The sequence below is a fragment of the Malus sylvestris genome, chromosome 11 (assembly GCF_916048215.2).
Source record: "Malus sylvestris chromosome 11, drMalSylv7.2, whole genome shotgun sequence".
NCBI classification, from domain to species: Eukaryota; Viridiplantae; Streptophyta; class Magnoliopsida; order Rosales; family Rosaceae; genus Malus; species Malus sylvestris.
The window spans coordinates 22,359,880-22,504,058 of NC_062270.1; the positions used below are offsets into that span (position 1 = coordinate 22,359,880).

The 144,179-nt window shown below is 38.3% G+C and overlaps 1 protein-coding gene and 2 long non-coding RNA genes across 7 annotated transcripts; 1 reads left to right on the top strand and 2 right to left on the bottom strand.

Annotated features, from left to right (window-relative positions):
- Positions 1 to 22,786: 22,786 nt before the first annotated feature.
- On the bottom strand, positions 22,787 to 32,575 carry LOC126589626 (uncharacterized). 2 transcript variants are annotated; one of them, XR_007611887.1, is made up of 5 exons: positions 32,216 to 32,575; positions 31,911 to 32,039; positions 30,989 to 31,099; positions 30,694 to 30,777; positions 22,787 to 23,209 (listed from the first exon to the last, which is right to left on the bottom strand). It is a non-coding gene; the product is annotated as an uncharacterized LOC126589626 (long non-coding RNA). The 2 variants fall into 2 exon arrangements; XR_007611886.1 differs by having other exon boundaries at positions 22,787 to 23,456.
- Positions 32,576 to 51,923: 19,348 nt separating this feature from the next.
- On the top strand, positions 51,924 to 103,702 carry LOC126589627 (uncharacterized). Of its 2 annotated transcripts, none has more exons than XR_007611889.1 (3): positions 51,924 to 51,994; positions 52,580 to 52,638; positions 103,594 to 103,607. It is a non-coding gene; the product is annotated as an uncharacterized LOC126589627 (long non-coding RNA). The 2 variants fall into 2 exon arrangements; XR_007611888.1 differs by lacking the exons at positions 51,924 to 51,994; positions 52,580 to 52,638 and adding exons at positions 98,185 to 98,284; positions 102,699 to 102,765 and having other exon boundaries at positions 103,594 to 103,702.
- LOC126589625 (uncharacterized) lies at positions 62,101 to 70,049 on the bottom strand. Of its 3 annotated transcripts, none has more exons than XM_050254984.1 (8): positions 69,769 to 70,049; positions 66,622 to 66,729; positions 65,896 to 66,531; positions 64,579 to 64,655; positions 63,728 to 64,084; positions 63,537 to 63,620; positions 63,312 to 63,407; positions 62,101 to 62,559 (listed from the first exon to the last, which is right to left on the bottom strand). In XM_050254984.1, exons 1-8 carry the CDS (start codon positions 69,773 to 69,775, stop codon positions 62,536 to 62,538), a joined length of 1,389 nt encoding a protein of 462 aa, XP_050110941.1. In that variant the 5' UTR covers positions 69,776 to 70,049; the 3' UTR covers positions 62,101 to 62,535. The 3 variants fall into 3 exon arrangements, with proteins under 3 accessions (XP_050110941.1, XP_050110940.1, XP_050110942.1); XM_050254983.1 differs by having other exon boundaries at positions 63,316 to 63,407; positions 69,769 to 70,048; XM_050254985.1 differs by lacking the exon at positions 63,312 to 63,407 and having other exon boundaries at positions 69,769 to 70,048.
- Positions 103,703 to 144,179: the final 40,477 nt, after the last annotated feature.

The window sequence follows — 144,179 nt, forward strand, 5'->3', positions numbered from 1 at the left end:
ATGCCATGTACTGAAGTTGTTGTTGGCTTGCAATAAGACTTTGTTGGTGACTGACTCTTGCTGGGCATAAGTGCTCCCATAGTTAAGTTGTTAAGCTTGAGGGTTTTTGATTATTTGTGAATGCTAGGAGTTCACATATACAAGTTGTACCACTCGTCTTCTGGTAGGTGGAATGAATGGTGAGTTGCTTTCATCACTTGGTTGGTGGTACGAAGATGAGTTCCTTCTTCACATTTTATCACCTGGTTGGTGGCACGAAGATGAGTTCCTTCTTCACCTGGTTGGTGGTATGAGTGGCAAGTTGCTAAATGATATTAGAGTACGGGTTGTACATTTCATCACCTGGTTGGTGGCATGAATGAGAGTATGGGTTGTACATTTTATCATCAAGTTGGTGGCACGAAGATGAGTTCTGTCTTCACCTGGTTGGTGGCATGAATGGCAAGTTGCCAAATGATATTAGAGTATGGGTTGTACATTTCATCACCTAGTTGGTGGCATGAAGATGAGTTCCTTCTTCACCTGGTTGGTGGCATGAGTGGCAAGTTGCCAAATGATATTAGAGTACAGGTTGTAAATTTCATCACCTGGTTGGTGGCACGAAGATGAGTTCCTTCTTCACCTGGTTGGTGGCATGAGTGGCAAGTTGCCAAATGATATTAGAGTATGGGTTGTACATTTCATCACCTAGTTGGTGGCATGAAAATGATTTCCTTCTTCACCTGGTTGGTGGCATGAAGATGAGTTCCTTCTTCATTTGGTTGGTGGCATGAGTGGCAAGTTGCCAAATGATATTAGAGTACGGGTTGTACATTTCATCACTTGGTTGGTGGCATGAATGAGAGTACGGGTTGTACATTTCATCACCTGGTTGGTGGCATGAAGATGAGTTCATTCTTCACATTTCATCACCTGGTTGGTGAGAATAAGGGCAAAGTGTCGAGGCACATTGTAGCAAGTGTCGCAGAGACAAAGTATGTTGAACCCTTTCGAAGCACAATTGGCTTATGTATGGATGTGTTGGAATGTATGATGTTTATGTATGAATGTGTTGAAATGTATAATGTTTATGTATGAATGTGTTGGAATGTATGATGTTTATGTTGATTGATACGAGTGATGCTTATGAATGTTTTGCTATGCATGAAGGGATCCATGCTTTTGATATGTGAACCATGTTGGTTGTAACACTTAGTATCACATACATTGTGTCAAAGTATGCAAGTTGAAGCTCTGAGTTGGAGTATAAGAGTAGGTCAGCGTAGACCAAGTGTTCCAGTGCTAGAAATGCATAAGACTCAGAAGAAGTTGTCTGAATTCCTTCTTCTTTAAATATTTGCCGAATAGCTTGTGTGACAAAAGATCTCAAGTGGTTGAGAGTCAAAACATTTGTAATGTGTATGCCTTTTTATAATAGCATTTCTTTTAGTACCTAGTCCTCCACTTTGAAAGAGTGAGGCTTGGCCCCATAGTCATAATAGTTGACGGTAGGTTCACCCCTGGTTGTCTTGATACGAACTTTTATCCCACTTGTTGTAATGGGCTTGCTGAGAGTAAAAATCCTTCCTCTTACCAAGAGACAGATATGTTTGGTGACTTAGCGAGTAGCTAAATGAGGCAGAAGATGATGCAATGGGTGTCTGAATGGCCAAGATCTCCTCACTTAGTAGAACTTGACTTCCACTTCCCACTTGTTGATAAGGGTTAACCATATGGGGGTTCCCTTGGTATGTCCTTGCTTCGGCGGAGGCATGGTTGTAAGCCTATGCCATCACCTCAGAGTAAGTCTTCCAAGTGTTGGCATTGATCATGTACTTGAAGAAACAATCACGTAGGCCTACCGTGAAAGCCTTGAAGGCAGTCTTATCATCTGCCTCAGCGCAGCGAGAATACTCATGGCTAAAGTGATTGGCATACTCTCATAGTGACTCGTCCGGCTTCTGGCGAATAGTGTACAAGTCATCTATAAAATGCAAGCGATCGGTCTAGAAGATGTGTTGAGAAACAAACAGTTTCCTCAGTTCCTCAAATGAGTCTACCATTTCAGGTGGAAGACGGCAATACCAGTTTAGAGCTCCGCCAAAGAGGGTGGAGGGGAAGAGAAGACACCGCTCTTCGTCGGTGTGCATCCGATATGCCATGGTGGACTCAAAGAGGTTAAGGTGTTCAATTGGGTCCTCCCTTCCAGTATATAGTTGTAAACCAAGCTTTTGTTTTGTCTTCGCTTGAAGAGGGGTGTCGAGGATCCTCCTTGTGAGAGGGCCAGGCTTGGGTTGGTTCCAATCAGGTATCTCGGCCTGACGTTCGGCCTTCAACTTGTTTACTTCTTCAAGGAGCTGTAGGACAAGGGGGTCCTGAGTGGAGCCATGTACCATTGGAATTTTCTTTCGTAAGTCTCCATCGTCTCTTGGAAGTAGGAAAGTTTGAGCAAGGGCGTGTGGTTTTTTCTTGGACTCACCGTACTGACTTCTAGGGCGAGTTTGTCAGAATATCTCAGAGTCCTCTGTACCTTCATGTTCCTTCCCTAGATTGGAAGCGGGCCTGGGTCGTAGGAGGGGACCGAGTCTTTCATAAACCCTTGGGTCATTGATCTTCGAGCATATGTGGAGGGGATTCTCTTGACATTGCTTTAGGAAGTCTCGGCAGTCACGATAAATGGCTTTCGATCCTTCCAACCCTTCTGCAAGGAGGTGTCTTCCTCCACTTCTCCTGTTTCGGGTCGAAGCATCTGGGTTGAGAGAAGTCTCATGTTGATCAATGTTTTAATGATTAGCTCGCTCCTCATCAGGGATACCCATGTCAAAGGGAGGTGACCCTCCGTGTTGGGGGGTACCCAGATGATGGTTGATGTCCACAGGGGCAACGAGCTCGCGTGTTTAAGTACGCCTAGTTTCGTGGAGCGTCTCAAAGAGCTTTTCATACTACTCCTGGAGGACCTCATTCTTCATTGTTATCTTGTTGTTCTGAGCTTCTAGCTCATCGACTTTAGCTTGAAGAGCAACCATTTTTCCTTCATTCTTTCGTTGCTTCGCACTAGGTGCAAGAGGGGTGTCCTTCTGTGTGCAATGGCTTCCTTCGCTCTCCATGTTGGAGAGGGATGCTTAGTCAAAAGAGAGTGTACGAATGGTGGAAACCAACTTGGCAAAGCTGAAGAGAGTGGGAATAAGTGTCGTTCCCACAGACGGCGCCAAATGTTGATGCACAAAATCAGTGAGGACTTTGGTACAACAGAAAATGTTAAGTTTGTGACCTTCGCTAAATTGCTCCTGTCACTAATGTGGATAAGTATGTAAATGGATAGAGACAAAGAAGCAAACACAAGATGTACGTGGTTCACCCAGATTGGCTACGTCCACGGAGTAGAAAAGTTCTCATTAATTGTGAAGGGTTTACACAAGTACATAGGTTCAAGCTCTCATTTAGTGAGTACTAGTGAATGATTTAGTACAAATGACATTAGGAAATATTGTGAGAAAATGATCTCTATTTATAGAAGAGAGTTTCTAGTTTCATTGTAACATTGACACGTGTCGTGTTGTGATTGGCTTCTGATGTTGACACGTGTCGCGCTATGATTGGCTTTTGATGTCGACACGTGTCGCGCTGTGATTGGCCTTCTGGTTGGAAGGAAACCCTTCTGGGTCCTTGACGGTATAACGTTGACCGGTGCTCAGTAGTTTCGGGATTGGTCAAGTATGGTACAAACACATATCTCACTAAACTGTTTGATCTTATGAACCAAATGAAAAGCTATTGTGGGAAGCTATCTAGGGAGAGAGTTATGCATAAATTAGTAATTAGTTTGCCAACTTCATATGATTCAATATGTTCTGTGATTGAGCATTCAAAGGATATAGATAGCATTGAAATGCATGAGGTTGTACCTTCATTGAAAGGCTATGAACAAAGGCATGAGAGGCATATTGAGAATAGGACTGAAAGGGCTTTTGCTAGTCTCAGTGTGAGACCTAAACAAGCTAAGTTCACTGGGAATCAAAACACTAAGTAAGAATTGGAAAACAAAAGGCCAGAAGTGGGATAATAAGCCTACTCTTTTTTTTTTTATCGATATAAGCCTACTTACCAAGCAAGAAAGCAAGCTATTGGTACTAATGGTGCTAAGAATCTCTACAAGTTCTGTGACAAATTACATTTTGGGAAATGCTGGTTCAAGGGAAAACCCAAATGCCATAATTGTGACAAGATTGTTCACATTGCCAAGGACTTCATCAACAAGAAGACAGTGTAGCATCTCAACTATGCCAATCAGGTAGTTGACACACCTAATATGTTCTATGTATGCAATTCAGCAACTGTGGAAACTATTCAAAATGTGTGGTTCATAGATAGTAGGTGTTGTACATGGGAATGGAAAGACAACTTACAGTTTCATACTCACCACCACAAAATGGTGTGGCTGAGAATAAAAATAGAACAATAGTTGAAATGGTTAAGTGTTTGATGCTGGAAAAGAAGATACCATTTGAGTTTTGGGCTGAAGTAATTAATACTGCATGTGTATATCTTAAATAGGTGTCCAACAAAGGCTTTAAATAAGAAGACACCCCTTGAAGCCTATAGTTGGAGGAAGCTAGGTATCAGACATCTGAGGGTGTTTGTTTCACTGTGTTACTCTCATGTATCAAACCAACAGAGACAAAACTTGATGTAGCAAGCTCAAGATGCATATTTTTGGGATATGAAAGCTGTGAGAAAGGCTACAAGTTGTTCAATATAGAATCTGGGAAAGTTATTATTTCCAGAGATGTGTTTAATGAAACGTTTGTTGGGATTGGGATGCTCAAAAAGAAAGAAGTACCAATGTTTCAATCACTGAAATGACTAATTTGGAACAAGGGTATATGAAGGGAATGTGCTAAATTTTGTTTGACCAAATAGGTTTATTATACTGCAATATAAGAACAAAGATTACATCAAAATGAAAACATACAAATAACTATGATAAATAAAAATTGTACACAGTTACTGATTAACATTTTAATACAGGTGTGGTTTACATATTGTGACAAAACCTCTATTAGAGAGTGTGTTAGCAAATATTTAAATTTTGTGTATCCAAATAGTTTTATTGAAACTGAAAAATATATAGTAAAACACATAATCTAGTCCCTATTCCTTCTTTTCATATTGGCCATGCACATTTCCATCTTCACATAGAGCGAATCTTGTACATTGTCTAGGAACCCAAAATACACATGCCTCCATGTCTCCTTAAGAATTAAAAAACAACAAATTCCCAAAATCAGATAATAAAAAGAGTACAAAAATCTGCAATATTAAAAGAAAGATAAACAAACAGTTTTTGTTTTAGAAATCTAATTGAGAAAGCACTAGGGTTTCGCGGTCACCTTAACAATCCTACACAGTTCTCCCAATTACTTATGACCTATATATGCATATTTTGAAGGTTAGATTTTCCTAATATATGCGTACTTGGACCCTCAACATAAAGCGTATATCAAACATGCAATCCGTCTCTGGTATCCAGATCAAATCTAAACATGCATGACTCACTAAGTTTTGTGAAAACCTCTGAAAAACCATGCAACCCTTAAGGCATGGTATTCATCCTAAGTGAACTTGCACAAATTAACCACAAGAAGCCTTCATCAATTTCAGGGACCGTCCTCCGATCAAAACTGTTTCAAATTACTTTTCTAAACATCCTAATGGTCACGAATCATTAAGACACTTAGATAGTTTAAACTGGTGATTAATAATTCAAAACTTGCATGCATACTGTCATAAGCAAATTGAAAAGAAACTACATATTCTTGCTTAAGGCTCATGACCTCACCCTAGTAAAAAAGAATTAGTTAGGCATGTTCATTGTAACATCCTACATCGCCCAGGGGAGTGGATCTTGTAAGCCTTATATGAATATTCCTATCTCTACCTAGCACGAGTCCTTTTGAGAGCTCACTGGATTTGGGTTCCATCGGAACTCCGAAGTAAAGCGAGTTCGCTCAAGAGCGATCCCATGATAGGTGACCCACTAAGAAGTTCTCGTATGAGTTTCTAGAAACAAAACCATAAGAGCATGGTCGGGATCCAAAATGGACAATATCGTGCTACTGGGAAGTTGAGCCAGGGATGTGGTGGGGGCCCGGGCCAGGATGTGACAATTTAGTGAGCTCCGGGTTCCATCTGAACTCCGAAGTTAAGTGAGTTCACGCGAGAGCGATCTCATGATAGGTGACCCACTGGGAAGTTCTCGTGTGAGATCCCATAAAGTCTCGTGCTAGGTAGAGATTGGAATATACATATAAGGCTTACAGGATCCACTCCCCTGAGCGATGTGGGATTTTACAATCATACTTAAAATCAAAAGGAATTTGATAGGAGCATATTTATGCGACTTTGTTATCTTATTTATTTGCATTTACTTAGTTAATTTCCATTTATTATAGTAATTTAAGTTATTTTCGTTTTATTGTAGGTCCAGTTGGTAAAGTAAACAATTAGAGATCAAATGCAGTAATTTGGAGTAGTTTTAGACCTGGATGGATAACATATGGGTTGGACGTTTTTTGTGTTTAAAAGGTGTTAAACATGTGCTAAAATCTGGAGAAACTAAAGTTGAGGCTTGGAAGACAAGGAATTAAACAAGGAAGAAGAATCCTAGTTGGAGTAAAACATTATCTTATCCTATCTTATCTTATCTCCAGCTTTAAGGAAGAACCCTAATCACATTCCAACACTGAGTCCTAAAATAATTCAAAATGCATAATCCCTCTCCTCCTTGGATTCAGCCATGCCCTATATATATGCAGTATTCTGCAATGTTTTTGAAGTGTGCCATGCCTACCATTCATCCACTAAAGTTGCTGGAATTTTCAGAGTTCTTTCTATCTTTGTTTTAAGTTTCAATGTTTATTTTCAATTTCATTTTAGTTATGATGAACATGTGTAACTAAGTTTCTTTTTAGTTAGAGGTGAATTCAAAGCCATGATCGTATGTTTTATATAAATTGATTACATCCAGTTATTGTTTCATAAAACATGAATGCGATTTGCCTATCTTGTTTATAGAGAACTTATTCTTGTATGTCTATTAAGAGGGCCCGCTTAGTTTGCATGTAGGGATTTGATGGTAGAATATACGGGAATTTCACCTAATCATTATGAACTTATATTTGTAAGTAGTAAAAGTCACTAGTCATGATTGAGTTAAGAAAATTCTTGGCAGGAGTATCATGATTTTCATAGTTACGAATGCTTTGTCAATGCTTATGATTTTCACAGAAGTTAATGATCTTCGACATGTATCTCTATCATGCTTTTCATAATTAGAGAACTTGAGAAGAATAATTTGGTTACGTCGCTGATTCCAATTCGATGAACTTAAGAAAATCTGAGAGTTAATTAGTGTGTTCACGATTAATTGGGGCATTGTCATTCATGGTTTATAGGAAGAATAACTAGAAATCAATTTGTATGCATGTGTGGAGAAGAATCCTTTGGCTATCATTTCATCCATATTTCATTCACAATTTAATTTTCTTGCTGACATTTACTTTTGTTTTGGTTAAATTCGTCCAAAATCCCTCCAGTCACTGTTTTGTTGTTAGTTTAACTTAGTTTTCAGTTTTATAAGTTTAACTTGTGTTGATTAGTATCCCTTCTAATCCCTGGAATAGAACGATCCCTACTTACTCGTACTATGATTGCATAATTAAAGGGTTTAATTAGTGTTTTAGTTTTTACCACATCAAATTTTGGCGTCGTTGCCGGGGATTAGCAAAATTGCTAATCTTTCCCTTTGTTGCTGTTTGTGTCTTTTCTTTTGTTTCTGATCTTGTTTTGTTTTCTTCCGTTTTAGGTACTAGTTTATGACTCAGAGTTCTCAACCTGTTGATGAGAATTTATTAGAATTTGACGATGATTTTGAATGAACTTTGATAAAAAAGAGGAACCAGCCAGAATTCGATCCACCTAGTTCTAGTTCCGAATCCAAATTTGAAATTGAAACTGAAACGGAACCAAAAAAGGATCATGACATAGCTATTGACAATCGAACAATTAAGGAACTTTCAGCCTCGGGATTGGACAATGTCGTTCCCCTTTGCATTCAATATCCTACGCTCCAGGTAAAACCGATGAGTTTGAATTGAAGTCTAGTTTGCTGCATCACATTCCCAAGTACCATGGGCTGTCCATGGAAGATCCGAACAAGCATCTCAAGGAATTTGAAGTAGTATGCTTGAGCGTGATACCTATTTATGTGGATGGGAATATTTTAAAGATGAAGGCATTTCCATTCTCTCTTTTAGAAAAGGCTAAAGATTGGCTCTTTGAATTAGCACCTGGAATCGTCACTTCTTGGCAAAGCATGAAGAAAACATTCTTAGAGAAATTATTCCCTACTTGAAGATTCATTGTTTTGAGGAAGAGAATTAATGGAATTCAATAAGGCCCAGGAGAATCTTTTCCAGCGTATTATGAGCGTTTCAAGACTTTAGTTGCATCTTGTCCACAACATCAAATGAAGGAGGAGCTTTTAATTCAATATTTCTATGAATGACTACTTCCACTTGAGAGACAAATGCTTGATGCTTCAGCTGGAGGTGCTTTGGTTGACAAAACCCCAGTTGTTGTGAAGATTTTAATAGTGATCGTGCCTTGAATGCATAATAATATGAAGGAGTTGGAGAAAGAGAATATGCACGCCCAATTCAAGTCAATAAGGTAAGTGATATTTCAGAACTTCAATCTCAAATGGCTAATCTCACTACTCTTATACCATAGGTTGTCGAAGGGTCTAAAATGCAAAGTGTAGCTGCATGTGGCGTGTGCTCTATGCAAGGACATCCTATTGATCAATGTCCTCAATTAATAGAGAATGGGGAGTGGGAAAGTGCCAATGTCGTGGGTTACCAAGGCCAAAATCAACCAATGAGTGACCCGTTTTCCAACACCTAAAATTCGGGTTGGAGAGATCTTCCAAATATGAAGTGGAGGGAACATCAACAAACTCAACAACAAGGCAGATATAGACAACGACCTCTAAGGCTTTATCAATGGCCATTTGCACCACCACAGCCTCCCCCATAACCATCCTAACCAAATTTAGGTTCGTCAATGGATTTTGATAAAATTCTTCAAACACTAACTTCTTTGACTTACAAAACCAAGCTAAAGAGATGGGTGACATGAAGAATCAAATTGGCCAGATAGCAGAATTCATGGGACAATTTAAAGAACAAGGCAAACTTCCTAGTTTAACCATTGTCAATCAAAAGGGAGGTTTTGAAACCGCTAAAGCTATCACTTTGAGAAGTGGTAAGGAGGTTGGAACTGAACGAAAAATATCCAAACAAGGCCAAAAAGAGGGTGAAAAGCTGCTGCCCAAGAAAGAGGAGGAAGACAAGGCCACGACAAGGAGGAACAAACCTTGCCGCAACCTCCTAAAGCCCCTATGCCACCCAATTCAGGTAAGGTTGTTCCAAATTCAATTCTTTCTAACCATATTCCACCAAATATACCCTTTCCTTGCAGGTTTATACAATCCAAGAAAGAAGAGAGTGAAAGACACATCTTAGAAACCTTCAAGAAGGTACAAGTTAATATCCTACTCCTCGATGCAATAAGCAAGTTCCGAAGCACGCTAAGTTTTTTAAGAAGCTTTGTACAACAAGAAAATGGATTCCAAAGAAGGAGGTGGTACATGTAAGTGAAATGTCTCTGCAATTTTACAAAGAAACCTAAATGCAAAGATCCAAGTAGTTTCACTATCCCTTGTGTTATTGGTAATACAAGGTCTGAACATGCTATGCTAGATTTAGGTGCTTCCATTAATGTCATGCCATATTCCATTTATGCATCTATGAATCTAGGAGAGCTTAAAAATGATGGTGTGATTATTCAATTGGCTGATCGATCTAATGCATATCCGAAAGGAGTTTTGGAAGATGTTTTGGTGCAAGTGGACCACTTGATTTTTCCAAAAGATTTTTATGTGCTTGAGATGGAGGATTCAGCCCACTTTACACCATTGCCAATCTTACTTGGAATACCTTTCATGAAAACAACCAAAACCAAGATTGATGTGTCCTAGGGAGCTTTAACTATATCCTAATGATGTTCGTTCTTGTTTTGCCATTAATGTGATTGAAAATATAGGGTAGGCCAAGAAGGATGTATTAAAACCACCATTGAAAAGGGAATTAGAGTGGATCATACGGGACAAGCCATTGCCCTCAAAGCACCCAGGGCCAAGAGCACCACCTCTGAAATTGTTGACAGTGCTACTACTTTTGAGTCTTCATCGCAGTATATCGATGAGCCACTTATTCCAATTCCAATTTCCATTTCAACTAATAGATTGTTACCTTATTTGATTCAGGTGCCCAATCGAATCCAAGCTGGTGGGAGAGTTTACATTAACTTTAGGAAGCTCAACGCCACAATCGGGAAGGATCATTATCCCCTTATGTTCATATATCCAATGCATGGAAGTTTTAAGGAGCATTTCATGAAGGATGTACCCTTCCATGCCGCAGGCCATAGTGAAGCTTAAATAGAGGTATAGTCCGGCTGGAAGACGTTAAAGCAAGCGCTTCTTGGAAGGCAACACATGTATTCAAATAAAGAGACATTGGAATTTTTGGCTCCTACAACCAGATTTGCTCTCTTTTACCCTTCTCTTTATTGTTTTTACTTTTCCATGATAGTCTTGCTTGTTAGTTGTCTTTTATTGCATTCTTGTTTAAGTTTATTTTTGAAACATTGAGGACAATATTTGATTTAAGTGTGTTGGGGCAGAGGGGAGGGTAAACAGAATGCTTTTCATACTAATGTTGTTATTCACTGTTTTAAAGTATTTTATTGTGTATCATAAAAACAAAATTTGAAAAAAAATTGAAAAAGTTTCAGAAAAAAACGAAAAAGAGTGGTTTTTGTTTGTTTGCGTCTTAGGGTACCTTTCAACACAATGATGAGGATTTTGTTTTTAATTGCATGATTGTTAAAGAAAGTTACAAACATGGGTAGAAGTTTGATATGCTCTTTGGTAAATACTTAGTTGTAGTTATCATTTACGAATTCACATGTAATCACAAAGGGAAAAAAAAAATCAGTTTTTGTAACATGCTTGAAGGAAGAAACTCAAACTAACACTACAACCCTATGAGACTTAAGCCTATGCTTTATTTGGAGAGTTATTAATATGTGATATTATTGTCTTCTAAAGTCGTTGCATGATCTCATTATTTCTTTGCTTGGTTGCTACTTAGAATGTATTTTCATCATTTTAGTTCCAAATATTAGAACTCATGCCCATTTCGTTCAACGCATAAAATTGATTGCATAACAAATAACAAGATAAAGGTATCAAGTTACCACCAGAGCCAAAAAGCCTTATCCCTTGCTTATGCATTGTAGGTTTAACACCTTTGAGCCTTATATTTAGCCTATTTTCTTTGTTAGCCTGCAATATCCCTACCTGGCTTACTATAGGAATATCCATACCTTTGTTGTTAAAGAATAGTGAAGCATGACTTATTGGGAATTCCTTTTAATCTACGATTTGCAAAAAAAAAAAAAAAAAAAAAAGAAACCAAGTGTGGGGGAAGAATTTATTGTTTTGAATCCAGTGAAATAGTGTTTATGTTTTATGTTTCAAAGAAAGAAGAAGAAAAATGTTGAAAAAAAGGTTGAGAAAAGAAAAAAAAAAGAAGAAAAAAAGGTTGAAAATAAGTGAGAATGAGTTCAAAAGTGTTGGTTGTTGAACAAGGGTCCAAAAATGTGAATTTGACACTAAAGTTGTACGAATCTCCCCTTTGTATTTATAGTTGGGTGTTGCAATCAAAAGTTGAATTATAAGTGTTGATTTTATCACTTTAATCTTGATTGTTATGTGTTTCAATACGTGGAGTTTGAAATTGGCATGAGCATATGGAATCCCTGGTTCTCGCTTCTAAGTAGTGGCATTCCGTTCATGAGATCATATACATGTTTGTATTAATAATTCCAAAAAGTACCTTTTCTGTTATAACATATGTGAGTGCTAGTCTACATGTTTACATCAATCTTCACACATATACTTAGTATAGGGAGTGTAGTAAAAAAATCTATGTGAAAATAGAGAGTATATTCGGTGAGGAATTGAGTGAATTCTCTATGACATGTTACTACTTTCAAATGTTGTTTTAATTGATTAAATGTGAGCTAGTAAGTGGTTACTGCTGTTAAGTATAAGCTCAAGAGTAAGGATGGCTAAAATCTATGTAAGTAGTAATTTTTAATAAGTCATGTTTCATTGGAAATCCCTGAGGCAATTGTTGGAAGGTTTATGTCTTTATTTTGTTTTCTTTTTTTTTTTTTTGCTCGGGGATTACAAAAGTTATATAGGAGGGATTAGAAATGCATCTACATGAGCATACAAAGACTTGGAAGGTGTCATTTACAAATCCTTGTTAGATACTCATGTGATGTGTTTCTAATTCATCATATTTAATTTTTTGTGATCTATTTTTTCCTCATGCCTAAATTCATCACGCACACATACCCTTAAAGAAACTTTTACAAGAAGATTAGTAAATCAAATACACGTGAAACTTTTGTCATGACCAATTGGAACAAGTTTATTTGTTACTATACAGTTAAACCTTTATAAATTAATAGCCTTGTGAGTAAAGAAATCAATTAGTTTAGAAAAGTTTGCCCGTGGTTTAATATCCTAGTGGATAAGGTCCCGGGTTCGAAACTAATTATTGTAATAGTTTCGAACCCTTTCCCCCTCCCATTATTATTAATAATAAATAAAATTATTAATTTATCAAAGTATTCCTTATTTTCTTACATATTGCACATTATATTTAGTTTCTCGTTTTACAAATTAAATCTCTCTCTTCTCCCTCTCACTACCGACGACCTCCCTCTCTCTATTCCCTTAGAATACCTTAGTTAAATAGGCCTACAGCACGTTATCAGCACGTTCTTGCCAGAAGTTGAGGAACATACGGATTGTAGGTGAAGGCTATCTTCTACAAAATTCAAAGGCTCTTATTTGTTTTCTATCAATCAGATACGCTTAAAATAAAGGAAGATATTTGAAACGTCCACAAAGCACGAAAACATTCCCCTTGATGCATTAACCCCTCTATGTTTATATTTTCCTTCCGATATATATATTGTATATGTTTCATATATTTGTCAATATATAAATATATATATATATATATATGTGTGTGTGTGTTTCATGCATTACGCAATTATATTGCTATCTGGAATTTGTGAGTCAAAGCATATAAATAAATTAGAAGCATGCTAGGGTTTTTCAAACCCTAGAGAAGTAAAAAAAAAAAACTGGGAAAATGTGCGGCATGGCTGCCGCACCACTGCCGTGGCACAACCATTGTCCTCTGTGGTGGCCTGCAGCCTAACCGCGTTGAGCACTCTACCAGGAAGACGTCATTCCGACATCTGGACCTTGGCAGCAGCCCTCTGGGCTTTGCTGTGAGCACACGGACATACCAGGCCTTCAACATGGTTGGCTTAACTCGGGCCTTAAGCCCAGCCCAGCTCCAAACAGAAGCATGCATCCTTCCTTGGACCTGTCCAAATGTACTTGGCCCAAACTGCCAGTAGCATTAAGCTACTGAGCTTTGTCCTGTGCCCAGGTCCGCTTCCCCACAACCTTAGTTGCTAAGCTTAGCTCACCCCGACCCGAACCCCATGTTAACCCCTCGGCCATATTTTGCTGGGCCTCTCCCCATGTCCACCCCTCGGCCCAAACGCCAGCAGCTACTGCTGCTGGGCTTACCTAGTCCCTCGGCCCGTGGCCGACAGCCATATGTGGGCTACTATGCAGGCAAACCCAAGACCCATATACCTCTAAGGCTTTGCCCTACTCAGGGCACCTAAGCCCAAACCCTTTTGGGCTATAGTTTTTCGAATCCAATGCTAATGTTTGGCATTTTAAATAATTTTAACCCAAATGTTATTATTATTTTTGCTTCCACAATCAACCTGTTTGGTCCCAATATATTGAATTAATTAAAAGTGACATGCAGTCCATTAATCTGATAATGAATCCAAAATTATTGACCTAAATATCACTTTTGGACATTAACGATTCAATAATTTATTTTTATACTTTGAACAATTGACATACTTTCGTAGTCCCGAAGCTCTCATACTTAAGTTCCTTAAGCAACTCAAATCCACTATACTTAAATCAGCATATTGCATTCTGTGTTTCTTGCAGGAACTTCTCCTTTATGAACTATTCGTTCATAAGACTAAATTGAACCTGTAGTTTCATATTTAGTTCCTTTGAAACCTGAAGTTTTCATTCAAAAGTTACCACATGAAACCTGTAGCTTTCATGCATAAATTAAACCAATGCATGTTTATAGAACCCGATTGTTCTACGATGTATGTCTATGGATCACCATATGGCTAACCACGTTTTTGTTGTACCCTCCAATTTAGGGACATGTTGAACTTAAACAAGCTTGATTTCACCACTCTAGAAGTATCTAGAAGAAACTGGTTAAAGTGGGGGTCCAAGACGTGAAGCCCCATCTTACTGCAAATGCTATTAGAGCCGCTATCGAGGCACCTATCGATGACGCTCAGAAAGCTACTAGAATGATCTTCATTCGAATACACATCCATGATGCACTGCAGATCGAGTACCTCGCTAAAAAGGACCCACGCACCTTCTGGCTTACTTTGGCCGACCGTTTTGATCACCAGAAAGACATCTACTTGCATAAAGCAAGACACGACTGGCAGCATCTTTGCTTCCAAGACTTTAAGTCCGTGAATGAATACAACTTTGAAGTTTATAGAATTTGACCATTACTGAAGTTTTGTAAATTGGAACTAACAGAATCAGATATCCTGGAAAAGACCAATTTGACCTTCCATGCCACAAATATTGTCCTGTGGCAATAATATAGGGCACAGAAGTTCACCAAATTTTTAGATTTGATCCTCTGATTTACTTCTCCCTAAAAAACGAAACCAACTTTTAATGAAGAATCATCAAGCTCGACTGATTGGCTTTCCCACACCTGAAGCACATGCGACCAATTCTAGCAACCACAAACGACGTAAGAATAGTTGTGGTTGTGGCAACGGGTGGCAAGCTCAACCACGGGCCCAAGGTCCATAGAGTCAATGCCCACCCAAGAGAGGAAATGTGACCCAGCAACGCGAACCCCTTACCCCTAAGGCCCTAAACTTCAAGAATAAGGGAAAAAACTACCATTCAGTCGGCTTCCACTGAAATGGACATGTGTTATCACTATGGATCAAGGGATCATTGGTCACATGTATGCCGAGCTACCCCTGAGGCTATTGCCAAGTATCATTCCCGTCATGAGTCTAACTTTGCACATGTAGATCATCCCGAAGATGCTACTACATCTATGGAGATATCAGAATTTCATGAGGCATCAACTTTTATGGACGAATAAATTTTAGACATGTTGTAGGGTGTTTTGGCCTTAGTGGCCGACCCCACTAGGAGTGGCCGGACCCTTCCCCTATTTTTCTAGGTTTATGGTTTAATTTTGAACAATTTTTCTAAGTATTTGGAATAATTTGTTTGGTTTTGGTTTGTTTTGAAGTATGGATTGTTATGTTAAGGATATAATTTCTCGAATTGATTAATTGAATGAATGGAATGATATTTATGCATGTGACCAATTCAATCAATTTATTTCAAGGTATATATCTAGTGGGGAGGTTAGTTGTCTGGCTGATAGTGCTACCATGCACACCATATTGCGTGAGCGACACTATTTTACTAACTTTGTACCTAAGAAAGCACCTCTGACAACTCTCTCTCAGGCTCATCCAACCTGATTGAAGGATACAAAAAGGCTCGTATCATGTTGTCCAATGGTACTGGCTTAACCATTAAAGAGGCCCTCTATTCTCCACGTTCCAGAAGAACGTTGCTAAGTTTTAAAGATATTCGAGATAATCAATATCATATTGAAACCACTAAAGATAATGGTTCTGAATTTCTTTAATTACTTCGTACGAATATGGTCAGAAGCGTATTCATGAGAAGTTGGAACGTTTCCCGAGTGGGTTGTACATCACAACTATTCGCAGCATAAAAGCCCACCATGTGGCCAGCTTAGTGCCTGATTTCCAGAACACTCTGCTGCTTTGGCATGACCATATGGGACATTCCGGACGTGACATGATGCGTCGTATCCTCAAATCATCACATAAGCATCATTTACCTCTCTACGTTGGATTCCCACCATGCAAAACATGTTCTTTAGGGAAGTTGAATACTTAACCCTCAATTACAAGATAATTCACAACCCTTCTAAGTTTCTTCAAAGGATTCAAGGGGATATTTGTGGACCTATCCAACCAACATACGAACCATTTAGATACTTTATAGTGTTGGTTAATGCATCGACACGATGGTCAATGTTTGCCTGTTGTCCACATGCAACGTTGCACTTGCGAAACTCCTAGCACAAATTATTAAGGTAAGGGCTCACCACCCTGATTATTCGATCAAGTTAATTCAACTGGATAACGCTAGAGAGTTTACATCACAGACTTTTGACGATTATTGCATGTCAGTAGGGATTGATGAGGAATATCATGTACCCTATGTTCACACCCAAAACAGCATGGCAGAAGCTTTCATAAAGCGCCTTTAATTGATAGTTCGGACTTTGGTTATGCAAACCAAACTGCTAGTATTTGCCTAGGGCTATGCAATATTGCACGCAGCTATGCTGGTCTACCTAAGGCCCACCGCTACCCAACCTCATTCATCATTACAATTGGTTACTGGATACGAGCTTGATGACTTGCACTTACGTGTGTTTAGGTGCACAGTTTATGTGCCAATAGCGCTGCCACTATGTACCAAAATGGGTTCTTAGAGGAAAATGGGAATCTATGTCGATTATGATTCGCCATCAATTGTTCGCTATTTAGAACCCTTGATAGGAGATCTCTTTACTGCACGTTTTGCGGATTGTCACTTTGATGAGACAGTCTTCCTGTCGTTAGGGGGAGATAAGCATGCTATTGTTTTTGGAGAACATCGAGAATTGTCGTGGTATGCTCCCACTATGTCTCATTTAGATCCTTGCATTGCTCAGTCTGAAACTGAGATGCCCCGAATTATAGATCTTCAGAGCATTGGTCAGAGCATGCCGTATGCTTTTACTGATCTAGCTAATATGACAAGATCACATATACCCGCTGCAAACACACCTGCAAGGATAGACGTACCTCACGTGAGTCATAATCCCGTCTGGGACGGCTGGATTGTCCCCGAAGGTGGGGAGCACCTTCCACGTGGCCTGGTACATTGGCAGTTAACCAATCATCTACTATAACCCTGAAGCGTGGCAGACCCCTTGGTTCAAATGATTCACAACCCCGGAAGAGGAAATCGGCACCAACTAGTGACCCTAGTTTGAATCCGATTATCGATCACTCATCTGTTCCAGCACATAAGGTTATTCTAAATTACGATGATGTCCTAGACGAGACAACCCGGCCTCTCGAGAATCACGGGATTTTGGTCCACTACGCAGTGTTGGATGAGGTTTGGAATCGGAATGAGATTATCGTCGACGATACATTTGCGTACATAGTAACTACTGACATCAAGCTTAGCGATGACATTGAACCATGTTCTGTTGATGAATGTTGACGTAGAACGGATTAGTCAAACTGGAAACAAGCAATCCAGGTCGAAATCGATTCGCTTGCGAAAGATAAGGTGTTTGGACCTATTGTTCCTACACCACCACGCATGAAGCCCATTGGCTACAAGTGGGTTTTTGTGAGGAAGCATAATGAGAAGAATGAAATAGTCCGATAAAAAGCATGCCTCGTAGCACAAGGCTTCTCTCAGCGCCCTAAGATTGATTTCAAGGAGACATAGTCCCCCGTAATGGACGTCATAACGTTTCGCTTCCTAATCAATTTGGTAGTTTCTGAAAAAAACTAAATATGCAGCTTATGGATGTGGTAACCACGTATCTATTTGGGGATCTAGATACAAAAATATACATGAAAGTTCCAAAATGACTTTCATTGATTGGTTCAAATAGTTTTAGACCACAAAACACTCTCTATTAGATTGAGGAGATCACTCTACGGATTGAAACAATCCTGGCGGATGTGGTATAACCGTCTGAATGAATATTTGACAAGTTAATGCACTAGACCCAACATCTCCTTCACTGTTAATCTTTTGGCTAGATACAGCAATGTGCCCACACACAAGCACTGAAATGGTGTTAAAGACATTTTCTGCTACCTTAAAGGTACGACAGATTTGGACTTGTTCTATACCCGTGAATCTTCGAGAGTTGCTGCCCCCTTCGATCCTCGGATTGATTCCCGCCTTGTTAGTTACGCATATGCTGGATATCTGTCTAACCCACATAAGGCACGTTCTCAAACGGGCTTCGTCTTTACCGTTTGAGACACCATTATATCTTGGAGGTCTACCAAGCAAACGCTAGTTGCGACTTCTTCGAACCATGATGAGATTCTTACCCTACATAAAGCATCACGTGAGTGTTTTTTGTTAAGAGCAGTTATGGAACATATTCGAAGCACTAGTGGTCTTACTTCCGTTGTTGACCTTTCTACGACGATTTTTTAAGACAATGCAGCATGTATTGAGCAGTTAAAGAAGGTATGCATCAAGGGAAGCACATAGCGCTGAAGTTCTTTTATTATTACTAGCAACAACAACATCACAACATTGAAGTCAGGCAAATCTGTTCCCAGAACAACCTGGGCCGATCTCTTCACCAAGTCATTGCCCAAGTCTACTTTTCAGAAGCTCGTCCAAGGAATCGATATGCGTAAATTATCTGAGTTGAATCGCTTGTAGTTATCTTATTTAAAAGTTATGTCTAACTCAGGGGGAGTATCCTGAAGCATACTCACTTGATCTTAATGTATTCTTTCTTCCTACGATTAGGAGCATTTTTCCCCTTGGATTTTTGCTACCTAACGAGGTTTTGATGAGGCACCCATCATGGGATGATCATACTCCGTTGAGTTCACTACTTTCGTCTTGTTTGACATTTGTTTTAGACATTATGCATACTTCTCACTTTTCTCCTTAATCTATGGGTTTTTCTACCACCTTGGGTTTTACCATAGTGAGGTTTTGTGAGTTTTACTACCAATGCATACTTTCTTTAAATTTGAGACTCGCATTTGCCCATTGTGCTGCCGACTTCATCAACTGTTCTACCTTATTTACTGAAGATCGGATGCGATGTTTGTTTGAGTATTTACACACTCAAGGGAGAGTGTTGCAGTCATATTTGGAATAGGAATGTGATTGTGTAAATCCTAGTGTATCTAGTGATATTTTGTGTATTCATTTTAGTAGTTAAATTCCTATTAGAGTTGTAACCCTTTTATTTAACTTATCCTACTACTATAAATAAAGGCACAATTGGGTGATACAACTAGGCCTGGCAAATGGGTCGTGTCTGTCATGTTCGTGTCGTTTTTGTGTAACACTTGTTATCTTAATGGGTCATGTCGTGTCACACCCGTTATGACCCATTATAACCTGTTAATAATTTTTTTTTTCTTAAATTTGCACATACCACACATTGCCACATAAATATTACTTCAAAACATTAAAACACATTTGTCGTTTAAGTACTACATCTACACTAAAAAATAAGAGTCTAATAAACAAACATCCATACACTACTAGTCTATTACAAAATATTAAATGTGCAAGGATATGCAAAATGAATGAGTTTTTGTTTTCAAGGTTGTGAAGCCTTTCTCAAAAGTTTAAACCTTCCCAATGGAACTCAAAGCCTGCATGTTATTCCTTTTACCAAATCCTCAATTTTCATTTATCATCATGACATAATATTTTGTGGTATCCACTAGTGTAAATATTTTAAATTGAAGATCAAATTCATTCATTGTATTGATATAGGGTCAAGGAGTATAGCTGTAAAAAATCATCAAAATAGAAGTTAAAATAACCGTTAAATCATGATTTTTCGTTGATAACCGTCGAAAAATTTTATCTTGTTATTTGATCTCTGAATGTTTGTTTTTTGCGATTTTTGGTGTATGCGATCTTGAAGCATATACAAACAAGTTTAACAGTTGGATCCCTAAAATTAGTTTCGTAAAATGCGTATCACATCAAAATGATAGATTCACTACCACTTAGAGTTTATTTATACATTCATTAAGTATAACATAAGATTTTGTGGTATCCACTAGTGTAAATATTTTAAATTGGAGATTGAGTTCATTCATTGAATTCATATAGGATCAAGGAGTGTAGCTATAAAAAATCATCAAAATCGGAGTTACAATAACCAATAAATCGTGATTTTTCGTTGATAACTGTCGAAAAGTTTTATCCCATTACTTGATCTCTGAATGTTTTTTTTTTTTTTTTTTGCGATTTTTAGTGTATGCGATCTCGAAGCATATACAAACAAGTTTGACGGTTGGATCGTTGAAGTTAGTTTTGTAGAATGCGTATCCCATCAAAACGATAGATTCATTAACACTTAAAGAGTTTATTCATACTTTCATTAAGAATACCATAAGATTTTGTGGTTTCCACTAGTGTAAATATTTTAAATTGAAGATCAAGTTCATTCATTGTATTCATATAAGGTCAAGGAGTGTAGCTGTAAAAAATCATCAAAATTGAAGTTAAAATAACCATTAAATTGTGATTTTTCGTTTATAACCGTCGAAACGTTTTGTCCCGTTACTTGATCTCTGAATGGTTTCTTTTTGCAATTTTTGGTGTATGTGATCTTGAAGTATATACAAATATGTTTGATGGTTGGATCGTTGAAACTAGTTTCATAGAATGCATATCCCATTAAAACAATGGATTCACTAACACTTAAAAGTTTATTCATACTTTCATTAAGTATAACATAAGATTTTGTGGTACCCACTAGTGTAAATATTTTAAATTAAAGATCGAGTTCATTCATTGTATTCATATAGGGTCAAGGAGTGTAGCTGTAAAAAATCATAAAAAATAGAGTTAAAAATAACCGTTAAATCGTGATTTTTCGTTTATAACCGTCGAAAAATTTTGTCTTGTTACTTGATCTGTGAATGTTTGTTTTTTGCAATTTTTGGCATATGCGATCTTGAAGTATATACAAACATGTTTGACCATTAAATCGCTGAAACTAGTTTCGTAGAATGCGTATCTCATCAAAACAATGGATTCACTAACACTTAAAAGTTCATTCATACTTTCATCAAGTATAACATAAGATTTTGTGGTATCCACTAGTGTAAATATTTTGAATTTATCAAGTTAATTCATTGTATTCATATAGGGTCAAGGAGTGTAGCTGTAAAAAATCATCAAAATCGAAGTTAAAATAACTGTTAAATCGTGATTTTTCGTTGATAACCGTCAAAAAGTTTTGTCCCGTTACTTGATCTCTGAATGTTTGGTGTTTACAATTTTTGGCGTATGCGATCTTGAAGTATATACAAACATGTTTGACGGTTGGATCGTTGAAACTAGTTTCGTAGAATGAGTATCCCATCAAAACAATATATTCACTAACACGAGTTTATTCATATTTTCATTAAGTATAACTTAAGATTTTGTGGTATCCACTGGTATAAATATTTTAAATTGAAGATCGAGTTCATTCATTGTATTCATATAAGGTCAAGGAGTGTAGCTAAAAAATCATCAAGATCAGAGTTAAAATAACCGTTAAATTGTGATTTTTCGTTAATAACCGTTGAAAAGTTTTGTATCGTTATTTAATCTTTGAATGTTTGTTTTTTGTGATTTTTTTTGCTGATGCGATCTTGAAGCATATACAAACAAGTTTGACATTTGGATTGTTGAAATTAGTTTCGTAGAATTCGTATCCCATCAAGTTCAATGGTGTGTGTGTGTGTATATATATATATTTATTAAGTAGATTAAATTTATTTATTTTGTATGTATAACACTTAAGAAATTGAATGGTATGTATATTTAAGCCGATCCAATGGTCACCAATTTTTAATATTTAATTTAATATATATATATAATTATTATAGTTTTTGTTAAATTAATATATATCATTATTATAGTATTTTTCTAATAAGCTTTTCTGTTTTATTTATTTGTTTTTCAAAGGTATGTTTGTATGTAATCAGTTTGGTTGTACCGTGTAATCAAGTTGTGACTATAGTTTTGAATTTTTGAATTGTTGCTTGTAAATGGGGATTTCATAATCCTGATGTAATCTGAAGTTGGTTATAAATACGTAGCACCATGTGTTGTTGAGGCTATGCAATACAGTGTAAACTATTTGAATTCTTAAGTTATTTTAGTCTCACAGTTTTCGTGGGTTGGTTCGCCAAATAATATTTTCCAGATATTTGCTTTAATAATTTTCTGTAACTTTTCAAGCCACCGTACTGCAATCACAACCCGATAAATGCATAATGTTTATTGAGTCGCATTTCATAATCATTCGAAAATAATATATAATTGCTCATGCACATTGCATACTCAAAGGATGCACATGTCATGCACATTGCATGCTCAACACATGCACATGTCATGCACACTGCATGCTCAACACATGCACATGCTCAAAGATGCACATATTATATGCACATTGCATGCTTAAGTGATGCACATGTGTATGTCATGCACTTTGCGTGCTCAACACATGCACAATGCATACTAAAACACATGCACATTGTAAGACAAACACCGATCCGCTAAGTATAAACACTTTAAGTTTACGAGTGTTATTTACCCTTGACAACTGACAATACCAACATTTCATTAAACTATCAAGTTTAAGAGTGTTATTTACATACAGCATCCCAAAAGATTCACAGCTATCACATTCCATTTATTAACCAAATGGAATACACAACACAATACAGCCGAATTTTTTCAAGTTTGAGCACACACGTGTCATAAAAACCATTGTCTCCTTCTTGGCTGGTTCCCAAGGTTAGTACGTGGTCCAGTCTCTCTGCCCTGGATTGAGGCTGTGCCCTTTGGAATGGTAAATAAATTCATCACCTTGCCCGGTGAAATTTTCTCTGTTTTCAATGCCGTACCTCTTTCGTTTTAGCATCAAAACACTAAGCATATTGCTTGTCAAGCTTCTCATAATATTTATTGCCAACAATATCAACACCTACAAGCTTTGCCCATATATTGTAGATCTTAGTTTGCCTAAAGCAATCAAATAAGTTAGATACACTAGAGAAACAAGAATGACAAATGCACCACTCGAATTCGCAAAAATACTTGCCCTACAAATGCACCCAATGTTTTCTTGTCAAATGAAATAGCGTAACCATACTTAATAGTCAACATTGTACACTACATAATCAAGTTACAAAATATCATTTCTCCAAGGCCAAGGATAGATGCACCCTAACGAGAAATATGAGTGTAATTGAAGTTCCAAATCCAAGACCTAACATGAATATGGAAGTTGAAAGGTCAGTTATACATTGTAAAACCAAAACAAAATAGAATCAAAATTTATGTTTTGACAGGAAACTAAGCATATAGTGTATATATATCATGTGCATGTAGTACATGTTGTAAAAACCCGCACACTAGACCTTATTCTTTAATGTAACCAACGGCAATAGACTAAACTAGCAAATATTAGAGAACTTAGAAACACACAAGAATTACATTGGTAAGGCAAAACTTTTGCCTACGTCCAGTTGTGATTTCTCTAGGTAGAGAGATCACCGCTCCTTTGATTAATAATAGAGATTACAAAACTCTTGCAAACCATAGAACTAATCTCAAAAAACTCTTGGTTGTCTGGTTGTTTTCTTTCTCTCTTTAAAAGCAGCATTGCCATAGACATAGGGTTGGCTTACATGTCCTAAGGCTGATTGAATTCCTATTTCTAAGTGGTCTAGGAAATTACATTATCCAAATCCAAATAGACTTTTAGAAATCCAAACCTAAATTGAATAAGAAAACTGAAATTGTTTCCTAATCCCTCTAGAACAAGAATCGGTATACCTCTAGGTTTCCTAAAACAATCCTAAACCAACTAGGACATATTTGACTAGCCAAAATCCTAACAATCTCCACCTTGGTGAGTCAAACCAAGTCTTGATTGTTACACCCCAGAGTATCTTTGAACCTTCTTGAAGCAGCTCTGGAAATCTTCAAGAGTCTTCACCTCGGCAATCTTCTTCTTGCCTCATTGCACCTCAAGTGAGGAGGTGCTCCACTTTAATCAATCAACGAGATTGATCAAGTTCAAGCAATGCTTCAACTTCTTGGCCGACACTATCTTTGTAAGGAAATCTGCGGCATTGTCATCCGTATGAATCTTTTCAATACAAATTTCCTTAGACTCCATCCAATCTCTGATACTGTGATACCTCGCTTCAATGTGCTTTGATCTTCCAGAAAAAACTTGATTCTTTGCCTTGGCACTTTGACTATCACACTTCAGCTTCACACAATCTTGAGTGATTCCCATTTGACTTACCAAGCCACTAAGCCAAATCGCTTCCTTTCCAGCTTCGGCCAATGCAATATACTCTGCCTCTGTGGTCGACAAAGCTGTAATTGGTTGCAGTAGTGCCCTCCAACTGATTGGTCCTTCTGCACATGCAAACACATAACCAGAAGTTGACCTTCTCTTGTCCAAGTCCCCTGCATAATCTCTATCCACATATCCTAACACTCCTGCATTTTCTTTTCACTTTTCAAACATAATCCTTTGTCGCCAAGAACCCTTCAAATAATGCAAAATCCACTTGACTGCATCCCAATGTTGCTTTCCTGGATTTGCCATACATCTGGGAACGACACTGATTGCTTGAGCTATGTCGGGACGTGTGCATACCATTGCATACAGGAGGCAGCCCACTGCATTAGCATAAGCCACATTCTTCATTACTTGTTGCTATTCCTCGGATGTAGGACACTGTTGCCCACTTAACCTGAAGTGAGCTGCCAAAGGAGTCGAAACCACATTTGCTTCTTGCATGTTGAACTTCCCAAGAACCTTTTGAATATACTTGGCTTGTGATATCCAAATCCTTCCAGCGGTCCCATCTCTCTAAATTTCCATGCCAAGGATCTTCTGTGCAGCACCTAGATCCTTCATATCAAACTCCTCGCTTAACATCTTTTTCAAGTCTTGAATTCTAGACTTATCTTGACAAGCAATTAGCATGTCATCCACATATAGCAATATGATCATCCCATCTTAGAACACATGATAGTATACGCAACAGTCATATAAACATCTTCTAAAATTGATTTTCAGCATGAATGAATCAAACCTCCTGTACCATTGTCTTGGAGACTGTTTCAGGCCATACAGGGACTTCCTTAGCTGACATACTAGGTTATCTTTCCCATATTCAACAAACCCTTCTGGTTGAGCCATGAAAATTGTCTCCTCTAGATCTCCATGAAGAAACACTGGCTTCACATCCATCTGCTCAATCTCCATGTCATGCTGAGCTGCCATAGCTAAGAGTAATCTGATAGAAGTATGCTTGACTACAGGTGAAAAGATCTCATCATAATCCACCCCTTCCTTTTGTGAGTACCCCCCCCCTTAGCCACGAGCCTTGCTTTGAATCTCACGGCATCTTGTTCATGTAGTCCTTCCTTTTTCCTAAATACCCACTTGCATCCCACTAGCTTTCTGTCTTTGGGCTTAGAAACCAACTTCCAAACAGAGTTCTTGTAAAGAGACTCCATTTCTTCTGTCATAGCACTTATCCAACTATCTCGCTCATCACTAGCTATAGCTTCTCGATAAGTAGTCGGATCTCCTTGACTAATGTTAAGAGCATAATTAACTTCGTCTTGGTCAAACCCAAATCTGTCAGGTTTCTTCTTGTTCCGCTTAGGTTTGTCCAGTGCTATGCATCTCTGGAATGCAGGTGGATTGTTGGTTGGAGTTTGACCCCTTTGGGATGTCTGGCAGATTGAAGTGCCTTCAATCTGTCATGTTTCTTACTCCACCTGATTCCTAACTGGTGAATGATGCCGATGCTTTTCTTCTTTCTCAAAACCATCAGATTCGGCCTCTTGCTCGATTTGCTCCACCGCATCTGAACTGATTAATGGAATCTTTGTTGCTTCAATTTCAGCATTGTCCTTCTTCTCCCTCCTGCTCTCTACTTTATTAAGAGGCATGGTTGTCTCATCAAAGACAATATCTCGATTGACAACCTTTTTCCTATTGTTGAAATCCCAAAGCTTGAAACCCTTAACTCCTTTCTCAGAACCTAAGAATATGCAATGTGTAGACTTTGGTTTGAGCTTGGACCTTTCATCACTAGGAATATGTGCAAAAGCACTACAGCCGAACACCCTAAGCTTGGAATAGTCCACCGGCTTCTCAGACCATACTTCTTCTGCAGTCTTAAAACCGAGAACTGTAGATGGTGACTTGTTAATCAAATAACTTGCATGATTAACAACCTCTGCCCAAAAACTATCAGGCAATCCTGTATGAAATCGCATGCCCCTCTCTCTCCATGAGAGTTCGGTTCATCCTCTCAGTAGCTCCATTTTGTTAGGGATTCTTGTTTACTGTGAAGTGCCTTATGATGCCTTCCTGCTTGCAGTAATCGATGAACTCATTACTTATATATTCACCTCCATTGTCACTTCTCAGGTACTTGATCTTTGCTCTAGTTTGATTCTCGGTTTCTATTTTCCATTCCTTGAACTTTGCAAAAACCTCGAATTTCTGCTTCATGAAATAAACCCAAAACTTCCTAGAAAAATCATCCATGAAAGTAACAAAATACCTGGCTCCACCATTTGTTTTAGTTGGTGCAGGGCCCCAAACATCTGAGTGAATATAGCTGAATTGCTCCTTGCTTCGGTTATCTGCACTGCTACTTGCGAATGATTCCTTTCTTTGCTTTCCGAGAACACAATATTCACAAAAGTCGAGCTTGCAAGATGACACGCCTTCCAACAGGCCTTGCTTGTGTAATTCTTGCAGCCCTTTCTGGCTTATGTGACCGAGTCTATGATGCCAGATTTTAGTCTTGTCTTCTTCACTCTGATTTACAGAAACAGCTGCTCCCCCGACTATAGTGGTCCCTATTAACTTATACAACTTATTGGGTTGTAGGTCATCCCGCATTACCACTAGCGATCCTTTGGTTACCGTGAGTCTTCCTTTTTTAGACTTGTACCCATAACCGGCCTCATCTAAAGTACCCAAGGAAATCAAATTCTTTCTTAGTCTAGGGACATACCTAACGTTCCCCAAAGCTCGTATCATCCCATCAAACATTCTGATTCGAACAGTGCCGATTCCTCTTACAGGATATGAAGAATTGTCCCCCATTAAGACTTCCTTACTGCTGACTTCTTTGTAAGTATCGAACCATTCTCTTACTGCACACATATTAAAAGTGCATCCGGTATCCAAAATCCAATTGGTGAAAGCCTTGGAACCCGATGTTACTGAAAGAAGCTCCTCGTCACTCTCATGCTACGTGACTGCACTAGCTGAACTTGAGCTTCCTTCCATCTTGGCTTTCTTCTCTTTCCAAATCTTGCAATTCCTCTTCCAATGATCAGCTGAACCACATTTGAAACAACCTTCCTTCTTTTCCTTCTTGGATTTTGACCTACCTCTGTTGCCGGTTTTCTCTTCCTTTGTCTTTTCCCGCGCCCTCTCCTTGCCTTTGGCATAAAGGCCTTGAGAGCTTTCAGTTATATCATCCAGTTTAGCATATGACTAAAGAGCTTGAATTACGTCTTCAAGCTTCATGGACTCTTTTCCAAAAATTAGAGTTGTTCGAAAGTGCTTGAAAGACGAAGGTAAAGACCTCAGTAAGATGATAGCCATGTCATCATCTTTGTAAGTTTCTTCGAACTTCTGAAGATTAGCTATGCAATTATGGAACCTGCATACGTGATCTTCAATATCACCTCGTTCTAGTCGAAGCCCGAATAGTTCATCCTTTAGAAAAAGTTTATCGGACAGGGTTTTGCCCATATAAACATTCTCCAACTTTTCCCATGCTTCCTGGGCAGTCATCTTTTCGGTGATGTGTGACCGAATTGATCTTGTGAGATGGATCTCGATGGAACTTTTGGCCTTCTTGAGAACCTTAGTCCATTCTTGCCTCTGTCATGTTTTCCGGCTTCTCACCATCGAGTGCATCATCCAAATCCTGCTGTATTAGTACGTTCTTCATCATCCTTTGTCAGTCCGTGAAGTCATCCTTGTCGTCAAAAGGCTTTAACGTAGGTCCTTGATCCGCATTCATCTTCCCTTTTGACATCCTAGAACACCTTCATCCTAGCTCTTGATACCAATTGTTGTAAAAACCCGCACACTAGACCTTATTCTTTAATGTAACCAACGACAATAGACTAAACTAGCAAATATTAGAGAACTTAGAAACACACAAGAATTATACTGGTTTGGCAGAACTTTTGCCTATGTTCAGTTGTGCTTTCTCTAGGTAAAGAGATCACCGATCCTTTGATTAATAATAGAGATTACAGAACTTTTGCAAACCGTAGAACTAATCTCAAAAAACTCTTGGTTGTCTGGCTGTTTTCTTTCTCTTTAAAATTAGCCTTGCCGCACCCTATTTATACACATAGGGTTGGCTTACATGTCCTCAGGCTGATTGAATTCCTATTTCTAAGTGGTCTACGAAATTACACTATCCAAATCCAAATAGACTTCTAGAAATCCAAACCTAAATTGAATAAGGAAACTGAAATTCTTTCCTAATCCCTCTAGGACAAGAATCAGTATACCTCTAGGTTTCCTAAAACAATCCTAAACCAACTAGGACATATTTGACAAGCCAAAATCCTAACAGTACACATGGTGTGTGTTGGGTGACTTTTAGGTCGAGGTGGACTTGGGCTTTGAGAACGTCCTCTTGTCTCCCCTGGTGCGGGTTCGCAACAAGTCCTGGAATATCTCGAAAGAGATAACTTGTCTTAGGAAATACCCTGGTAACATCAACGACTCGAAAATAGTATAAAACATCAAGATAATGATTTACTCAAGTGAAGCGTGGTGTGGAAGCTAGAAAATTCAGTTTACATGAAAGAGAAGGTTGGCATGGTTGCATGGCAATCTTAGCTACATGTTTTGGCCTTTCCTAGGGTGATAGCAAGGCTTCTAATGGTTGATATGTTTGATAGAAGGCAGTGGAAATTGCTAAGGTTGCATGAATGGTGATGCTTGAGGCTTGGAGTAAACTTTTGGACTAAAATGGAACTTTCTGGGCTTCTTCCTGGGTGGTTCTACCTTACTACGTTTTCTCTATTTCTCCTTTTGTGTTCCTCCCTGTAATGGCTTCTACCCCTCCTTATGTAGGTGAAGGGTTCTTTTCTAGATTTCAAGGGAATATCCCTTTGTGGCTTGGTCTTCCCTCCTTTTCTATCCTATTATTCCCCTTTTGGTGTAAACTAGATGCATTGTTGAGACCTGCAGATTGTTTTCTCCTGAGACACAGCTTTCCCGAGGCGGCTTCTGCATGCGCTAAAACTGGTAACATGCTTCACAGCTTTTGCGTGCTAGCTATCTTTGCAGGCTGGGAAGGGAAAGTTAGCATTAAATGCCTTACTTGTTGGGCTTAACATGCATTTAATGCAAGAATCTAGTTTAATCCTAACTAGGGGGTTAGCTTGCTAGGGAAAGGGGTAAACTAGGCTAGTTCTCTCTCAATGACGCCTGCATGGAATACAAAGGGTATGGGCTAGGATCTTTGGGCTCCCAAGCAACCCAAAGTCTTCCATGACCCCGATTTCACATAGGCCCGATAACCTTCCTTAACCATCCACATCACAATCCACTTGGCAAGCTTTGAGTATGTGACTTGGGCTTAGTATGATTTGTGGCTAAGGAAGCATGGCGTGATGAATAGGCATGAGCATAGCGTGAACATCCGGCTTAATCACTGCGGCATAGCATGCTTGTAAACATATTCTTCGTTGATCTCGTGCCTTGGCATGTGCTTGGGCATGAATGTAGGCTTTGCATGACAATTGGGTCTTGAGACTTGATTGGATTGGTGTGTGACATTTTTGGGCCCTAACGGTGTGCATATCATATGCATGTCGTGTGCATATCATGTGCATGTCGTATACATACAGTGTATATAGTGCGTATTTACATATTTGGAACTCTTCGCATTAAGGTAATTTAGGACATGGTAGGCGCTCAAGATAACAAGGATACATAGTCCTCATGTTTATTATCATATAATAGTTAGCAAATATATTGCACAACTATATTACATTGCTTAACATTCTAGTAGTTCTTGATAATTTATGGTTGTCACAGACCGATGCATTCAGCTAAAGTTACTGAGCAGTTAATTCATTCAATGGGAAAACAGAGATAAACAATCAAAGCATCTAGTACATTAACATTCAATTCAACCATCTTTTGCAGAGTAAAGTAATATGGTTTTGTCCCCAGAGAAGTGGATGAATAAACTAAAGCATATTTAGTAATTACAAAATAATCATTCACATAGGCTTTCTTTCTAAAAATAAAATTCCCAATTTATAATAACTTAGAGCTATATTTATTAATAATAGCACAAGTTTAACAGATTTGATCTTTTCCAATATAGAGCTATAAAGTTTTATGTTACATTCAAAACAAAGGAAACAAATAACCAGAGGGGAAAGCGTTAAAGAAGAGAAAATAGAACCTTTTTGAACTGGCAATCTCCATAGGCCCTAGAAACTTCAAGGCTCCCCTGGAGTCGTCCATTTGAATTCACATTACCGTCATCCTACGTGACAACACAACATGTTTCAATTAAACTAAACTTAGAAGTAATAAAACATGAATTACATGCACAAGAAATGTTATATGGAAATAAAACATTATTATCTGGACTTGAGGAAGAATGAAATCATCAGTCCCCAAGAAAGTAGCAGACATAAAAAGCAATATAAACTCAACTAAGTCTTAATCCCACTTCACATATATGCAACCCTTACCTTTTGAATACGAGCAGGCTCTTGTACGCTCCTGTGCATTGGTGGGTTCGGGTTCCTTGGTTAAAACAATCTCTTTCAAATGACATGCTTCATTAGACCATGTAGCAGTCCCTAAATGGGAGATGATCGAGTTATTGATATTAAATTCAACTAGTTAAAACATGCTAGATAGATAGATAATTTTTACATTACGGGAGAATAATGGTTACAAAACTGACTAAATACTCAGATATACATAGATTAACTAGAAGACAACTCAGCTAAACAAAGTTAGCAAACTTTAACATATTCTTTGACTAACATTGGCTCTAACATATATGAAACTAACCAAGTCTTGGTCGTTGATCTTTGACGACCGTCAGAAGGTCTTTACTCCTAAAACTTGATAAGGTTGGTCCATCACAAATGACATAGAGGTAAGGAACAAGTAGAAAACTATAAGCTTTAGTCGTTTGCAGCACCCCAAACTCAGAAGTCATATCCTTATTACTATTGAGATTATTAAAGTAAATATTGCATTCTTATAACACCATATGCTCCTTCTATTGAACTGAAATCAATAACATGCAACATTATGAAAACCATATCAGCTCATAAAGAACCAATACAAGTCTAGAAAGTTCATTAAACTACAGATTAGGCACATCTAAACATAAAACTGGTTCAAGGACCATTTATAATAAAAACCAATAATTCTCTACCCACAAGAACTAAAAGTTCAGAATAAACATGCAGCACAACAATAATCACGCCAATCACCATGCGGTACACCGGAACGAATAATCTGTACTTAATTAAAGTATTATTGAATTTGTTCTGTTATGTCCTCAACTCGTTCAAGCACAAGTGCAATTAACAAGTCTGATTACAATACTTAAAATTAAAACTAATCAATATTTAAAATAAACACAAGTATACATACCGAATGAGAGTTTGAGTAACAAAAATCACATGCTTTTCTTTTTGACCAAAAAAAAAATAATTTATCAAACATGTGCTTAATCTTCTCTTCTCAGCCTCTAACCACATGCAGCTTCTCAATGTTAAATTCCTAAGAAAACAACAAAAGTAACCACCAACAAACACCGCAATTAGATACTCAAATACTTACAGAAACATGATTGCTCAGACTTACAAAATTGGATCAGATTAGGATGAAATTTAGTGTTAGGAAAATGTAAGAATTGGGGAAAAAGAAGCGAATTATGAGAGAATCGGGAGACGTACTCATATGGAAACGAAAGTAAATGCTAAAGGTGATTTGGGCGGCAGCGGTGATAAGCGTCTTTGTAGGGCCTCCGATGACAACATGTAGGAGGAGTCGGTGGACTCCATTGTCTTTTTCCTTCGGAGAATAAGAGAGAGAGAGACAGACTCTAGAGCATTCACAGAAATTGGAAATGGGTTTGAACTTTGCAGATCGCTATCTGCTATCAAACTCAAGTACAACTCTCACACTTTAAAACCCAGATCACAGATTGAAAGGGGTTAGGGTTAGTAATTTATGAAGAAATTGAATGCGGGTTGGGAAGAAGAGAGTGTAGACTACGTAGAGAGAGGGGGAGGAGAGGAATCAGAAAAGGTATAAAAAAATTCCTATTTCTATTCATCTATTGTGCATGCGCATGGTGTGCACATGACACACCCCAACCCAGGTCGAGACATGCTGGTCATCACGTGAGGGTGACGTAATCAAGTGCGCAACAAAAGTGTAAACGATAATAAGAAAATGCGAATAAATAAAAACCAACCTAAGCTAATCTAACTTGTGATAATAAATAAGTGCGTGAAAGTGATCAAGTACCAAATATAAGTATTCAGACCATAGGCAATCCAACAGCGCAGTCAAACCAACTAAGTGCTAATTATACAAAACAGGGAGCAAATCCCTGCTTATTTATGGATATGTCAGAACTGCCGTGAAGTCCTCGTGAGCCACCAAAGACGATCAACTACCTAGAATGTACGATAGGCTGGCACCAGACTTGGATCCAAGGTGAGCGTGCGGTGTGGGAGGTGAATGATCACGTGAAGGCTGTGCCCTAATCCCTGGGTAGGAGCATTAAAAATGGGTGCAACCATGATGAGCTCTAAATAAATATATGCATACCAATGCAACACAACCCATTCAATCACATCATACTCACCTGAAGCTTACCTGAGTCTCCACAACATTACATAACATAATTCACAAGTATAACAGTGCAATACTCAAAGTGCAACTCATTACGACATGGCATTCAAAGCATAAATCATTTTAAGAAAACATTTTGGAAATCATATCATATATATATATATATATATAAAGAAAATGCCCACTCACTGATAAGTAGGAGGATCGTAGCCCCCTAGCCTAGCTTGTCCACGCTCGTCCTCAGGGTACGTCTCACCTATATGCGAAATAACTAATTTTACATTAATTTAAAGCACATACACAAACCTTAGGAATAACTTTTCATACGTTGCTCAAATAGGGTGTTTGAATATACCAACATGATCTACTCGATAACACGAACACCCCCATATTTTCACAATAATTTTTAGACGTCACACGCGCCCTCACGCGCCGGCCACACGCAGGCACGTGCTTGGCACACTGACAAAATCCCTAACGGCGTTAGGGAATATTTCATTAAATAGTAGAATATTCAGTTTAAAAACTAACGAAGTTACCTGATGCAGTCAGTATATTCCGTCAAAGTTGACGGAATATTCTCCTCCTTCTCCGGTGGCTTCGCCGGAATCCGCCGTCTGTGTCGCCGGTTTCTAGAAAAAATTCTAAAGCTTATAACTACTTCATTTCTCAACCAAATTTCACAAATTTTATATGAATTTGAAACTCTCAATTAGAAGAACACAATCATACTTATTTTAGGTCCTAAAACCGACCGAAAGTTGTAGAAAAAAACCTTCGAAACCTCAGGCTAAACCTGGAACTTCACGACCCTGAGTGATCCAACATTCAAACCATTCTAAAATTGTTCCAAAATGCTAGGGAAGTTAGATGAGTACCTTGTTGAATCTCAAAACCAACTAAATCCCTCGCGATCAGGTCGGAGGAAATTAGATCCCTCGCCAGAGCTTGGGTCTCTCGAGTTCTACACGTCATTTCTTCGAGAAAAAAACACCTCCATGTTTGTGAAGTCAAGAGGAGCACAAGGATTGCTTGATCCGTAAGGTTTTGATGGGTTTCTGCGCGAGTGGTCTACGGGTTGTACGGACGGGGAAGAATCAAGAAAGAAGGAGAGGGTGAGGGTATGGTACGTGTGTGTGTGGGGAGGGGGGGCATAGTCACGTATTGGCCCCAAGAAAAAGAAACAAGGCCCTAATTGGGCTACAGTGAGAAAGGGAAAGAGAGAGTTATGTTAAGTGGCCCAAATTAAATAAAACCAATCCAATTTTGATTAGATTCAAGATTGTAAGAGCTAAGGTGATTGGTGAGTAAGGTATAGCAAACCTAAAAACATATTTCTACCCAATCTCGATATTTAATTGTTGTAACTTTTCCGTTAGAAAACCGATTCAACCCTAACTCACGTCAACGAGCTTGTGACGTTGAGTACGATTTAATTACGATGGTAGAAATAATAATTTGAATCTGCACATGTACATCCATGTCACTAAACCACAAGGGCATTATCATCACTTTACACACTCGAGGAGAAAAATATACAATAATTAGGGACGGGTCGTCACAGTTTACCCCCTTAATTAAATTTCGTCCCCGAAATTTCTACACATCAACAACACATCAATAACTATAAAACAGACGTGGATATGAATCTCGCATACGCTCCTCAGTTTCCCAGGTAGCTTCCTTGACCGAATGGTTCCTTTATAGAACTTTCACCATACGAATAGTCTTGATACGAAGAACCTTATATTTCGAATCCAAGATTGTCACTGGTTCCTCATCATAAGTCAAATCCGGATTAATTTCTAATGGTTGAGGAAGGATCACGTGTGATGGATCAGAGACATAGTGACAAAGCATAGATACGTGAAAAAAGCCGTGCACCTTTGATAGCTCTGGATACTCAAGCAGGCAACTTCACCAACTCGCTCAATAATCTGATACGGTTCAACATTCCAAGGACTCAATTTACCTTTCTTACTGAGCCGTACCATACCTCTCCACGATGATAGCTTCAGGAATACCCAATCTCCAACTCTATATACTATGTCAGTGGCATGCTTATCAGCTTTTCTGTCAATCTTGGGCCGCTTTCAGGTTAGCTTTAATCACCTGAATATTTTGCGTAGTCTCATCCGCAATCTCAGGGCCCACTAGCACTCTATCGCTAACTTCAGACCAACATAAAGGAGTACGACATGATTTACCATAAAGTGCCTCAAAATGTGACATGCCGATGCTAGAATGATAACTGTTATTATAAGCAAACTCGATCAAAACTAAACACTTATGCCAAGCGTCTCCAAATTGCAAAATCGAGGATCTTAGCATATCTTCTAGCGTCTAAATGGTTCTCTCGGATTGTCCATCCATCTAAGGGTGATAAGTCGTACTGTAAAGCAATCTCAAACCGAGTGCTTCCTAGAAAGCTACCCAAAATTTAGAAGTAAACATGGGGTCCCGATCTGAAATAATACTCACTAGGACACCATGATATTTAACAATTTCTTAAATAAACCGTTCTACCAGCTGATTCAAAGAATAATTTTCTTGAACGAGTGCTGACTTGGTGAGTCGATCCACTATAACCCAAATACCATTATAACCATTCCGCGTACGAGGTAACTTGTACACGAAATCAATGGTAATATCTTCTCATTTCCACTATGGTACGGGAAGTGGCTACAATAACCCAAAAGGTTTCTTCCTTTCTGCCTTGACTTGTTGACAAACTACACAACGACTCATATATTCAGCAATCTCTTTTTTCATACCAGGCCAATAATAGAAAGGTCGAATAATGTGATACATCTTGGTACTTATAGGATGCATCACATATGTTGAAACATGCGTCTCATCAAGTAAATCTTTCTTTAATTCTTCGACATTAGGCACGTACATTCAGTCGCCCTGCATCAGCACACCATCGAAAATCCTTATCCTGAGGTCTTTTTTTTTCCCCTCTGAAACTGCCTAAATTAATTCCTGAGATTCTTCATCATTCATTTAAGCCTTGAGCACACGATCTATCAAGATTGGTCTGACTCGAAAACTTGCGAGTAATGCTTATTCCCGATCCTCCACTCCCAAATCAACTCCAGTAGATCTTAATTATGTGCGAAGAGAAATATGACATGCATGAAAAACATTAATTTGGCCGTGTGATTTTTTGCTAAGTGCATCTGCCACTGTGTTCCCACCACCAGGATGATACTCAATCGTGCAGTCGTAATCACTAAACGATTCTATCCATCTCCGTTGCTGGAGATTAAGATCTTTCTAAGTGAAAAGGTACTTTAAGCTTTTATGATCAGTAAAAATCTTGTACTTTTTCCCATAAAGATAATGCCTCCAAATCTTCAAAGAAAAAACAATGGCCGCCAACTTAAGATCATGAGTAAGATAATTCATCTTATGGGGCTTTAACTGTCGCAATGCATAAGCAATTGCCCTACCATGCTGCATTAACACACAACCCAATCCATTCAAGGAAGCATCACTATAAATCTTAAAATCCCCACTATCATCCGGAAGCTCCAGAACAGGTGCATGAATGAGGCAATACTTTAGCTATTGAAAACTTTGCTCACAATCATCACTCCACTCTAAATTAACTCATTTTCTGGTTAACCTCGTTAATGGCAAGGCTATAGCTGAGAAATATTTCACAAAACATCGATAATAACCGGCTAGGCCTAGAAAACTTCGTACTTCCGTGACAATACGAGGTTGTTCCCAGTTCTCTACTGCAGCTACTTTTTGAGGGTCCACAAGAATACCCTGAGCTGAAATTACATGTCCTAAAACCGACATTTGATCCAGCCATAATTGACATTTATTAAACTTAGCATATAGCCGATGTTCTCTCAACTTCTTTAAAACTAAAGTGAGATGTCTAGTATGCTCTGCCTTAGATTTAGAATATACCAAAATATCATTAATGAAGATAATAACGAACCTGTCGAGGTACGGACGAAATACCTGATTCATCAGGTCCATAAAGGCTACTGGAGCATTCGTTAACTCGAATGGCATTACAAGAAACTCGTAATGACCATAATGAGTCTGAAACGCTGTCTTTGGAACATCCTCATGCTTAATCTTCAACTGATAATACCTAGATCTCAAGTCAATCTTTAAAAACACGCAAGCACCCCGAAGCTGGTAAAAAAGATCATTAATACGAGGTAATGAATAATGATTTTTAATCGTCACCCGGTCCAACTGTCGATAATCAATACACAGCCTCAAAGTTCCGTCTTTCTTTCGCACAAACAACACTGCAGCTCCCCATGGTGATGTACTAGGCTAGATAAAACCCTTATCAACAAGTTCTTGTAATTGGGTTTTCAATTTTCTTAATTCAGCATGAGCTATTTGATAAGGGGTTAAAGAAATAAGATCAGTACCTGGAATTAAATCAATGGCAAACTCCACTTCACGATCTGGAGGTAGCCTAGGTAATTCATCAGGAAAGACATTAGGAAAGTGTCTAACTACCCGAACATCCTCCACACGAGTGGAATTACCCTCGTTCAGTACCACATGAGCTAGGTAGCCCTGACATCCTTTCCTCAAAAATTTCTTCGCTCTCACGGCTGAGATAACGCCTTGTCTCAACCCACAACGCTCGCCCACAAAAGTGACCACAAGCAAGCCTGGCTGATGGAAAGTAACAACCTTCTCATAACAATCCAACTTGGCACGATTGTAATGTAACCAATCCATGCCCAGAATAACATCAAAATCGACAATATCTAGAGGAACAAGATTAGCTGGCATGATAACATCCTTAACAAAAATAGGACATCCTTGATACTCCCAGCTAACATAACATGTTTCACCTCTAGGCATTGAAAACTCTAACTCGTAACCGAAGGGTGTAGGGTGTGGTTGAGTCATTTGAGCAAACTTATGAGAAATAACAGAATGCGTGGCACCTGAATCAATTAATACTCTAGAAAAATGACCAAGAATATTCAACGTACCCATAATCAAATCAGGGTTGATTTGAGCATCTTGCAGAGTGATATGATGAACACGTCCCTATGCCTGCCGCCGGCCTCCACAACCTCTGTTCCCTTGATTACCTTATCCCTGACTGGGCTGATTAGGCTGCCTCGACGAACCAACATTGCTAGAAGCAACATCAAGGTTCTGAGATGATCCTTCAGCATACCACTGCGATCCATTGCCCTGATATGGCACATACGGCGCATAACCCCTTGATATGGTGGATAACCACCCTGGTAATATGGATTTGCTGGGTACATGTATGCTCCCTCATAATATAAAGCTACATCTCCCTGATAGTGGTAAGCACCACCATAACCTGTCAGAGTATATCCACTAGGCCCCTAAATTTACTGAAGGGGTACAGCCAGTGGTAAAGGAGAAGGTTGGGGTTTCTACTGATTTTGCAGGCACTGGATAGCTCAATGCCCCATCTAGCCACGAGTGAAACATCCACCACTACCACCTTGTCTACATTCCCCAAAATGACGATTATTACACCTACGACAAAGTGGAGTACCAGTACTATTAGGATTTCTCTGCCTCTGGAATCGTGAACCACCTATAAACCGGCTGCCCTTCCATGGTGTAGCAGAATTTGAACCACCACTGGATGAACCAGAACTAGCACCACCTCGCTTAAAATTTTATGTTTTACGAAGACCGTAGGATGACTGCCCTTTATCTTTATTATTATTTTTCTGAACATTACCTTTTTCTTCCTCCTCATCACTATCATCCGGAGCATTCTCGAAGTCCTCAACCCGAAGTAGAATCTCAAAAAATTCTTGATATGTAGAACAGGGAGTCATAGTCGCCATAGAACGTCACTTCTTTCGAGTACCCCACTTAAAACGTCGAAGCATCTCAGTAGGATTTGCAACAATCTCCAGACAATATCGGGACAAATCAGTGAACTTCCGATGATACTCAGTAGCAGACATTTTCCCTTGCTTCAAATGTGAGAATTCTTCCCTCTTATGATCCAAATACTTCGGAGGTATAAATCTCTTCTGAAATAGATGCTTAAAACCCTCCCAATTTGCGGCATCTTTCACTAACAACTGGAAAGATTCTTGTCTCTACCATGATGCAGCCTCCTCACGCAAGAACCAAGTGATTGTCTCAACCCATCTGTCATCTGGAAGATTTCCCTGTCGCTGCATCACCCGAAAAGTTTTCTCAACATGATCAAGCCAACGCTCAGCTCCCTCGGACCCCTCATTGCCTAAGAAATCATTCAACTTCAAGTTATAAATAGTCTCCAAATGGGTCATCTGGGGTGGACGGAGTAAGAACTGAATATCATTAACAATAACTTCACCAAGTTGTCTAATATCTGGAAAATTAGACTTAGAAGAAATATGTGGCTCTCTACGAGGCAGCATGGTTCTGACATAAAAGACCAAAATAATTAGAACTCAAGCAAAGAATACAAGAATGTCGAAACCTAGGCTCTGCTACCAAACTGACACACCCCGACTGAAGTCAAGACGTGTTGGTCGTCACGTGAGGGTCACATAACCAAGTGCACAACAAAAGTGTAAGCGATAATAAGAAAATGCAAATAAATAAAAACCAACCTAAGCTAATCTAACTAGTGATAATAAATAAGTGCGTGAAAGTGGTCAAGTACCAAACACAAGTATTCAGAGCATAGGTAATCCAACAGCGCAATCAAACCAACTAAGTGCTAATTATACAAAACAGGGAAAAGATCCCTACTTATTTATGGATATGTCAGAACCGCCGTGAAGTCCTCGTGAGCCACCAAAGACGATTAGCTACCTAGGCGTAAAACAAAAGGGTGAGTGGGCAAAAACAAAATGTTTGAAAACACATGTATCTTTTCTGAACATAATAACCCCACACTGTAAAACTTCTATAGTTTCCAAAAAATAGTACTACATATATATAAAACAATGCACAAGGGCAATCAAACCCAAAATATGCCATGTCATAACGTACAAATCATGTAAGCCAGGTGTAGAATAAATTTAAAATAACACGCCAGTCGGAGTCACCTAATGGGACCTGTACAACTAGACTATTGCTCATCAACCTAGGCTAGCACACGAGTCAGAGTTACCTGATGTGACTTGTACGACATGCTAGGTATAAATGTATATGCTTAAGTGCTATGATCACGTGAAGGTTGTGAGATAAATCGCAGGTCACCTACGAGTTGGAACCACTTATTGTGGTATGTACAATAGGCTGGCACCAGACTTGGATCCAAGGTGAAAGTGCGGTGCGGGAGGTGAATGATCACGTGAAGGCTGTGCCTTAATCCCCGGGAGGGAACACTAATACCGGGTGCAGCCATGATGAGCTCTAAATAAATATATGCATACCAATGCAACACAACCCATCCAATCACATCATACTCACCTAAAGCTTACCTGAGTCTCCACAGCATTACACAACATAATTCACAAGTATAACAGTGCAATACTCAAAGTGCAACTCATTACGACATGGCATTCAAAGCATAAATCATTTTAAGAAAACGTTCTGGAAACCATATCATATATATATATATATATATATATATATATATATAGAAAGAAAATGCCCACTCACTGATAAGTAGCAGGATTATAGCCCCCTAGCCTCGCTTGTCCACGCTCGTCCTCAGGGTACGTCACACCTATATGCGAAATAACTAATTTTACATTAATTTAAAGCACTTACACAAACCTTAGGAACAACTTCTCATACGTTGCTCAAATGAGGTGTTTGAATATACCAACATGATCTACTCAATAACACAAACACCCCCATATTTTCAGAATAATTTTTGGACGTCACACGCACCCTGACGCGCTGGCCATACGTAGGCACATGCTTGACACACTGACAGAATCCCTAACGGCATTAAGGAATATTCAGTTAAATAGTAGAATATTCCATTTAAAAACTAACGAAGTTACCTGACGCTGTCAGTATATTTTGTCAAAGTTGACGAAATATTCTCCTCCTTCTCCGATGGCTTCTTCGGAATCAGCCATCTGTGTTGCCGACTTCTGGAAAAATTTCTAAAGCTTATAACTACTTCATTTCTCAACCAAATTTCACGAATTTTATTTGGATTTGAAGCTCTCAACTAGAAGAACACAATCTTACCTATTTGAGGTCCTAAAACCGACGGAAAGTGGTCTGAAAAACCTTTGAAACCTCAGGCTAAACCTGTAACTTCACAACCCTGAGTGATCCAATGTCAAGCCACTCCAAAATTGTTCCAAAATGCTAGGGAAGTTAGATGAGTACCTTCTTGAATCTCAAAACCAACTAAATCCCTCACGATCACGTCGGAGGAAATTGAACCCCTCACCGGAGCTCAGGTCTCTCGAGTTCTACACGTCCTTTCTTCGAGAAAAAGGCACCTCCAGGTTTGTGAAGTCAAGAGGAGCATGAGGATGTTATCCTTGTGCTTGATCCATGAGGTTTTGATGGGTTTCTGCGCGGGTGGCCTACAGGTTGTACGGACAGGGAAGAATCAAGAAAGAAGAAGAGGGTGAGGGCATGGTACATGTGTGTGTGTGTGGGTAGTCACATATTGGCCCCAAGAAAAAGAAACAAGGCCCTAATTAGGCTACTGTGAGAAAGGGAAAGAGAGAGAGTTATGTTAAGTGGCCCAAAATAAATAAAACCAATCCAATTTTGATTGGATTCAAGATTGTAGAAGCTAAGGTGAATGGTGAGTAAGGTATAGCCAACCCAAAAACATATTTCTACCCAATCTCGATCTTTAATTGTCGTAACATTTTCATTAGAAAACCGATTCGACCCTAACTCACGTCAATGGGCTCGTGATGTTGAGTACGATTTAATTACGACGATAGAAATAATAATTTGAATTTGCACATGTACATCCACGTCACTAAACCACGAGGGCATTATCGTCACTTTACACACTCGGGGAGAAAAATATATAATAATTCAGGACGGGTCGTCACAGTACATATTTGAAATGTCCTATTTCTGTTCCAAGATTAAGAAATTGTCCCATTTTAGGGTATTTTCCTATGAAAATTTCCTTCAACTTCAATACATTGTAGTCCAATCATTTTGGTAAAATCAAGCTATATTTCAAACCAATAACTTCATCTTCCACTATAAAGGTTTCGAACTACCGATTTTTCAGAATAATGAATTGAACCATCAAAGTTTAAATTTCAATTATTTGATCATTTGATTTTTGCATGATATTCCTTTTTAACATTTTGTATATTTCCAAAATTCATATAAAAACTGCTTCATAATGTTAATTGTTGTCATTATATAATAAGTGTCATCTCAACATATGACATAAAAAATACCACCAATCAGCTTTGACATTCGGCTTGCAACAAGTCGAAATTTGAAGAAAATATTACTATAAATGATGTTATTTGGACACATAAGTTGACATTTTTGTTGACACTGTTTAGTAAGAAAGACCCACATACCATGGTACAGTACAACTTATATGTACTAGAAAAGTATCTTCGACAAGTATGTTAATTTTGTGTGTCTTGATAGTTTTATTGTACTATTATCTATACTATTATTAACAAAACCCTCCTTGTCAACTTTTTGCCACTTTTTTTCCCTATTTTGTGCTCTCTTTTGATACACAATACTTACACAAGGAGGGCAAAGTAGTAATTTTATATCTTTTGCCCCCATTTTTTTCTATTTTCCCCTCACTTTTGATACACAATACTTACATAAGGATGGCAAAATAGTAATTTTGTATATTTTGATAAAATGACAATTATATCCTTATTTTTCCTATTTTACCCTCATTTTTTATACACAATATTTACATAAGAAAGACAAAACATTAATTATGTAATATTAAGATAAAATATGCACTTATTAAGAGAAATTGTCTCACCATCATTTTTTCATACTCTTATTAAAATTTTAAAAACTAATCACTCCTTAATAAAAAAACAAAAAATAAAATGCAAATTGTTCACACACACATAGTGTGTGCTCATCGGCTAGTATCACTACTACAAAACCATTTATTAGTGTCACTATGATAACTGACAATAAATGTATATTACAGTCGGATTTTAAGCAAAATTCGACAGTAAATGGATGCAATGGTGGATATAATAAGCGACAGAATAGCCAGCATCAGGAAATGAATTTTCTGACAGAAAATACTCTAAAATCGACAAAAATTATGTCGTATATAACCGACAGAAAATATATTAATAATGAGTAAATAAGTGCACTCTTTGTCGGATAAAACCGACAGAAAATTTATAAATAATGAATAAATAAAAGCATTCTTGTCAGATAAAACCAACAAAAAATATATTAATAATAAAAAAAATATAAACCACTTTCAATCATTTCTTTCCCCTCCCCTCCATTCACTGCATTTTCCTTATTCAACCTATGTTTCCATACTCAACCTATGTTCACCTGAAAGGCTTTCGAAACCTTAACACGATATTGTCCACTTTGGGCCCCGACCACGCCCTCACGGTTTTGTTTTTAGGAACTCACACGAGAACTTCCCAGTAGGTCACCCATCATAGAATTGCTCTCGCGCGAACTCACTTAACTTCGAAGTTCCGATGGAATCCAAAGCCAATGAGCTCCCAAAAGGCCTTGTGCTAAGGCTTACATGATCTATTCCCTGGGCGTGGGATGTTACAACATCATCGTGAATGGCAACATGGTTTCGGCAATTGCAGTAGTTGTACAACCTCGTCCCAACCAATTCCGCCATTGAAAATCGAGATTACTACGAACGAGAACAGACCCCTTAAAGCCAAAATATACAAAATCAAGACTCTCTCCTTACAAAGCAACCCGCAATCAGCATAACTTCTTAGAATCTTCGTGTGTCATTGGTGTGTTCATCAGGAGCAAAGGAACACTGCATCTGTTCTTAGAATGGAAAGACTGAAAGAAATTGGAGCAGTGATGTTTTGGTATCTGAAGTGCAGATCACATAATATATTATGCAATTTCTGTTGACAGAACAAAACAGGACAATGATTACGTGAAGAATCAAACAACTTAAGTGTGACAGCCCGTCCCTAATTTTAAGAAATTTTAAAGTTTTAATAAAGGATTTTACAAAAGTGCCCATTGAGGTACGTGCATTATTCGAGGTTAATCATCATGTTGTGCCATCTAAGATTTTTTTTTCTTGACATATCCTCGAAGTACTCGTCGCTACAGACGCGTGGGCGTAGACGGTTCGTTATTTGGAGTTATAACGAAAAAGATTTTAAAGTTTGAAGTTTGGGCATTTTATAAATTTTATTATTAAAATTTGGATGGCCCAGATTTAATGAAGATTAAATGGATGGCTTGGATGTAAGGAAAAACAAAAATAAATAAATTTAAGTGAAATAAGGTTTTTGGTGTGTGTGTGCGCGTAAGAAGAAAAAGAAGAAGATTGAGAATTGGGCAGAAACTGCCCAACCAGAAGAAGAGACAGCTGGAGCTCCGGGAGAGAAAGAAGGGAGTCCAGCGAATCAGGAGAAGAGAGAGGGAGAAGCTAACCAACCAGAGGAAGGAAAGGAGGGAAAGGAGGGAGAGTGGTGAACGGGGGAAAAGGAGGAAACGGGTCATCCTTGACCTGTGCGACCCGTGCCTTCAAATCGGCGGGTTCTCGTCGTTCTCGTTCAATTTTCCGACGAATTAGATCAAGGTACCACTCCCAATTAGCACCTAGGCCTTCCCTCTTCACGTTTCACCCCAAAAATCAATGAATTTCGTGGTGATTTCGCGAAGACCACCCACACGGGTGCCGCGACTTTCTTGTCTAAATTCTTCAAATCTTGAAATGTTTTCTTTCAATTACTAACACCAGTAGCATTCATTTAGGACCTAGAACAAAGCCCAAGAAGTAATAGAGGCGTTGGAACAAGTTTGGAGGTCGAATTGAAGCTCACCCAATTCTAGGGTCCGCATGGAATTTGATGAATTTGAAGTGTTTCCAGGCCAAATTTTCCTTGGCCACAGGTATGAAAGTTGTTTTACGCATTGAGATCTTTAATTCTGTATTTTTTGAGAATTTTTGGAAATAGTTGGATTTTCCAGCGAACCGGGGCGGCCGACCGCCACCCGCGGCGGCCCGTGGCCAATGGCCCGCCAATGTCATTCTTAGCATGTGTTTAAGGTTCTAGGTTCAATTTTAATAATTGATGGACATAAATTGAGTAATTGAACCTAAGTTCGTTTCGATTCGTGGTTAGGTGAAAATGTGAATTGACGATCCGACCGTTGGATTATAGGAACTTATGGATCGGGAATCCGATTTACGGATCTTTCGGAATTGGAGTTGTAAGTTCATAAAATAAAATGTTAACCGTCACTTGGTTTCCGAAATTGACGGAGATCCGACCGTTGGATGGTAATGAAATTTTAGGATGATGTCCTAGAGGTATATTGTGGACCTCTGGAAGTTATGGATTTGAAATCTGAGTTGCAGATCGTCCGGACCGAACTACGTAGTGACGTGTCTTATATAAGTTATATATTCCATCGATATGAATTTTGAGGTTTGATTTGATTATTGTTCTAGGTGCTAGTCGTCTTGACGCCTTAATGTGTGGTGCTATGGAGTTGTTGGGCGAACTCCACGTGAGTGGGCAGTTTTTGTTTTTTTCGTATTACCTATATACTATTAATTGTCCCAGAAATTGAATTTATATGAAAGTATGTTTTCAATTGCCATGATGCATATAAAAAAATTATATGAATTGATATTGATGCATATATATATATATATATATATATATATATATGTGTGTGTGTGTGTGTGTGAATTGGTGCTGTGGACGCACAGGTGAGTATCAGGTGAGTTTATATGGTTTATATGAATGAATGATGATGTGAATTATGTTGAGAGCTCATAACCTGCACCTCTGGTGTTAGTGCTTATGTTAGTCACCCTGCATCACACGCTCACCTTGGATCCAAGTAGATGCTAGTCGTACAGACCACTAGAGGTGGTTCCGACATGCCAGTCGTACAGATAATTAGAGGGGTTCCGACTGGTAGGTGACCTTAGATTATGTGCACAGATGATTGATGAGAGAAGCACTAGAGCGTATTATTTCACCATATTAGTCGTACAGACTACTATAGGTAGTTCCGACTTATGTGCAGTGTAGTGCCGTACAGGTCACAGTGGTGACTCCGGCAGGGCCGTACAGGTCACAGTTGGTGACTCCGGCTGGATGGGATATTGAGCTATAGCATCAGCTGTACAGGACCACTGTAGGGTCTCCGGTTGATTTATTATTTCGCCTGATTTATATTGGTGCATTTATATTATATTTTGGCATATGACATGGCATGACATATTCTTTCTGGAAAACGTTGAAGGATTGTAATTTGAGCTTTTGATGATATATATATATGTTTATATATTATTATGTTATTTTCTGGGAAAGTATACAGATTTTACAGCGAGGGGTTAGAAATGTTTTAAATGAAATGTTTTCGAAAAACCTTGTTGTACTGACCCACTCAATTTTGTTTTGCGCCCCTCCATGTTCTAGTTGCAGAGCTTTGGTGGCTACGAGGAATCCAGCGGTGTTCTGACAGAAGTTACAAAAGTAGGACTCACCCTCGGGTGTTTCATCATAGTAATTGTATTTTTTTAAAAGCTTCCGAACTGTGTATATGGTTACGTCACACTCACGTGACGGCCAACACGCCCTCCTTCGGGACGGGGTGTGTCAGTTGGTATCAGAGCCTAGGTTGCAATTCTGGACATCTTGAGAATTTCCTAGTGTCTTCTGTCAGAACTATACCGCCTCGTAGCGAGCCACGTAGTTCAGATGGGCCTAATTTCCCTGATATAGTAGTTCGGGGGGAAACTATTGCCATTGTGATTCAGTCTATTATCTAAAGGAACCTTTGAGACTGGTTATAAGTTAAATTTGAATCACTTTAGGGAAATGAAGAACCTAGGGAGCAGATCAATGGCTTAATCATTTGGGAAAAGACGTTTCGAATTATGCAAAGTCAAGGGAATCTTCCTCCCGACTGGTGGGTCGAGATGACTACCTAGTTTCAGAATGTTGAATCTGCATTCTGATGGAGATAGGAATGTTATCCGATGTTATCGGAAGAACAGCTGTTTGGAAGTCGTTTAAAGAATTGTTTAAGGAAAAGTTCATTCATCCGGCATATCATTATAGAGAGTTTATAGACTTGCCTTGTTTCCATTCGGATGTTGTTGCTAATCTGGTTGAGGTGTTATGTCATTTTTGGCTGGATAATAAGAAGAAGTGGCGTTCTTTGGCGACCCCTATTCATTGTACTTTTTACCAGGAGTTTACGAGATGTTGTTGAGCATTGAGGACTCTGAGAACATGATCAGCAAGAGTAAAGAGAAATAAGAAAAGAATGAGAATCAGAAGAAAGACGATAAAGTTAAAGATCCGTCATATCAAAGACCTCGGAAGACTCAGAGCTTCAAAAGAAGTGAAATTAGAGCTAATTTTCCTAGCTGAGGTTTTAGTGCCACTGGTTCTAGGCGAAGTGACAGGTTTACTAGTGATCCCAGATTTCAGAGACAAGGTGACTCTGGTAGAGGAAATGTATCTTTGCACCGTAGGTACAATATTAGGCACTTTGGAGAGTGTGGGAAGTTGTGAATGTGTTCATGTGGTTAGATGAGACATAGAGGTATGAATTGTCCCTAGGATCAGTTGTTACCTAGCAGTCTTCCTCGGCATATTACTTGGAAAATTGATGGGTAAGTCGTACATGTCACTATAAGTGACTCCGACTTATGTGCTAACATGGATGATCGAGCTGTAGACTCAGCCGTACAGGTCATTCTAGCTGACTCCAGCTGATATAATTCTTATCATGGACAATGTTGCCAAAGGTAGTGAATGAGCACGATCGAGGCGTATATATGTATTTTCCCTGTGAGGAGTAAAATGATAATATTGCACCTTTAAGAATTGTTGCTTACTTATCGAGACGACAGTGAGTTATCGTTATTGCGGGCTGCAGACCAACCCATAACTTATTTGTTAGATTCGTTAAGCAAGTAAACAGGTAGGTCATTCTATGTTTGTTATGACTATTCAGGGTGTCCAGTGATGGTGGAAGAAGTAGTTATGCCAGCGAATCGTATCCCGCTAGACATTGTGGATTTTGATGTGATTTTAGGCACATATTGGTTACATTAATCGTGCCAATATGGATTGCTACGGGAAATCAGTTACTTTCCATTGTCTTGGATTATCAAAGGTCACTTTTGTGATTGAGCAAAGTGGAGTGAGGCATGCCGTTATTTCTGTTGTGAGAGCAAAGAGATTATTATCAAAAGGTTGCCAAGGATACCTAGCTCATATGGTGTTGCAGGATCGTACTCCTAGTATTGTGGATGACGTACGAGTGGTAGACATTTTCCTAATGTGTTTCCGGAATGATTTACATGGATTGCCACCAGACAGAGATGTGGTGTTCATTATTGAATTGTCTCCAAGTACAGACTTTATGCTATAGATTGGTTCCTACAGAGCTAAAGGAATTGAAAATTCAGTCACAGGTATTGGTTGACAAAGGTTTCAATCAACCTAGTATGTTACTTTGGAAAGCCCTAGCTTTGTTTATAAGGAAGAAAGACGGGACTTTAAGAATATGTATGGATATTAGGTAATTGAATCGGGTAACGAATAAGAACCGTTATCCATTGCCGCGCATTGATGATTGTTTGATCAGCTTAGAGGTGCCTATGTGTTTTCCAGGAAAGAGTTGAGGTCTGGTATACTCTTAATGAAAGTAAAGCATACTAGTCATTTTGAGTTGGTGTTAAAATGTTTGAGGGAACCTCGGTTGTATGCTAAGTTTAGCAAATGTCAATTTTGGACGAATCAAGTGGCATTTTTGGGACATGTGATATCTACACAAGGTATTCAGATAGCTCCTCAATGAGTGACAACTGGGGAAAATTGGGAACAACCTTGAGCCGTCACTGAGGTACTGAGTTTTCTTGGTCTAGCAGGCTACTATAGACGTTTGTAAAGGATTTTTCAATCATTGCTATGCCCTTGGTGAGATTGATGAGAAAAGAGGTTAAGTTTGAGTGGGATGAAAAATTGTGAGTAAAGCTTGCAAGTAAAATATTCCCTCACTCATGCATCTGTTTTTGCACTCCCAGACGATAGTGGTAATTATGTGGTCTATAGTGATACTTCTTTGAATGTTCTTGGATGCGTGTTGATGCAACATGGTAGGATGATTGCCTATGCTTCACGGCCATTGAGATCTCATGAGATGAATTACCCTACTTGTGATTGGAATTGGCGGCTATCATTCTTACTTTGAAGTTATGGAGACATTATATTATTGGTGAGAAATGCAAGATTTTTATGAATCATAAGAGTCTCCAATATCTGTTTATTCAGAGGTATCTTAATCTTATACAACAAAGGTGGATTGTGTTGCTTAGTGATTATGATTGCACGACTAGGGTGATCGAGCAAATGTTGTGGCCAATGCTTTTAGTAGGAAGACCCCAGTGAGAATTAATGCTTGGTACGATGGCCATGTTCATCTTCTTGTGGATTTGAGATCTACTGGAGTAAAGTGGGGAAATGGAAAATCGAAAAGAAAACATACTTGCTAATTTTCAAGTGAGGCCTATTTAGTAGGTCGTACTCGAGACTTAAACGTTTGACGAAGAAATTCAAGAATTTATTTAAAGCAAGGAATAACGGAAAAAAAAAAAGGACCTCAGAGTTAGAGAATCAGATGGCATGCCTATGCAAGAGAACAAAATGTATGTACCTAATGCTATGGAATTAAAGAAAACAATTTCAGACGAAGCGCACGGTTCAACTTATACAAGGCATTCTGAAGGTATTAAAATGTATCATATCATTCGAACATTTTACTATTGACTGAGTATGAAAAGAGAAATGGTGGAGTATGTAAGTAGGCGTATCATCTGTTAGCAGGTTAAAACGGAAGAAAGAAGTCTTTTGGATTGATGTAGTTACTTCCCGTTCCACAGCGGAAATGAGAAAATATTAATATAGATTATGTGTGCAAGTTTCCTCGTTCATGAGATGTTTTTGATGAAATTGAGGTGATAATTGATTGGCTTACTAAATCAGCGCAGTATTCTTCAATGGAAGAGCAGTAACCTTTCCAGAAGTGCAACAGTTATTTATCTATCTTATGGAAAAGAGATTTGGGCTTACGGATCTGTTGAACTTCTTGGGTATGTTGGTCTTTTCAGTTTGTTCCTTAGAGTAACGCCATAAGGCCGTGGAAAGCTGTGTCTTGTGTTTCAAAAATTGTTAGAATTGTGGACGAATGGTCAAGGCCCTGAGTTAGTGGAGGAGACTACTCAGAATAGTCAAGTAATTAAGTCTAACCTGGAAGTGAGCCAAGATCGGTTGAAGAGCATAGCAGACAAACATGCCACTGACCGGACGTGTAATGCAGGAGATTGGATGTTTTTGAAATTATCACCTTGGAAAGGTGCGGTTCAGGTCGAAATGGAAGACAAGTTAAATCCTAAGTACATCAGGCCGTCTTTGACTATTGAAGGAATCGGTGAAATACTTTCAAGTTTAAGTACCCTCGGGATTAGATAAGGTGTATAGTGTAGTTCATGTTTTGATGCTTCGTTACAAAGTAGCAGATTCGTCGCATATGATTTCGGTTCAGCCTTGGAGATTAATCCGGATTTGGCTTATAATGAGGAACCCATGATTATTTTGGAATAGAAAGAGGAAGTCCTGAGAAATAAGACAGTGTACTTGGTAAAAGTTTTATGGAGGAATCATTTAGCAGAAGAAACTACTTGGGACAAAAGATCAAATGAGAGGGATGTGTTCCAGTTGTTTTATGGATATCGATGGATTGTAAAGATTGTGTAAATTTCGAGGACGAAAATTTTTAAGGTGGGTAGATTGTGACAGCCCGTCCCTAATTTTAAGAATTTTTAAAGTTTTAATAAAGGATTTTACAAAAGTGCCCTTTGAGGTACATGCTTATTCGAGGTTAATCATCATGTTGTGCCATCTAAGATTTGTTTTCTTGACATATCCTCGAAGTACTCGTCGCTACAGACGCGTGGGCGTAGACGGTTCATTATTTGGAGTTATAACGAAAAAGATTTTAAAGTTTGAAGTTTGGGCATTTTATAAATTTTATTATTAAAATTTGGATGGCCCAGATTTAATGAAGATTAAATGGATGGCTTGGATGTAAGAAAAAACAAAAATAAATAAATTTAAGTGAAATAAGGTTTTTGGTGTGTGTGTGCACGTAAGAAGAAGAAGAAGAAGATTGAGGATTAGGCAGAAACTGCCCAACCAGAAGAAGAGAGAGCCGGAGCTCCGGGAGAGAAAGGAGGGAGTCCAGCGAATCAGGAGAAGAGAGAGGGAGAAGCTGACCAACCAGAGGAAGGAAAGGAGGGAAAGGAGGGAGAGTGGTGAACGGGGGAAAAGAAGGAAACGGGTCATCCTTGACCCGTGCGACCCGTGCCTTCAAATCGGCGGGTTCTCGTCGTTCTCGTTCAATTTTCTGATGAATTGGATCAAGGTACCACTCCCAATTAGCACCTAGGCCTTCCCTCTTCACGTTTCACCCAAAAAATCAATGAATTTCGTGGTGATTTCGCGAAGAACACCCACACGGGTGCCGCGACTTTCTTGTCTAAATTCTTCAAATCTTGAAATGTTTTCTTTCAATTACTAACACCAGTAGCATTCCTTTAGGACCTAGAACAAAGCCCAAGAAGTAGTAGAGGCGTTGGATCAAGTTTGGAGGTCGAATTGAAGCTCACCCAATTCTAGGGTCCGCACGGAATTTGATGAATTTGAAGTGTTTCCAGGCCAAATTGGCCTTGGCCACAAGTATGAAAGTTTCTCTATGCATTGAGATCTTTAATTTTGTATTTTTTGAGACTTTTTGGAAATAGTTGGATTTCCGGCGAACCGGGGCGGCCCGTGGCCAATGGCCCGCCAATGTCATTCTTAGCATGTGTTTAAGGTTCTAGGTTCAGTTTTAATAATTGATGGACGTAAATTGAGTAATTGAACCTAAGTTCGTTTCGATTTGTGGTTAGGTGAAAATGTGAATTGACAATCCGACCGTTGGATCGTCACCAAACTTTGATACATTGTCATACGTAATATTTGAGGATTATAGGAACTTACGGATCGGGAATCCGATTTACGGATCTTTCGGAATTGGAGTTGTAAGTTCGTAAAATAAAATGTTAACCTTCACTTGGTTTCCAAAATTGACGGAGATCCGACCGTTGGATGGTAATGAAATTTTAGGATGATGTCCTAGAGGTATATTGTGGATCTATAGAAGTTATGGATTTGAAATCTGAGTTGCAGATCGTCCGGACCAAACTACGTAGTGACGTGTCTTATATAAGTTATATATTCCATCGATATGAATTCTGAGGTTTGATTTGATTATTGTTCTAGGCGCTGATCGTCTTGACGCCTTGATGTGTGGTGCTACGGAGTTGTTGGGCGAACTCCAGGTGAGTGGGCAGTTTTTGTTTTTTTCGTATTACCTATATACTATTAATTGTCCCAGAAATTGAATTTATATGAAAGTATGTTTTCAATTGCCATGATGCATATAAAAAAATTATATGAATTGATATTGATACATACATATATATATATATATATATGTGTGTGTGTGTGTGTGTGTGTGTGAATTGGTGCTGTGGACGCACAGGTGAGTATAAGGTGAGTTTATATGGTTTATATGAATGAATGATGATGTGAATTATGTTGAGAGCTCATAACCTGCACCTCTGGTGTTAGTGCTTATGTTAGTCACCCTGCATCACACGCTCACCTTGGATCCAAGTAGATGCTAGTCGTACAGACCACTAGAGGTGGTTCCGACATACCAGTCGTACAGACAATTAGAGGGGTTCCGACTGGTAGGTGACCTTAGATTATGTGCACAGATGATTGATGAGAGAAGCACTAGAGCGTATTATTTCACCATATTAGTCGTACAGACTACTATAGGTAGTTCCGACTTATGTGCAGTGTAGTGCCGTACAGGTCACAGTGGTGACTCCGGCAGGGCCGTACAGGTCACAGTTGGTGACTCCGACTAGATGGGATATTGAGCTATAGCATCAGCCGTACAGGACCACTGTAGGGTCTCCGGTTGATTTATTATTTCGCCTGATTTATATTGGTGCATTTATATTATATTTAGGCATATGACATGACATATTCTTTCTGGAAAGCGTTGAAGGATTGTAATTTGAGCTTTTGATGATATATATATGTTTATATATTATTACGTTATTTTCTGGGAAAGTATACAGATTTTACAGCGAGGGGTTAGAAATGTTTTAAATGAAATGTTTTCGAAAAACCTTGTTGTACTGACCCACTCAATTTTGTTTTGCACTCCTCCAGGTTATAGTTGCAGAGCTTTGGTGGCTACGAGGAATCCAGCGGTGTTCTGACAGAAGTTACAAAAGTAGGACTCACCCTCGGGTGTTTCATCATAGTAATTGTATTTTTTTTAAAGCTTCCGAACTGTGTAAATGGTTACGTCACACTCACGTGACGACCAGCATGCCCTTCTTCGGGACGGGGTATGTCATTAAGCCAATGATTAAGAGCAGTAATGGTGATCAGTTAAGCCAATAATTGCACAAAAACCCAAATTCAAAAATCACCACAAGATCATTAACAAGGTAAAACTAAATCACAATAATTGGAAATGAATCGTGGCTTAAAAATAAAACCCAGAATTTAAAAAGTGAATGAATTATTTCACCTAGTCCTTTCCCAAAGGCTCTCAGTTGCAAGTGTTGGACTGGAAGTAAATGAGGAGAGAAAAGAATGAGAAGGAAATTAAGAGAGGAGAAAAGAGGGAAGGAAGGGGAAAGGGAGAAGGCACCGGCGCAAGTAAGAGATGGAGGGGTATTATGTTGGAAAATTTGATTGAGGGGCCAAGGAAATCAGGAGCGAGGAGTCGAGGGCCTGGGACCCGGAGGCGAAAGTGGGTTTTGGGGTTTAGAGGGAATGAGATTTGATTGCGGGGGTTTTGGGGGAAGAAATGGGAAAGTATGATGTGGGTTTGGGGCGGGAGGAGTGAGAGAGCTTGGAGGTTGGGGTGGGGAGGAGTGTAGGCGATGAGATTGAGAGAACGTCCATGGTTGCTTGCTCAGTTGGGAGCTGTGATAGCAGGGAAAGAGAATTGGGCGTTTGGATGCTTGTTAGCCAAAATGAGGCTAGGTCTTAGAAGACGAGCCCATTTGGATCGCTTGGATTTCATTACTGTCGGTTACAACTGACAGAACATTTTTTAAAGTATAAACCGACTAAACATTTTCATTCCTGTCGGTGATAACCGACAGAAAAAAAAATGGTGGCAAAAATCCCCCAAAATTCCCTCCCAAAATTTTAAATTCCCCCCCACCCCCCAAAAAAAAATTTTGTTACAATTTTAAAAAATAACATAATAATTGTTTGGTTTAATAAATAAATAAATAATATGTATTTATATAGAATTCATTTTTTAAAATTAAATAAATAATTGTTTGATTTAATAGATAATAACCCATGTAAAATATGCAACAAAGAAACAAAAAGATAATTGTACAATGAAAATGTCATCACACAAACTAAATATTGTCTAATCAATACTTGAAAAACATAAATAAAAATTTAGCACAAATTACTTTTCCCACTTCAAAATTTAGGCAAATTTAACGGAGATATGCATTCTACGAAACTAGTTTCAATGATCTAACTGTCAAACTTGTTTGTAGATATTACAAGATCACATACATAAAAAATCGCAAAAAAAAAACATTGAGAGATTAGATAACGAAACAAAAGTTTTCGACGGTTATAAACGAAAAATCACAATTTAACGGTTATTTTAGCTCCGGTTTTGATGATTTTTTTTACAGCTACACTCCTCGACCCAATAAGAATGCAATGGATGAATTCGATCTTCATTTTAAAATATTTACACTAGTGGATACCACAAAATCTTATTTTATACTTAATGGAAGTATAATATTAACTCTAAGTGTTTGTTTAATTTACCGTTTTGACGCGATATGCATTCTACGAAACTTTTTTCAACGATCCAATCGTCAAACTTATTTGTACACACTTCGAGATTGCATACATAAAAAATCGTAAAAAATAAACATTCAGATTACATAACGGAAGAAAAGTTTTCGATAGTTATAAACGAAAAATCACAATTTAATAGTTATTTTAGCTCTAATTTTAATGATTTTTTTACAACTACACTCATCGACCCTATAAAAATGCAATGAATAAATTCGATTTGAATTTAAAATATTCACACTAGTGGATACCACAAAATCTTATTTTATACTTAATGGAAGTATAACATTAACTCTTAAGTGTTTATTTAATCTACAGTTTTGACGCGATACACATTCTACGAAACTTTTTTCAATGATCTAACCATCAAACTTGTTTGTACACACTCCGAGATTGCATACGTAAAAGATCACAAAAAACAAACATTCAGAGATTAGGTAACAGAACAAAAGTTTTCGATAGTTATAAACAAAAAATCACAATTTAACGGTTACTTTAGCTCCGATTTTGATGATTTTTACAGCTACACTTCTCATCCCTATAAGAATGCATTGAATGAATTTGATCGTCAATTTAAAATATTTACACTATTGGATACCACAAAATCTTATTTTATACTTGATAAGGAAGTATAACATTAACTCTAAGTGTTTGTTTAATCTACCGTTTTGATACGATACGCATTCTACGAAATGTTTTTCAACGATCCAACCGTCAGACTTGTTTGTACACACTCCGAGATCGCATACATAAAAAATCGCAAAAAACAAACATTCAGAGATTAGGTAACAAAACAAAAGTTTTCGATGGTTATAAACGAAAAATCACAATTTAATGGTTATTTTAGCTCTAATTTTGATGATTTTTTACAGCTACACTCCTCGACCCTATAAGAGTGCAATGAATGAATTCGATCTTCAATTTAAAATATTTACACTAGTGGATAAATCTTATTTTATACTTAATGGAAGTATAACATTAACTCTGAAGTGTTTGTTAAATCTATCAATTTGATAGGATATGCATTCTACAAAACTAGTTTCAACGATCCAACCATCAAATATGTTTATATATACTCCGAGATAGCATGTGTAAAAAATTGCAAAAAAAAAAAAAAAAAAACATTCAGAGATTATTCTGGCGGCCATCCAAAATTTTGCTTTGTGCGTGTCGATTATATATGTCACAGCCCATCCGGGATTTTATTTATCGAGGATGTGAAATGATGGGATTACCCTTAGCGGGTACTAAGGTATGTGCGTGACATATTATTAAATAATGCCTAATTCCCTAAGGTTTGGAAAGTTTAATTATGGATTAAAAAATTGGTTTGTAAATTGTGTGGTTAGGGATCTAAGGGATTGGATGGTGATGGTTTTGGTGAGACCACACGGGACACGTGCACATTCACACAAATCCCTCACTTTCCCATACCCTCTCTCTCTCCCTTCCCTCACGGCTCTCTCTCTCTTCCTTCGAACCGTACGGACCAAAGCACAAAATCCCACAAAATTTCATGGATCGAAGTGGAGATTAGCACCATCATGTTCGTGAGTGCCCTATGAACTCAAAGGTCCCATTTTCAGGTAAGGTTCTCCTCGTTTTCACGTCGAAATATCTAGCACCGAGTTTGGCACTATTCATGAACTTTGTATTGGTTGATTTTTAGGACAATCCAAGCTCACAGTGAGCTTAGTGAGGTTCTAAGGAAGCTCCGGGATGTTCGTTTGGAAGTTTTGGACGTCGGGATCACTGCGTTCGAAGTTGACCGGTTTTCTTGGAATTTTTCCGGTGAGATTTCGTAGTTTTTAGAGCCTTAAAGTAGTGTAACGTGAATCTACATGCTTAGGGCTTCATTTTGATATAAAATGCGTGAAAAATGGTTGAGAAATGACGGAGAACAAGGAGATTGAAAAATCTCCAGTTTTTCGGCCACCGGAAAAACCAGTCCGGCGAGCCCAAGGTAGGAGACGCACGTGGGGGCGCGTGGGTCCGTGCCCTCCCCGGCGCGTGGGGGCACATGCGGCCTCGAAATTTTTTTCTAAAAATATGTCGACGTCCGTGACGTCGAGTAGGTCACTGTGGTATGTTCATATACCCAAATTGAGCATCGTATGAGAAGTTATTACGAATTGTCAGTTATGTGCTTTAAATAACGTTGTTTTAGTTGTTTCGCATATAGGTGATACCTATCCCGAGGACGAGCGCATCCAGGGACGTCACGAAGGTTACGACCCTTCGACTTATTAGTGAGTGGGCAGTATTTTTTGTATTTACCTATATACTATCGATTTTCCCAGAAATTGAATTTAAATGAAAGTATGTTTTTAAAATGCCATGCATGCATATATATGAATTAGTAATTGATGCATATATATGTGAATTGGTGATGTGGACGCACAGGTGAGTATTAGGTGAGTTTTATGTTATTCATATACAACGGTAGAATCCACCTCTATTAGATAGTGTGTCAGCAAGTGTGTTAATTTTGTGTATCCAAACATCTTTACTAAAATTGAAAATATATAATGAAAAGTACAATTTAGTCTCCAATCCTTCTTTTCATCTTGGCCATGCACATTGCCATCTTCACATAGAGCGCGAAGCTTGTATATTATCTAGGAACTGAAAATATGTGTACCTCCATGTCTTGTTAAGAACTAAAGAACCGCAACAACAACAACAACAACAACAACAAAGCCTTTTCCCACTAAGTGGGGTCGGCTATATGAATCCTAGAACGCCATTGCGCTCGGTTTTGTGTCATGTCCTCCGTTAGATCCAAGTACTCTAAGTCTTTTCTTAGGGTCTCTTCCAAAATTTTCATAGGTCTTCCTCTACCCCTTCGGCCCTGAACCTCTGTCCAGTAGTCACATCTTCGAACCGGAGCGTCAGTAGGCCTTCTTTGCACATGTCCAAACCACCGTAACCGATTTTCTCTCATCTTTCCTTCAATTTCGGCTACTCCTACTTTACCTCGGATATTCTCATTCCTAATCTTATCCTTTCTCGTGTGCCCAAATATCCAACGAAGCATCCTCATCTCTGCTACACCCATTTTGTGTACATGTTAATGCTTCACTGCCCAACATTCTGTGCCATACAGCATCGCCGGCCTTATTGTCGTCCTATAAAATTTTCCCTTGAGCTTCAGTGGCCTACGACGGTCACACAACACGCCAGATGCACTCTTCCACTTCATCCATCCAGCTTGTATTCTATGGTTGAGATCTCCATCTAATTCTCCATTCTTTTGCAAGATAGATCCTAGGTAGTGAAAACGGTCGCTCTTTGGTATTTCTTGATCTCCGATCCTCACCCCTAACTCATTTTGGCCTCCATTTGCACTGAACTTGCACTCCATATATTCTGTCTTTGATCGGCTTAGGCGAAGACCTTTAGATTCCAACACTTCTCTCCAAAGGTTAAGCTTCGCATTTATCCCTTCCTGAGTTTCATCTATCAACACTATATCGTTTGCGAAAAGCATACACCAAGGAATATCATCTTGAATATGTCCTGTTAACTCATCCATTACCAACGCAAAAAGGTAAGGACTTAAGGATTGTTGATGCACAAAATCAGTGAGGACTTTGGTACAACAGAAAGTATTAAGTTTGTGATCTTCGCTAGATTTCTCATGTCATTGGTGTGGATAAGTATGTAAATGGATAGAGACAGGAAAGCAAACACAAGATATACGTGGTTCACCCAGATTGGCTACGTCCACGGAGTAGAGGAGTTCTCATTAATTGTGAAGGGTTTACATAAGTACATAAGTTCAAGCTCTCCTTTAGTGAGTACAAGTGAATGATTTAGTGCAAATGACATTAGGAAATATTGTGGGAGAATGATCTCGTAATCACGAAACTTCTAAGTACCGAAGTGTGGTATCGTCTTCACTTGCCTTATCTGTCTCATAGGTAGATGTGGCATCTTATCTGGAAGTATTCTTCCTTCATCCACGGGTGGTATCTTTAACTGGTGGAGATGCACAAGGTAATGTATCAATTTCACTTGAAGCTTACTTGTAGTTTCAGGCTTGATCAAGCGCGATACAAACCATGTAGTAGGAGTCCCCCAAGTCGCCGAGCTGGGGGATCTGCTGAAAGAGGTGACAGACAAAGTAAGCAATCAGAGCTCCAAGCAATCAGTCCCAGATCAGAAGTTTGATTTCGAGTTTCGGCTGATTGTTCTCATTTTCCCTATCTTGCAGGCAGCATGAAGGATAAAGAGAAGAAAAAAGAGAAGAGATGATATGAGATACTTTTGCTTTTGAAGAAGTAACTTTCCACAAGCTTATTCTTGAACTGGGCTGGAGGGTTTTCTGGTTTCCTCCAGAGTATAAGGCCGACTGAAGAATTTGAGGGTCAAAACAAGTCCATCAAATCTAAAGTACGTTCGACCCTGCTGATATGGGATACTTTTGCTGTTGACAAAGTAGTGGATGTATCAGCACATGTTCTGTTACTCTTGTCTCCACATGCTTCCTTGTATCATTCTTACTTGCCCTATCTGTTCCTTAGGCAGATGTGGTATCTTCTCTGGAAGCATAAGATGTTGAAGATGAGTACTCGAGAGCAATGCCAGGTAAGTAATCAGGTAAGTGGATGATTGAACAATAAGATTCACGTGCTTTCTACTTCACCAGAAATCTTCGACAGAATGCCCGTAATTTCCGCAAAGCTGAGTGTGCATGTGACAGGTGCTGACAAGGCTGAAAAAGTAGGTGCCTCTTCGATTTCTGAGATCGGCCTTCGTGGTCTCTGAGCTGCCCAGCTTTTGAGAAAGCAAGCGCCTCTTCGATTTCTGAGATCGGCCTTCGTGGTCTTTGAGCAGCCCAACTTTTGAGAAAGCAAACGCCTCTTCGATTTCTGAGATCGGCCCTCATGGTCTTTGAGCAACCCAGCTTTTAAGAAAACAAACGCCTCTTCGATTTCTGAAGCTCCGTCGAGTGTAGATTTTAGTCGGTTATAACTAATAATCGCCAGAAAGTAAAATAATAAAATAGTCAATTTTAGTCGGTTATAACTGCCACCATTAACTTAAAAACCGTCAAAATATGTCAAAAATATTTATAAAAAAAAGATTCAAAAATACTGTCGGTTATAACCGACAAGATTTTTTTTTATATCTGCAGGTAAATATCCTCCAGGACTTTATGTCGGAAATAACCGACAAGATTTTTCTAATATCCGCCACTAATTAAATGATGTGTCAGATATAATTTATCTGACATGATTTTTCTAATATCCGCCACCTAAAGCTAATATTGTAGTAGTGTATATATTAAAACAAATCATTGAGTGGGGTCGGCTATATGAATCTTAGAACGCCATTGTGCTCGGTCCTGTGTCATGTCCTCCGTTAGATCCAAGTACTTTAAGTCTTTTCTTAGAGTCTCTTCCAAAGTTTTCCTAGGTCTTCCTCTACCCCTTCGGCCTTGAACCTCTGTCCTGTAGTCGCATCTTCTAACCGGAGCGTCAGTAGGCCTTATTTGCACGTGTCCAAACCACCGTAACCGATTTTCTCTCAGCTTTCCTACAATTTCGGCTACTCCTACTTTACCTCGGATATTCTCATTCCTAATCTTATCCTTTCTCGTGTGCCCACACATCCAACAAAGCATCCTCATCTCCGCTACACCTATTTTATGTACGTGTTGATGCTTCACCGCCCAACATTCTGTGCAATACAGCATCGCCGGCCTTATTGCCGCAAACTCCCCAAAATCCGACAATAAAACCTTAGGCTGCAAAAATATAAAACCAGGGAGTCTCATCGCATTCATTGTCTGTATGTTGATCAACATTGTTCTTATTATCTAGATTAATTTCCTAGCACTCATTTGGAAGTGAAGTGCCACAAAGTTTTGGGTTCCCCTCAAATGCAGAAGTTTTAAAGCTTTGGAGCTGCGTGTCGTCAGTATTTGTCCTTGAAGATTATTGTACGAGACGTCAAAATTGTTCAAGAAATTAAGGCTTGTAATGGACGAGGGGATTTTTTTTGTTTTTTTTGAACAAATGATTTGTGGAGAGTCAAAATCTCTAAATATTTTAGTTTAAATATTTGGTCTGGAATGTTGCTGGAGAAGAAGTTGCCATTAAAATACAACTTATGGAGAAGCTGCAATTGGCTGATCTTAGTAGGTGTACTACCACTAATGTTATTGCCCCTAACTCTATCATACCTGGAAAGCTGGACAATCCATGAAGCATAAAACTTGGATTTTCAATTATGCCATTGAAGAGGGGAAGTTCAATTTCATAATTGTCTACTAGAGAACTTCAGGTGAAGTTCGCCATTATTGGCAATCTACGAAGTTCTGTAGGAAATTCACCTAAAATGTGGTTGTTTTGGAAATTCACAAAAAAGAGTTTAGAAAGAGTCCCCACCCAACTTGGAATTGACCATGTGATTTGATTACCACCTAGATAGATCGTCTCTAGATTCTTTAGGTTTGATAACCACCCATGTATCTGACAAGTGAGCCCAGAGTTATTCAAACTCAAGAAACCACAAGATTTTGGAATCCATGAAGATCAACCATGTCATCATCAGTTGGCATCGCCTTGTGGTCAAACGCACTGGTAAGAGGAGTACATGAAGACTTTTGCAATGCATGAAGGACCTGCACGAGTAATGATTATCACCCAACTGAATTGCTTTTAAAGACCTGCACGAGTAAAGGCTTGTTGGCAAGATAATAGTCAAGTTATTACCGACTCCAAAGTATCATCCACGTCAACACTTAAAACGCTTTAGGCCTATTAAATGTCTTAACTTATAGGCAGTTAATTAGAATGTTATAGCATATTGAAACCAATGTCGAATCACCCTTAAAGTTTAGGTAGTTATCTACACTTAACCCAAAAAAGTTCTGAAGCTATAAGAATTACAATAAATGGTATTAACTCTCTCATATTGTCCACAATAATGGATGAACTGGAAACACTCAACAAGTGACAATCCCTTTGATCCTGTATAGTAAAGCGAGCCAAGTATAGTTGCTGAAGGCAAGGCCATCATTTAACCAACCAAAAAGAAGTAATGTGAGTTTGATCAGCTTTCTTCTAAGAAACAAACCGCTAACAACTAAAGCAGTACACAAAATTATTTTCTACACATATTAACAAATGATCCCTGGAAGGCCAAAACAGATTGCCGCTGATGACGGGTGCTAAAATGGAATACAAGCTCTCTTCAACTGTACATCCGTAGGGCCTCGTGAACCCTTCTGGCTTTCCATCCTTCAACTATGGGAACCTCAATCCACAGAAGAATTGGTTTCTGCAGTTTCATCCTCACTGAAGCTAGATGGCATCTCCATGGCAGTTCTGAAAGTGAACCAACGCCGTCAGAAAGCAGATAGACATGTATCTATGTCACAAACAAGTTTAATCCTTGATGATACTACATTGGCAACACAGATATAGTAATACTCAGTTAATCCTCGAAACGAAATGAAATGAAATTCAAATATAAAAAATAAAAAATTATTTTCGTCTAGGACAGAATTGGTACTGTTCCGATCTCATGCAGCTAAATTCGTGTAAAAACTTTGATTAAGTGGATTATCAAGATTCCAATTAGTGACGGCTTCATTCTAATGGCATTCCCACCATCCGTAATCTGAGCTTAGATTATACAAGAATCAACATGAAGAAGAATCCCCTCGTCAAAGTTCGACCCTTATTAGGGCAAATAGAATTTACTACAAATAATAGCACGTCATCCTGGTAAAGGGAAATGCCACCGTAACTGAAATAATAAAGTGAAGCAAATCAGTATGAACTCTAATGCTCGTCGGGAAACAATAACAGCCTAACCCAGAAAATATTTTGCCATCTACTGCATCTGCAATATTGACTCTGACATGTAAGATTGCTGCCAAACATTTAACATGCAGACATTAATTAAAGTGACTGGGGAAAATGTGGTGTTTGCAGGCTTAACTTAAGCAGTCAATAGAGAAAACAATCCCTAGTAAATATATATAAATTTTCATCTTGTATTTTAAAGACGGACAAAAATTGATGGTCACAATCAACGTAGAAAAAAGCACATCCACAATTGAAGGATGCCATACTAACTCTTTGATCTGATTTTTACGAGGTGGCATTTGAGCAAATGAATTTGTTCCATAGTCTCGTTGAGGGAAATTAACTCTGGCTTGTTTTGTAACCTTTGATCAGTAAGGAAAAAGGATGTCAACATAATACGAACCACCATACATAAATAAGTAATTGTATGTAGCTATGTATCAATGCCATGCATGCCCTATTAACATTGTCCCACCAAAGTTCATACTCACCGCCATTTCATCTGTAGAATTCATTCTTCTAAATGGATTGTGATAGCCTTTCATGGCCTTACATTCTCCGTCAAACTTCTCCTCCTGGAACACATAGCAATTAAAATAGTCACAAGGCAAGTAGTTTTGACATGAGAGTCGTTGAATAATAGAGCACATAAGTCAAAAGGTACAGTCTCAGAATGCTTAACCATAGAACTTGAAGGCCTTGACTTCAAGTACTCATTCCTTTGGACAATCTTGGGGCTCATAAATTTATTGTACTCATCTAAGCAAGGCTCTGTTTGTTCACTAGTAAATTTCCTACCATAGTTACCCTTAGATCTCATTCTATCTTTCTTATTGCTATTATAAGCAGAAATCCCTCCAGAAGGTTTATCATAAATATCCAAGGAGGAATTTTTTCCAGGGGAAGAATTGGTATCGTTGAGATAAGTCAACTTTTGTCTCAATTGCTTGCTCGATTTCTTCTCCTGAAGATCAAACCCATGCATGATGCTAGGATTTTCCTGCTGGGAATTCAACCTGGAGTTGTATACTTCATATCTCTGCAAGAGCATTAGAAGATGGAAAGAGTATCATAATAGGGAGGGAGGGAAAGGGGACAAGAGAGAGAGAGAGAGAGAGAGTTTAAAAAGCATTTCATCTATCTTGGGGGGGGGGGGGGGGAGGACATCATAGAAGAGTTTTATTTTGCTTCAATGAAACCAAGTATTAACAACCAAGTATTTGCTTCCAGTAAGGACACAAATTGAGGTGCAAGTTGCGCTAATCAAAAATTTCTATTCTAATTTCAACTTATGAAACTGCAATTTGCTTATATGCCAAGACAATGACGCAAGAGATCAAATGGTTCGTAAAAATGTGGCTGGTCGACTGGCAACACATAAGTTCAATTGACTTGTTAAGTTTTCCTTGCTGTGAATTTGTGATTGGTATATACTGAAAATAAACAAATAAATTAGCCCCATCACAAAGTTGTCACACCCTTTCCCACACCAGATCTGTCAAAGTGTAACAAAAATGCATTAGGTCTGCTTACAGTGCTTGGACTTAGTTGCCCTTTCACTCCAGAAATGTCAGGAGAACAGAGGATGGTATTCCCAATAGTGGATGGTTCTGTGTAGCAATGAACAAAACAGAAGTATAAGACTAGTCTGCAAGAACCTAATATATAAGTATACAAACAATACAGTTAATATTAAAAGACTGGAGAATCTGAATGGAAGCTAATCACACACTGCTAGAGTACAGCGTCAAGATAAAAGAGAGGAAAAGCAATGTTTAGCTTCTGTAATAAACATGCTCAAAAAATATGTTGTTGCTTCAGAATATTGCATACATCTAATAGTTCAAGAATTACAGTTAAAGGACTGTTGTGCTAATGCCAACACAGCAACTTGATTCTTTTAATTTTTTTACTTTATAAAAGTAAGAAGATGGGTGTTTTCATTAACAATATCTTGTTTTTTTTAACTTCCCACTGTGTTCCTTGTTAATATAATTGTCCATGATATCAATTTCCCCCAACAATATTCCGTCCTTATCAACGTTAAAAAAATAAAGAGTTAAAGTAGAAGCAAAAGAAATACACAATATGCAAATGTTTTCAGTTTGCATACAACAACAACAAATGTATGTTATTAGTCTAAAAAAAAATAGAAGTTCTTCAATCCACTAATCATCATAACTATCAAGATCAAGAAAAATCAAACATGAGAAACAAATGTAAACAAACAGTTCCATATGCCACATCAGAGAATGCACAGCAGAAATCAGACAAACAGGATGCAATAAGATAAAACACTGAGCCAAAGGAGTAGGGGAGTTCACAGGGAGACAGAGAGAGGGTAAAAACGTTGTGTGCCAAGGTAAATTAGTTGGATGGTCAAGCACTTGTGTTTCACTGTTTCAAAAGCCTAAATTTTATCTTATGAGCTTATATTAAAAACATTAGATTATACTAAAGGTTACATCAAGTTCAAGATTTCCATGTCTACGCTACTTCACTGAACAAGGCCCAGTGCCAGCAGATAAACATGAGCCTTCCATATAGAACAACTAACATAATAAAATGAAATGTCACACACCTTAAATATCTTGCTTCAATGATTTTACTCAAATTGACAATATTCATATTTATTTATATCACCTATGGACAAAACAGATTAAAATTGTAAAAAGAAATAAAAACTACACAGTAATCATTCGCACAAGGAAAATATGATGAAAAATGTGAGAGCATCAACACAAGCTAAGTAACAAGATCTGAAAAACAGTTAGCAAGCTTGCTGTTCTCAGATGACTATTTCATGGAATAGGAAATTTGATCCTATGAACAGAGTATATTATGATGTACCATGGCCAGAACCAATAATCGGGGATTCAAATGCACCACGAGGAAGCAAATCAAATTCTACACCTAATAGAGGACCATCCTCCCAATACTGCCTCCCGAGTTGCCTCTTAACAGCTGTAATAGCAGCATTTTCTGCTTCACCTTTCACTTTCATAAACCCGGAGGGCTTATATCCCATGTTTTCCATGCCCTTGGTATGTGTTAGATATCTAGAAGTTTCCACATCATACGGATCCTCCTTTCGAGTTAAGAGCCTATCTTGTAAAGACGAGCTACTTTCTGAAGATGTATTATCCATGTCACCAACTCTTTCTGTATAGTGGCTCCTATACTCGCGGGTGATATCTGCAGCTGTGAAATCATGCCCAGAAAGCCTTCGACTTTCAACTTCCCTTGGATCAACAAACCTATGCTCTCCATGTTTAGTGCTGCCACAAGAGTCCTGCCCAAGTCCACTAGCTCGATCCTGAATAACAACACTTGAACGATCTTGCCGTCCATTAGCTTGTGTTTCATCTCTTGACAATCTTTTGTCTTTTAACCTTCTGTGGCAAAACCATCCAGATATCTGCTTTTCTGACAATCTTAACTGCTCTGCAAGTTGTGATTTCATTTCCTCCGTAGGATATTTATGCTCTGGAAAAAGTAAAAAAGAACATTCCTTTGAGAAATTTGATGGCTCAAAACTGAGGAATACAAAACATACGCGAAGAGAAGCATCCTTACCATTATAAAATTTCTCCAAAGCCATAAGTTGGGCCGGTGTCTTGAGCTTTCTTTTCTTATTATTGTCTTGGGAATTTTTATTCTCCTCAGAATGCAGTTCATTTGATTCTAAATATCAACCAAAAAGAGGAAGAGGATATATTAGTCACAAAATGAAATCAATGATTGAGATAAATATACATCTATCAGGACATAATTGTTACTGGATCAGCTTCTATGTATGAATATAATGCTTCATTTGTTCAACTATAAATTGTGGTGGTAAAGAAAAATATGGCTAATGTCAGGGCATGTGAACAATCCGTGGATATGATGGGACTCGACAAAACCTCATCCCTATTTACTTGAGTTCAGTCAAAAAGATCCTTCACTATTTCACTAAGTTAGGACCACATCTTCTGTTAAGAATATATGCTGTGTTCTTTCAAATCCTGTAATTCTGGTGTTATAAAAATAATAAAAAAATAAAAAAAATAAAATATAAAAAAACCCATTCGTGGCATCTCTACTTAATAGGAAACTAAAGATGCTTTCCTCCTAGTCAACCTAACCCATTTTTTCTTTATTTAATAACATAAACTCTAATGAAAAAAAAAAACCAACATAGGGCACAGATAAGAGATCTGTCTCTTCCATAAACAGATCATCTCTCCATTCCCTGGAACCAAATTAGAAAAGAAAACACCAAAGCCTTGAGAAATGTCTCTTCAAGAATCTCCTGGCACGATATTCAATCACGTCACCAGTGAAGCCAACTCTTCATTTCTATTATCAAGGCTTCTGCTGTTCTGTCCCTACCACAACACCCAAATAGAGCCAAAACAGCCTATCGCCACAGGCTGACATTTTTCTTCTTGAAATCTTTCCCCATAATGAACACATACAGTCAACAGTATCAATTCCCACGAACCAACCATTCCAAACCAAAAGCCAGAATTAATCTAATATCGGTTTGTGCTGTGGGGGAACAAGGAAAGAAAGATATAGTCAGAAGATTCCCCCACCGTTTCGCTTGGTGCACACCAAGAGATAATGAAGAGTACTGCCTTCTCTTTTGGCATATTACATGTGTTGACTCACCAAGAACTACCAGCCAACCAAGTGACTTCAGATTTTGGTAAGCACCCAAGGCTTTCCAATTGAAATTACAAGGACCAAAGTGGTCGGTTGCTTCGAATTATCTAGCAATTAAAAACAAAAGGACATACAACAGAAAACTACTGACCCTGAATAGCCCAAATTCTCCTCTCAGCATGAGTAAGACACGTAACAAACTATTAATGAAAGACATCAAATGAGAGCGTGAGAGAGTGAGAAACAAGCAACAAGCTATGAATGGTTGCTTCTTGATTCAACAATATCAAAGACTACAAATCTGAAACTGAGAACTCTTACAAAGTTATTCTAGCAATGATAATCACAAGAATAAGTTTCTCCATTAACATTATTATGATTGTGGCTATTCCCATGGACCTTCTTTCTTGTTTGAGACAACAAATAATAAGACAACCGCCACATCTATGACAGACCTTCTGAGAGACATATAAAGTGGTGGGAAGATTATGCAATTCCTTACTAGGTTGCAGGAATCTGCTATATGGTAACAGGTTAAACAAAGCCTATCCAAAATAAATTTCCAAAATTAGTCACCCACTGATCAAATTGGAAAACTAGGAGGGATCCCCTGTAATGATTCCAAAAGAAAAATGAGGATCATAATTGCAAAGCTGCATCTTCCATGCAACTACCTATTTCAAAATCCAACAACAATATTGGATAATGAAGATCACACCTATATTTGAAAGCATTTCTGTTTTTGAACTAAACAATGTTTAAACTAAAACTGTACAAACAAACAAACAACTATACAAAATATTTCGGCATATTAAAATTCAAGCATACAAATATAGCAGCTCCAGACTTAACAAGTATATTAGATTCCCGTAACTTCAGTAAAATATGGTGGTCATGTGCAATTCTAAAAGAGTTTCTTAATCTCGTAATATCCACTACCGCTAGTGGGACTCTTAAGGAGGGCATTCTAATTTCTAAAACAGACAGTACTGAAGTTTGCTCATAAAAGATTATTGAAGCTTATGTATCGTCCGAGTCCGTTCCACAAGCTGGACCTATGAGTCAAATGTGCCAAATTGCATAAAAGTACAGGTCATGGTAGCATGCCAAACAGCATCCTCCCTCACAAGAATTTTTCCACACATTTTGTACATGGAAGAAGGCCATAGTTGCATTCCTAACATTATCCTGTTTCACAAGCATTTTTTAGATCGGATTAAGCTGTTTTGTGATACATCATGAGGCCCGCTTCAGATTTTAATTTCAATCATCAAAATTGTTTTTTTATTCATTATTCAATGATCAAGCTTGCAAAAAATAGACAAATTCAAAATCACTAAGACATCCAATTGTAGTGAAGAAAATACACAAGCACAATATTTCAAGAAAACACGAAAATGAAAACCATTTTATTAAGTGGTTATAAATGGTTTCAAATTTGACTAATTTTTTGAAAGCACGATATTTGACGGAAGACCTAAAAACTAGACAGTTTAGATCATTAAAATAAAACACGGACTGGGCCCTACAAGGGTGTCCCTCAAATAATCTTACTGGAGGAATCCCTCAATTGAAGCTCCCCCAAATAATCTCCCAAGTCAAGTATTACGAACATCATCTATACAAACATTCAAGCATTTCCTGAGATTTCCCCAACTAGATGCCTAATGCCGTCACCATAGCTTCTGTGCCGGTATACTAAATGTAATCCAGAAAACAACTTAGAAAAATTAATAACCCTAAGCCCAAAAAGCGTGACGAAAGCCAAATGTGGGAAACATAAAGCACTGTAAATATATGAAAATTTTATTAGGCCAAGTAATTTGTACTCATACAGTAGGAAACACAAACCACCATGATCAAAATGGCATTTTCCTTCACTTGTAAAAGTTTCTCAGTAATCAGAGCCCATATTACCCTCATTACCATTAAAACAAACTCTCCATGCATACAAAATAATCAAAATTCCGAAAACAAACAAACAATGCAATACCAGAAATTAACATAAATCAATCAGAAAATAGAAAACCCATATCTCAAAAGCGATCCGAGATAGAAAGGAAACGACGATACCTTCCATGGTGTGAGTTTCCGGGGAGGGGATTCTATCTCTTTGTTAGTTTTTGACTTGTACACGGCTAAAAAGCGTAGCCCAATAAACCTGATTGGGCAGATTGATGAAGCAAAAGAGTATGCAATTGAGTCTGCATGTTTTTGTTTGCACCCAATTCAATTTTGATTTTGGAGAGAGAAAGAAAAGGTTCATATGCAGGGCAATTTTCTTTCTTCTCTTCTCCCTCTGTTTTCCCTTCGGTTGGTTTGGCGTCTCTCTTCATCCGAACAAGCATTGGGTTAAATCCTTTCGGTTATTAATGGATAAAAAACCCGTTTAATTTGATTTCAACATAATTATAAGATAACATTGGTAATCGTAATAATATTATAAGGTGTAATTAAACTAAAAGGAGAAATTTTTAGTTGTGATGGGAATACGGATGTTTGTATGCTAAGTGGTGGAAATTTTTAATTTTTAAGTTATTAACCCTTTAACACACATAACCCACTATTTATATAGAGACACGTGGTGTACCATTTCGTGTGACGGTCACACTAAAAAATCTCTCAACTAAATGGGTCTTAATGGGTGCCTATTAACAATCTAATTGGTTAATTTGCCACGACACACTTGGGATGACAATTCTAACCGTTAAACTCGATAACCAAAAATAACCGTCCGGAGAAGTTTGGATATAAGAAAAAATCATGAATATTATTCAGTTATGGTTTTGGATGTGATTTTAGGATCCCCGATCCGTATCCTATCCGAATATGATTCGAATGACAAATAATATAAATTTGTTGTAGGCCTATTTGATTGAACGATCTAGGGTTTAGAGAGAGAGGGGGTCGGCCACTATTAGAGAGAAGAGATATTGATTTAATTATGAGGTGTGTTTGATTCACCCCATTGTGCCTTTATTTATAGTAGTAGGAAGGGTAAAACATTTCCCTTTAGGATTACAACATTTAATAGGTAATCTAATCTTAATAGGAATATAAGATACATTCCCATATTCCCTAGGAATTACACAATCACATTCATATTCTAAATATGACTGCAACACTTCCCCTTGAGTGTGTAAATACTCAACAAACCATCGCATTCGATCTTCAGCAGATAAGATAGAATAGTTGATGAAGTCATCGGCACAACGGGTGATTGCGAGTCTCAAATTAAAGTGAAGTAGGCATTTGCAAAAACTCACAAAAACCTTGCTATGGTAAAACCCAAGATAGGCAACAAACCCATAGACTAAGGAGAAAAGTAAGAAAATATGCATAATGTTTAAAACACTCGTCAAACTGGACAAAGGTAGTGAACTTATCGGAGTATGATCATCCCAAGATGGGCACCTCATTAAAACCTCGTTAGGTAGCAAAAACCCAGTGGGAAAAATGTTCCTAATCGTAGGAAAAAGTGTACATTAAGATCATGTGAGTATGCTTCTAGATACTCACCTTGAGTTAGACATAACTTCTAAATAAGATAACTACAAGCGATTCAACTCAAATAATTTACACATACCGATTCCTTGGACGAGCTTCTGAAATGTAGACTTGGGCAATGACTTGGTAAAGAGATTGGCCAGGTTATCCTGGGAACGAATTTGCTTAACTTCAATGTTCTGATGCTGCTGTTGCTGATGTGAGTAAAAGAACTTCAGCGCTATGTGCTTGGTGTTGTCTCCCTTGAGTATCCCTTCTTCAGCTGCTCGATACATGTTGCATTGTCTTTAAAGATCGTCGTAGGAAGGTCAACGACTGATGTAAGACCATTAGTGCTTCGAATATGTTCCATAACTTTTCTCAACCAAAAGCACTTACGCGATGCTTCATGTAGGGCAAGAATATCAGCATGGTTAGACGAAGTAGCAACTAGCGTTTGCTTGGTAGACCTCCAAGATATAGCGGTGTCTCTAACGGTAAAGACATAACCCGTTTGAGAATGTGCTCTATGTGGGTCAGACAGATATCCAGCATCTGCATAACCAACAAGGTGAGAATCAATCCGAGGGCCATAGGGGGCGACAACACTTGGAGATTTGAGGGTATAGAACAAACTCAAATTCGTAATACCTTTGAGGTAGCGGAAAATATCTTTAACACCATTCCAGTGCCTGCGTGTGGGCGCATTGCTGTATCTAGCCAATAGATTCACAGCGAAGGAGATGTTGGGTCTAGTGCACTAAGCCAAGTACAATAAAGCCCCAATTGCACTTAGGTAAGGAACTTCCGGTTCCAATATCTCTTCCTCATCCTCCTTTGGACGGAAGGGATCTCGTTTAGCATTTAGAGTCCGAATAACCATGGGTGTACTCGAAGGCTTCGCTTTATCCTCATTAAAACGTCGCAACACCTTTTGGGTGTAGTTCGATTGATGTACTAGGATTCTATCCGAACAATGCTCGATCTCCAGGGCGAGACAGTATTGAGTTTCCCAAGATCCTTCATCTCAAATTTCGATTTCAAGTGTGTAGCAATTTCCTCAAGCTCTGCGGGAGTCCTAATGAGATTCATGTCATCGACATAAACTGCAACGATTGCAAATTCGGAATGTGACTTCTTTATGAACACATATGGGCATAGTTCATTGTTCACATAACCCCTGACTTGTCAAATATTCACTCAGACAGTTATACCACATCCGCCCGTATTGTTTCAATCCGTAAAGTGACCTCCTCAACCTAATTGAGAGAGTGTTCTGTGGTCTAGAACTATTTGAGCCAGTCAATGGAAGTCCTTCTGGAACTTTCATATAAATTTTCGTATCTAGATCCCCATAGAGATACCCGGTTACCACGTCCATAAGCTGCACATTCAGTTTTTCGGAAACTACCAAATTGATTAGGTAGCGAACGTTATAACGTCCATTACGGGGGAATACATTTCCTCGTAATCAATCCCTGGGCGCTGAGAGAAGCCTTACGCTACGAGGCGTGCTTTGTATCACATTATTTCATTCTTCTCATTACGTTTCCTCACGAAAACCTACTTGTAGCAAACGGGCTTCATGCGTGGTAGTGTAGGAACAATAGGTCCAAATACCTTACGTTTCGCAAGCGAATCGAGTTCGACCTGGATTGCTTGTTTCCAGTTTGACCAATTGGTTCTATGTCGGCATTCATCGACGGAACGTGGTTCAATGTCATCGCTAAGCATGATGTCAGTAGCTACTGAGTACGAGAATGCATCATCGATGATCATCTCATTCCTATTCCAAACCTCATCCAATACTATGTAGTGGACCGAAATCTCACGATTTTCGGAAGGCCGACATGTTTCGTCTGAAGCATCACCATAATCTAGAATAACCTCATGCGTTGGAATGGATGAGTGAGCAATGGTCGGATTCAAACTAGGGTCACTAGTTGGTGCCATTTTCCTCTTCCGGTGTTGTGAATCCTTTGAACCAACGGGTCTGCCGCGCTTCAGGGTCGGAGCAGATGATTGGCTAGCCGCCAATGTACCTTGCCGCATGGAGGGTACGACCTCCCCATCTTTAGGGACGATCCGACCTTCCCAGGCGGGTTGTTGACGTACGCGGTACATCTATCCTTGCAGGTATGTTTGCAGCGGGTATATGTGATCTTGTCACCTTTGTTAGATCATTAAAAGCATCTGGCATGCTTTGAGCAATGCTCTAAAGATCTATAATTCGACACACCTTAGTTTCAGACTGGGTAGTGTGGGGATCTAAATGAGACATAGTGAGAGCATACCACGACAATTCGCGACGTTCTACATGAACATTAGCATGCTTATCTCCCCCTAACGATGGGAAGACTGTCTTATCAAAGTGACAATCCGTAAAATGTGCGGTAAAAAGATCTTCTATCAAGGGTTCTAAGTAGCGAACAATTGATGGTGAATCATAATCGACATAGATTCCCATTTTTCTCTGAGGACCCATTTTGGTACGTAGCGGCGACGCTATACGCACATAAATGGCGCACCCAAACACCTGTAAATGCGAGACGTTAGGCTCGTATCCAGTGACCAACTGTAACGGTGAATGTGGTTGGGCAGTGGTGGGCCTCAGGCGGACCAACATAGCTGTGTGCATTATTGCATAGCCCCAGGCAAATACTGGTAGTTTGGTTCTCATAACCAAAGTCCAAGCTATCAATTGAAGACGCTTTATGAAAGCTTCTGCCAGGCCGTTTTGGGTGTCAACATGGGGTACAGGATGTTCCACATTTATCCCTACTGACATGCAATAATCGTCAAAAGTCTGTGACTTAAACTCTCCAACGTTATCTAGTCGAATCGACTTGATCGAATAATCAGGGTGATGAACCCTTAGCTTAATGATTTGAGCTAGGAGTTTAGCAAACGCGGCGTTACGTGTAGACAACAAGCAAACATGTGACCATCGTGTCGATGCATTAACCAACACCATAAAATATTTAAATGGTCTACAGGTTGGTTGGATAGGTCCACAAATGTCCCTTTGAATCCTTTAAAGAAATTTAGGGGGATCGTGAATAATCTTTGTATATGAGAGTTGAGTATTCAACTTCCCTAAAGAACACGCTTTGCATGGTGAGAGTCCAACATAGGGATGTAACTTATGCCCGTGTGAAGATTTGAGGATACGGCGCATCATGTCACGTTCAGGATGTCCCAAACGATCATGCCAAAGCAACAAAGTGTCCGGGAACTCAGGCATAGGGTCGGCCACATTGTGGGCTTCTATGCCGCGAATGGTTGTGATGTACAACCCACTCGGCAAGCGTTCCAACTTCTCGTGAATATGCTTCTGGCCATATTCATACGAAGTGATACAAAGAAATTCAGAACCATGATCTTCAGTGGTTTCAAGATGATATTGATTATCTCGAATATCTCTAAAACTCAACAACGTTCTTCCGGAACATGGAGAATATAATGCCTCTTTAATGGTCAGAATTGTACCATTAGACAACATGATACGTGCTTTTCTGTATCCTTCTATTAGGTTGGATGAGCCTGAGAGAGTTGTTAAAGAAGCTTTCTTGGGTATGAAGTTAGTAAAATAGTGTTGTTCACACAAGATGGCATGCGTGGTTGCACTATCTGCCAGACAACTAACTTCCCCATTAGACATACCTAGAAATAAATTGATTGAATTTGTTACATGTATAAATATAAGTCCATTCATTCAATTAAGCAATTCGAGAAAATAATATCCATTCAAATAACAATCCATAATTCAAAACAAACCAAAACCAAACAAATTATTCCAAATACTTAGAAAAATTGTTCAAAATTAAACCATAAACCTAGCAAAATAGGGGGGGTAAGGCCGGCCACTCCTAATGGGTTTGGCCACTAGGGGTAAACACCCTAAATACATGTCTATTTTATTCATCCATAGGCGCTGACGCCTCCTGGAAATCCGATATCTCCATTGATGTAGTTGCATCTTCCGGATGATCCACATGTGCAAAGTTAGACTCACGACGGGAATGATACTTGGCAATAGCCTCAGGGGAAGTTCGGCATACGCGTGACCAATGATCCCTTGATCCACAGCGATAACACATGTCCAGTTCAGTAGAAGCGGCCTGAACCGGAGCTTTGCCCTTGTTCTTGAAGTTTGAGACCTTAGAGGCGAGTGGTGGACACTGCTGGGTCACATTTCTTCCCTTAAGTGCGGCACTTTGTTGACCCTGGGCCCGTGTTTGGGCTTTTCACCCATTGTCATGGCCACGACGGTTCTTTCATCGTTTATGGCTATTAGAATAAGTCGCATGCACTTCAGGTGCGGCGTTCGAGCCAATGGGTCGAGCTTGATGATTCTTCATCAAAAGCTGGTTCTGCTTTTTAGCGAGAAGTAAAACAGAGATCAAATCTGAAAACTTGGTGAATTTATGTGCCCTATATTGTTGCTACAAGACAATATTGGTGGCATGGAAGGTTAAATAGATATTCTCTAGGAGATTTGATTCGGTTAGTTCAACTTTGCAGAATTTCAATAGAGAACAGATTCTACAAACTTCAGAGTTGTATTCATTCACAGACTTAAAGTCCTGGAAGCGAAGATGCTGCCAGTCGTGTATTGCTTCAGGCAAGTATATGTCTTTCTGGTGATCGAAACGGTCAGCCAGAGCAAGCCAGAGGGTGCATGGGTCCTCTTCAGTGAGACACTCAGTCTGCAGTGCATCATGAATGTGTCTTCAGATGAAGATCATTGCATAGCCTTCTGAGCTTCATCAACAGGTTTGTCGGCGATAGGTGCCTCGATGGTGGCTCTAATACCCTTTGCAGTGAGATGGAGCTTCATGTCTTGAACCCACTTCAAATAGTTTCTTCCAGAGACTTCTAGAGCGGAGAAATCGAGCATGTTCAAGTTCGACATGTACCTAAAACAGAGGGAGAAAACATGATTAATCATATGGTAAGCCATACATATATCATAAAACATACAGGTTCTATAGACATGTAGTGGTTTAATTTATGCATGAAAACTACGGGTTTCATGTGGTATGTTTTGAATGAAAACTTCAAGTTTCAAAGGCACTAAATTTGAAACTATAGGTTCAATTTAGTTTTATGAACAATTAGTTCATAATGAGAGGTTCCTGCCAGAAACACTTAATGCAATATACTAACTAAGTGTAATGGATTTAAGGTTCTTCGGGAACTTAAGTGTGAGAGCTTCTTTACTACGAAAGTATGTGACGGTTCAAAGTAAAAAAATAAATTATTGAATCATTAATGTCCAAAAGTGATATTCAGGTCAATAATTTTGGATTCATTATCAGATTAATGGACTGCAGGTCACTTTTAATTAATTCAATAAATCGGGTCATACGAGGTCGATTGTAGAATAAATAATATTAAAATAGTATTATTGGATCGAAAATATAGCCCCAAAATAATTTTGGGCTTGGTGCCATGGGTTATAAGTCACAGGTTTGGGTGCCTTAAGCATACCGCAAGGCCCAAATATCTTTGGATGGTGGCTGCAGGCCACGAGATGGACATCAGAAGCCCCAATCGCAGTTGGGTTGTGTTTTGGGCCGTAAGGGTGTGCACAAACAGGTCCAGCGTATGTTGGCCTGTGGGTTTGCGTGGGAAAAACTAAGGCCAGCGCATGGGCTGGCTGCAGGCTGCGAGCCTGGTAGCCTAGTAACCTTAAAGATTGCAGCGTGCAGGGAATATGACCCCAACCAATCAGAGTTGGGTTGTGTGAAGGCTGCTGGCCTTGGTGCAAGGATGTAGGGCTGCAGGCCCATCCATTTGGATCCCAGGCCGATACCTGGTATCAGTTTGCACAGAGAAGGTGCGGTGTTGTGCCGCACCATGCCATAGTTTTCCCTTCTTTTTTTTCAAATCCCGTAGGGTTTAGGAAAAACCCTAAATATGCTTCTAATTTATTTTGTATAATGTGACTCACAAATTCCACATAACAATTTAATTGTGCGATGCATGAAACAAATATATATATTGACAAATATATATATATATTGAAAGGAAAATATAAACATAGAGGAGTTCATGCATCATGGGGAATGTTTTCATGCTTCATGGACGTTTCAAATATCTTCTTTTATTTTAAAAATACCTGATTAGAAGAAAACGAATAAACCTTTAAATTTGGTGGATGATAGCCTCCTCCAATGATGAGTCAATTCCTCAGCTTCTGGCAAGAGCGTGCTGATAACGTGTTGTAGGCCTATTTGATTGAACAATCTAGGGTTTAGAGAGAGAGGGGGCCGACCACTATTAGAGAGAAGAGAGATTGATTTAATTGTGAGGTGTGTTTGATTCACCCCATTGTGCCTTTATTTATAGTAGTACGAAAGGTAAAACCTTTCCCTTTAGGATTACAACATTTAATAGGTAATCTAATCTTAATAGGAATATAAGATACTGTTTATACCATATTTAGGGCCTCCGTATTTAGACCTCGTATAAATACTTGGGGGACTCAAATGTAATTATGCAATAAGGGAAGGGGCAAATATGTAATAAGTGAGGAGTCCTTATTCTATAAAAGGATTCCTCATCCTCACAATTAGGGGAGGCTCATTCTCACCCTCAGATGCCATTTCTGAAGCCTCTCTCAACGCTCTCACTCTTAGAGCTCTCTCTCTCCCTCACTTATCAGAGAAATATAATACAATCAGTGTGGACGTAGCCCAAACCTTGGGGTGAACCATGATAGCTCTTGTGTCATTTACATTTTATGCAGATTCACGGTCGGATTTAAGTTGTTCCAAGACCTCCGGTTTTGTGCATCAACATTTGGCGCCGTCTGTGGGAAACGACACAAAAAGTTATGTCGGTTCTCTCTCAATTTCTCACATCTGTCGTGAATCTGGAAAATCACAAAAAATCCAAAAAAAACCAAATATCTCTCTTTCCCTCTCTCTCAAGTTTGGTTTCTCAGAACAACAAACTTGTTCACTGGGTATAGATGATCAGAGACCAAGAACCAGACTTTATTCACGGGGCACCTTGTTGAGCCCGAGCTCGTCGACAGTTACTTTGAATGGGCTGGGCTAGTCTCTTGGTTCATGCAGCTTATGCGGGTCGTTAAAAAGGCCCGGACTAGTTTCTCTCCCCCAGATCCGTTGTCGTCCACCTTGCTTCCTACGCATATATCTATATACGTGCTTTTTGGCCAGAAATCAGGCAGTATTGCTGCAGAACCACTGACAACTCCACCGCCACTCTTTTCTCGAACCTCCGGGGTCCAATCAAGCCCATATCTGGAATTGGATCTCGCAACCTTGGGCTCGGCCCTGAAGGACTAGGGCGGCGCGAGTACCTCCGGGTGCCTAATATACAAGGTCCAATACAAAAAGGAAAGGAGTAAGAAGAAGCAAATTCATCGGTGCAAGCTCCTGATCTCATCAAGATTATTGAAACCTCAATCCTTACTTTTCAGCTTTTTCTAAAGATGGATAAGAAAAAACCAAGCTCTGTTCTTAACTTTTTTGGGAATCAAAACCAGGCTGTCATCCCAATTCAGCCAATTCAAACTTCTCTCCAGAAGGCTCGCTCCACATCGCCGTGGCTCTCGAACTCCGAGTACCTCCGAGGGTCAGTGGCTGCAGTGCCCTCCATCATCAAACACGTTTCTCTGCCGCCGTTCTTGCTCGTCTTCACCGGCAACGTGGAGGCCATAGACCACCGGTAACCAACACGGCCTCAGCGGCGACAATGTCAGAGGCAGCTACTGGTCTCTGCACCCTGGTCCGGCCAGTCTCCTCCATTGGGAGGAGAGCCAGTTTCCTGAATGATTCCAACACAAGGTCACGTATGTGGGCAAGCATTTGCGAAAGCTTTAAGCAGGTGGTCCCATGGAGACGCATGCAAGAAAAAATGAGAGAAATGGCCTCCTAAAGAAAGCCCTTCGGAACCGTTGGATCAACCAGATCCGACGATCCATTCCCTACTTGTTAAAAAAATTTGTGTGGATCCCAACCCTCGCCACTGCCTCGAAGCTTGATCAAATGATGAGGAAAGAGAAGCTCAAGGCCTCAAGAATTCAGAGGGAAGCACGTGGACATGCTAACGACGTTGCTGTCGCTCAAGGATGATACTGACGGTAAGGGTACCAAACTCACCGACACTGAGATTAAATATGTTGAAGAGGCCATATTCAAAGTGTTGTGTGCTGTTGCTATTTCTGGGTCCACCACCTCCACTGCATACACTTTCAGGTCATGCATCCATTTTTATCCTATCTGTTCATATTTTCTGAGTGATCAGACAAAGAGAGATGGGACATCACTCAAAACGCACAAAATCTGGAGAAAAGCAAAGACAGAGGTGCAAAGCAAAAATGAAAAGGAAAAGGAAAAGATAAAAGAAGAAAAGCAAAAAAAAATTCAATGATTACGATTCATTTTGTCTGTCAGGTGAAGAGACAGAGAGAGTGGTGAAAAAGAAACAAAAGCAAAACAGAAAAACGAAAGAAAATGCAAAGCAGAAAACAAAAGCAAAAGCAACGCACCAACGATCTGCAACTGTCGAAGCTTTTGTGCTGAAACCTTTGTTTTTTGTATGATGTAATTTTCTTATTTTTCGAAGACATTTGTATAAACCCCATCAGAGGGTAATAATACCAACAAGAAAAAAAAAAAAAAAAAGCCCAAAACAAATGGGCTGGCATGTTGTGGAGGGCAAAGGCCCATAAGCCCAAAATAGCACCAACCAGGTCATCAAAAGTACACTCAGTACTCCACAATTATTCGGCAACCTGCCACTATTACCACCAACCAGGTGACCAAAAGTACGCCTAGTACTCCACAATTATTCGGCAACCCGCCGCTATTACCACCAACCAGGTGACCAAAAGTACCCCCAGTACTCCAAAATTATTCGGCAACCCGCCACTATTACCATCAACCAAGTGATGAAATGTACAACCCGTACTCTAATATCATTTGGCAACTAGCCATTCATGCCACCAACCAGGTGATGAAATGTACAACCCGTACTCTCCTTCATGCCACCAACCAGGTGATCAAAAGTACGCCCAGTACTTCACATCATACATGAGCATTTCTCATGTCAATCATACATAAACATTCATAAGCATTACTCATGTCAATCATACATAAACATCCATGAACATCACTCATCCAAATCATACATAAACATTCATGAGCATCACTTATGTCAACATCCATGAGCATCACTCATGTCAATCAACATAAACATTTATGAGCATCACTCATGTCAATCAACTTCAAAAGCTTCATTTCCAAAAGTTCCAGCTTCGAAAGCTTCATTTACAGAGCTCTAGCTTTAAAGCTTCACTTGCAAAGCTTCACCTACAAAGCTTCAGTGCAGGGTATACAAATACCGCCTCCGAACAACCGCCACTTCGGCCCATACACGGATTCAATTTGAAGTCTCCAGCCAACAGATTCTATTGACTGAAGACTTGGGGGACTACATTATATACCATATATTGGGCCTCAACTGGGCCTCATGAAAAATACTTGGGGGACTTAGCCCATTATCTATGTACTGAGGAGCGATCCCTTATTCTATAAAAGGGACTCCCTCACTTTCATTAGAGAGCACTCATAAAAAATACTTGGGGAACTTAGCCTATCACTTATGTATTGAGGAGCGAGCCCTTATTTTATAAAAGGGACTCCCTCACCATCATTAGAGAGCAACGCCGCCAGCTGAGCAACCGCCTCGCCGCCAGCATCAACTCTAGCCCATCATTTATGTATTGAGGAACGAGCCCTTATTCTATAAAAGGGACTCTCTCACCATCATTAGAGAGCATCAACTCTAGCCCATCATTCATGTATTGAGGAGCGAGCCCTTATTCTATAAAAGGGACTCCCTCACCTTCAAACGTCGCAAGCCGAGCTAACCAAGGCAACATAAGCCACGAGCCGAGCAGCCTCGCAGTGTGTGCTACTTCTAGTTGAGCGTCATTTCAGATTGAGCACTGCCTTATATCGAGCATCAGTTCAAGACAGCATCTAGTTACTTCAGCCCACACATGGACTGAATTTCAAGTCTCCAGCCAAAAGACTCTCTTGACTGAAGACTTGGGGGACTACTGTTTATACCATATTTAGGGCCTCCATATTTAGACCTCGTATAAATACTTGGGGGACTCAAATGTAATTATGCAATAAGGGAAGGGGCAAATATGTAATAAGTGAGGAGTCCTTATTCTATAAAAGGATTCCTCATCCTCACAATTAGGGGAGGCTCATTCTCACCCTCAGATGCCATTTCTGAAGCCTCTCTCAACGCTCTCACTCTTAGAGCTCTCTCTCTCTCCCTCACTTCTCAGAGAAATATAATACAATCAGTGTGGACGTAGCCCAAACCTTGGGGTGAACCACGATAGCTCTTGTGTCATTTACATTACTTGCAGATTCACGGTCGGATTTACGTTGTTCCAAGACATCCAGTTTTGTGCATCAACAGATACATTCCCAGATTCCCTAGGATTTACACAATCACATTCCTATTCTAAATATGACTGCAACAAAATTATATATATATATATATATTTCTATATTCATTATTTTTTTTTGTCCAACGATAGATTTGTTAGATTAGAGAGCGGACGAGATTTGTACCTATATCATGGTGCAAGGACAACAACTCCTCTCTACCACTGTGGTAAAGGGCTATTTGCATTTGTGTACTCATTATTCACCGAACACATTACCTTGAGAATACAAAAGTTGCATTTTGTGGGAAAGTTCAAAAGTTTTGAATCAAAATCAATGAGAATTCAATGGTGTTTATGGGAGATATAAAAAATCAGCCAACATCGTCAATATTTTAAATTCAATGCTTTAATTTTTATACCCCACATGTGACAGCCCATCCCTAATTCTACAATTTTATAAATTTTAAAAGTGTGAATTGACGAAATTACCCTTAGAAGCGGGGGATGTTGACTTTCGTTGACCAGTGTGTAGTGAAACGTACAAAACATTCTTTTAGCGTATCCTCGTGGTGCTTGTCACTACGAACGCGTAGACGCAAGTGGAATCGAAATCGGAGTTACAGATAAAATTTTACGAAACATCGAATATCGAGGGCAAATTTGAAATTTCATGTGTCTCCCTAAATCTCTTCACCTCTCATGTGTCTCCCTAAATCTCGAACCCTCTTTCTTTCAAAATCCCTTAGGCCATCTCCAACCGAAGGTTGGCCAAAGGTCTCATTTTAGCCCTCTGGCCCTCCAAGATATTAATATTTTAATGAACAGTATAGGACCATATTTGCCTCCATCTCCAACTGAGGGCCAAAGGGCCATAAGGCTCATTTTAGCCCTGTTACAAAAAACCGTCTCCGACCGAGGGCCAAACATAATTTATTCTTTAAATTTAAAAACTACAACAACTTAAATTTAAAAACAACTTAAATTAAAAACTACAACTTATATTTAAAAACTACAACTTAATTTAAAAACTACAACTCAAATTGAAATAGAATGAAGTGAGATAGTATGGAATGATGAAAATTATGTGAGAAATAGTGTAGGAATGACTTTAGGTATTTATAGGGAAAAAAAGGGAATTTTTTAAATTCATAAAAAAAAAAATTGGCCCACAAAAAAAAAAATTGAATCCAACGGTAACTGATGTCAGCTAGCCATTGTATTTGAAGCCTACCATTCCTGTCGGATATAACCGACAACAATAATGAAAATTTTGGCCCGGCTGAGTTGGGCCAGCCGGTTGGCCATGTGGCCCTTTTTTGTCCAGTGGGGCCCACGAGCCCTTTGGCCTAGCCCTCTGTTGGAGACAGTTTTAAGGCTATTTTCAGGCCTTTGGAACCTTCGGTTGGAGATGACCTTAATCCCCTCAAACTTTTGGACCACACCCTATTCCTCTCTCTTATCCCCGTGTCTCCCTCATTTCTTCCATTATTTTATTTTAGTTTTTTTAAACACTTTGATCTCTCTCTCAGCCCTCATTCGAGCTCTCTATCTCTCAAACTATCTCTTTTCTCTGCACACACAGAGAGGTCGAAAGGCCAGACACCAAAACCAGTCATCACCTGCCACCTTCTTCGACGACCTACATTACCGAACCACCACCTTAACTCCGATGAGTCTTTGTCATTACCATATCTCTCTCACCTTTTCTCTCTCTCTGTAAAATCTGAGGCCGAGACCACCACTCTCACGAGGGATCACCATATCATCACCATTAGCCTTGTGGAAGACCACCACCCTCGTACCTACTTTGCTTAGGAAACTCAAGTGGAAAAATCGAACTGCACAGTGACTTCTATCACTGTTCATACCTTTCCCCAACCACGATAAGCCTTGAGAATATCAAATTCTTCTTATTTTGAAGATCATATGTTGTTTCCAACCTTAAAATGTGATTGGGGTACGATTTGAAGCAGGAAACGCACGAGGAAGGACTTCCCCTGATTTCTAGAAAATTTGGCCTGTGACCATTTGGCCACCTTCAGAACATTTTTCCAGTCAACGTCGACGATAACTCGGCCTCACCTTGGTATGGACTTATTCCCCACATTTCTAGCTTCAATATGACTTTTAAATCATCGAGTTTGGTTAAGTATTGAACTAGAAATTAGAGTTCAAAGTTAGGATGAAATATCTTAGATTATGGAAAACTTAGACCGTGGCCATTTAGCCACTCTCAGTCCATTTTTCCGGCCAACACCGACCTTAACTCAACCCTACTTTGGTATTGTTTTGTTCTCTACACTTCTAACTTCAAAATGGCTTTTGAACCATTGATTTTGGTGGAGAATCGAGCTCGATAGGAGCTCTGGAAGTTGGACCAAAAACCTGGAAAATTGTAGGAACTCCCAAGGAAGGCGAGTACATACGTACTCGCATGTGCGTGGGGGCAGGTGGCTGCCTGTGCAGCCGCCTTGTGGAGGTGCATGGCGACGCGTGGAGGAACTAGAGGTCCCTTATTAGGTTTCTCGATGTGCTAAACCCGAATCCGCCCTCTGTTTTCTGAATTTCGACCGTTTTAGAATAGTTAATTTATTAGCAGTACTTCGTATGAAAAATGCGTTTAGTCGTTAGTACGTTATATATTGACATTAATGGTTTCGTTTCTAGGCGAAACGCATCGCCAAGACTCTTGATGCTACGCTCGACGACATGATTTGTGAGTGAGTCTTTTTCTTTTTATAATACACACACACACACACACACACATATATATATATATGATTGATAGTTTCCATTTATGCATTTGAAAAAGAATTTATTACGTACGCCTGGATTAGACTAAAATTTATAAGAATTAGCGAAATGACAGAATTTATGAAATATACTACATCATACGGGATGCACAGGTGTGCTTATAATCTTTGATGCCATAATTATATCTACATCTATTAATGTTAGTATGTTGATTAGAACCATCGAATCAATGTGGCATGCTTATATTTATGTAGTCTGCTCATCATTGTTGCACCTTGGTGTTAGTGCTCGCCAAGGGCTAGGGCCAGTCTTTCACTTGTATGTTCACCTTCGCACTGCAGGCTCACCTTGGATCCAAGTAGGTGCCAGTCCTGTCGTACAGGTTGCATTAGGCATAGATTGATGAGGACCTGATTTTACTTATATTACTGTTGAGATTCTGTGATTTTGGATGTCTTACCCTTAGTTACGAGATATTATGCCGTAATGAATTCTTGAGATTTTGCAGGCTACGGTAAGTATTTTTATACGATACGTAGTAAGTATATTTTGAAAACTATATTTGTTTTACGGCAAAGGGTTATAATGTTTTCGAAAAGGTTTTTATAAAACTTTATTTTCAGGCCCACTCACCCTTGTTTTTCACCCCTCTAGGTTTTAATAGCTGAGCTTTCTTATCGATGAGGATTCATGGCAAATCTTGGTATTGGAGATTACCTTTGATGGTATGACTCTCAATCCACTCTATTGTACTTTACTCATGCTCTAACATTATGTGTGAAATGGGTTCATTTCCGCTCACAGTGCACTCTTATATTTAGGCACTTTTAGGTTTAAATTTATTCACATTTTCCACTACACTACACTACACTTTATGGCTTCGTCACCTTCCAGGTGTCGGCCAACACAACTCAATTCGGAGTCCAAGTGGGCATTCCGGGTCGAGATGTGTCACTACAAGATCCATTCATTGAATCATTTTATACATCAAATGTTTAATGACGAAATTAATATCTACTAAATTATAATGCGCCAACTGAACAAATATATTTTTTGTATTGATGAAGATAGATATAATTGTTAAGCAATGGGAAATCCATTACCCACCGGTATGGTTATGGATAATCTCCGATGTTTAATTTACAGTTATGGATATGATCAATTTTCGTGGTTATGAGGATGATATAACATTTTTTTCTGTAAACCGAACCGTTTCCGTTCCTTTGCTATGCGTGTGCAACTAAATTTACTTTTTAAGTTGCTATACTTCAAAAAAAAAAAAAAACAAATTGTATATAATTTTGTAATATGTGAACAACTGCACTTTTTATTAGAAAAAAAAATAGATAGATCCAACACGTGTGTAAATTGGAGAGAAATGTGGTTTTAATTTTTATTTATTTTTATAAATTAGGAACTCCATATGCTTTGATGATGTGAGTGATGAAAAAACAATGGAGAAAATTTATTTTTTTCTTGATAAAGAGCGCTCCATTAATAAATAATAGGCTAAATCACCAAAATGGTCATTGAGATTTGCATAACTCATCACTTTGGTCCTTGAGATTCCAAATCGATAAAAGTGGTCCTTGTGATTGTCCACCATCCATCATTTTGGTCATTCCGTTAAAAACTCCGTTAAGTGTACCGGAGCTCTTGGCCGGAAGTTTGGGCAATTTTCAAAGCTTCATAACTCAATCGTTTCTTAACCAAATTCGACCCATAATATATCAAAATGAAGATAGAAAAGTGTAAAATAATATTATACCTATTTCGAAGCCCAATGGTTGCCGGAGATGGCCGGAAAATAGCCTCAAAGTTGACTGGTCCGAGTGAAAACTTGAAAACTCGTCGAAAACTGGGTAAACTTTAAACGTTCATAACTTCTTCAATACTCAACGAAATCAAGTGATTCAAAAACAAAAATCATACTTCTCAATGAGATGAAGAGAATGGTAGTACCTTTTTTGACAGCTAACTCGCCATGGTTTGGCCGGAAAATGGCTCGAAAGTGGCTATCTTGGTCTCGAGTTGGCCACTTTCATGCCGTTTTCCGACCAAACCAAGGAGAGTTAGCCATCTAAAAGGTACCATTCTCTTTGTCTCGTCAAGAAGCATGAGTTTTGTTTTTGAATCACTTGATTTCGTTGAGTATTGAAGAAGTTATGAACGTTTAAAGTTTACCCAGTTTCCGGCAAGTTTTCCAATTTTCTCTCGGACCAATCAACTTTGAGGCTATTTTCCGTCCATCTCCGGCAATCATTGGGCTTCGAAGTAGGTATAATCTTATTCGACACTTTCCTGTCTTCAGTTTGATATATTATGGGTCGAATTTGGCTAAGAAACGATTGAGTTACGAAGCTTTGAAAATTGCCCAAACTTCCGGCCAAGAGCTCCGGGACACTTAACGAAGTTTTTAACGGAATGACCAAAATGATGGATGGTGGACAATCTCAGGGACCACTTTTATCGATTTGGAATCTCAGGGACCATTTTGGCAATTCACCCTAAATAATATTTCTACTGATAGAATGCTAGAAGTTCATTTCATGTTTCAAGGCACCAACATTTTTTGGACTAAAAAGCCCCTCAAACAAAAAAACACTGCAGCTTTGTAAAAAAGAGAAGAGAAATATAATTCCAATGTGTCTTTTCGTCCAAACAATCATATAACCTCTTAATAATACGGTTTAGTTGTATTTCTCTTCACTTGTAAATGAGAGGTCTTAGGTTCGATTCTCGCTAAATACGAATTTGAACCACATTATTGCTAGCTCATTGTGAATGTTAGCCCATTCCCTCACCCTCTTAGTTAGATAATATCGCTAAAAAAAATGAGAATTAAGTAGTAAAATAGGTTCCTGGATCACAAACCTCAACCCCAAATATCAAAAGCATCATTCACTGTCAAATGTGTAAAATTTGTAGTCCTCTGTTAACTAATTTCTATGGGTTATGTTGGGATCTATTTAGTTTACAGTGACTCTGTAAATGTGACTTTGTAAATAAGATTTGTTGTGAAATTATGCTGGGATCTATTGGTTTTTTACTCTTTTCATTTCTTTGTTTCTTTGCAGATTTGTGAAGAATGATTGGGACTAAAAAGTTGAATCTCTGCAAAATTTCTCGGTCGAATTTTAGACATACGGTCTGTATAATGTCTTGCCAACTTGAATAAAAAGATGCTACAAGGGCGTAGGTGGAACAGTTTCACTAGCGCTTCTTCCCATTTTGTTGGTTTTTCACTCTTTTCATTTGCTTTGTTTTGCTGCAGATTTGTAAAGAAGGATTAGGACTACATAGTTGAAGCTCAAAAAATAATTTCTTAGTCGAAAAGGATGAGAAATGATTGAAATCATATATGGGTGCGCCATTTTTACTCCAGTTTAGGGTAAGTAAAATGTAAATTTTTACTCCAACTGATCCCCTCATCTGCTTGAAAAATCTAATTGCTTCCTCTGCTTTTCCATTTTCTCCACACCCCACAATTATCCCAGTCCAACAGAGTGTCTTTCTTCAACAAAATTTGATAGAGGTAATGCATCCTCAATTTCACCACATTTTGAGTACATATCAAGTAGGCATATCACTACAAAGTAGACCTGACATTCGTGTCGTTTTTGTGTTATACCCGATATCTTAACGGATCGTGTCGTGTAATACCCATTAAAGTAAACGGGTAATATGACCCGACCCGAAATCGACCTGTTAATATTATCAGGTAATATGACACGACCCGAAATCGACTTGTTAATATTATCAGGTAATATAACCCGACCCGTTACCCATTAAAGAAAATATTTTTTAAATCAATAAATAATGAAAATGAAAAACATAATTTGACCAAAAAAAATAGAAAACATAATACTAAATTAGTATATGCATATCACATTGTCACATAAATATTACTCCAAAACATAAAAAAAAAAAAAAAAACATTTGCCTTTCAAGTATTATATACTCCAAAATAAGAGCCTAATTAAAAAACATTAGTACATTACTATAAAATACCAAATGTTCAAGGATATCTCTACTAATTAATAAAATACTCATTGTTAACCAAAATCGTATGAAATTACCAGTTTAACCCTCTAATTAAGACATAACATGAATAAGAAATATGGGGTAGAAGTGTAATTTCACACAACCAAATTTTGCTGTTGTTTTTTTCAAAGCCTCACTTACATGTGATTCTAACATATCTCTCATTATTAAAAATAAAAATAAAAAAATAGAAAAACTTCCCAACCCCACATTCTCTATCACTCCTATTTCAAAAACAAAAATAAATTTTTTTCTCACACACTTTGTGTATGCCCATATGCTAGTGTAAAATGAAGAGAGTTGCGTTTCAAAATTGAGGAATCACGTTTATATATGCTTTCACATTTTTTAAGACTTTTACATTAATGATTATGAATTTTATTTATTTTGAACTCCCTTAAAAATACTATTCATGAGGGTTTGTATGGTTTTAAAATTCAAACGACGTTGTACCCATACTCATAGAATAGAGAATGGGATCACAAGCCTCTGCATAGTTTTTCACATTTTTCGCACTTGTAAATTAATTATTATAATTTTTTATAATGTGTTTGGTCTTAAATTACTTGATACTTTTATTTTAACGTGTTTTATAATTTTTTTAATTTCACTCTTTTCTATAATATAATATAAAAATAAAAAAATAAAAAAATAACTTAAATTTTTTAAATTTATACATAATAATAATACAATAATACATATTTAATATACAATATATATATATATATATACACACACACACACAATATGGCTATTGTATTTATAGTAAGTTTTCTTAGTAGTTTGAAAAATGAAAATCATTAAAATAACATTTTTCTTAACATGTTGAAACAGGTTACCCGTGTATCACTTTCGTATAAACCTGTTAAGGACCAATTATTATTGGGTTCTTATAGTTTGACCCGATAACGATCCGATTAGTTATCGTGTTGACCCGAAACTCGTTATTTTCGTGTCGTTTACGTGTCATATTAACTGGTTGTGTAAGAAATTATTAGATCTACTACAAAGTATTTGTTTGTGCTCGTCTACTTATAAATCGATTTTTTAATAGTCGAAAGGGTTAAAGAGAGCATCCGCTACTACCAATACCATCCCTCAGATTCCTAATTCGATGCCCGTTTGTGGAGGTAGAAGGGAAGGGAATTAAAAGGGTTGGTTGTGCTGATGCCATGTCCTAACACATTTTATAACCCATCTATTTCGTTAACTTTTTTATTCTATTATTTTCGTTTTGGTTTCGTTTGTTACTATGGTTAGCAGGCAACTTATAGTTGTGGTTGGAGCTTTGCAAGGATGTTGATTTGGCATTTAGATTTAAGTGTTCCCGGGTGTTCAAACGAAATTATTTGGCAATCTTAAATTTTCGGGAAAATTAGGTTTACATCATTCTTTTTGTTACTCCATTGATTAAAATCCTATTCATTTTCAATTTTTGATCAAGGTCCCTGGTATTAATAACATCATTAATTATTTGAATAATAAAATATTTTTATTTTTAAATATATTCCTTTAATGTTAAAAATGTTACAATTAGTATATTTATATTTATGGCTAAATTTTTTATCATATATTTTTATTTTTAGTTTGTACCTATTTTTAATTTGCAAATATTTTTTAATTTGTACCAATTTTCTTTTCATTTTTAATTTGTATCCATATATTAGTTTCTTTTTGTGCCCATATTTTTTAAAGTTTTATTTGTGTTTGTACCCATGTGTATACCGTCACGTGACATTGTATATTTAATTAATGATAGAAAAATTACATATGATATATTTAGGTTTTATGCCTAAACTTTGTATCATATATTTATATTTTTAGTTTGTACCCACTTTTAATTTGCAACATTTTTTTTAAATTTTTAGTATTTTCTTTTTAGTTTAATTTTGTACCCATGTATTAATTTCTTTTAGCGTCTATATTTTTAAAAATTCATTTGTATTCATAATTTTTAATCTTTTATCTGTACCCTAATTTATTTCTAATGTACCACTTTGTTATATGTGAAATGTACCAATTTTTTTAACATTATGGATACATTCTTTTGCCATTTATTATTTCTTATTTTTACATAGTTTTTATCCATTTATTCAATCAAAATGTTTGAATTTTTTTTATTGTAACCGTTTCTAATAGTATTATAATGAGGGATTTTAAATTTATAGGATTATAAATATCATAAAATATCAAACAATTAATGTCAAAACTATAAAAATAAAAATATTAATAGTAATATAATGAGGTGTACAAAGTCAAGGGACCTTGATCAAACTTTGAATACTATTAAGGTTTTAATCAAAGAATGTTAAGGATTAGGGACCGCATCCAAACTATCCCTTAAATTTTCCCTCCCAAATTAAGGGAATTGTTTTCCCTTTTCCTCCAATTAGTAAATAATTTTGTTTCCAAAGAGTCTGTTTGATGATGATTTACTTTTGTTTTTTTTTTTAGTTTCATACTAGATTGTACAAAGTAAATGGAAAGATGGATATTTTCACTCCCTTACAGGCGGAAGCAGTGCTGTCTGATCTGGTTTGATTTGGGCAATGAACAGGGGTTTTACAAACTTACTTTGTGAGAGCGGTTCGCTTCAGATTGTGGAAGTTTTGCATAATTCTTCTACTAACCTATCCTACATTGGTCAAGTTGTAGAAGACATCAAGGTTGTAGCGCCCTCAGTCACTAAAGTGCCTTTTACCCACATTCGTCATCAAGCTAGCCAACACGGCTGCCCATAGGCTTGCTCGCTTTGGATTATTTGTGGAACACTCTTATGAATGGATGACATCCCCCCCTAGTGTTATACTGAGGACTGTGCCTCATCTTATTGAGCTTTCTCTCTTTGTTTCACTGTAATTTTGTTTATATTAATGAGAATTACTATCGTTTTCTGCCAAAAAAATCAAAAACAAAAACAAAACAAAAAAAAACTAAATAGAATACGTACCTAAATTTGTTTCAGTTTTTCATTTCATATTGTGTATAAATTTGTTTCAGTTTTTCATTTCATATTGTGTACCATTCCATGTGCAAATCTTCCACATCACACTCACCGTACATCTTTATTCATCACTCATGTCTTTCTTGTATTTGCTATGCAGGAATGCTTCCAAAAGGCGTGAGAAAAGCAATACATCGTGTGGAGCAAAAAATAATCACAAGGCGACACGTGGATTTTTGGGTAAAAAGACAAAAATACCCTTAAGGCGTACCAAGTTTCCACGCGCGAGCAGTAGACAATCATCCTCAACCAAGTAAAAAATGCTCCAAAAAAGGTAACCAATTCCAAATTATCTCACCCATCCTCATTTTAGGTAACTACTTCATAACCTATAAATTATTCCATATAAATAGAAATTAATTGGCTAATTAATGAATTAATTCCTAAATTCATTAATCAACCAATTAAAACACCAATCACACCCAAAAAATACCTCTTTTGGCCGGTTACCCACTCTCCCAAGGGAACCAGCCATCTCCTTTTATTTCCTACTTTTTCTACCATATCTTTCCTTTTTATGATAATAATTAGCTAAGATAAATAGGGAATTATTAGCTAATTATTTCATAAAATCCCAATTAACCACAAAATATCCCCAAATATGCACTAAATGGCCGGCCGTCTTGATAGGAGCATATTTATGCGCCTTAGTTAGCTAGTTCTTATGCATTTTCATTATGTTTTCTGAGTTTAAAGTAGTCTTTTAAGCTAGTTTCATGTGTTTTCAGGTTTTAAGGGCATATTACATAAAATGATGCAAATTGGAGCATTTTAGAGAAAAATTGAGCTGGAATGGAGTGTATGCATATGGAGCACAAGGAATGGACGAGTTTGAAGGTCAAAGGAGCCTAAGAGATGAAGAAATGAAAGTGAAGAACGAAGAATGCAGAAGTGGAAACCAAAGTTTCTAAAGTTGGAAGTTTCTATTCTTGGAGGTTTCCATTTTTGAGAGTTTTTATTCTTGGCTTTGGGCTTTTAGATGACCTATCCTCATCCTCTTAGACTTGGGCCGCACCTTTCCCCTTTCTAGAAACCCTTTGCCTTGCCTTGCAAGGCATTCTAGAAGGCCCATCCTTTACCCTATCCATCCAGCCGCACCCTAGCCCTTTTCCCATTAAAAATCTGATTGATTTAACCTAATTTCTGATGGATTTGGGCTTCTAGAAACCCTAATCTAATTTGCTAGGGTTTTTAAGTGCCTATATATACTCATTAAACCTTTTGGCCGAATGGACCACCTCCCATATTCATAAATCACGCCAGAAATTCACCCTTGTGCTTTGCCGCAGCCTTCCACCACCATTCTCCCAAATTTTTGCAGAAAACAACCCCTTGCCACACCACCCATCAACCCTAAACCCTTCCATACCATTCCCCATCCCTTCTACACCATAAATCCACCCAAAAACCTGTCCACAAGCTTCATGCCGCAACAAGGAGGAAGGGAGATCCATTGATGCACCTGTTGTCCAAGTTGGAGCATTTTAGGTGTTTTCTTTCCTTTGATTTTAATGTCTAATTTTATGCATCTTTGCTTTGCGAGTATGAGGAACTAAACCCCCCCTTGGCTAGGGGGGATTCAAAACCATGTTTATGCTTGCTATATGATTTGATTACTTCTAATTGCGTTTCATAAGTTGTGAATTCAATTTACTTATCTATATGAATTAAAACTGGTTTGTGTATGTTGGTTAAGAGGGCCCGCTTAGTTTGCATGCATGAATTTGATGCTAGGATATAAGGGAATTTCAATTAATTGTTATGAACTTATATTCACAAGTAGTAAAGGTTGTTGATCACAATCGCGTTAAGTAAATTCTTGGCATAAGTATCATGCGCTTTCATAGTTACGAGTGCCTCGTCAATGCTTATGATTTTCATAGAACTTAATGATCCTTGCTTGAATCTTTATTATGCGCTTTCATGTAGGGAACTTGTGGGGAATGCTTTGGGTTGTCGTATGCAATTCATCCAATTCAATAACTTAAGGAAAATCTGAGGGTTAATTTAAGCGGACCTAATTAACTTGGGGCGTTGAGAATTCATGGTTTATTGAGAAGCAATTGGAAATCGTTTTGTATGCAAGTGTGACATGTGTGGAGAAGAACCCCTTAGCTAGCTTTCCATCCATTCACTTTAACCAATTTCGTTTTAAAATTTGTTTAGTTTAGTTTACTTGTTTTGTTTTTAAATTCGTCCAAAATCAATCCCCCTTTACTTTGTTGAGTCATATTAGTTAGAAATCAATTTAGTTTGTGTTTTTAGGTGTCTTGAGTCAAGTTATAACCAATTTTCGTCCAAATTCTTCCTTGGTGTCAGAAACTGCCCAGAAAGTGTTTTTAAGGTAGTTTTGAGTGTTTGTTCGCTGTTTTGAGTCTTTTGGTTTGTTTTGGTGTTTTAAAGTTTAGTTTTGCATTCTTTGAGTCTAGTTTAGTGTTTTAAACTTGTTTTTACGTATTTGAGTCAGTTTTCAAGTGATTTAGCAATCCCTCCTAATCCCCGGCCTAGAACGATCCCTACTTACATACTTTGCTACAATTGATAAAAAGAGGGTTAATTTGAGTGCTAGTTAATATCATATCACATCTATTGCTAGAAAAGGAATTGGCCATACTTTGCTTATTCATCCCATTAATTAGCTAATTCATTTGGTAATAATCCTATTTTGCCAAATTAATCAGTCAAGTAATCACATAACTCCCAAAATCATATTAAATCATGAACAAACCCCACAAACAAGGCTATGTGGCCGGTTCTCTCTCACTCTAAGAGGCCGGCCACTCCTCTATAAAAAGCCCCACATTTCTCATCAAAAGCTAATTCCAACACTCTTTCTAAAATTCTCTACAATTCTCAAACACTTATTCTCTCTAAATTCTAACTTTGGCATCGGAGGTTCTTCGGCCAAATCCCCCCCATTCATCGTGGGCGCGTGAGGCTCTTGGCCTTGACCTAAGGTGTTAATTTTTTTGTAGGTGCAATTTTGTCCAAGATCAAGGAGGAAGAAATTTGCATCCACACATCGTATATGCATGCATATTATGTTAGTATGGCTTTGAGTCGGCGAACCCGAACAATATAGTTGGTGGTAGAAAGTTTAAGGAGGTTTGTAGTGTTTTGGCCAGGAAGAGACGAATAAGATGACGTGTCACAGCCCGTCCCGGGATTCTATATATCGGGGACGTGAAATGACGGAATTACCCTTGACGGGTATTAAGGTATGTGTGTGTGTGACATATTATTGGACTAAATTCATTCATTCCTAAGCTTTTGGAAAATAAATTAAGTTAGATTAAAATGTTGGGTTGTAATTTGTGTGGTTAGGGAATGATGTTGTGGTTTGTTTTTGGGTGGACCACACAACACTCACACACGGGACATCTTTCCCTTTCCCATTCCCGTGCTCTCTCTTTCTTTTCCATCTCAGTCACCCTCTCCCTCTCGAAATTGTACGGACGAGACCAAATACCTTTGAACTTTCACGGATCGACGCCCAAAAGGTATGGTTCTTCATCCTTTCGACCTCCTGAGTTGTTTGGTACTGGTTTTAGAACTTGAAACCTTCGAAATCACGTGAAACCCGAACCCCAGTTTTATGTCACTATTCATGCAATCGTGATGTGTTAATTTTCAGGGAATTCTAAGCTTGTAGTGAGCTTAGTGAGGTCCCAAGGAAGCTCGGAGTGCTTCATTTGAAGGTTTTGGACGTCGGGACCATTGGGTTCGAAATTGGCCGGTTTTCTTGGAATTTCTTCTGTGAGATTTTGTAGTTTTTAGAGCCTTAAAGTAGTGTAACGTGAAACTACACGCTTAGGGCTTCATTTTGATATAAAATTCGAAGAAAATGGTTGAGAAATGACGGAGAACAAGGAGATTGAAAAATCTCCAGTTTTCCGGCCACCGGAAAAACCAGTCCGGCGAGCCCGAGGTAGGAGACGCGCGTGGGGGGCGCGTGGACCCGTGCCTGTCCAGGCGCGTGGGGGCGCGTGCAGCTTCAGAAATTTTTTCTAAAAATTTCTCAACGTCCGTGACATCGAGTAGGTCGATGTGGTATATTCATATACCCAATTTGAGCACCGTATGAGTACGAATTGTCGGTTATGTGCTTAAATTAACATTTTTATAGTTGTTTCGCATATAGGTGACACCTATCCCGAGGACGAGCGCATCCAGGGACGTCATGAGGGTTACAACCCATCGACTTACCAGTGAGTGGGCAGTTTTGTTTTCTGTATATACCTATATACTATTGATTTTCTCATAAATTGAATTTATATGAAAATATGTTTTCAAATGCCATGCATGCATATTGTGAATTGTATGAATTGATATTGATGCATATATATATATATGTGAATTGGTGCTGTGGACGCATATGTGAGTATCAGGTGAGTTTTATGTTATTCATGTGAATCATTGATGATGTGAAATTGTTGAGAGTTCATAACCTGCACCCTGGTGTTAGTGCTTATATTATTCACCGCACCGCACGCTCACCTTGGATCCAAGTAGGTGCATGTCGTACAGACCATGAGAGGGTTCTGACATGCTAGTCTTACAGATCACTAAAGGTGGTTCCGACTAGGAGGTGACCTTAGATTATGCGCGCAGATGATTGATGAGAGAAACATTAGAGCGTATTCTTACACCTTTCTTATCGTTAAGTAGTTCCGATTTATGTGCAGAGTAGTGCCGTACAGGTCACTGTGGTGACTCCGGCTGAGTTGGATATTGAGCTATGGAATTAACCCTACAGGACCAACTGCAGGGTTTCCGGTTGATTCATTATGTCACCTGTTTATTTTGATGCATCCATGTTCTGTTATTGACATTTATGGCATGGCATATTTTCTGGATTTGATAAAGATTGATGATTTGAGATATATGAGGATTTATATACTATTATGTTATTTTTTGGGAAAGTATACAGGTTTTACAGCGAGGGGTTATAATTGTTTTGATGAAATGTTTTTGAAAAACTTTGGTTTTACTGACCCACTCAATTTTGTTTTGCGCCCCTCCAGGTTCTAGTTAGCAATTGGTGGCTCACGAGGTTTTCTTTGGCGTTCTGACAGACTTCCTGCATGTAGGACTCACCTGCGGGTGTTGTAATTAAATTATAGTCCTACTTGACTGCACCTAGTATTTATGCTCTGAAATTGTATACTGCACACTTTAACTCACTCTAGCATGCTAGTTGGATATTACTGCTAGTAGTTGGTTTTTATTCCTTCGTATTTCTCATATCATTTGCTTCCACATCGCACTTTTGGTTACGTCACGCTCACGTGACGGCCATCACGCCTTGATTCTATGATCGGGGTGTGTCAGTTTGGTATCAGAGCCTATGTTGCAGTCCTGTATAATTGTTAATGCTCTAATGATCTTTTGATGTTTTCTGTCAGAATTATGCTGCCTCGTAGGGAGTCACGCCGTGCTTCTTAACCTAATTTCCCTGATATAACTCAATTAGGGGAAGCGATGGCCCAGACCTTTCAGAATGCAATCCGTCCTCCTCCTCCTCAGAGGATACCCTTGGAAACTATGTATAATCTGAAATTGGATCGTTTCATGGGTAATGAAGGTCATGAAGGGGCAGAAAAGTGGCTAGACCATATTGAGATGACTTTTCAGGTGATGCAGAGTCAAGGGAATTTTCCTGCTAATAGATGGGTTGAGACCACTACTTGGTTTTTGGGACGAGAGCCTGCAGCTTGGTGGAGAAATCAAACTCAGTTTATGTTCCCTGAGATGGCAGCTGATTGGGAAGTATTCAAAGAGAATTTTATGAAAAGATTTGTCCCTCCGGAGTACATTGATCGCAAGAAGCAGGAGTTCACTCGATTAAAGCAAAAGAATATGTCGGCGCATGAGTATTACAGGAAGTTTACAGATTTGTCTCGTTATGATCTTGATACAGCTGGTAATCAGGTAGAGATGCTTCGCCGTTTTAAGCTGGGAACTAAGAGGAAATGGCGGACTTTTGCTAGTGCGTTTCCTTGCACCAATTATCATGAGTTTTTCGAGATTTTGGTTCGGATGGAGGATTCCGACAACCTTCCTAGTGACAGTGAGGATGATGAGGACAATAATGATAATCAGAAGAAAGATGATAAGGGCAAGGGTATCTCCATTCAGGGACCCCGTAAGACGCAGAATTTCAAGAAAAGTGGAGCGAGTTCGAGTTCTTCCAGTGGAGGATTTAGTGTCATAGGCCTGAGGAGAGGTGGAAGATTTGCTGGCGGGCCCAGATTTCAGAGACAGAGAGATTTTGGTGGTGCTGGTGGTTCTGGTGCTTCGTTGTGCCGCCGTTGTAACTTCAGACACCATGAAGAGTGTAGGAGAATTGGTAGTGGTGGTGCTTGCTACACTTGTGGACAGATGGGACATAGGGCTGCTCAATGTCCCTAGAGTCAGCAAAAAACTCAGCAGTCTGCTATGCTACCTCTAGCGCCGATTCAACAAAACTTTGGATCAAGCAGTTATGGTCAGACGGGTCGTGGTGGTGCTTACCACTATCAGGGTGATGCTGCTCCTTATGCTTCCGGACAGTATCAGTATTCTTAGGATCTTTATTCTCAGACTGGGTATTCCCAAGACCCTGGGGTTATACTTCTTATTCTTCCATGCCAGCTAGCGGGTCGCAGTGGCATCAGGGAGGTCAGCCTCGACAGGGAGAGGTTGCTGCTAGTGGTGCAAGATCATCTAGCAGTCTAATCAGTCAGGACAAGGACGTGCTGCACAGGGACGAGGTAACCAAGGCAACAGAGGTCGTGGTGGACGACAGCAAGCTCAGGGACGTGTTAATCACATATCACTGCAAGATGCTCAGAACCATCCAGATTTGATCATGGGTACGTTAAATATTCTTGGTCATTTTGCTAGAGTCTTGATTGATTATGGTGCTACACACTCTGTGATTTCTCATACGTTTGCTCAAATGACTTAACCTCACCCTTCACCTCTAGGATTTGATTTAGAGTTTGCCATGCCTAGAGGGGATAAATGTTATGTTGATAGTGTTTACCCTGGGTGTCCAGTGATGGTAGAGGGTGTAGTTATGCCAGCTAATCTTATCCCGTTAGATATTGTGGATTTTGATGTGATTCTAGGGGTAGATTGGTTGCATTTTAATCGTGCCCATATAGATTGTTACGGGAAATCTGTTACTTTTCATCGTCCTGGATTTCCAGAGGTTATTTTTGTGGGAGAAAGCAGTGGGGTGAGACATGGTGTTATTTCTGCCATGAGAGCAAAAAAGTTGTTATCGAAAGGTTGTCAAGGATACTTAGCACATGTGGTGTTAAATGATGTTGCCCCTAACAGTATAGAGGAAGTTGGAGTAGTCAGGCACTATCCTGATGTATTTCCAGATGATTTGCCGGGATTGCCGCCAGACAGAGATGTGGAATTTTCTATTGATTTGCTTCCAGGTACAGATCCTATATCTTTAACTCCGTACATAATGGCTCCAGCTGAACTGAGAGAGTTGAAAATTCAGTTACAAGAATTAATTGATAAAGGTTTCATTCAACCTAGTACTTCACCTTGGGGAGCTCCGATATTATTTGTAAGAAAGAAAGATGGAACTATGAGATTATGTATTAATTATAGGCAATTGAATCGAGTAACAATTAAAAACCGTTATCCATTGCCTCGCATCGATGATTTGTTTGATCAGCTAAAAGGTGCGTGTGTGTTCTCTAAGATTGATTTGAGATCTGGATATTATCAGTTGAAGATTAAAGATGAAGACATACCTAAGACAGCTTTCAGGACCTGTTATGGACATTATGAATTTCTGGTGATGCCATTTGGATTGACTAATGCACCTGCAGCTTTCATGAGGTTAATGAATGAGGTATTCCAGCAATATCTTGATAGATTTGTTATTGTTTTTATCGATGATATTCTGGTATACTCTAAATCTAAAGTAGATCATATTCGATATCTTAACTTGGTATTAAAGAAATTGAGGGAGCATCAGTTGTATGCCAAGTTCAGTAAATGTCAATTTTGGTTGAATGAAGTGGCATTTTTGGGGCATGTAGTATCGGCACAAGGAATTCAAGTAGATCCTCAAAAGATAGCAGCAGTGGAGAATTGGGAACAACCACGAACAGTCTCTGAGGTACGGAGTTTTCTTGGTCTAGCAGGTTATTATCGATGGTTTGTTCAAGATTTTTCTATGATTGCTTTGCCACTAACGAAGTTAACCAGGAAGGATGTTAAGTTCGAGTGGGACGAGAATTGTGAGCAAAGTTTCTAGCAATTGAAATATTGCCTCACTCATGCTCCAATATTGGTACTTCCTGATGATAGCGGTAACTTTGAGATTTACAGTGACGCTTCTTTGAATGGTTTGGGATGTGTTTTGATGCAGCATAATAGAGTGATCGCCTATGCTTCTTGACAATTGAAGATTCATGAAAGGAATTATCCTACTCACGATCTTGAATTGGCAACCATTGTCTTTGCTTTGAAGATTTGGAGGCATTATCTCTATGGTTAGAAGTGTAAGATCTTCACAGATCATAAGAGTCTTCAATATCTTTTTACTCAGCATGATCTTAACCTTCGTCAGCGAAGGTGGATGGAATTACTAAGTGATTATGACCGCACTATTGGATATCATCTGGGTCGTGCAAATGTGGTAGCTGATGCACTGAGTAGGAAACCTCAAGGTCGACTCAATGCTTTGTATGCATGCCGTGTTCCTCTTCTTGCAGAATTGAGAGCTACTGGAGTAAAGTTGGAGTTAGAAGATCGAAGAGAAGCTTTTCTTGCTAGTTTTCAAGTCAGGCCAGTTTTGGTTGATCGTGTACTTGAAGCTTAGATGGTTGATGAAGAAATTCAAGAAATGATTCAATTGAGAAATGAAGGGAAAAAGAAAGACCTCAGGATTCGTGAATCAGATGGCATGCTTATGCAGGAGAACATAATGTATGTGCCGAATAATGAGGAATTAAATAATGAGATTTTGGATGAAGCACATTGTTCAGCTTATGCGATGCACCCTGGAGGAACTAAGATGTACCATACCATTCGACCATTTTACTATTGGCCGGGTATAAAAAGGGAAATTGCAAAATATGTAAGTAGATGTATTGTTTGTCAGCAAGTCAAAGTGGAAAGAAAGAAGCCTTATGGGCGAATGCAACCACTTCCCGTTCCTCAGTGGAAATGGGAAAATATAACCATGGTTTTCGTGTATAAGCTCCCTCGTACACGAAATGGATTTGATGGTGTTTGGGTGATTGTAGATCGGCTTACCAAGTCAGCGCATTTCATTCCAGTGAGGGAAAAATGTCCCCTGAATAAATTGGCTAAGTTGTTCGTCACGAAGATTGTGAAGTATCATGGAGTTCCAGTGAATATTATTTCTGATCAAGATCCAAGATTTACTTCTAAGTTTTGGGTAGCTTTTCAGGAAGCTCTTGGTACGAAACTGCTTTACAACACTGCTTATCATCCTCAAATCGATGGACAATCAGAGAGGAATATTCAGACGTTGGAGGATATGTTGAGATCTTCAGTGTTACAATTTGGTGATTCTTGGCATGATCGCCTAGATTTGATGGAATTTGCCTACAATAATAATTTTCATTCGAGCATTGGTATGTCACCATTTGAGGCACTTTATGGTAGAGCTTGTCGTATGCCATTGTGTTGGTTAGAGGTTGGCGAAAGAGTGTTAGAAGGCCCAGAGATTGTGGATGAGACTACTCAAAATATTAAGGTGATTAAGTCTAACCTGAAAGCGGCCCAGGATCGACAAAAGAGTTTAGCAGATAAACATGCTACTGATCGAGTTTATGATGTGGGTGATTTGGTATTCTTGAAATTGTCACCTTGGAGAGGTGTAGTGCGATTTGGAAAGAAAGGCAAATTAAGTCCTAGGTACATAGGACCTTATGAGATCACTGAGAGGGTCGGTGAAGTTGCTTATAGGTTGGAGTTGCCTTCGGAGTTATCTAAGGTACATAATGTATTTCATGTCTTGATGCTTCGACATTAAGTTTTAGATCCTTCACATGTGATTCCTCCTCAACCCTTAGAGATTAATCCGGATTTGACGTATGATGAGGAACCAGTGACTATCTTGGATTGGAAAGACAAGGTTCTAAGGAATAAGACGGTGAGCTTGGTGAAAGTATTGTGGACGAACCGTTCAGTAGAAGAAGCTACTTGGGAGACAGAAGATCGAATGAGAGAGATGTATCCAAGGTTATTTTATGAGTATTAAGCAGATTGTTTGGTCGTATGAATTTCGGGGATGAAATTCTATAAGGAGGAGAGATTGTCACAACCCGTCCCGGGATTCTATATATCGGGGACGTGAAATGACGGAATTACCCTTGATGGGTATTAAGGTATGTGTGTCTGTGACATATTATTGGACTAAATTCATTCATTCCTAAGCTTTTGGAAAATAAATTAAGTTAGATTAAAATGTTGGGTTGTAATTTGTGTGGTTAGGGAATGATGTTGTGGTTTGTTTTTGGGTGGACCACACAACACTCACACACAGGACATCCTTCCCTTTCCCATTCTCGTGCTCCCTCTCTCTTCTCCGTATTAGTCACCCTCTCCCTCTCGAAATTGTACGGACGAGACCAAATACCCTTGAACTTTCACGGATCGACGCCCAAAAGGTATGGTTCTTCATCCTTTCGACCTCCTGAGTTGTTTGGTACTGGTTTTAGAACGTGAAACCTTCGAAATCACGTGAAACCCGAACCCCAGTTTTATGTCACTGTTCATGCAATTGTGATGTGTTAATTTTCAGGGATTTATAAGCTTGTAGTGGGCTTAGTGAGGTCCCAAGGAAGCTCGGAGTGCTTCGTTTGAAGGTTTTGGACGTCGGGACCATTGGGTTCGAAATTGGCCTGTTTTCTTGGAATTTCTCCAGTGAGATTTTGTAGTTTTTTTAGCCTTAAAGTAGTGTAACGTGAAACTACATGCTTAGGGCTTCATTTTGATATAAAATTCGAAGAAAATGGTTGAGAAATGACGGAGAACAAGGAGATTGAAAAATCTCCAGGTTTCCTGCCACAGGAAAAACCAGTCCGGATAGCCCGAATTAGGAGACGCGCATGGGGGCGCGTGCAGCTTCAGAAATTTTTTCTAAAAATTTGTCGACGTCCGTGATGTCGAGTAGGTCGATGTGGTATATTCATATACCCAATTTGAGCACCGTATGAGAAGTTATTACGAATTGTCGGTTATGTGCTTAAATTAACGTTTTTATAGTTGTTTCGCATATAGGTGACACCTATCCCGAGGACGAGCGCATCCAGGGACGTCACGGGGGTTACGACCCATCGACTTACCAGTGAATGGGCAGTTTTGGTTTCCGTATATACCTATATACTATTGATTTTCCCAGAAATTGAATTTATATGAAAATATGTTTTCAAATGCCATGCATGCATATTGTGAATTGTATGAATTGATATTGATGCATATATATATATATATATATATATATGTGAATTCGTGTTGTGGACGCACAGGTGAGTTTTATGTTATTCATGTGAATCATTGATGATGTGAAATTGTTGAGAGCTCATAACCTGCACCCTGGTGTTAGTGCTTATATTATTTACCGCACCACACGCTCACCTTGGATCCAAGTAGGTGCATGTCGTACAGACCATGAGAGGGTTCCGACATGCTAATCTTACAGATCACTAAAGGTGGTTCCGACTAGTAGGTGACCTTAGATTATGCGCGCAGATGATTGATAAGAGAAGCACTAGAGCGTATTCTGACACCTTTCTTATCGTACAGACTACTTTAAGTAGTTCCGATTTATGTGCAGAGTAATGCCGTACAGGTCACCGTGGTGACTCCGGCTGGGTTGGATATTGAGCTATGGAATTAACCCTACAGGACCAACTACAGGGTCTCCGGTTGATTCATTATGTCACCTGTTTATTTTGATGCATCCATGTTCTGTTATTGACATTTATGGCATGGCATATTTTCTGGATTTGATAAAGATTGATGATTTGAGATATATGAGGATTTATATACTATTATGTTATTTTCTGGGAAAGTATACAGGTTTTATAGCGAGGGGTTATAATTGTTTTGATGAAATGTTTTTGAAAAACTTTGGTTTTACTGACCCACTCAATTTTGTTTTGCGCCCCTCCAGGTTCTAGTTAGCAGTTGGTGGCTCATGAGGTTTTCTTCCGCGTTCTGACAGACTTCCTGCATGTAGGACTCACCTACGGGTGTTGTAATTTAATTATAGTCCTACTTGACTGCACCTAGTATTTATGCTCTGAAATTTGTACTGCACACTTTAACTCACTCTAGCATGCTAGTTGGATATTACTGCTAGTAGTTGGTTTTTATTCCTTCATATTTCTCATATCATTTGCTTCCGCATTGCACTTTTGGTTACGTCATGCTCACGTGACGGCCAACACGCCTTGATTCTAGGATCGGGGTGTGTCATGACGCCACAGGGGAGAGATGTGGATGGCAAGGGGGTATTTGTGTGTGTTTTTTGGTGGTTTGGAAGGCAAAAGGAGAGAAGAGGAGAAAAAAAAAATAAAAACCTAGGACCTCAGAAAAACCTACGGCTCTGATACCATGTAAATTATGACTTCTTGTATTGAGGTGTGGAAAATATTATAATATATATAGATTATATTAATCCCTATTGAGGTAGGAATCCTACACTAATTACAATTGGAAAATACAATCCTATAATACATGACAGAAGTTTTACACTCAATTAGGGTTTGTAATGTTTGCTTGAATAAACTCAAGAGACTTCATTTTGATTATATAGCTTTACAAGAGATGGGGTTGTTACAGTATAGCCTTATCTCAAATTGCAAAACAATTCAAATTACAACCAAGACTTATTCAGGGGATGATTTCCACTGTTGGGAAAGAGTCTCAGATAGACTAGAGATATGCTTATGTTCTATCTACTGAGGAGTTGGATTGCTATTGTGCAGTCGGTTTGGAGAGCAGGAATCCACCATTTCAAACTCTACTGATGAGGATTGGTGACTTGAATGATAATGTGACAAGGATTGATGACTTGGATGAGAGTTTGGTTATCACACCCCCACAAGCTGATCGATCGTTGACAGCTTGGAAATGAGATATGTAAAACGAAATGATGATAAACCATTGGCCAAAAGATCAGCAAACTGATTAGCAGTGGCAACATACACAACAACAATTTCCTTTCGAATGTTTTTTTCTCAAATGTAATGATAGTCAACTTCGACATGCCTCATTCGAGCTTGGTATACAAGATGGATGCCACAACAAGTGGACTAATATTGTCACACCACAGTCGTGGTGGTTCAATTGGGGGATGAAGATTGCGAAAAAATGGCGAAACCAAGACAACATCGCTGATGTATAATCTAATTGGCAGTACTCTGCCCCTTTGTACTTGACCGAGAAACGCCACACTGTTTTTTGGAACTCCATGAAATTAAATTGTCACAAAGAAAGTATGCAACAACCACCAGTTGAACAACAGTCATCTGGATTTCCTGCATAATTAGCATCGACAAACGCAGTAATGGTGAGAGAACTGTTTAACATCCGACTTTCACAATGACTTTGCATCAGTTGGTGGCCTTCAAGATTCAGCCACCAATGATTGGTGGCTGTTAAATATTTTTATTTCTTAAAATTTATTTCCTTCTACTTTTTAATTTCATATGTATTTTTTAATTTATTTTGTGTGGCAGGGCAGGTTAATTTTTTTTGTTTATAAAGCTGGGATATATCTTTGCTTATCAGGACCTACGGATGCACATCCAATACAAAAGGGAGACAGAGCCAAAACCCATAGAAGGATAGAGCCTTCGACCCTACTCGCATATATCGGCCATTATTGCATCAGTGATGAAGTCGGCCGGTTCCGCGAACCAGTCACAGTCGCGCAATGCGGACAGGGCGTAGCGGACAAGAAGCTTAGTGGCCTCGTTTAGTTGGCGACTCGAGGGGGCAACGGAAGTCGGCTCCCACGCGGCTGGGTATTTGCTTCGCATACCTTGCCCTGTCAATTTCTCAACAGATTAAGCTCATCGGTTCATTATTTATTATCAGTTGGGTTTCTTACAATCAATTTGGGGCTTGCAACCAATTGGATTGATTTTGGGGAGTCTAAACAGGTAATTTTGTGTTCCACAAATTCAATATTTAGCATTTTTTAGACCAAACATTTCAATTTGTTTATTACGTCTGCGATTCTGTTGGAGTTTTTTGTTAGTTTAGTTTGAAGTGCTTCTTCTATCTGTTCAAGTTGGAACAATCTGGAAACCATACCAGGTTTAAGCCTATTATTGTTATTGCAGATATAAGATAGGAGTTATTGGTTGGTGTATAAATATAAGATTCCATGTACTGTTTCCACAACATCACGAGTTAGGCAAATCGCATCTACATTTTTTTAAACAAACCACTATCCTTATAGCCTGTACCAACTGAAAGAAAATGGGTATACGTTGAACTATCTATGTAAAGTTCCACTCTTGGTTAAGCTTATGCTATAAGGATATCACATTTTGTTCTTATGTTCTGTGAACAGCGTAAACACAAAAATGGAATTTGTTAGAGCAAGTCTGGCTTACATTAACATGGGTATGAACGAACTTTCATATGCTATTTTGTGTGTTTTTAAGTTTTGGTACGGTTTTTAGCTGATACCTAATACCACTACATGAAAGCTAATAGTTAAGCTACGTTCCATGCTTCTTTATGTGGTCTACAACTTCAAAACAATGTCATTATTAGTGGACGAGGAAGTGACATGGCCTCTGTAGGACAACAAACTGCTGTTTACGTACAAACATTCTTTTTGTCTCGTTAATTAGGATCAGCCTCTGCGATTTCCCCTCATCAGCTCTTTGCACTGCTCTCCAACAGCTACAACTAATAATCAAAGATCGGTACAGTAGACCTTCAAATCCCTCTCTAACTTCAAGTTGGCGTTTATTGGCATGAACACATTCTCTTTATCATTGAGCACTTGGGGTCTCTGTTTTGCTGCGCTCAATTGAGACAATAGTCTCAGCATTACAATTTGAGCTGTGCTTTGGAACCCAGTTTTTGTCATGAAGTTTTTGCTTATATTTTTTGCTTTGTTTTATTCTCATTGAGCAGTTTTCAGTCCACTGTAGGGTACATAATCTCATTTCATTCTCATTGACCTCAAAATGTATCACATGATTTGATTTCATTTCAATGTTTCGTTCATTGTTTGGGGTTGTTATTGTCAATGTAGATGTTTTGTTCTCTATTTGAGGTTCTGAATTTTTTTTTGCATTAAGTTTCGAGCTTTATGACCTACGATTAAACAAATTTATTTAACTACTTTCATATGATATACTTTATGTTATTGCAGTTTGTTAGTAGCAGAGTTGGTTGTGAGGAACACCATTTGTGAGAGTTTGTGCATCACCAAACATGAAACAAACAAAGTTTTCGCACCAACTGGATGGGAATAAGTAAACCATTCAGAACCTAAAAGTCATTTGCTTGGTAATCTCCTTTACTTTTTGAGTGACTACTGTTATTATTATTATAATTTTTTCCCACAAAATGAGTTTCATACTAAGAAAATGAGAAGCTTCTGACACCAGAACAAGGTATAAAAGTGATAAGGGTGGTTTGGATGTTAAACATTGCATATACCTTTCTATTTTGATTCAAATGGATCTTCAACCATTTTAACAAAATGTGGTATACATGCATAGGTTATCATTTCTCTACACTTTTATAAAATCTTCTACATCTTTTCCTATATTGTTGCTTATGTGTAATATGAATATAGGTTACAACTCCTTATCTCACTGTTGGATGTGCCATTCATTTCCTTTTCTGACGGTTGTATTTTCTATATGGTTTGGGTGCACAATTACAGGGACAGAGAGAGAGGGTCGGGGCAGTCACTATCTCTTTCTATATCCTTCCTTCCCCAATTTGCTTCTCTGGTTTTTGGCATTCGTCTTCCTCCTCAAGGTAAGGACTTTGGAATCAATTTTTGAATATTTCATTTGGGTTTTATTGTTTTAGTTCGAACATTCACGGAACAACTAGGCAATAGTTTTAGATCCAATGGTTTTGTTTTCGAATTATCCTACCTGTGTAGTTCTCTATTTGTTTTTCTTCTGAATCTGAAAAATTGATGTAAACCTTTTTTTAAATCATTTATGTAGACATAACCCAGAATGTTTTTTTGCTTTTGGTGAATTTGAGTTTGGTTATTGTACATTTTGGTCTTTGCATCTACGCAATGTTGTGTTACCATGCCTCGGATTTAAGTTCTGAATCCAATTTAACGCTTCTTCAACTCCACTTAAAGGTTCCTGCATCTCTTTCTGTCCCCAACTTCTTCTGCACCTAATTTTATAAGCTTCAGGGAAATATTTGCAATGTAGTGCTTAAGCCTATCTATCTGTTTATTTATTTTAACTTTTGTTTCAGTTGTTTTTAGAATGAATACAATTCAAATGCTTGCCTGATTATTTGGTAAAAGTGCTTTTCTGTGAATAATCATTTCTTAAATGTACTTTTCTGTGAATAATCATTTGGTAAATATATCTTCCTTCAAGTGGTGCCTTTTTATCAAATGGTGCAAATCAAGATATGTGAGGTTTTGAACAATGGACTTTTAACCATTCTAGAATGGAACACTTAAACCTCTATACATAGATACGAATTTGGAATGAAACACGATTCACATTCCTACAAATACTATACAAATGTTGTATACAAAACATACTAAATACCTCTACATTTTAAACTAATGACTGCCCGACCGACATTACTCAGTATATGAACTTTTTCCTTAACTTCTTATGGTGACTTTTATGACCTTTTTACTATCCCCTGCACCCTAAAATCCTATGCAAGACTCATATATACAATGTCACTCATAAATGCGATTGGAGTTGTTTTCCCACTTACAAAAATTGATTTCTGAAATAATATACTCTCCCTTGCAGTTGCTTATGTAAATTCTGTCCATATAGTATTCACATACTATATTTACTTAATTTGTTTAAGTTACATAGTTTACTTGCCTTCTTCATCTTTAGGCACCTTGTTGTTCCAATTCTAGAAACTATTGATTATACTCAGTGATGATGGATAAAGTTGGGCCTCTTTCAATCCGTTTACAGAGGATTACAGAACAAGGCTAAAAATTTATCTCAAACTCATTGGAAGTTGCTTCTCATGAGGGGAACATCAAATGTCTGTGTGCTAAATGCTTGAATAGGTTCTGGCTGAGTAACAAAGAAGTCGAAGCGCATCTAATTGTTGAAGGTATGGACCGTTCATACTTGCAAGGCTCGTGGGTATGGCATGGAGAGACATTTGGTGACCCTCTTCCAAGTAGCGAAGCTGCACAACAACTTGCTGCTGTTAATACTCCTCATTCTAAACTAGGCCCCTTGCTTGAAAATATTTTCTCTGGTCCCAATGTGATGGGTGGCATGCCTATTAATAATCACAGCGAGCAAGAAGCTCCAATACCTGCATATGTACGTAAGTTTGAAGCCATGGTGCAAGACGCAAATACAAAATTATATCCGGGATATGGTATGAAGAAAATGGATTTCCTAATACGAGTATTTCAAAACAAGTGCTTATATGGGTGCAGCGAAAGTGCAGTACAAGCTAATCTTCAGCTTCTCAAACATATACTCTCAAATGGTCATTCTTTACCGAAGAAGGTGATGAGTACAAAGGGATTGCTGAAAAATTTCATTTTGCCTCACCAAAAGATCCATGCATGTGAAAATGACTACATGTTGTATTGGAAACATAACAGTGGTTTAGATGTTTGTCCTACATGTGGTGTGTCCAGATATACAACCGAGGTAGATGACACAGAGCCAAGCAGTAAAAAGAGAATACCTCGAAAGGTGTTAACATATTTTCCTATTACACCCCGCTTGCAACAACTTTACATGTCTCGACACACCAGTGAAGATATGTGTTGGCATGGTCTTTCTCGGCCCGAGGATGGCTACTTAAGACATCCAGCTGATTCCTTTGCATGGAAGCAATTAGATTTGAAATTTCCAACATTTGGTGGGGAAATGCGCAATATACGTCTTGGGTTGGCAAGTGATGGATTCAACCCCTTCGGAAAATGCAGCACCGACTATAGCACATGGCCAGTATTATTGACCATATACAATTTACCAAATGAAATCACCATTCATATTGATGGTTTTGTTAATACCGGGCAAAGAATCTCCGGGAAATGATATTGATGTATACCTTCAACCATTAATAGACGAGCTGAAGGTATTGTGGACCTCCGGGGTTCCTACTTATGATACGTTTAGGCAAGAGACCTTCACCTTACGAGCAGCTATTTTGTGGACTATTAGCGACTTCCCCGCCTATGGGAAATTGTCCAGTTGGAGCACACATGGGAAATTAGCATGTCCTCATTGCAACTACAACACCGAGTCGACATATCTCAAAAAGGGTAGGAAATATTGTTATAGGGGTCACCGTCGTTTCTTGCCCATGTCACATGTTTTTCATCGACAAAGGAAAGCCTTTAATCTTTCTGACGAAAGAGAGCAAGCACCTTCCCCTATGACCGGACGTGAATGCCTTCGGCGGTTGTCCACTTTACGGTTCAAATATGGTATGACGCCTGTAGACATTGAAATTTCGGTGGCATAAATGTTAGCCGTTGCATTAAGATTACATTTGTAAACATTGAAATTTTAGTGAAATAAATGTTGACCATTGTATTAAAATTACAACCTTCATTCAATTCACCTACAACACCCACCAAAATTCACCTACAACACCCACCAAAACAAATGGATGGTGGTGATCCATTCCCAAAGCCTATAAATAGGCTCCTCCATCAAAGAATCAAGGAGGATTTTACATACACTTTCTCTACTCCCAAATTGGAAGAGAATTCACACCACACCAAAGCCTTGAAGCCTCGAAACTCTGAAGCTCTCAAGCAAATCCCGAAGGACCAAGAAAACCCTCTTCGTTCTTCGTGAAATCCTCCTCCAAGATCAAGCCCTAACGCCCCCTTGAAGAACTTCCACCAGTTCAAGATCAAGCCCCGACGGCCCCTTGAAGAAGGTGTTCATCATTCATCAATTGTTCGTCCAAGATCAAGCCTCGACGGCCCTTGGATCAACAACACTACATCCACACGTTTCAAAGATAAAATCAGAGGATAAATTTGTAGAAGAGATTGTAACCCCTAAATCATTAATACAAATATTATTTTGTACACGTGTTCTTGTCTCGTTTATCGCAGGAATTCCCGTGTTTACAACGCCACGGAAACAGGTTGGAGAAAAAAGACCACCGCCTACACCAACAGTTGGGCCATGGAACAAACATAGTATTTTCTTCCAATTGCCGTATTGGGAACATCTTGTCCTTCGACACTGCCTTGATGTCATGCACATTGAAAAAAATGTAACTGAAAGTTTGGTTGCAACGCTGCTGGGTATTGTTGGGAAAAACAAGGATAACATGAATGCAAGGTTGCACCTGGAATTGATGGGCATGAAACCGGAGTTGCAGATCAAATTTGTCAATGGAAAGCCAAAGATGCCTCCCGGTGCATATACTATGAAACCATTAGAGAAGGAATTGTTTTGCAAGGTTTTAGCCTCAATAAAAGTGCCTGACAATTACTCGTCCAATATTTCACGTCTTGTGCATGTAAAGGAAAAGATCGTAAGGGGACTTAAAAGTCATGATTGGCACGTTTTAATGCTGCAGTTCCTTCCAATTGCCATATGTAAAAGACTCCCATCTGGGATTGCACATATATTATTAGAACTAAGTGCATTCTTCAGACATTTGTGTACTAAAAAAGGGTCAGTGGAAGGCTTTCGCAAACTTACACCCAAAATAGTGATGATCCTATGCCAATTGGAAAGGATATTACCCCCTACGTTCTTTGTCATCAGTCTTCACCTCACAATACATCTTGCCGAGGAAGCTGCACTTGCAGGTCCGGTGCACTACAGATGGATGTACCCAATTGAGAGGTATTCCTTAACTTTTAGTATGTTTCTATGGGTATTACATATGTGCATCATACTATTTAGAACAGCAAATTTGATGTTGTGCTATTTAAATTAGGTTCCTGCTTACGTTGAAAAAGTATGTTTGAAATAAAAATTGACCAGAGGGAAGCATGACCCAAGGATATCTGGCTGAGGAGTGCTTGTCTTTTTGTGCAATGTACTTGGAAGGCATGGAGACACGTTTGAACCGTCTAAGCCAAAATGCAGATAGATTACATCGTGACCATGAGGGCGACTTTGACATATTTTGTGCCACCGGGCATTCACTTGTTATACGGGAAGATTATCATCTTGACAACCATGCTTGGGAGATTGCACAATCGTATGTTTTAGCCAATTGTGATAAGTCAATGGCATATAGGAGGTGATTAAACTTAAATGTTATAGACTGCAGTTCAATGGCACCAACTTCTGAAACTCTACTTTTGGTTCTACAGAGTGACATTGACTTTATTTTCACCTACAGAAGTTACGTGGAGAATGCTTAAAAAACTCGAGGGAGGCGTGTAACCATGCTAGAAGCAGAGAAATAAGCTATTAAATCCTTCCCAGATTGGTTCGAAAACCATGTTAGTACGGAATAAGTTGATTCTGTGTGTACTGGTTTCCTATTTAGCTTCCAATTCTTAACTATGCATATGAACCTGGGTGTAAATTGTGTAGGTTAATCAATTGCAACAATAAGGTGATCCAAGTGCAACTGACGACTTGGTGACGCTTGCTAATGGACCTAGTAAGTGGTGTCAGAGATATAAGATTTTTGTATGTAATGGGTTCAGGTTCAAAGTAAGAGACACACAATCCAATGGGAACTACCAAAACTATGGTATTTTCCTACAGTCTGATGTTCCAAGTTATGTTGGCCCACGTGACCGGAACCCTGTTACCGGTTTGGTAGACTACTATGAGGTTCTGACTGATGTATTTGAAATCAAGTACCATATGGAACGCACAGTGGTTTTATTCAAGTGCAACTAGTTTAATGGCACTTCCAGAGATACTGGTGAGGGAGTAAAAACAGACAGATATGGCTTTAGATTGGTTAACTTCAATAAGATGTCGTCTACGAGTGACCCCTTCATTCTCGCATCACAAGCACTACAAGTGTTCTATGTACAAGACCCAACAGATATAGAATGGCATGTTGCAATCAAAACGAGACCACGCGATTTCTTTGATATGTCCTCAACACATGATGATGATCCGTGCAATGGACAGCATATGGAACATGCAACTGGTGATAATGATGAGGTTCGAGTTAGAATTGATGTAGACGCCCAAGACTTTGAAGAATGCCTGTAAAAGCATCTAACTTTTGATGAAGGTAATAGTTATAGGAAGTATTGATTTGATGAAGGTAATAATTATCTGAAGGTAATAGTTATATGAAGTATTGATTCGATGTAGACGCCCATCCATGTTCTCTCAAATTATATAGTTGAACTGTCATTCAATCTGACCCTTGTTATGGTATGTTGTTACTTATTGTTTCAAGTCATTCAAAAAACGATAAGGTCTGTTTTGATCAACGATTTGTATTCTGAGATTCATCGACTCAAGCAAGGTTGTTAACTGATTCCAGCGTTGATGTGCTCTCTATCTCTCTCTCTCCAGATAATTTTTTTGTTTGACAGGTTATTTAATTATTCCTTATTGTTACTTTGCTACAGGCTAAAATGTATGACATGTTTCTTATGTTCATTCAGAGGTATATGCTGCCACAAAGAAGAATGGAATATATATACCACGACATCGTTATGTTAGTGAAGAAGTAGAGAAGAAGGTCTTATTCTTGTCATTGAACTGAATTATGGACTGTTTTTCCTACGTTCACAATTGACTAGTTACTAACTTCATTAAATCTTTATGTATTGTAGGCAATGTCTGAAAAGATAGAGCGGATGAAACTTGATTATGATTCAAAACACAAGGTATCTCCATCAAGATTTCATTCCTTTCTTTTTTAATAATATTGACTATAGGGTGAGAACTAATATAAACGTTACGTTGGCCTGAGAGTAGAAATTGCTGGAGCTTCAGGAACTTTACAGTTCTGAGCAACTTTTGGCTGTACAATTGAATGATGAACTTGTAAAAATTGAGGTAATACATTTGTAATATCGACTTACAGAGTGTCCTTTGTTCTTTCTGCTCTCGTTCTGAGATAATTAAACACTTTATACTTCAGAAAAAGCTTGAGGAAACTGGACATGCACTGTATGGTCTTGAGGACAAGCATTTGAAGCAAATGCGACCATCAAAGAGCATGAATTTGTGATAGTTAATCTCCTCAAATCGGGTGAGCAAAGTTGTTTGCTAAAACAACTTGTCGTGTCACCATCTGCATTTTTAGACCATAGATAGATTCTCTTCATTTCATCTTACTTTGAAGTTATACAGTCGACATTCAGGATTATTCTACAATAGTTCATGTTAAATTTTTTGCATATATTAAATTTCATGCTGGAAGGTACATTTAAATGACTCTTTCATACTATTATTGCATTGTTAACTTTTAGAGAAATCACTTGATGGGCGTGCAATTGAGCTAAGAGCAGAGCTAGAGAATGTTGCATCAGATGTGTCCAGTTTATTTGCAAAAATTGGTTTGTATTATTATTTTTTATGTTCTTCTTTGATCTCCCTCAAAACTCCGGGTTATTTATTTTCTGACCATGGATGGTGTTGTAGAGCGCAAGGACAAAATTTAAGATGGAAACCAGATACTAGTCCAGAAATTTCAGTCCCAATTAACTCAGCAGCTTGAAGTCTTGCATAAGACTCTGGCAGGGAAGCATAACACAACAGGAGCAACAATTGAAAGATATGGAAGAGGACATGCAGTCCTTTGTATCAACAAAGGCGGAGGTAAGGCCTAGACAAGAAGATGATTGTATTTGCATGCATTCCTGAGATTGAATTGTCAGTCTATATACAACTTCATTTTTTGGCTTAATTTTGAAGGATACTAAAGAACTACGACGAAGATTAGGAAAGCTTAAAAACATGTATGGTTCTGGTAATAAAGCTTTAGATGGTATAGCTGGGGATCTTGAAGGAAATTCGCAATCAACGTTTTCTCATCTAAACTATGAAGTTTCGAACCATTCTTCTGCTCTGGAAGATGTAAGCATTAGTTCAATATATATTTTGTCTTCAGATTTCTTTGTTTTTCTGTCATGATATTTAATTATCGCAACTGTAGCTGAATGCATATAAATCAAACTGGTACACATTAGTATAAGTGCAAAATACACAGCGTAGTCATACATGATATTGATTCCATAAACCATCCATACAAAAACATAGATAACATAGCAGTCTATATAGTTACCAAATGCCTAGGTTCAAAATATAAACATCCATACTTTCTGCGGTGGTACAAACTGAGCAGGAATGTTTACATAGAGCAAAAGACTAGAGAATTGTTTTTAAAGGTTGAGATCTTGAACTGCAATAGACATACGTGAATACTAATACCAGAATATAACATCCATTCCTAGCTAGGTTCAACTCTTCGTACCATAAGCGTCATCGGATGGTGATTTTGCATTCTGAATATCTTTGGGGATGGCTTCCTGTTTTGTTTGACCTATAGCACGATTCATCCAATCATAATGTTCTTGACCACCCACATATTCGCATGCAGCACACTCTTTAACAGCCTTGTACCTTTTTTAAGGATGACGAGTCCTTGCAGTACTGGTACAATCAGAATCAAAATCGAAGTGTACAGCATTGCAAATCTCAGTAGGATCAAAGCGGTATGAATCACCGGGGAAAAAAGATGATATTATTTTCACTGTGTCACTACTGATGGAAGGTTACTTTCCACTGGTCATTAATTTCTCAATATCACCACTGATGCAAGGTTGTTTTCCACGGCTACCATGCTTCACGTAGCCGATTTCGTTGGACCAGGGTGGAACCACGTTCACACCAAAACCTGGAAGATCAGATGGAAAGTGCTCATCTTTCAAGATCATATTTTTTGCTGCCTTATCATAACGAGGACAATAAATATTGATCAAGGGATTGGGTGATGGATGAGGGTAAACGGGCATGTTAGAGCCATGCGAAAAGTTTTTCCATTCACCCTAGGCAGCAGTTGTCTTTGCAAGGGATTCGAACTGCTGGTCGGCACCTGAGTCTAGTGTGGGGTTTTGCTCGAACTTGAATTCGACGTGAAAGTTAGCCTGTAGGTAACGCCAAAAATCAGGATCTTCATGATTGGCAGTGAGCACAGGGACAAGGTTTTCTTGGGTGGGAACCAAGGTTGCAGTGTTATTGGTTGGGGCAGGCATCATGGGACCAAGCACTTCATGATCCACCGCAGGAAGAAGGGGTTCAGTTGTGTTACAAAATAACTGTCTGCAAACGTTTGGGAATAAATGGGACATTGGTGATTTGGTTTAAATTTGAGATGAAGTTAAAACTGCTGTAAGTCCAACAACCTCTTCAACGTTGATATTTATAAATGAGATTAGAATGGAGGGCAGGGCACTTGTAAGTTCACACCCACTGAGTTTAAAAAAAATTAATTAGGGTGTCAACAATTAAGTCCCTGGATTCTCCTTACAAAAGCAGTGATATTTGACCGCACATGGCATATGCCAATCTCATCAACCATGAATTCCAAATCTGCCACCTCACAGACTGATAAATTATTTAATGGGTTCCTATATTTTTTTATTCGTTAATAGCAACAGCTGGCCATTTTGTGTGGCTAGGGGCGAACTCCATAAGTGTATATCAATTAAATAATGGTTTTACTATTGTTAGTAGGCGGGAGGAGTTACCGCTCAACTTAAATGTGTCTGCAAATATCTAAAGTTTGTATTTCAAATAGGGAACGTGTATGGCTTCATAGATATCACTTGACTTGTTTAATTGTATCAAGCTATCAACTCAAAGACGAAAATATCTGGAGGGCACAGAGGTTACATTGAAGCCATTTCATGAGGTATGTACTATTGTTCTCTTCTTACCAGATAATTAATTGAGGTGTTAAATGTAAATGCTTTTGTTTACTGCTGTTAATTGAACACACTTGTGTTCTGTTTACATGAAAGGTAATTTCGAAGGTACTATGGGTCAACATCAATAACTCAGTTGCATCAATGTTGATTGACGAAGGCATCGAAACTGAACTACCAGCATTCAACCTGATGGAACATGACCACATACATCATTTCCCAATTCCAAATAATGTCAAGGTAGCGTGGATGAACGTCCACATATGACCTGTAAAGCACAGGCACCTAGGGGCATAAATAGGCCATATTGGGCACCCAATGGTATGAAGAAGGTGATGAAATTTAATGAGAAAGGGCAGCCGGTAGAGCCTTCTCACATTGTTGCTAGATTTTCTAGGTTTTTAGGAATGCTATCTCAGGAAGCATCATATTTTCCGATTAACGTAGTTGATTGGAGACATTTCTACAGGGGTTCAAACATGGATCGTGTTTGGCAGAGGATTAAGGTAAATCAACATAAGGATATTGCTTATATGGTTGGTTGGTTTTGTTGTATAGATAGATAGTTATGTCACTGTCAATTAGATTTAACCCTGGAATAAATAAAACCCACAAAATGCCATCACATGGCCTTTTGTTTGCTTACTCAACACACACGTTGAAGCCATAAGTATGCCATCAATACATTACATTAACTGCTGTTATACATGCATAAGTATGTCATCAATATACAAGTTTAACTGCTGTTAGCCATAAGTATGCCATCAATACACAGTATGCCTTCATTCCAAAACTAATTGACCTTAACTACTGTTATCCATACACCAGTTAATACTCGTCATTGGTTATGTCAAATAATCTGCAGGTGGTCAGTTAGAAAGTAGAACTAGAACAAATTATGCTTGAATGTGATATATTTGAAATAAGACGCACCAATTACGTCGTAATAGGCACCATATACGATTACAATAGGGTCCACTGCACCTAATGCAGCACTAAAAGGCAGCATCCTTGTAGATTGGTGATGTGTAATGAGACTTCTTTTAACTGTGTCATGTAAGGCTAAAATGTACGATTATAAAAAAAATTTGAAACCTACTGCAGGGGTATTACAAAGTAAATGTTTTGTTTCATATTTCATATATTAAGTAATGGTGCATAATTAACAACAACATATATATCTAAATGGGCAGGGGACTCTTGATTGGACAGATGAAATCACATTAGAATTGGAGCAAAAAATTCGGCAGGTTTGTGAGATGAAGATGAATGATAGATGGAAGGATTACAAGGCAAACCTCAAGAAGGCATACTATATTCCATGCCTGCACTCACCATCAGCGAAGAGGTTCCATTGTCAACATGGCCGGGTCAACCAAGGGCAATGGAAATTGTTAGTACAACTATGGGACACCGGAGATGCTCAGGTACCACACACAGTGATCAAATGTTCTTGCTTGTTTATACACCATATATACTTGATTTAGTTGCGAAATTATGTGAATGATAAATGTATGGATTGTATGTATTGGAAATTAGGATGAATTTTGTTTTCACATAGCCCCACTAATGCATGATACAATTGACATATGTAGAAGCGTGCTACGGCATCTAGAAAGAACAGGAAGGCACTACAAATATATCACACGACTGGAACCAAGTCTTTTGCGCAAATCATACATGAACATGTAAGGATTTTCCTTCAGTTTTGTGTTATGGTAACTTAAGTACAGTTTAGTGCACATGGAATGAAGGTGCTGGATGAAAACAATCTCACGAAATTTATGGTCTATTGGTTGTTTGACATTTTATGTTAACAAGAACAAGTGAATGGAAGCAAACCGGATTGCATTACATTCTTTACACTAACACATACTAGGAAAAATGGGGAACCAGTGGATGCTTGGTTAGCTGCAATAATTGTAAGTATGCCATCAATTAGCAGCTGATACAATTTTGATATTCGATGTAGGTGATATATATGTTTCCGGTTTGTAAGTATGCCATCAAAAATTGTTAGTATGCCATGGTGTCCTATAGGAGGCGATATATATAAAAGGTTTGTGGAATGTGAACAATCAGGTGGTTTGTAATATTTGATACGCAAACTCAGTGAGACAAAGAACATAAGGCAGCAACCGCTTGCATTAGTGAATACAGTGAAGTAATGAAAGAGATAAGGGTGCATATGAGTTTATTGGTATAGTGTTTGTTTGAACAACAGAACAATCACTAATAGAACTAGTATTGTTAAAAAACATGGTTGGAAAATATTTGATTTAGAAGGCTATGAAATCGATATAGAGTTCATATGTATATGTGATTAATCTTCCCAACTACTTGTAGGATGAATTCAATACAAAGTTGAAACTGTACGTAGATAGGAATGAGATCATAACTGAACAGGTTTGCCATAATGTGTACGCTGATGTATTGGGGCCTGAGAGATACAACCGTGTAAGAGGATTTGGGATAGGGGTTGTGTGGTCTGACGTGTCGGGCATTAGAATTGAGAAAAGAGGGATTTGTAGAGAAGTTGAAGCAAATACAGCAGCATATGAGGAACAAATAAAAGCTGCTAATATTGAAATTGAGAGACTTAAGATGGAGGCAAATGAGAGAGAGGAAAGGCAAAGGATTGAGCAGGCAAATGTGGTTGCACAATTGAGGAAAGAGCAAACTGATTCAATGGTGGTACATAACAGACGGATGCAGTTGGAAGTGGAGAACATAAAGCGTGAACTGAGGGCTGCAATGATGTCCGCGCCAATGAGGGCTGCTGATGCAGGCATTGTGGAACCAAAACGAGTTGATGTGAGTCAAGCTTGTGTGACTAGAATTGAACAAGGGACTAGTTTGGAGATCCAAGCAAGTGGAGAAGTTGAAGATGACAGCTTTATTGTGCTGCACAATAACGGCATAGCGGATGAGATGGTCTATCGTCCATGCATGGTGAATGTCACTGGGTTCAGTAAGTGATAAGCTAATTGTGATCATTCCTATGATTTTTGCTTGATGTAAATAGTACAAATGTCGTAGGGAAGGCATAGATCCAATTAGGTGGATTTTGTTAGTTCAGTTGTTATTGGTGGATGTGCATATGTACTGTTGGTTTTATAAAATGTAATCTCCTCACCCTTGGGTAGTTGGATGTGTTGGACAACAAACTTGAATGTAATATGCTTCCTTGAAAAGGGACAAACCTTGTTATTGATTCCGTATGGGATATAAAGTGTGGTTGGTTGTCAATGTGATGCCTTTTGCAAATTTAATATAGTTGTGAAGTTTATATTAAGAAGATGAGTTTTAATGTAGTACAGAGCTATGATTTAACAGCCATGTAATACAATTCGAACATAAAGGTCATTTGGAATGCTATAGATTCACATCATTGTTGGTGCCTATACTTTAAAAGCCACTCATCCTAATAGAGACACATAGGATTGGTGGGTGTATGAGTATGAAAGCCACCAATGTTAGTCTCAAATCTAGCCACCAATAAGAGAGACAATGACATATTTTGAATTTTACAATTAATTATAAAATATAAAAATGGTGTACTATTCACATACCCACCAATGCAATATTGGTGGCCATTGTTACAATGGAGCCCTCTACATAGGCCACACTTCTAGTTTAGTGGGTGATTGGTGGCCATAGAGGTTTGCCACCAATGTGAGTGGCAACACTTGACAATAGCCACCAAATGAAAGGGTGGCTTATAGCCATAATTCTAGTAGTGACAACATGATTGGCTTCACCACATCAAGTGGCAAGAGGCGTTGGTGTATCACATGACAATCAGCATGACTCTTTAGTCCAGAAATTACTGTTGTCCATGTTCACTCAACGTGCGATATTTGAAGCAAACCCATCTAGTAATTTTACAGAAGATGGAAACTTTAAAAACTCATTCTTCTCTCTTCTGATTTAATCAAAAATAACGCAAGGCCCTTTTTGGCTTTGTCACCATCTCTCGTCATCCATAAACCGGTCCTTATGCCTATTTGTTCCAAATTGAGGCGAGCTTTGGTCATTCCCTTCATTTTTCTCTCAAGGTCTAGAATTGTTCCAATCAATGTATCAAAGACATTTTTCTCAACATGCATTACATTGAGGTTCAAACCAAAGTGAAAAGAATAACACACCAACTGAAAATATCGGAAGAAGAAAAATAGTACTTAATCAAGGTCTTGGAATTAAAAGAAACAGACCAAAGTGAAAATGAACAAGAAGATTTAGGATCTAGCTTACTAGAATCAAACCCTCTAACAAACTCCAACAATTCAACCACTCCAGACATCAACATAGGGTGCCGAGATAGTTGTTTAAAAATAGTTCTAGTTCTAAACAAACAAGAAGAACAAGAGGACCTGCTAATTGAACTAATTAGTAAAATCGACGACCCATAATTGAAAGCACAGTATCTTAAGAAACTTAAGAAGTTAGTCAGTCAAGGAGAAAGCAGCACCAGCCTCTCAAAGTAAAATTTATCTTAGTACAACTTTAGAAAAATTTAGTAAAACAAAGAAAGAAATCACAATCAAGGATTTACAAAGAGAAGTAAACAAAATTAAAGAAGAAAAACGGAATCTCCAGTTAGATAACCAAGAAATCAAAACTCATCTCAATTTTATTAAAATGCAAAATCTAATGAAAAAGATGATGAACCAGCTAATGATGATTCATCTATGGAAAGTACGAGTAAAGAAAACATCTTGGCATTAATCAATAAGATCAAAATCAAGAAGTGGTTTAAAAAAAATAGAACTAGTAATATGCAATACCCCGTATCTAAAAAACAAAATGGTTATATATATATATATATATATATATATATATATATATATATATATATGTGGGTATGTGGGTAATTATTTTTACGTAATGATTTTATTAGATTTATTTTCTGCAAGAACCTATTTTCGATATGTAAAATAGTCTCAATGTAAAATCCCTTTTGCTACAAATGATTTCAAAAACTAGCTATTTCATGTTCATATGTAATTAGAGATATTTTTAGTTTGAATTGGAGAAGGGAGATTAAATGAGTTTGGTTTGATTTTCCTCACAAAGGGCCGAGAGTTTGAGGTTGGACTAAATGAGTAATTTTGTCTTGATATTTTCTCTCAAAGATGAGGTGGGGAATTTGTAACATTAGGAGTTAATGATTTGGTGATTACTCACCACTCTAAATGTGAAGGTGGAAGTCTACTTAAGGGTGAGTTGGCAAGTTTGTATTCATTAGGAATCTAAGAGTTAAATGTTTGGTGATGATTCATCCCTCCAAAATTTGAAGAGGTGGGATTCATATCCCTTAGACTTTGAATGTGGCTTTTGAGCTTTTGTCCACTTTGCATGATATTCACCACTCTAAATAAAGGAGGATGACAACTTATTGAGGTTAGAACATTTCATGTCGCCTTTGATGCAAGGAACATCTTGCATATTATTCATTAGTTCATAATTAGCTTCACATTTGTAGTTTTTCTATTGGACCACATTTCATTGCTAAGGATTAGGACAACATTTGTTGCCTTGTTATTGGAACACATTTCATGGTGATGATTAGGTTAACAATTGGTGTGTTTCTATTGGAACACATTTTATGTCTACTGATTGGCACACCACTTGCTTTCTTTCTATTGGCACACTTGTGGAGATATTTTGGAGAGGAAGATGTCATGCAATCTTTATAAAGGAAGGAGCAAGAACCAACAGAAGAAAAAGGGAGAAAAGAGAGGAAGAAGAAGAAAAAAAGAAAAAGAAAGAACAACTCAAAAGCCATTCTCCTTTTTCATATTACCCCTTATCTTTCATATACATATTGTTAAGGCCTTGAGCCATCTTTCATTGTATTTGTAAGTTTCTCATATATAGTGAAATACAATGAAAGTAAACCCAGTGGATGTAGTCGATTTGGTGAACCACTTAAATCTTGTGTTGTTTATGTATTTATATTTTGGAGATCATTGCCATAAGAAGCACTCCCATCAAACCATAAAAAATATCCATTTACTTTCCTTGAGAATGTTGTAAAATAAGAGAGATAAATCCCAGAAAATGCATGGGAGCTTACCCTACAAAATTGTTCTATGGAACTCAAATGGGTTTATGCATCAATATCACCTAGAGAGAGATGGAGTAAAATGGTAAAGTAATATTTCTCAATTAGATTGTTGTGTGTTATCCATACTATATATTATTGATAAGATCATACGATTTTGGCTACTAACATTTTGATTAGTGTTGCAGATGTTCTAGAGCATGTAATTATTGATATCCTTGTTACATGGCATATACATATGCATTGCAAAGTAAGAAAAAGATTTGTGTTGTTTCAAGTGCTCATTTGTGTATAGTGTTTAAGTTGTGAGGATGTTCAAGGGTTGAAGTTTTCCTTGAATATAAAATAATGAACCTTGTATATGTCAGGCATAGGGTGCATGGCTTTAGTATACCAATTGGTTGATATAAAAATAATGAAATCTTGTATATGTCAAGCGTCGGGGAAATGGCTTGAATATACAATTGGGCATCGGGGGAGGTGCCTGCATAATAAAGTGGAAACTGAGAGTTTAATTACAAAAAAATTGTGTCTAAGGGATGAGCGGGAGTTAGCTCATATTCTAACATACCCGGAGCCAAGTGGTATAAGCATCATGGGACGTGCAGGCTTGAGTGCCTTAGATATGTGTTGACGGGATTAGAAGGGAGTGACTACATTCATCCATCTCATTTGCATATATTTCGTGGATAGAATTGTTACAATGTAATTATTATTTTGTTGGTACTTTTTGTTGTGAATTAATTTGTGCACTATAGTTATTCTGCTACGTATTTTAAAAATTTGTATGTAAGGTTTTGTTGATGTATGGTGTAATTGTTATAATTTAATTTTATTCTCCACCATATCTTGGTTGTAGAATTTATTTCTATAGCTAAGATATGGCTCACACCCTATCTTGTGAGTAGTCTTTATTTGCGGGTCGGGACGTGACATAATAGGAGACTTTCAGTTAGAAACTATTGCCCTTATCGACTTAGGAGCAGACTTAAATTGTATTTAAGAAGGTATAACTCCAACAAAATACTTTAATAAATCAACTGAAGTCTTAGAAGCAGCTAATGGATCGCCCATGAATTTAAAATATGAAATTCCCAAAGCCTATATTTCGCAAGATAATTTATGCTTTAAAACATCATTTGTTTTGATAAAAAAAATAAAAAATTTAAGACTCCCATTCATCACTCTACTATATCCTTTTATGGTACACCATGATAGAATTTCTACAAATACTATGGGTCAAAGGGTTAAGTTTGAATTCTCTTCAAAAATAGAACTTAGAAAACAAGATAGTATTTAAAAAACAGCTAATTTAGTTACCAGAAAATCACAACAGTTTAGTTACCTAAAAGAAGAAATAAAATATAAGAGAGTTGAAAAACTATTAGCCAACCAGGCTCTACAACACAAACTTAACACCTTCCAACAAAACCTTGTAGAAATATGTTTTAACATACCCAATGCCTTCTGGCATAGAAAACAACACATAACCGAACTTCCTTACATCAAAGATTTTGATGAAAGGAAAATTCCTACTAAATCCAAACCAATCCAAATGAGTCAAGAAGTTATGGAATTCTGTAAGAATGAAATTACAGAATTACTTAACGAATGAATAATTAGAAAAAGTAAATCACCATGGTCATGTCCTGCTTTCTATGATAAAAAAAAGCATTGAAATAGAAAGAGGAGCTCCAACATTAGTAATCAATTTCAAACCTGTGAACAAAGTTTTAGAATGGATTCTGTTCCCGATTCCTAACAAAAGGGATCTAATAAAAAAATTAAGCAAAGTAGTAAGCTTTTCGAAATTCAATATGAAATCTAGATTTTGGCAAATCCAGATACATGAATATGACATATACAAAACTGGATTTGTCACCCATTTTGGCCACTATGAATGGAATGTCATGCTATATAGATTAAAAAAATACTCCTAGTGAATTTTAAAATATCATGAACAAAATATCCAACCAATTTAGCCATTTCTCCATAGTTTACATAGATGGTGTCCTTATGTACTCAAAATCAATTGATGAACATTGGAAATATTTAAATATGTTTACCAAAATCATCATATCAAACGGATTAGTAGTCTCGGCGTTAAAAGTAAAATTATTCCAAACAAAAATCAGGTTTTTAGGATATTATATTTACTAGTCAATAATCCAACCCATGGACAAAGCCATCTAATTCGCAGATAAGTTCCTAGAAGAGATCACTGATACAACCTAACTTTAGCGATTCTAGGATCATTAAATTATGTTGCAGAGTTCTACCGTGACCTCAGAGAACAATGCAAACCATTATTGGACAAACTCAAGATAAACCCTTTGACTTGGTCTCCTAAACATTCCACTATAGTCAAACAAAATCAAAACACATGTCAAGACCCTACCTTATCTTGGTATACCTACAGTTAATTCTTTCAAAATTGTTGAAACCAATGTCTTTAAACTTGGATATAGAAGTTTCTCAAGCAAATAAGTAAGTCAAAGTTTTTTGAACATATTGTCCGTTTCCATTCCGGAACCTGGAATCCTGCTCAGAGAAATTATAGTATTATGAAGAAAGAAATATTATCTATAGTAATATGTATATCTAAATTTCAAGATGATTTATTAAACCAAAAGTTTTTAGTCAGAGTTAATTGCGAAAATGCAAAACATGTTTTAGAAAAAGATGTCCAAAACATTGCATCAAAATAGATTTTTGCATGATGGCAAGCCTTATTAAGTGGTTTTTAGTTACATTCATGATTTCCTAACCAGAGAATTCTTGCAAGGAAAAAATGTTAGAGAAAAAAACCTGATAATCAATCTTCGAGGAGGCTCCCAGCCTCACTCAAACCAGTCAAACAAGAGTCACCCAAACCAGTTAAACAAGCAACATCCCTTGTTCCCTTTCCAGCCAGCTCTGCAGTCAACAGATTTATCCCTCTAGGCTTCACCTTAAGAAATTTCAGACAAAACTACCATTCAGCCCTGGTCCAACCCTACAATTCATTCAAAGCACCAGTAACAGCCTCATCTTTCCAGCCAATAAATTACAGTAAGACCTTTATATTCAAAAATCACCCAATGAGTACCTATTTGGTATCCCGTCCAATCTCAGTAAAATTCTATCACCAGAAAAATTAGCCAAAACCTAGTTTCCCCTCAACTTCCATTATTAGCCAGGAGACTCATTTAAAACTCTTGATTTTTATAAAAGCATCTTGTTTGAAACAGAGTGTCCATTAAACCAATAAAAAGCAATATTGATCCCAGTATGTGGAAAAATGAGTTTTGATATATTTTCGATAATGATTTGTGTTTACAGCAAGAGCACAATATAAAATAGCAAACAAAACACAAGGGAGAAGGGACACGCCACTTTCTCTTTGATTTAAGGAATAAACAAATGGATTTTGACTGATTACAAGGCACTCCTTGATTTAAGGAGATTTACATCAAAAAGTCACCTAATAACCTTAGTTTCTAGGAGCAGCAGCATGTTGCTGCAGGTAGTATGATGCTCGCAAGAAGACTGCAGGAAGGAGCAATGATAAGACTTGTTGCTACTGAAAACTAGGGTGGCTGCATGTTTCCTTTGTTGCGGCTTTTCGTTCAAGACTCCCCCTCAAGCTGGATCCATAAGATTAATGGAGCCAAGCTTTCCAAGAAGGTGCTGAAAATGTGTAGTTGGCAATGCCTTGGTAAACAAATCAGCCATTTGATCATGGCTATGAGTAAAGAGAATTTGAATAACTTTGGACTGAACTTGAGCTCCCACATAATGGCATTCCACCTTAATATGCTTGGTACGTTCATGGAAGACCGGATTGGATGCAATGTGCATCGCAGCTTGGTTGTCGCACATGAGGGGCATCGATGCATAGCTAGGGAACCCCAAATAAAAAAGAAGACTCTTGAGCCATATAAATTCACACGCAGTGGAAGCCATTGCCTGATATTCCGCCTTAGCACTAGAGTGAGTAATGACATTCTATTTTTTGCTTTTCCAAGTGACCAAATTACCACCCACGAAAGTACAATAACCCGTGGTTGACTTTCGATCGAGAGCATTTCTCGCCCAATCTGCGTCCGTATAGCCTTGTATTTGGGTTGAACCATTATTTCTCATGAGAATACTGATGCGATAATTAACTTAACACACAAATTAAACTCTCTTGTTGTCAATTGTAGTAAAGAATGTAAGTACGGATCGTTCTAGGCCGGGGATTAGGAGGGATTGCTAAAAAACTTGAAACTGACTTAAATATGTGAAAACAAACTTAAAAGCATGAAATTAAACTTACAAGACTCAAAACAAAGCCACAAGAATCAAAACAGATTATAGAGACTCAAAACTGCCTAAAAACAACTCAAGGCAGTTTCTGCCACTAACACTAAGTTTGGACGAAAATTGATTTTATCTTGACTTAAAACACTTAAAAACACAATCTAAAACAAGTACTAACAAATATGACTTTAATAAAATAAAGGGATTTTGGTTTTGGACGAAAATAAGGAAAACAAAGCAAGAATAATTTAAACAGATTCTAAGACAAATTTAGGTGAATTGATGGGTGATGGGTTAAACTATGGATGATGGGCTAGCTAGAGGGTCTTTCTCCACACATGACACACTTGCATATAAAACGATTTCCAGTTGCTTTTCAATAAACCATGAACCTCAACACCCCAGATTAATTAGGTACGCTTAAATTAATCCTCATATTTTCCTAATTTCATTGAATTGGATGATTGCATACAACAACCCAAAGCATTCCCCACAAGTTCCCTACATGAATTGCATAATAGAGATACAAGCAAGAATCATTAAGTTCTATGAAAACCATAAGCATTGACGAAACACTTGTAACTATGAATTGCATGAAACTTATGCCAAGAATTTACTTAACACGGTTGTGACGAACAACCTTTACTACTTGTGAATATAAGTTCATAACGATTAGGTGAAACTCCCTTATATCCTAGCATCATATTTATGCATGGAAATTAAGCGTACACTCTCAACCAACATACACAAATCAGTTTTAATTCAAATGGATAAGTAAATTGAATTCACAACTGATGAATCACAACTGAAAGTAATCAAATCATATTGCAAGCATGAACATGGTTTCAAATTCCCCCCTAGCTAAGGGGGGTTTAGTTCCTCATACTCACAAAGCAAAGATAAACAAATTTAGACATTGAAAACAAAAGAATGAAAACACCTAAAAACGCTCCAACAATCCAACTTGAATGGCAAGCACGTCCAAGGGTCCTCCTTCTTCTCTTTGTTGTGGCACAAGGTGTGGTTTGATGGATGAGTGGTAAATTATGGTGGTGGATGGATATAGATGAGTTATGGTGAAGGGTGGATGGGTGGATTGTGTTCTCTTTGGTTTTTCTTCTCCCTTGTTATGGTGAAGGGTGGATGTATTTATAGGCTAGGGAGAGGAGTGTATGGAGTTGTAATGAGTGGATGTAATGGGTGTAGTGGGTGAGTGTTTGGTAATGAGTGGATGTAATGGGTGTAGTGGGTGAGTGTTGTGGATGTAATAGGTGTAGTGGGTGGGTGTTGTGGTAATGAGTAGATGTAATGGGTGTAGTGGGTGGATGTTTGGTAATGAGTGGATGTAATGGGTGTAGTGGATGAGTGTTTGGTAATGAGTGGATGTAATGGGTGTAGTGGATGAGTGTTTGGTAATGAGTGGATGTAATGGGTGTAGTGGATAGATGATTGGAGGTGTAGGTCAACACACTTGCACACACACATGCTGATTTCTAGCCTTCAAATCTTCAAAAACGTCCATCCTCATGTCTCCATGCTTGCACTATCCAATCTTGGCTCAAAAATTCTCTAAAATGCTCCAAAATGCACTTTCTTGCCAACTTTGTTATTATGACCTAAAAACACATGAAAATAGCTTAAAATACACAATTAACTAAGAAATAACAACACAAGTGCACAAGAACAAGCTAACTAAGTTGCATAAATACGCTCCTATCAAATTCCCCCACACTTAGCTTTTGCTAGTCCTCGAGCAAAACAAAAGAAACAAAACGAAACAAAACAAACAAAACATAACCTAACCTTCCAACATTTGCCTCAGGGATTTTCAATGAAACATGACATGCCAAAGATCACTACTTACATAGAATTAAGCATTCCTTACCCTCGAGCATACTTAATCATAGTCACCATTCACTAGCTCACATTTAATCAATTAAAACAACATTTTGAATATAGTAACATGCCTTAGAGAATTTCCTCAATTCCTTACTAGATACACTCTTATTTTCACACAAGAATTTCTGACTACACTCCCTATACTAGGTATATGTGAGAAGATTGATGTAAACATGAAAACTAGTACTCACATATGTTTTTCAACAAAGAAGCAATTTCTAGAATTATTAATTCATGTATATATATGATCTCATGAATAGAATGCTACTACTTAGATGCGAGAACCAGTGACACCATACCCTCATATCAATTTCAAACTCCACAAATTGAAACACACAACACTCAAGATTGAAGTCAAGGGTTGTAACAGGGCTTGGGGGTAATGGCTAACAAAGAAAGGATATGAATAACAAACGTTCTTAAAGCGATAGCAAGCAAAGTAATGGAATCAACACTTGGAATTTACTTTAGAATGCAAAAATCAACATTTAAACACAAAGGGAAGATTCATGCAACACTTAGGGTCGAATTCAATGCTTTGGACCCTTTCTTCAACAAACAACACTTTAGAGCTCTTTCTCATAAATTTTTCAACTCTTTTCACAACTTTTCTTCTTTTCATTCTATTTTCCACGAATTTTTCTTTTTCTTTTCCTTTTCTACCTGTGCCTTATGAAGGACTTTGGCACACACACACACAAGAATCACTTCCCCCACACTTGTTTTTCTGCAAGAGTTCAACAAAAGGAATTCCTTCTAAATTATGCTTTACTATGCTTCAAGAACAAGGGTATGGATGGTCCTAATCTAGGCTAGGTGAGGATAGTGTGGGTAACAAAGAACATAGGCAACACAAGACTCAACGGGGTTAAACTTAAACACATAATGAACGGGATAGACTTTTTGGCTCTTGGTTCACTAAACAACTTCATCTTGAATATGTGTTATGCAAATCAATAACATGCTTTGAATGAAATAGGCATGACTTCTAGCATTTGGAATTAAATGATGAAACGCCTTCTAAGTAGCAACCAAGCAAAGAATAATGAGATCAAGCAACGACTTTAGAAAACAAAAAAAATTGCACAGATTAATAACTCTCCAAATAAACGTTTAGGCCCAAGTCTCTCAAGGATGTAACATTAGTTTGAGTTCCTTCTTTCAAGCATGTTACAAAAAAAAAAAACTGATTTTTCCTTTATGATTGCATGTGAATTCATAAATTATAACCACAACCAAGCATACACCAAAGAGTAAATCAAATTTTCATCCATGTTTATAACTCTCTTTAACAATCATGCAATTAAAAACCAAATCCTCATCATTGTGTTGGAAGGTACCCTAAGACACAAATAAACATACAAAAACAACTCTTTTTGGGTTTTTCAAAACAATTTTTCAAATTTTTATGAGATTTTTGGATTTTTATGTCAAAATACACTGAAACACTCAAAAACAGCTTAAAAAAAACTTAAAACAGCAAGGAACAACACTAGAAGTAATGGGTGATAAACTCCTACGAATTTCATGCAAAGAATCTCATGCAAAACATTGGTTACCCCCCCCCCCACACTTAAATCAAACATTGTCCTCAATGTTTCAAGCATAAACTCACACAAACAAACAACAAATAAACATGACAAGTATGGCAAAGTAAAAATTAGATAGAGTAGAGTTTAAGAACGCAAATCTAGTTTTGGAGATAAATGATCTTGTTGTCTTTCCACAGCTTTAATCTCGAACTGGTTTGGAATTCTGAGCGAGGAATATGAGAGTTCCTTGGTTTCAAATCAGACTCCTTCTGCTGGGTTGATTTGATTGTGCAGTCTGCATTCTTCTCTGCTTGTTTCTTCTGCACGGCAGGCAGGCACGAGGTAGAGGTGTTGGTCTGTTTCTTTCTTCAATCTTTCAAGTGCCTACCTCTTACTTTCTTTCTCCTTGTCCCTAACTGAGGATGAATTGGCAAATTGTCTCCACATGCTTCGAGGTATCATTTTCACTTCCCTTATCTGTTCTCCAGGCAGATGTGGTAGACGAAGAGGAAGCATAAAATGACGAAGATGAGTACTCGAGAGCAAGGCTAAGTAAGCAATCAGGAAAGGGTTCCAGGCAGTTGGTTCCAGATCGAAAGATTGATACCAAGTGCTGGCTGATTGCTCTCTTTCTCCTTGTCCCAAAACAACGACAAGGAGAAGGACAGGGAGAAAGCATGATATGAGATACTCTTGCATTCAACCTTTATGATATGAAATACTTTTGCTTTGGATGAGTTGTTTGCAGAGGTACCCCAAGGAATAAGGAACAATGAGTGACTCAATAAGGTTTGTTGGAAAGGCATTCTTGGAGAAAAAGAAGGGTTATGCATGTCTGCCTTGCAATGGAAGGTGAAGGGTGACATTTATAGGAATTAATAACCGATACTATTCTTTCACTCTTGTTAGCAACCGTTGGATGATTTAATAGTAAACTTCATGTGCTTTCTACTTCACAAGAGATCTTCGACAGATTGCCCGTAATTTCCGCAAAGCTGATTGTGCATGTGACAGGCGCTGACACATCTGGAAAAACAAGTGCCTCTTCGATATATGGAAACGGCGCTTCGACAAACTACCTGTGATTTCCGCAAAGCTGACTCTACATGTAACAGATGTTGACACGTCTGGAAAAATGCTTTTACAAACTGCCCGTGATTTCCGCGAAACTAACTCTGCATGTGACAGATGTTGACATGTCTGGAAAAGTAGATGGTTGGAATCGACGTTTCGACAAACTGCCCGTGATTTCTGCAAAGCTTACTCTGCATATGACAGATGCTGACACGTCTGGAAAAGCAGATGCCTCTCTGATATCTGGAATTGCCTCTTCAATCTCTGAAATCCCGTCGAGTGTAGAGGTTGCATGTGACAAGTGCGGACAAATCTGGAAAAGAAGATTGGTTGTGGTTTCTGAGCAAGCTCAGCTTTTGAGAAAGCTAGCGCCTCTTTGATTTTTTTAGTTGGCCTCTTCGATTTCTGAGCTCGCCTCTTCAATATCTGAAATCCCATCGCGTGCTGCTTTTATAGAGGTACGCAGGACGTTCAAAGCACACTTGAATTTTTGCCTGTAAAAACTCCCTTCTTGCACTTCTACGATCTTGACTTGTCCGACCTCTTCTTTCTTTAACACCTCTGAAAATGTCTGGCCCTTCCGACCGTCGTTTTGACTTAAACCTTGGTGAAGAGGCAGTCCCGCCTTCTCCAGACAACATATGGCGCCCATTCTTCATATCCCCTACTGGTCTCCTTACCGTTTGGGATTCGGTGATGAAGAATGATATGACAGCTGCGGTGGTGGCCAGGAACCTTGTCACTCCCAAAGATAACAGACTACTTGCCAAACAGTCTGATGAGTTGGCTGTTAAGGATTCTCTAGCTCTCAGTGTGCAATGCGCAGGTTCCGTGTCTAATGTGACCCAATGCCTATTTGCTCGAACCCGTCAAGTTGAATCATTGGCGGTTGAAGTGATGAGTCTCAAGCAGGAGATTAGAGGGCTCAAACATGAGAATAAACAGTTGCAGAGGCTCGCACATAACTATGCTACAAACATGAAGAGGAAGATTGACCAGATGCAGGAATCTGATGGTCACATTTTACTTGATCATCAAAGGTTTGTGGGTTTGTTCCAACAGCATTTGCCTTCGTCTTCTGGGGCTGTACCGCGTAATGAAGCTCCAAATGATCAACCTCCGATGCCTCCTCCTTTTGGGGCACCGCCGACTGCTGAGGATCCGCCGACTACTGAGACTTCTCCTAAGCAGCCTTTATGAAGGCTCCCTCTTGTATCTATCTGCTTAATGTTCCTTTCCTTTTTATGAATGTAAAAATACCTTGCATAACTGTCAGTGTTTCAAAAATAAACCCACACTAAAAACAATTAAACAAGCAACAAATAAAAATGACAATCATGGCAAAATAAAACTACAGAAAAGGTAAGGTTTTTAGAAATGTAAAACTGATTGTGGAGCAATTCAAAAATCTTCCTTATTTGAATACATGGGTTGCCTCCTAATAAGCGCTTGCTTTAACGTCTTGCAGCCGGATGATACCTCCAGTCACACTCTTCTAGGTCCCATGGCATGGAAGTGATCTTCGAAGGGAAGGTGATACTTGAAGTGATCGGGCAATGGTGTAAATTCTAGTGTGGGTGCCTGAATCATCAAAATCAGCAAGTTAATGGAAAACGTATGTAAAATTGGAGAAGATGACTTACTTACTTTGTCCGACAAGAACTCAATGACAAACACCACTTTTTTGAAAGTTTCAGGGATATTGGACTTGGCCAGATTGAATGTGATGGTTGGGACTTGTCTCGTGTCATAAAATTCAACTTCTTTAAGAATGGTTGTCTCAATCACATCCTCTTTGATGCATTCTACATCTTCTCTAGCCACTACTTTCTCTTGAATCATTCTTCTTGGTGTACAAAGTCCTTTGAACATTGCAACACAATCTGGAACTTGATTTGTTGCACCAAAAATTGGAATATCAGTTTGCACCTTTAGGAAGGCTTCCACGATGTTTTTTTTACTCTCTTCTTTCTTGGGAATCAAAAACCTGCGAGGAAAAGGGACGTTCGAAGGAATAACATTAAAATGAAATGAAATTGGGACGTCCTTACTTGTGGTGGGTGGTTTAGAGGGCTTAGGAGGCTGCGGCAAGGGTTGTTCTACTCTTTCCATGTGTATGTCTTCTTCCTCCTCCTCAATCAGCAGCTCCTCATCCACTTCTAGGCTATGTTTGGATGTTTTTAGGTTAGCTCCAACCTCCATAGCACTTCCCAAAGTGATAGCATCATGGATTTCAAAATCTTCCTTCGAATTTTCAATAGTTAAGTTGGGGAGTTCACTTTGCTCTTGAATTTGTGCCATGAACTCCATAATCTGCACAGTTTGCTTCTCCAATTCACCCGTCTTCTTGGCTTGATTTTGCATCTCTTTGTTTTGATTTTCTACTTCCTGGTTCAAAGAGGTGAGTAACTTATTAAACATATCATTATCCAAAGACGTACCTGAATTGAATTGGGCAGATTGTTATGGTGGCTGTGATGGTTCATATGGCCAGTGATAGAACTCCTCCAATGGCGGCAAATATTCTTCTTGTTGTGAGCCCTGCACCAAAGAGTTTAATTCATTAAGAATTTGATTGTAATCTATTGACGAATCTGAGTTTGATTGGGCATATTGTATATGAGGTTGTAGTGGATGCATAGATCTCGAATAGAACTCCTCATATGGCTGCCAATATGCTTCATGTTGAACTTGTTGAGCTTCCCACCACATAGAGTTTGAATGATCACTCTAATCTCTTTGTGGACATTGATTGGCTTGATATCCTTGCTTATAAGACGCACCAAATGTAGGGACACTTTGCATTGTGGTCCTTTTGGCATACTGCAACAATTGAGAAGTAAGATTTGCCAATTGAGCTTGAATGCTAGCAAAATCCATGTCCTACTTCTTTAGTATCTTAAATCAAAGAAAGAGAATTTAAACAAAACAAAACCAAATAAGAAACTAAAAACAAAAGACACGAAAAGAAACAAAGTCAGTAACTAAAACAAAAGACACGAAAAATAAATAAAAAGAAACAATCGGGGATTAGCAAAGTTGCTAATCCCCGGCAACGGCGCCCAAAATTTGATGCGAAAATTAACTTAACACACAAATTAAACCCTCTTGTTGTCAATTGTAGTAAAGAATGTAAGTAGGGATCGTTCTAGGCTGGGGATTAGGAGGGATTGCTAAAACACTTCAAACTGACTTAAATATGTGAAAACAAACTTAAAAGCATGAAATTAAGCTTACAAGACTCAAAACAAAGCCACAAGAATCAAAACAGATTATAGAGACTCAAAACTGCCTAAAAACAACTCCAAGGCAGTTTCTGCCACTCACACTAAGTTTGGACGAAAATTGATTTTATCTTGACTTAAAACACTTAAAAACACAATCTAAAACAAGTACTAACTAATATGACTTTAATAAAATAAAAGGATTTGGTTTTGGATGAAAATAAGGAAAACAAAGCAAGAATAATTTAAACAGATTCTAAGACAAATTTAGGTGAATTGATGGGTGATGGGTTAAACTATGGATGATGGGCTAGCTAGAGGATCTTTCTCCACACATGACACACTTGCATATAAAACGATTTCCAGTTGCTTTTCAATAAACCATGAACCTCAACACCCCAGATTAATTAGGTACGCTTAAATTAATCCTCAGATTTTCCTAATTTCATTGAATTGGATGATTGCATACAACAACCCAAAGCATTCCCCACAAGTTCCCTACATGAATTGCATAATAGAGATACAAGCAAGAATCATTAAGTTCTATGAAAATCATAAGCATTGACGAAACACTTGTAACTATGAATTGCATGAAACTTATGCCAAGAATTTACTTAACACGGTTGTGACGAACAACCTTTACTACTTGTGAATATAAGTTCATAACGATTAGGTGAAACTCCCTTATATCCTAGCATCATATTTATGCATGGAAATTAAGCGTGCACTCTCAACCAACATACACAAATCAGTTTTAATTCAAATGGATAAGTAAATTGAATTCACAACTGATGAATCACAACTGAAAGTAATCAAATCATATTGCAAGCATGAACATGGTTTCAAATTCCCCCCTAGCTAAGGGGGGTTTAGTTCCTCATACTCACAAAGCAAAGATAAACAAATTTAGACATTGAAAACAAAAGAATGAAAACACCTAAAAACGCTCCAACAATCCATCTTGAATGGCAAGCACGTCCAAGGGTCCTCCTTCTTCTCCTTGTTGTGGCACGAGGTGTGGTTTGGTGGATGAGTGGTAAATTATGGTGGTGGATGGATATAGGTGAGTTATGGTGAAGGGTGGATGGGTGGATTGTGTTCTCTTTGGTTTTTCTTCTCCCTTGTTATGGTGAAGGGTGGATGTATTTATAGGCTAGGGAGAGGAGTGTATGGAGTTGTAATGAGTGGATGTAATGGGTGTAGTGTGTGAGTGTTTGGTAATGAGTAGTGTTTGGTAATGAGTGGATGTAATGGGTGTAGTGGGTGGATGTTTGGTAATGAGTGGATGTAATGGGTGTAGTGGATGAGTGTTTGGTAATGAGTGGATGTAATGGGTGTAGTGGATGGATGTTTGGAGTTGTAGGTCAACACACTTGCACACACACATGCTGATTTCTAGCCTTCAAATCTTCAAAAACGTCCATCCTCATGTCTCCATGCTTGCACTATCCAATCTTGGCTCAAAAATGCTCCAAAATGCACTTTCTTGCCAACTTTGTTATTATGACCTAAAAACACACGAATATAGCTTAAAATACATAATTAACTAAGAAATAACAACACAAGTGCCCAAGAACAAGCTAACTAAGTCGCAGAAATATGCTCCTATCAAATACCACGCCTAATGGACCATTTGAGATACTGTAGTATCCTCTTAACAACATGAAGATGTGTAACAGTGGGAGCATGCATAAACTGGCTAACAAGACTCACGACATAAGTAATATTAGGCCGTGTAATAGTAAGATAAATGAGTTTACCAACTAATCGTTGATAGTAACTTACATGAGTGAGAAGTTCCCCAGTCGTGTCCAACTTGAGCTTGCAATCCAAGGGAGTAGTGACTAGTTTACAATCAAGCATACCGACCTCTTGAAGAAGATCCAACACATACTTTCTTTGGTTAAAAAACAGTCCATTATGGGAAGTTGCCATCTCAATGCCAAGAAAGTAGTTTAGCTTACCAAGATCCATGATAGCAAACTTCTGATGAAGAGACCGTTTGAGGGACACAATCTCGTCCATATTGTCACCAGTTATGATAAGATCATCGACGTAAATTAACACCACAAATTTACCCAATGAACCTATGCGAATAAACAAGGATGAATCTACATTACTCCTGGAGAATCCTACCTCTTCCAAAACTTCGAGGAGACTGTTTTAACCCATAAATGACTTTATGGAGTTTACAAACAAGGCCATTTGGGAGGCTTGAGGATGTCCAGGAGGTAGTTGCATATATACTTCTTCTTTAAGTTCTCCATGTAAGACTACGTTTTTCACATCCATTTGGAATAAGAACCAACCTTGGTTGACTACCATAGAAAGAAGAACCCGAATTGTATTCATCTTGGCCACAGGCACAAAAGTATCATTGTAGTCCACCCCATATGTTTGAGTAAAACCTTGAGCCACCAATCATGCTTTATATAAAGCCATTAGAATGGAATTTGAGCTTGTAAACCCACCTACTGCCCACGAATTTCTTACCACAAGGGAGGTGGACAATACTCCAAGTGTGGTTGTCGTTAAGGGCTCGCAATTCCTTGTTCATAGCTTGTCTCAATTTGTTATGAATGTTGGCTTCCTGAAACGTACTGGGTTCATGGTGGTTTGAGATAGCACTGAGAAAAGCTTCATGGGAAGATGAATAACGATGATATGCAAGAGTGATTGGATGTCGTGCTGCATAGGTAACATAATCCAGCAGTTTGGGTGGAGGTTGGCATGCTCTTGGAGGATTTCTTCTAACTGGAAGTGGGTCAACCTCTTAACGGCTGGGAGATGTTGTTATGGCCTCGTCATGGGACTGTGTTACATGGCAGGGACTTGAAGAATTAGGAGAATGAGAGGCATTGAAAGCAGGAGCATGAACGACATCAACTTGAAGATAGTCTAAGTTAATATCCCCACTAGGATTAGGCAGGGAAATCAAATCTTCCCAAGTCTCCTCCTTACTTGAATATGCGGTTCCTTTGTGAAAATAAGGAATGGAATCCTCAAATTTTACATCTCGAGACACCATAATCTTGTTAGTAACAGGATTAAAGCATTTATACCCTTTCTAAGTTAAAGAGTAGCCCAAAAACACACACTTAATAGAGTGGGGATCCAACTTATCACGATGAGATGCTTGAACATGCACAAAACATGTACATCCAAACACTTTTAAATGTGACAAATCTATGGGCTGATTTTTAAGAACTTCATAGGGTGATTTAAACCCCAAAATTCGACTCGGAAGCATGTTTATCAAATATGTGGCAGTGAGCACGCCTTGTGACCAAAACTTCTTAGGAATGTTCATGTGAAGCATCAGAGAACGTTTCTTCTCTAGGAGGTCTCTATTTTTCCTCTCGGCCACCCCATTTTGTTAGGGTGTCCCAACACAACTTATTTGATGAAATATGCCATGCATGCTCAAATATTGTGTCATGTTGTTAGACATGTATTCGGTGCCATTATCCAATCTTAATGTTTGAAGGTTTAACTCAAAATGAGTAGTCACAAGGTTGTGAAAGTCTTTGAACATAGTAAACACTTCACTTTTGAATTTCAAGAGATATAACCAAGCGATTCTTGTGAAATCATCAACAAATGTCACAAAATATTTGTAGCCATCAAATGATTCATTAATTGGATCCCAAATGTCTGAGTGTACAATTTCAAAAGGCTCTCTAGACAAGGAAGAATTAAAAGGTAGTCTAGCGAATTTGGGGAAATTACAAGTGTCACACTTGATAAGAGTTTGACACATAGTAGGAAATAACTTAGACAAAATAGGTGTGGATGGATGTGCTAGAAAAAGCATGGAAAATACCTGGGACAGCTTCATGTGGTACACCTTTAGCCTCTGCTAAAAACCCCGTAAACTTGCCAAGCATCGCAAAATGCTTCTCGGATTCAGTCACCGTTGCCTCTTCAACCTTTCTATTCCCTTTCTTATGTTGAAGAAATGAAGCAAATTCATTTATTAGAGCAACAGGACTTGAAGTAAAATCCAACAGCCCATCAGTAGCGACATGATTTGAAGTAAACTTTACAAGGTTTGCTATATGACTGACTTTGTATGGTGGCTTCTCAAGTCTTCATACTCTGAGCTCAAGCTTGCTAGTAGTTGAAAATTTTTGTCCTCCTCGGCTCTTTTTAACAACACGGTCGCATTTGTGGTGTGAGGTTGATAGACATCTAGCTCATTCCACATAGTGGTAAGGTTACCAAGATGTTGCATGAAAGACTTGTTTTCTTGTTAAAGAGCTGCAATGTCTCTCTTGAGTTGAAAGACACGAATTAAGTTATTTTGATTGCCATACATTTCCTTCACTTGGTCCCATAGATGTTGTGAGGAATTAGAATAGCTGAAAATTTCAGCAATTTTCCGCTTCATAGAATTTAGCAACCATGACATAACTAACTGATCTTTGCATAACCATGCTTCATAATTTGGAGCCAAAATTTCTAGTGCTTGAATGACTTTATTGATGAAGCCTAGCTTGGCCCTTCCATCAAGAGCCAAAGTAACTGCCCTTGACCAAGGAAGATAATTAAACTCATTCAGCAAAATTGAACGGAGTTTTTGATTTGGGTTGATATCAACCTTAGAGAAATTTGTAGTCGGTGAGGCAAGAGAGCACTCAACTTCTTGATTGATTGAATTTTCTTCTGACATATTGTTGGCTGAAAAAAGTGGAAAATCACGGCAAAAGGTTGCAAAGTCAAGCCTAAGAAGGACATTGCTTTGATAACATGTGGAAAAAAGAGTTTTGATATATTTCTGATAATGATTTGTGTTAACAGCAAGAGCACAATATAAAGTAGCAAACAAAACACAAGGGAGAAGGGACATGCCACCTTCTCCTTGATTTAAGGACTAAACAAGTGGATTTTGACTGATTACAAGGCACTCCTTGATTTAAGGGGATTTACATCAAAAAGTCACCTAAAAACCCTAGTTTCTAAGAGCAGCAGCATGTTGCTGCAGGAATGGTAGCATTTTGCTGCAGACAGTATGATGCTCGTAAGAAGACTGCAAGAAGGAACAACGATAAGACTTGCTGCTACTGAAAACTAGGGTGGTTGCTGGTTTCCCTTGTTGTGGCTTTTCGTTCAAGACAGTAAGATCATTTATCATTCCATCCATATTGGAAAAATCATCATAGAGTCTGAATGGGAATCACCATTTACAAATACAAACCTCTCCATTCTCGGTTGTCATCCATCCAATATAATTATTATGATTATATTGATGCCTGGACCGATATCTTCCTCTATCAAACAGAGGATTTTAGTTACTCTTGGTTTATTAATTTGAACAAAAGATTCAAGCCAAACTTTCCAGCTTGGTTTCCCAAGCGGTGGTCAGCTCATGGCCTGACAATCAATCATCCCATAAACATTAATGCAAAGAGTCAAACATTTTCGTTCATGTTTTAACAGAGAAAAAAATAGTGAAAAAATCTCTCTCCTTCTCCTTTTCATGGCCAAATACAAAGTTCCACGAATTTTGAAATGGGGTTACAAAGTCAACGATGAAGAAGTTTCCAGAGTCAGGTCAGTCAAATGGTGGAATGAATTGAACTAGCAGAGAATCTTTAAGCGGGTGCTCGAGGAATTCCCCATTAATCCACAACCAATTATTTCGACATAGTCATCTATCAGGTAAAATTCAATATCATCCTAGTTACTCTATTTGAAATTCTCTGCATATATATAGGTCTTTTATCCAAAGGGATTCCCACTTTTTGATCAAAATGAGGATTAGTTGTGAGGCTTGCACCGCATTGAATTTCAATGATCTGAACCGTTTATTTTTCAAGTTGCACTTTGCAGATTATCCTTGCAAAATATTAGCTGAATCGAAAATGTTTGAGGCATCTAACTGAGTTTAAAGAAATTGGCGAACACTATGTTCTAAGAAACATTAAAATTTCATCATGACGATCATGAGTAAATGGTTTCAGATTGAATTGATTTTTTTTTTTTCAAAAATGATCTATGTATGAAGACTTAAAACATAGGTCCTCCAGATCGTTAAAGTTTGATGTATAATAGGCTCCATAGCTAGTCGTTATTTTTACCAAAAAAATGGAGACCATTTAGATAAAGGCTCTATATGTAGATATATATTGCATACCTCATGAGTTTGCCGAATTTTTGTTGCAAAAGTTTTTCTCTTGGGTGGAGGAGGAGACGCCAAGCATTAACCCCTCTTAGTTGTTGATGTATATGAAGTTTGAGTTTAATAAAGTTGATTTTTCATAAAAAAACAAAAACAATTATAAAGTCACTAGAATTACGGTTTAGTGGTCTTTTCATATGTATGTGGGACATCTTAGACCAACTACTACTGATTAATTAAGATTTTTTTTTTACCTAAGTCTGAGATATTAACTCCGCCTGTGTAAGTTTATCTTACATTGAGGGTCCCAAGCCCGGATAAAAGAGAAGGGGGAGGGCATCAGGTAGTCGACAGCTGGCACTCCTAGGTTATGTTGAATCCTTATGAAAATGAATCTAGAACAAAATTGCGCTAAAACTAGGGCGTCACCCGTAAGTGGCGCGCTGTGTGGCCCGAACACAGTGATAAGTGAGCAAAGGTCACTGTATCTCCATCGGCACCCAGATGCAGTGTTAAATGAGCAAAAGGGTCATCGAAATTTCTTTTTGAACGACTCCACTCAAAGTTGTTGGGAAGCATATGCTCCTATCAACTTTATACATGACACACAAAATAAGTACTTTGATCCTATTAGACGGGGGAGGGTGAAGAATTGCATCATAATGGATGAGTTAACGGGACACATTCAAGATGATATTCCTTGGTGTATGCTTTTCGCAGACGATATAGTGTTGATAGATGAAACTCAGGAAGGGGTAAATGCGAAGCTTAACCTTTGGAGAGAAGTGTTAGAATCTAAAGGAGGCCTAAGCTGATTAAAGACAGAATATATGGAGTGTAAGTTCAGTGCAAATGGAGGCCAAAATGAGTTAGGGGTGAGAATCAGAGATCAGGAAGTACCAAAGAGCGACCGCTTTCCCTACCTAGGATCTATCTTGCAAAAGAACGGAGAATTAGATGGAGACCTCAACCATAGAATACAAGCTGGATGGATGAAGTGGAAGAGTGCATCTGGCGTGTTGTGTGACCGTCGTATGCCACTGAAGCTCAAGGGAAAATTTTATAGGATGACAATAAGTCCAGCGATTCTATATGACACAGAATGTTAGGCAGTGAAACATCAACACATACATAAAATGGGTGTAACGGAGATGAGGATGCTTCATTGGATGTGTGGGCACAGGAGAAATGATAAGATTAGGAATGAAGATATCCGAGGTAAAGTAAGAGTAGCCGAAATTGAAGGAAAGATGAGAGAAAATTGGTTACGGTGGTTTGGACATGTGCAAAGAAGGCCTACTGACGCTCCAGTTAGAAGATGCGACTACGGGACAAAGGTCCAGGTCGAAGGGGTAGAGGAAGACATAGGAAAACTTTGGAAGAGACTCTAGGAAAAGACTTAGAGTACTTGGATCTAACGAAGGAAATGACAGAGAATTGAGCGCAATGGCATTCTAGGATTCATATAGCCGACCCCACTTAGTGGGAAAAGGTTTTGTTATTGTTGTTGTTGTACCGAAGTCTGAGATATTACACACCTCAAAGAGTAGGACTAATCCTCAATGTGGTCCGGAAAGGCTAAAGGCATTTCAACCCATTCTTGACTATAGGGGTGAAAATATTTACCAAACTACCATACCAACCGCCCTACCAACCATACCATACCAAATTTGTACCAAAAATTTGTACTGTACCATACTGTTTCGGTACGGTACTGGTATTCAAAACCAGTACTCGTGGTATACCATACCTACCAACTTTCATTCGTATTCTAAATCTATTAATATATATATATATGTGTGTGTGTGTGTGTGTGTGTGTGTGTGTGTGTGTGCATGTGTGTACTTTGTAATGTAGGCTTGACACAAGCTCAACCTCAATCTTCTACAAGTTCAATGCCTCCGCCAAATGCATCTATATCTCAAAGCTTGAAGAATTGATCAATGCATTTTTACTTTTTAAAGTTTTAAGTTGATTTAGTTTGAAATGTTAACTTTTATTCGAATTTTCAATTTTCATTTAGTTTGTACACTTAACTTCTATTTGATTTGGCTTGTAACTTCTATGGATTGGGAACACGTGTTATAGTGATACTGTGGATCTCACATGTCATGGTAAGTAGCAGAAATAGTTATGCAGCAGTTGTGGATGCAAATTTCTTCCTCTTGATCTTGGACAAGATTGCACCTACAAAACAATTTACACCTTAGGTCAAGGCTAAGAGCCTCACGCGCCCATGATGAATGATGGGGGACTTTGGCCGAAGAACCTCCGATGCCAAAGTTAGAATTTAGAGAGAAGGTGTTTGAGAATTTTGGAGAATTTTAGCAAGTGAATAAGAGGTGTCTTTTGGAGAAGAGAATAGGGCTTTTATAGGGGAGTGTGGCCTTGGTGATTCAATTTAGCAACCATTAATATATTAATTAGGTATAAATATATTAATTGGCTAATTATCGTAATAAAAGAAATGTTTTGGGAGGTTTTGGGAGGTTATGGAATGAGGATGGATGAGACAAATTTGAACTTGTTACCTATTTTGGGTACTCCTGATTTGGTTGATGGATGATTCTCCACTGCTCGCGTGTAGGAAACCCGGTATGCCTCAAGGGTAAATTTGTCATCTTCACCCAAAAATCCACGTGTCGCCTTTTGATTATTTTTGGTTCCATAGCAGTATTATTATGCTTATTTTTTGCAAAGTGCAGCAAAAGAAACATTGATGATGATGTGCAATTGAATTATTTAGTGAGTAGTACTAGGCTAGCTTTGTAGCTTTTGTTTACATTTATATAACTGGATATATGTCGAAACTCGAGGTTGAAGATACCGCTGCCTGCTGCTGTCCATTGATCAGCAGCAGCAGTTTTGTTAGTTTTGTGTTAATCTCACTTGAAACTGTAAAGCTTCATTACCATGTTTATGTTTTCATGGTTTTCATTGACTTGTAAAGACCAATACATTAACTGTGTATATTTTCTGGGCCTTGAATTAGGTTAGAAAAATATTAGATTTTGGCCAAACTAAGTAGTCTAAAACAAAGTGGCAATTACCATTGGCATACTATACCAACCAAACTATTTGGTATACCGATATTTGGTACGGTAATGGTAATAGATTTTACTGTACCAAATATTTGGTATGGTAATCGGTACCCCTACCTGGCTACAATAACACATGTTTTTCCAAAGCTTTCAACTAGATAATCACCGATGTTTTTACCAGTTTCGTTCCACGACCCAAAGACCATTGAGCATACGTAACTTGAAAGTCTACCATATTTTTTCATTTGGCCACTTATCGTGGTTTACTAATTACAAGTTCAAAAGTGCCATTATTTGAGTTGGCACGACCTCCTATCTTTAGTATCGTTGTATTAGAAAACAAATGTATATTGGGCAAGTCAAAGGGCACTTTTGTCCTTGGCCACACGACTCAATTGTGCGTAATATGTTTCTACAATTTGCCTGTTTTTAAATCAAGTCAGATAT

What these genes read in the sequence shown, in the direction of transcription:
- LOC126589625 (XM_050254983.1), bottom strand. An exon ending in GATTATTGGTTCTGGCCATG is followed by an intron (nt 64,656 to 65,895) that starts GTACATCATAAT and finishes ATTGCTACACAG; the next exon opens with AACCATCCACTATTGGGAAT. An exon ending in CGTAAAAATCAGATCAAAGA is followed by an intron (nt 62,560 to 63,315) that starts GTTAGTATGGCA and finishes GTTCACTTTCAG; the next exon opens with AACTGCCATGGAGATGCCAT.